Source organism: Boleophthalmus pectinirostris, unplaced genomic scaffold, assembly GCF_026225935.1.
Source record: "Boleophthalmus pectinirostris isolate CB_2022bp ecotype Guang Dong unplaced genomic scaffold, ASM2622593v1 HiC_scaffold_14, whole genome shotgun sequence".
Classification (NCBI taxonomy): Eukaryota; Metazoa; Chordata; class Actinopteri; order Gobiiformes; family Gobiidae; genus Boleophthalmus; species Boleophthalmus pectinirostris.
The window spans coordinates 13298676-13423621 of record NW_026571047.1 but is presented as its reverse complement, the minus strand read 5'-3'; the positions used below and the strand labels follow the sequence as shown (position 1 = coordinate 13423621).

General features: G+C 40.3%; 16 protein-coding genes and 1 long non-coding RNA gene across 28 annotated transcripts in view; 8 read left to right on the top strand and 9 right to left on the bottom strand.

Annotated features, from left to right (window-relative positions):
- Window positions 1-4417: 4417 nt before the first annotated feature.
- LOC110159799 (uncharacterized) lies at window positions 4418-8063 on the bottom strand. The gene is made up of 6 exons (XM_055150240.1): window positions 6991-8063; window positions 5713-5801; window positions 5563-5634; window positions 5436-5490; window positions 5330-5366; window positions 4418-4868 (listed from the first exon to the last, which is right to left on the bottom strand). The coding sequence occupies exons 1-6, from the start codon at window positions 7931-7933 to the stop codon at window positions 4847-4849; spliced, it is 1218 nt and encodes a 405-aa protein (XP_055006215.1). The 5' UTR covers window positions 7934-8063; the 3' UTR covers window positions 4418-4846.
- Window positions 8064-9012: 949 nt separating this feature from the next.
- On the bottom strand, window positions 9013-19700 carry LOC110159599 (transient receptor potential cation channel subfamily M member 4-like). Its single transcript, XM_020924172.2, has 28 exons — window positions 19405-19700; window positions 17804-17865; window positions 17526-17703; window positions 17046-17226; window positions 15437-15606; window positions 15141-15318; window positions 14710-14774; window positions 14407-14640; window positions 13851-13953; window positions 13652-13773; window positions 13268-13564; window positions 13101-13202; window positions 12846-12974; window positions 12609-12738; window positions 12388-12533; window positions 12190-12302; window positions 12003-12119; window positions 11831-11883; window positions 11514-11752; window positions 11275-11390; window positions 10999-11131; window positions 10749-10923; window positions 10477-10645; window positions 10221-10402; window positions 9988-10120; window positions 9840-9912; window positions 9355-9448; window positions 9013-9248 (listed from the first exon to the last, which is right to left on the bottom strand). The coding sequence occupies exons 1-28, from the start codon at window positions 19465-19467 to the stop codon at window positions 9217-9219; spliced, it is 3789 nt and encodes a 1262-aa protein (XP_020779831.2). The 5' UTR covers window positions 19468-19700; the 3' UTR covers window positions 9013-9216.
- Window positions 19701-22710: 3010 nt separating this feature from the next.
- On the top strand, window positions 22711-29862 carry si:dkey-94f20.4 (synembryn-A). Of its 2 annotated transcripts, XM_055150239.1 has the most exons (14): window positions 22711-22836; window positions 25889-26004; window positions 26078-26125; window positions 26315-26332; window positions 26406-26495; window positions 26782-27374; window positions 27858-27993; window positions 28270-28458; window positions 28536-28630; window positions 28707-28857; window positions 28925-29020; window positions 29161-29305; window positions 29380-29653; window positions 29727-29862. In XM_055150239.1, the coding sequence occupies exons 2-14, from the start codon at window positions 25915-25917 to the stop codon at window positions 29845-29847; spliced, it is 2046 nt and encodes a 681-aa protein (XP_055006214.1). In that variant the 5' UTR covers window positions 22711-22836; window positions 25889-25914; the 3' UTR covers window positions 29848-29862. The 2 variants fall into 2 exon arrangements, with proteins under 2 accessions (XP_055006214.1, XP_020779997.2); XM_020924338.2 differs by lacking the exon at window positions 22711-22836 and having other exon boundaries at window positions 25454-26004.
- irf3 (interferon regulatory factor 3) lies at window positions 29829-33880 on the bottom strand. The gene is made up of 11 exons (XM_020924132.2): window positions 33747-33880; window positions 32904-33075; window positions 32648-32819; window positions 32225-32295; window positions 31901-31952; window positions 31755-31820; window positions 31442-31678; window positions 31134-31224; window positions 30780-31063; window positions 30590-30708; window positions 29829-30418 (listed from the first exon to the last, which is right to left on the bottom strand). The coding sequence occupies exons 2-11, from the start codon at window positions 33066-33068 to the stop codon at window positions 30305-30307; spliced, it is 1371 nt and encodes a 456-aa protein (XP_020779791.1). The 5' UTR covers window positions 33069-33075; window positions 33747-33880; the 3' UTR covers window positions 29829-30304.
- On the top strand, window positions 33874-35551 carry LOC129407862 (uncharacterized). The gene is made up of 2 exons (XR_008631745.1): window positions 33874-34056; window positions 35196-35551. It is a non-coding gene; the product is annotated as an uncharacterized LOC129407862 (long non-coding RNA).
- prr12a (proline rich 12a) lies at window positions 34066-48802 on the bottom strand. Its single transcript, XM_055150236.1, has 15 exons — window positions 48491-48802; window positions 46734-46891; window positions 46352-46513; window positions 41623-46205; window positions 41194-41421; window positions 40058-40730; window positions 39332-39840; window positions 39143-39259; window positions 38834-38964; window positions 38207-38721; window positions 37996-38115; window positions 37583-37680; window positions 36244-36375; window positions 35694-35789; window positions 34066-35332 (listed from the first exon to the last, which is right to left on the bottom strand). The coding sequence occupies exons 1-15, from the start codon at window positions 48571-48573 to the stop codon at window positions 35198-35200; spliced, it is 7740 nt and encodes a 2579-aa protein (XP_055006211.1). The 5' UTR covers window positions 48574-48802; the 3' UTR covers window positions 34066-35197.
- A 392-nt stretch (window positions 48803-49194) lies between these two features.
- LOC110159720 (serine/threonine-protein kinase BRSK2-like) lies at window positions 49195-63394 on the top strand. The gene is made up of 22 exons (XM_055150238.1): window positions 49195-49302; window positions 50909-51068; window positions 51536-51635; window positions 51798-53998; window positions 54082-54176; window positions 54316-54401; window positions 54558-54698; window positions 54774-54890; window positions 54984-55017; window positions 55169-55237; window positions 55299-55445; window positions 55750-55781; window positions 55866-56030; window positions 56218-56315; window positions 56760-56913; window positions 56985-57045; window positions 57818-58094; window positions 58951-58999; window positions 59074-59197; window positions 59508-59706; window positions 60286-60375; window positions 61311-63394. The coding sequence occupies exons 4-22, from the start codon at window positions 53914-53916 to the stop codon at window positions 61508-61510; spliced, it is 2223 nt and encodes a 740-aa protein (XP_055006213.1). The 5' UTR covers window positions 49195-49302; window positions 50909-51068; window positions 51536-51635; window positions 51798-53913; the 3' UTR covers window positions 61511-63394.
- A 243-nt stretch (window positions 63395-63637) lies between these two features.
- On the top strand, window positions 63638-74579 carry LOC110159816 (carnitine O-palmitoyltransferase 1, liver isoform-like). Its single transcript, XM_055150167.1, has 19 exons — window positions 63638-63795; window positions 66356-66501; window positions 67256-67395; window positions 67560-67731; window positions 67877-67978; window positions 68535-68672; window positions 68815-68892; window positions 69319-69426; window positions 70286-70373; window positions 71174-71369; window positions 71442-71630; window positions 71714-71819; window positions 71888-72004; window positions 72108-72272; window positions 72349-72477; window positions 72563-72718; window positions 72931-73044; window positions 73142-73234; window positions 73323-74579. Exons 2-19 carry the CDS (start codon window positions 66361-66363, stop codon window positions 73446-73448), a joined length of 2358 nt encoding a protein of 785 aa, XP_055006142.1. The 5' UTR covers window positions 63638-63795; window positions 66356-66360; the 3' UTR covers window positions 73449-74579.
- Window positions 74580-77168: 2589 nt separating this feature from the next.
- On the top strand, window positions 77169-80558 carry LOC110159540 (troponin T, slow skeletal muscle-like). Of its 4 annotated transcripts, none has more exons than XM_055150171.1 (10): window positions 78855-78890; window positions 79041-79060; window positions 79129-79189; window positions 79270-79386; window positions 79488-79565; window positions 79630-79743; window positions 79821-79932; window positions 80229-80317; window positions 80392-80432; window positions 80513-80558. In XM_055150171.1, the coding sequence occupies exons 4-10, from the start codon at window positions 79288-79290 to the stop codon at window positions 80556-80558; spliced, it is 579 nt and encodes a 192-aa protein (XP_055006146.1). In that variant the 5' UTR covers window positions 78855-78890; window positions 79041-79060; window positions 79129-79189; window positions 79270-79287. The 4 variants fall into 4 exon arrangements, with proteins under 4 accessions (XP_055006147.1, XP_055006146.1, XP_055006145.1 ...); XM_055150170.1 differs by having other exon boundaries at window positions 78872-78885; window positions 79045-79060; XM_055150172.1 differs by lacking the exons at window positions 78855-78890; window positions 79041-79060 and adding an exon at window positions 77169-77180 and having other exon boundaries at window positions 79169-79189.
- On the bottom strand, window positions 80130-83776 carry LOC110159730 (dynein axonemal assembly factor 3). The gene is made up of 12 exons (XM_020924339.2): window positions 83755-83776; window positions 83409-83518; window positions 83071-83177; window positions 82895-82988; window positions 82599-82753; window positions 82328-82522; window positions 82142-82264; window positions 81558-81680; window positions 81344-81482; window positions 81145-81259; window positions 80993-81067; window positions 80130-80888 (listed from the first exon to the last, which is right to left on the bottom strand). The coding sequence occupies exons 2-12, from the start codon at window positions 83488-83490 to the stop codon at window positions 80747-80749; spliced, it is 1350 nt and encodes a 449-aa protein (XP_020779998.2). The 5' UTR covers window positions 83491-83518; window positions 83755-83776; the 3' UTR covers window positions 80130-80746.
- Window positions 83777-83973: 197 nt separating this feature from the next.
- On the bottom strand, window positions 83974-87866 carry syt5b (synaptotagmin Vb). The gene is made up of 9 exons (XM_020924099.2): window positions 87714-87866; window positions 86817-87056; window positions 85745-85923; window positions 85569-85664; window positions 85324-85491; window positions 85044-85211; window positions 84838-84955; window positions 84598-84731; window positions 83974-84512 (listed from the first exon to the last, which is right to left on the bottom strand). The coding sequence occupies exons 1-9, from the start codon at window positions 87748-87750 to the stop codon at window positions 84303-84305; spliced, it is 1350 nt and encodes a 449-aa protein (XP_020779758.2). The 5' UTR covers window positions 87751-87866; the 3' UTR covers window positions 83974-84302.
- Window positions 87867-88946: 1080 nt separating this feature from the next.
- zgc:56095 (Ferritin, lower subunit-like) lies at window positions 88947-90418 on the bottom strand. Its single transcript, XM_020924091.2, has 5 exons — window positions 90259-90418; window positions 89862-89965; window positions 89635-89781; window positions 89432-89557; window positions 88947-89348 (listed from the first exon to the last, which is right to left on the bottom strand). Exons 2-5 carry the CDS (start codon window positions 89961-89963, stop codon window positions 89199-89201), a joined length of 525 nt encoding a protein of 174 aa, XP_020779750.1. The 5' UTR covers window positions 89964-89965; window positions 90259-90418; the 3' UTR covers window positions 88947-89198.
- Window positions 90419-91763: 1345 nt separating this feature from the next.
- On the top strand, window positions 91764-99686 carry LOC110159586 (protein tyrosine phosphatase receptor type H). 2 transcript variants are annotated; one of them, XM_020924155.2, is made up of 20 exons: window positions 91764-92007; window positions 93041-93116; window positions 93206-93469; window positions 93545-93784; window positions 93859-94098; window positions 94168-94425; window positions 94561-94815; window positions 94894-95148; window positions 95221-95439; window positions 96102-96359; window positions 96452-96545; window positions 96620-96664; window positions 96737-96818; window positions 97006-97096; window positions 97185-97252; window positions 97327-97461; window positions 97534-97653; window positions 97882-98042; window positions 99000-99135; window positions 99237-99686. In XM_020924155.2, the coding sequence occupies exons 1-20, from the start codon at window positions 91939-91941 to the stop codon at window positions 99378-99380; spliced, it is 3210 nt and encodes a 1069-aa protein (XP_020779814.2). In that variant the 5' UTR covers window positions 91764-91938; the 3' UTR covers window positions 99381-99686. The 2 variants fall into 2 exon arrangements, with proteins under 2 accessions (XP_020779814.2, XP_020779813.2); XM_020924154.2 differs by having other exon boundaries at window positions 96617-96664.
- On the bottom strand, window positions 99648-101207 carry si:dkey-197c15.6 (putative nuclease HARBI1). Its single transcript, XM_055150168.1, has 2 exons — window positions 100404-101207; window positions 99648-100206 (listed from the first exon to the last, which is right to left on the bottom strand). Exons 1-2 carry the CDS (start codon window positions 101080-101082, stop codon window positions 99782-99784), a joined length of 1104 nt encoding a protein of 367 aa, XP_055006143.1. The 5' UTR covers window positions 101083-101207; the 3' UTR covers window positions 99648-99781.
- A 77-nt stretch (window positions 101208-101284) lies between these two features.
- pigp (phosphatidylinositol glycan anchor biosynthesis, class P) lies at window positions 101285-103202 on the bottom strand. Of its 2 annotated transcripts, none has more exons than XM_020924393.2 (5): window positions 103075-103202; window positions 102809-102896; window positions 102435-102507; window positions 102252-102370; window positions 101285-102177 (listed from the first exon to the last, which is right to left on the bottom strand). In XM_020924393.2, exons 1-5 carry the CDS (start codon window positions 103117-103119, stop codon window positions 102050-102052), a joined length of 453 nt encoding a protein of 150 aa, XP_020780052.2. In that variant the 5' UTR covers window positions 103120-103202; the 3' UTR covers window positions 101285-102049. The 2 variants fall into 2 exon arrangements, with proteins under 2 accessions (XP_020780052.2, XP_055006148.1); XM_055150173.1 differs by lacking the exon at window positions 103075-103202 and adding an exon at window positions 102962-103048.
- A 100-nt stretch (window positions 103203-103302) lies between these two features.
- rexo4 (REX4 homolog, 3'-5' exonuclease) lies at window positions 103303-109739 on the top strand. Its single transcript, XM_020924296.2, has 8 exons — window positions 103303-103796; window positions 103864-104165; window positions 104251-104397; window positions 104838-105031; window positions 105112-105200; window positions 105273-105347; window positions 108787-108861; window positions 108936-109739. Exons 1-8 carry the CDS (start codon window positions 103581-103583, stop codon window positions 109095-109097), a joined length of 1260 nt encoding a protein of 419 aa, XP_020779955.1. The 5' UTR covers window positions 103303-103580; the 3' UTR covers window positions 109098-109739.
- Window positions 109740-120275: 10536 nt separating this feature from the next.
- The window catches only part of kcnc3b (potassium voltage-gated channel, Shaw-related subfamily, member 3b), a 21396-nt gene continuing 16725 nt past the window's right edge, over window positions 120276-124946 (top strand). For 5 of the 6 annotated variants that reach the window (XM_055150449.1, XM_055150448.1, XM_055150446.1 and 2 more), the window contains exon 1: window positions 120279-120899. In XM_055150449.1, the coding sequence (XP_055006424.1) occupies window positions 120279-120899 (621 nt within the window). Of the gene's footprint in view, window positions 120900-124946 lie in introns of all 6 variants that reach the window. The other variant, XM_055150450.1, reaches the window with a different exon arrangement.

The following is a 124946-nucleotide window of genomic DNA, read 5'->3' as shown; positions in this document are numbered from 1 at the left end:
TGAGAACGAAAATAAACCTTACACTGTAAGCAATTGCTCTAAATTTACGGCCAATTTCCAACAGTAATATACTGTATTACTGTAATACAGTTTTATACTGTAATTTGCAATGCATTGTGAGCTGCTGAACGTGAAGCAACAGCACACATGCCTTCAACAGTATGTCAATGTAATAAATCAGAGTAAATCACAGTAAACTACAGTATTTTTTAAATCTGGTGCGCGCTAAACTTGCGAGGGAAAGTTTTACTGCCAGTGCATCGGAGACATGCGTTGCAAGACGACCTGCTTCCTCTGCATCGGATTGTGCATCTACAAATAAAACGGTAAGTAAAAACTGTCTTTGCCAAGAGAATACAAGTAAAATCATGTTTGAAATCGAACTGTTGCTCAACAAGTTATCTAGTGAGTGAGTGTGTTATTGTAATTTATTTTTTGCATTTGATTTTGCTATGGTCAATTTAATATACTGATCTTCCTTCGAACGAGTGACAAAAGCAGCTCAGTTAATGCTACACAGTCACGTTAGCATAACCAGGAGGGAAAGAGGTGCATGAATTAAAGCTAGAACATATTTACATCTAGCAGAGTGTATTAATTAAGGGGTTATGGATGGATGAGGAAATAGTGAAATGACAGAGAACAGAGATGCTGTGGTGAGTTTATTTTACTTTCTGTCGAGTCTGAATGAAATGTGTTAAACACTGAGTTGAGGCAAGTTAGCTAACGTTAATCCTTGTTTGGTAAAACAACTTTTACATGAGGCGTAACGATTTTTGTAACAATTAGACTGTTGAAAATGGGTTTGCTTTCTTGAAATGTTGAATTTAATTTATCTAAATTGTCTGTCTGTTGCAATATGTTATTTGGTCTCCTGCGTGCCACAGACACACGCACACACACAGGAATAAATTGGCTGATGAAAAGTGGTCTCATGGAAAAAAAAATAATAATAATAATTCCAGTGGCAGAGCGTGCATTTCACACCTAGGCCTTCAGTAGTGCTCCGTCTGAAACTATCCTCAATAACTATTTTATGGTTACCTAGCTTACGAAGGATGTAATGTTATTGTACGTCCCTTATTTTTGATTATTGTGTTCGTTGCTGTTTAGAGTGGCAACGCTGGAATAAAGCCAGGAAGAGGAACAACAACTAGCCTGGTGACACTCATTTCTCCATGACTGAGATGATTCCTCTTTGAATCACTGTCCACACCTACTCATACGAATGCACTTACTTTTAAGAGGTAAAACACAAGCCTTACGGGACTCTTTGGTGGTAAAGCACAAGCCTAACTCACAGAACTTGTTTAAAAGCTACGCAAACTTCACCATACTATTTTAAAAGTTTAAAACATGAGTCTATGTCACAGAACTCCTTTAAGAAGTAAAAGTACCTCAGAGACCCATTTTAAGAGTTAAAACTATGGAGTAAGAAAGCTTTTAGAAATATTTGTGTGCATAGAATCTGTGCATATTTGGGAAATCCGTGCATATTTGTCTGTGGTTGAGCATAAAATAAATATTCGTAAAATCTCGAATGCGTCCAGTTGTACATAATATATATTGTGTGCATTTTATCCATCAGAATACGAACTGAAAAGTTACGACATCAAGAATTACAATCACGAAATGAAAATTTACAATTACGCTTTCTTCAGTACGAATATGAATTCACAGACCCGACTCAACTGTCAAAAATACAACATCACTTCACAAGCAGAAGAAACATCAATCGAGATGCATGGTTACATGGTTTAAACATGTTTTAGTCCTGGTTCAGTCCTGGTTCAGTCCTGGTTTAGTCCTGGTGTAGTCCTGTTTTAGTCCTGGTTTAGACCTGGTTCAGTCCGTATGCGGCCCAAAAGTCCGGCATCTCGATTGATGTTTCTTCTACTTGTGAAATGATGTTGTATTTTTGACAGTCGAGTTGTGTCTGTGAATTTGTATTCGTACTGAAGAAAGTGTAATCGTAAATTTTCATTTCGTGATTGTAAGTCTTGATGTTGTAACTTTTCAATTTGTATTCTGATGGATAAAATACACACAATACATTCTATGTACGACTGGACTCATTTGAGATTTTACAAATATTTATTTTATGCTCAACTACAGACAAATATGCACGGATTTCTATCCTATGCACAAGAATATTTCTAAACCAGGACTGATCCCATGACTGAACCAGGAGGACTAGATAGTTTTTTCCCCCTAATGTTGCCATTGACTGAAATTCTTACTGAGGTATAGTTCTATAGACAGCAGATAATACATTCCAGTAAATCTATATGCTGTAGATATAATTGCTTTTTGATAGAACATATACATGTACCTCACAGGACTAGGAAAAAACAGCTTACCTACAGTTTCTTCCCAAATGTTGTAACTGATGCCTATTTTCGACAAGTTCTTACTGATGTGTATTTTCACAATTGTCTTAATATACATTTTCAAAATCTTGGAAAAGTGTGTTTTACAAATGTTGTTATTGATACATACTTTTAGATGTTCTTAGTGATGCATATTTGCAAACAGCAGAGAATACACTGGAGTAAATTTATACTTAAACTGCCTTTTGAGAGCATATAAGCATTCCTTAATTCTTTCTAGGTTAAACACTCATTTCCTTTGTATTAGTCGTCTCAGTGTTTGGCCCAATTGGTTGATCCAAGGTAAAGTTCAGTATGGTATTTGTTAAACAATAGTATGGAAACAGTTATAACTTTTTTTGTGCTTTCATGTTTGGTAAGGTCTCTGACATGCAATCTGAGAATTTTTTGTTAATTGCCATTGCATCCTGCAGACACTATTTGGCTATTTTTATTTTGCTACTCAGAATCTCTTTGACTTGTCATGTAAATTTTTTTTGTTTTTTTATTATTATTATTATTATTATTATTATTATTATTATTATTATTTTGTATTATTATTGTATTTTACAGTAACAGTATTCATATTGACAATGCCTGTTTCAATAAATATTTGTGTGATTTATATCCTTTGTAAATTGTTTATTGGTTATTATGCATAGGTTTAAGCCATAGTCCACAGAACAATTTTAATTTTGATTGCAGTGAATTTTGAGATTTTAGATATTCTAAAGTGCTGAGTCACTGTATTATCCTTGGCTACAGTAAACATTTAGTAACCCAAGGATGTTGTAAATTAAAATAATCACTGAAATACTGCATTTTATTTTTACTGTGAATTGGTCAACAGTATGGAAACTACTAAATTACAGTATATTGGAGGATCTCTGCTGCCAGTAGTTAATTGTAAATAAAAAAAAAAAAAGCACACATATATACTGTATTTCACCAAAACAATAATAAGATGTAAAGTCAAATTACTGTAAAATAACAGTAAAGTGCTGGCGTCTCTGCTGCCAGAACTTTACTGTAAATTAAAAAAAAATACAGAAATATACTGTAATTCACTATTACAGCAATATGCCGTGAGGTGAATTCACTGTACAAATACTGTAAAATAACAGTAATGTGCAGGCGTCTCTGCTGCCAGTTCTTTACTGTTATTTTACAGAGAAATTCTTTACAGTGTACATAAAGCCCTCAATGGTAACATTTTCGAATAAGATAATACCATATCTAAATAGTTACTTAGAATCTAAGTTATTTGAATTATTCTCATTGAACTGTTAATAAATAATTTATTCATTATGAACGAAGTCTGTCTTCTAGCTTTATTAAAGGTAGTTAAGCTGTAGTTTTTATAACCTGTAACTCACTGTAAAGTTTAAACTCTACAGACCTTGCCCCCATTTATTTTACAGCAACAAACCAAACCCTTCTAACAAAGAGCTCTACGTATTGTTATGTTTCAAACGCCCAGTTCACTCAAAACCCTTTGAAACATATAACGGACATGCAGTGTACTGTGTATTGTACGCTGCATTGTACTGTGTATTGTACGCTGCATTGTACTGTGCATTGTACTCTGCATTGCACTGTATTTAACTGTTTGTGTGACAAACTACTCTACATGTGAATAGTCTCAGATGTCAGGGTGCCACATAAGCAGGTTTCAGTGAGACGAGAAGGAGATAGTAAACATTTTTATGAGCTTCTATTCAAAGTAAAGTTTGTAATAAACATAGACACTTGAGTAACTCTCTATGTGTTGTTTAATTATTAGTATACACTACATCCTCAACTTGTTCTGCCTGTCAGTGTGTCCTGACATACACACATCATTACCAACCTGTATCAGCACCTAGTTTCCAAAACAGGGTGTGCTCTGAAGTCAGAGGACACTGCTCGTGTGTATCTTATAATTACAGAGCAACTTACCAACAAAAAATACCTGCAAAGTTAATTACATTACGCTAAAGTCAACATTTCAAAAAATTTCCCAGATTATCCAAATTCAAATTGTATTAAGAAAAAACTGTTTAAATATATAAGAAAAAGCAAAGTTTATTAAGAAAAAAAAAAACCTAAAATTCCAAAGGGTCTTTTTATATGAGATCAAAGTAAAGCCACTGTACACCACTTAATACACAAAGAGAACTGTTATACAGCCTTAGTTGATATAATGTGTTTTAAAATAAGTCACTTATGAGAGGTTTTACAAAGAAGGACATCAAGAGGAGAGGGTACCGGGTGACCTGGTGTTTGGGGTGTAAACTTCCAGAAGAGCCAAGCAGAAAATATGCCCACAATTAAGCAATACAGAAACAAAGAAGAAATCGTGTTTTTCAGCAAATACTGTACAATTCATTCATAAACAAAAACATCCTATTCAAATTCAATTTAAAGATTCCTATAATGATGTTTTGCTTTCTCCAGAAATGAAGACTGCAAGGGGATCTTCTCTAATTCCACATTGTTCAAAAATAAGAAGCGACAGTCCTGCAAATTTAAAAACATACAAGTTAACATAATGCCCTTTAATAAAAAAAAGAAAAAAAAGAAAGTTAAGATTTAAAGGTGCATGGCATAACATTTCTAGTGGAGGGTCTACCACCTGCTTGTCTCCATGGAAATATTATAGTTTTGTCTAGAATGTTCCACAGTATAGATTAAACCTATATATTGCAAGTTAGACAAGTAGGTTGCAGCATTAAGCTACATTATGGTTCAGATCTGTGGAGAGTCGTCTCTATTCACAGAAATAAATACTGTATTTTTGAGCAATAGAAACACCCGTAAAGAAGAAGTGCCAGATAAGATATGTTTAATGTCACACCATGGAACATTCCAGGCAAATTAATAACATCTCCATGGAGACAAGAAGGTAGCGGACTCTCCATCAGAATAGTTATGCAGTGCACCTTTACGACTGAAGATAAGAGTTCAGATAAAGTTCTTACTGAAACAAGGAGCCTGACATCTCATCTACAAAGCCGCCTAAAAGGAAACAAAAGATAATTGGTCAAGTTACGTAAAATTGTAATTGTTTATATTTATAGGTGTTACCTGGTGAGCAAATCGTATCACAAAACAAGGGGCAGATATAGCAGGATGTGCATTCCTGTAAACACATTAGAAGTTGTTACAGATAGTGTATTTGATAGGTATTTTTGATAAATATTTTAGACATTACTTGACACTGTTGACAAGGTTCTGACTCATCCCCATCTTCACAGGGGCAATGGCCACAGTTCGCTGCGCAGTACTACATAACAAAAAGAACAAATAAACGTCAGGCTGTTTTCACTGTAAATAACAGGAACAAACGGGAGTTTTTACTTACATCACAAATTGTGCAAACGTTACATATTGAGCCTGATTGGAAGTCAAGTCCACCTGCTGTGGCTTCCTCTCCTTTAACTTCAAAATCATCTAAATAACAGAAGGCAGAACATTACCACCTTACCTAAGCTTGAACCGGAGTTTGTTGTGATTGAATGCTGAAAGTTACAAAAGGATTCTGAATTGTTATGACAAAAACAGATTAAGTTACCACATGTAACAGTTTAAAGCTTTATCTTAGCATCTGACAGCAGGGGGATCTGTCGAACTGGCTTTGGTCTTTGTAAACCTGTCAGCTTAACTCTATAACATGAGATTCTGTGGTATGCTCAGAATTCACTTCCTCTGTGAAATGAGTGAAAGCTGCCATGTACGCAATATATTCTGAAGTGAAAATAAAACTGTGTTAACAAACAAACAAACAGTACAATATTAAATCACTTATAAACAAGATTACATTGGATTTATATAATGCCTATCAAGACACCCAAAGTGCTTTGCAGTGCATTATTCATTCACTCCCCACTGAGGGAACAGACTGGGGTAGATTTAGTATTCAGTTAAAACAACTTGTAGTATTTTCACATTCCAAATACTTTTTACTCTTACAGTTACTAAATGACATTATTTAGTCAAGTTTATTTAGTCTGTTTACTTGTTTTAATATTGCTATTTTAAGGGAGCTATTAGTTTATATGAGTATAATTTGGCTACTCAGTTAATTGCAAGGTATTATTATATATATTATACACATATTTTGGAAAGTGATATTTGTTTTACTGTATTTAATCCATGTGAAGGCTGACAGTGTGTCTTTTATTTCACTGTTGTACCACTTTAAACAGCTCACCCCAAAGTCTTCAGTCTAAATCAAACCAAAACATTATTGTTACAGGATGTACAAATGTACCTTTACTGCTTGTACATTGTATGAATGTTTTTTGTTTGAGTATTTTGGCAGCATACACACTGATAACTCCAGTCTATTTTAGGACAGCTATGCCTGGCACTAGAATGACCTACATAAGTGACAAAAGCTTCTTCACAGAACAGAAGCAATAATATTAATAAAGATTTCAATATAAAGGCAAACTTCCTGAATTAAATTGTAACCTACAACAGTGGTAATTTTGTCTGTCAATTATTTTATTTAGTTTCTGTCAACATAATAAAGATTCAATGTTCATGAAAACTAAACTAAATCTAAATAAAAAGTAATTAATGAAAAATAAAATAATGACTACATTTCAACAACATGTAGAGACCCTGCGAGTCATACCTTCAATTTCATCTTCAGCTTCCTCCTCTTCATCTGGGACATCATCTTCCTCTTCTTCAGTTTCATCTGCAGTTTCAACCACATCCTCCTCATCCTCTTCATCATCCTCTTCTTCCTCTTCAGTCTCATCCTCTTCTTCTGCTTCTTCCTCATCTTCATCTTCTATGTCGTCATCATCATCATCATCAGCTTCCTCCTCCTCTTCCTCCACTGCTTCTTCCTCCTCCTCCTCTGCTTCTTCCTCCTCCTCTTCCTCTACTATTTCTTCCTCCTCCTCTTCCTCTTCTTCCTCTACTGTTTCTTCCTCCTCCTCTTCCTCTTCTTCCTGTACTGCTTCTTCCTCCTCCTCTTCCTCCTCTTCCTCTACTGCTTCTTCCTCCTCCTCTTCCTCCACTGCTTCTTCCTCCTCTTCCTCCTCCTCCTCTTTTGCTTCTTCTTCACCTTCATCTTCAGTGTCCTCTTCATCCCCTTCTTCTTCCTCATTTTCTCCATCCTCAACTATATCCTCTTCTACAGTAGTTTGATCTTCTCCTTCATCAGCAGCTTCGCCCTCCTCCTCATCATCCTCTGCATCCTCTGGTTCTTCTTCTTTGACTGCTTCTTTCTCTTCCGCATCTTCTGCTGCTTCTTCCTCCTTTGTTTCAGTGCCCTTCTCTTCTTTCTCAACCTCCTCTTCTTCCTCTGTGCCTTCCTCTACAGATTCCTCAGTATTATCATCATCCTCTGCTTCTTCTTCATCCACCTCCTCTGCCTCTTCACCGGCCTCTTCTTCTGTACCAGTTTCTTGTACTTCTCCCTCTTCCTCAGTTGCTTCGCCAAATTCTGCTACAACATCCTCTTTGCTTTCAACATCTTCCACTTCTTGTGCGCTCACTGTGCGGGCCTGAAATGGGCACAGGAGCGCAAACAAAAGACAGACAAGCCAGAAGTTCTTATTAGCCATATTAAAAGTCCAATCACTTCACCAATTCATATATTATTAGTTATCGTTTGGTATAAAAGAAATCAATGTAGTTTAAAAGAAGACCGCCTGCTCCCCTGAGTAGTGGAAACAAACTGAAGTGTGCTGTGTGCTTGTGCATTTGTATGTGAGTGAGTGACAGAGGCACATGGCCAGAACAGAGAGCCACACATGCCCTTAACCCAGTGTATTACAGGAGAGAGTGTGGAGACATGGAAGGGGGGAGGGGAAGCGGAGAAGGAAGGGGGACATGGGAGGGGACTCAGGGGTCAAAGAACATGTGAACATGAGAGAAGATCAGCTCACTTTCACACACTATACTTCATCAAACTACATTGAAAAGGTCTAAAGTGCTGATTCGTGTAATGGCAAAAGCAACTGTTCAGTAATGCCAAAGACTATACATTCTCATTCAGTCAGTGTCACGAACACCTGGAATCATGATTTGGTCTTTGTTCATTCACTTAAAAAATCCTTTCATTAATCAAGGTCATATGGCAGAATGATGCATGCCATAGATGTAAGGAGGAAATGGAGAAGGCGGCACACGTGTGACATGTGCCCATACAGATATGCCACAGACATATTTAACACTGTGTACTTTTGACTCTGCATTATCAAATTGAATCATGGGTATTAAAGGTGTGCTGTGCATGGCTGAGGATTTCATCATTTAAAATTTACAAAAACAAGAACCATGCAGGTTGGTGCGTGTCCAGTCCAGACGCCCGGACAACGCTCAGAAAGCTGAAAGTGATGACACTTGTGCACAGTGCGGGCCATTAGAGCAGCAGACAGGTGGCACATGAGCTATTTACAGTAAAGTCCCTTTGAATGCTGTACTCTGTGACCTTCAATAGTGTTACTCTAAAGTACTATGCACATGCCACTGCTCCAGACATCGCCAAGTCAGTCCAGGGGTATTCTTTCTTTAAAGTGCATGGTGCAGTAAAGGCACATATCTGTGAAAGTGTGTTAATAGGTAAATATGAAAATGCATCATGTACAACTAACCTTTTTACACATTTAACAAGCTGCTATTAATATTAATTAATACTCAATAACAAACAATATTACTTTTATTTTCATAAAAAATAAAAACATTTTAAAAAATTATTATTTTAAGATGCTTTTAACTCCTCAAGGGGATAAAGACATTTCCAAACCAAATTTTGCATAGGGCAAAATAATTACACATTTAAAAATGTTATGTTTTAGTTAATGCTTGAAGTCAATTCCATAATCCAATGGCCACTGCAGACTCATTATGTAGACTGAGTTGACAAATCAGGTGAATCTGTGATAAGGAGCATATCAAACCAGGTCAACGTAACAGAGACTAAAGCACATAGAAGTGTAGTTAAACTGGATTTGTGACATGTATATATGTTAAACATAAATACCTCTTGAGACAGGAGGGGCCCGAGCTGGTTTGAAAGTGCCACTTTGCACCAATGTGTCAACAATCCAGCTTAACGCATTAGAACAGTACTCCATCTACAAGAAAGAGCAAAATTACATTTAAAGGTGCACTAGGTACATTTTAACGGGTCCACTGCCCACTTGAATGCAAGGAAATGGTATTGCTTTGCCTGAAATGTTCCACAGTATGGCATTAAACACATTACTCATCTTGCATTTCTTCAATTACCTGTGTTTTGATTGCTAACAATATCTTAAAGAACATTCATTATTACTGTGAGCAGGCCCATCTCTCCATAGATTTGCTAGTTTCCATGGAGATTAATAATTTTAACAGCATACTGTGAAACATTCCATGCAAAGTAAGAACATGTCAGTGGGACACATATAACTTAAAATAGGCAACTACTTTTGTAATATGTGTAATAAAAATAGATACTACTCTGTAGATTTAAAAAAATCCCACCTCATTCTCCAAAGTCCTGAGCCTCATATCAATGTCCCTTGTTTCAGTCAAATGTTTCATCACATTATCCACTCTATAAAAAAATAATTTAAAAAAATCATTGTGTATTGCATCATTGTTTTTAAATCCACCTGTCAGATATACATACTTGGCTGACATCCTTTTGAGACGCTCAGAGTCACTGTTTTTCTGAATCTTGTTCTGTGTTGTGAGGAAGTCTTCCTTCTGTATGGTTTCCCATGTCATTAATCGATTAGCTGCTTTTCCTCTTAATTCCAAGACTTTGCCAATAAAGCACAAATTACTATATTGCTTTGTGTGCAAAGATATATCCATAGCATCATGAAGCATAACCACATTATTTACTTAATACAATCTTACCAAAGTGATAAACCTTGACAGAGGGCACTTTGCGGATTTTTCTTCTGATAAAAAGATTAATGTGGGAGAGGATGATGAAAGGTGGGGCCAGAGAGGGTCTGGAATGGTACTCTACGATCAGGTTGTAACGCTGAAACTTCCAATAGATGTCGCTGTTGGCTTGCACCTCAGAGAAGGTGTAGCTACATGGACAAACTCAAGTCACTACAACGTTGAAGAGGGATTATAATTCATTGTAATTCAAAGTTATTTTTACCTGAACATGGCAATGAGCAAATTTATGAGCAGGATGTTTGTGACCAAAAGATAAATGACCAATAAAATGACCACAAGCCAGTTACTGTGTTCGAGCCGACAGGGTTCTGCCCCTTCCTGAATCAAGGTGATGTTATCTGTGCAAGGCATGTCCCATTCCTTGGCGAAGACTGACAGAAAAACATAAAATATAACATTAAAGCATTGTATTGAGTTGTGTCATCTTCAGAATGAAAAAAAAAATGCTACAAAACCAGAACTGCAGAAACTTACCATCCATCTCTTCTACTGGAATCTGTCCAAAAATGTGCAAATAGGGCCTGTAGAAAACTCTGCGAAAGATGCGGTCCCAGCGAGGGTCATAGGCATAAATCAGAGCCTGATTGGCTACACCATACGCCATAAGCCAAATACCAAGGAAGAAGAGGAAGAAGAAGATGTCCTTCATCTATGAGGGGAAAGAAACAGATTTACAAACCTGTCTCCTAGAATACAGACTTCAATGCGATGTGTAAGGATATACCATCTTTCCAACAATAATGATTTTTGGTCCAAGTTGTTTGTGAATGGCAAAAATATGAATGAGACGTAGGGTGAACACCATGTAGTCAATGCACAGGACATCGCGGCCAAATCCATAAGACAGGGGAAACATCCTAGAACACATATACAGGAATAACGTGTAATGTCTCCCTCTAGTGGCCAAATGTGACCCACACTAATAACATACTACAATCTCATAATGTAAAAATAGATGTCAATTACATGTGTAATAATGGTAATAGTAATAGTTTTATACCTGCAAATGAGCCCAATGATGAACAGTGCAATTGCAGTGAGGTCACATTTGTTCCATACATCCTGAATATACACTCTTAGTCTTTGCCTCAATGATACAGCACCCTGAAAGAAAGTCTAAAGGGGAAAAAAATACTTGTTTAAATAATAGATACTAAAAGATACAATAAAAGATAAAAGATACAATCAAGTTTTTTTTTTGTTTGACTAAAATGCATCAAAAATACTTTACTTTCTCACCTCTCTGATCTCCTCACACACAATAGTGAACACCCAGAAGTACAGAAGGTACTCTGTCTTGGCAGGACCATGAGGCGGCGGGGACTTAAAATCCACCAGCAAAACATAGGCATAGAGCAGCAGGAAAAGGAAGTACATTAACACATTGCCCAAAAAAGCGGTGACAGGTGCAAACCAGAACTGACGCCACCGTGACACTATGAAGGGCCGCTTAGGGGGTATGTAATACTGAGGTGTCCCTAAAAAAATGTTACATACAACAGTGTTTTCTTTCCAGTAGAATTTGATTAGATATGTCCATTAATGTTGAGTCATACCTTTAATAGCACTGTTCCACTGTTGAGAGTTTGGGTCTTGGTCATCAGCCTCACTAAAAAAAATAACATATGACTCATTTTCTTCCTTTCAGGTTCCTCTTGAGTGTTGCAACAAAAATGACCAGCCTAGAGTGATTCAAACATTCGTCTTCCCAGGAGAGGTAATACTTACATGTGTTTGATGTCTGAGAAAGAGAAGACTGTAGCACCATAAAGGCTTTCATTATCTCGAAGGGGACAATCCTCTTGTGGCTTTTTATCACTCTCTCGGTGTTGCTCATCTTGTTTTCTGGTTACAATATGAAATTATTTAATATATTTATTAATTAAGCCATTTCCTTTAGCACTGTGACACTGACCTGAATGAGATCAAGTTGGTGTAGCACAGCACAGGGCAGAAGAAGGTGAGCAGCAGCTTCCACACCTCTGTGTCTCTCCTCATGTCCCCCCACCAAATCTGGGACAGCAGCGACTGGGAGTGGAAACAGGGTTACAAAACAATACGAGACAATGAACACTGCCTTTAAATACAAAAAGCTACAGTATGCAGCTTTCACCTGCACGCCATCATGGCTGAAGAAAAGCCGTGCATCAGCACTCATGCCCATCTGAAGACATGTTGTCCCACCCCAAACTGAAGATTTTCTAATGAGCAGAGTAAAAGAGCGACTCTCATCGCTCCGATAGCAAGAGCTGAAAATATCTTAGGGAAAAAAATAGAGGATTTTAGGGTTTTAAAACCACATAAAAAATAAAACATTGCCTGGTTCAACTTTACCATGTGCAAGGTATTCAAACTTTTGGGTGAGCTCTTTCATTGAGAGTTTGGTTTCAGTTTCAGTTTCCAGTTTAGACAGCTCTCTCAAAATCTTACAGCCACTCAGAGCACTGAGTACAGACTCCCCTGCCTGGAAGTTGCACATAAAAAATATAAAGTAAATACAGTAAATAACAAAAATGCTACAGAAGTGCAGTTAGTGGGTAGATTATTTTTTGAGCAAATAATGAGATCTACCAGCTCCCAAAACAGAGTGGCCATCTCATCACGATTCTGCAGCACGGCCCAGACAAACAGGGAAGCCCAGGGAAACAAGCAGCGCTTTTCACGGTACAGGCACTCTCCACGCAGGATCTTACTGACACTCTGCAGAGAAGGAAAGAGGAAAATAGTACATTCATATTGTAATGACAAACAAATATTAATAGCCTATATCCATAATATGTTTTAGCCGTTGGATGAAAGGATCACAATTTTAAAGAAGAAATTTACCTTTATCGCACGTCGTCTTGATACCCATCGTTCTACACCCACAGCTTCAAGGTAAAATGGTTGGCATACATCTCCCATCAGGAGCTCCAATACTCCCGATACCTTAACAACATAGTTTAGAAAACATGTTTCTGCTGTGCCTCACTTGTATTACACATCAGGTTTACCTCAAAGAGTGTAATATCCAATTCGGGACTAGTGGGGGGCTTCTCCGCAGTGAATTGGGTGGGGGAGATAGGCGCGTTTGTTAAGGGACCGTTAACTGTAGTTCCATGGCGCTCCTGTAGGCGGCGCTGTAGTAAATGGTAAAGAACAGTGCCCTCAGCCACTGAACGGTACAAGGTTTCCAGTCGTCCATACGTTAGATATTCCAGGATGCTGAAACCATTCTCTGTGAAAAGGCGGACGAACTTGGGCTTATCATTGATAAGGGCATCTGTCATGGATTCTTCCAAGTCATCATACTACACAAATAAATGAAACAAAATATCTGTTGACAAAATAATTTTCTGAATATTAGTAACACAGACTACACAGGAGATGTGACACACCTTCCACTGAATGTCTCCATTGAACAGTTCGCTCTTGGCAATATCTACCCTGTTCCATGTGACCGCTAACTTCAACTCTTCATTATAAGGATTGTCATCAATGGACTCTCGCTGTTTACTTGCTGAAAACATACACCACATATATGAAAACTTTATATAGGACTAAATCTGATATGACAAGAAATAAAGTAAAACTCACCACCAACTAAAGATTTAAGCAGTACAGTGTCAAAATCATTTGGGCCTTCTTGCTCTCCATGGTAAATTGTAATAAATCCTCTGTTATTGTAGATGTTCAATGCCTGTGTGTCAGGTTAAAATGTAATTATCCTTGATTAGATAAATCCTTAGATCAAACAAACACAATTGTAATACTGAAATTTTAGCCATGAGAGGGAAGCAGAATCAACCAACTCAATATATTAAAGACTGCTACATAGAATAACAAAAGCAATACTGTAGCAGTCATTATGAAGAACACAGTTAAATAAATAGATAGCTATACATTAAGTACATTTTAAATATAAAAGTATAGTAGTAAATAAGTATAAATTCTCAGAACTCAGATCTAAATAACCAACAACTTATTTTACTAAGGAAAAGGGTACAGTTCAATCTCATTTACATGTATAAAATAATTTAAAATCATTTCCTTGCTTAGTATAACTGCAATGTAACATTATATCAGGACAGATTTTGGCACTGGCGAGCTTCTGTACTGAACTGAGTTGAGTAGACATTTTAAAAGCCTGTACCTGCTCAACCAGTTTTTCTGTGTCTGGCTCAGAGGGGAAGTACTTCTTTACTCTCTCGGCCAGCCGCTCCTTCAGATCCACACTGGGGCCTGCCTCACTGTCGCCCTCCCCAGACGACTGTGTCACAGGAGCAGAGGACAGGTTCTCCAAGACATCACTCAAGAAGTCTGCCACACCCCCAGAGCCTGCCAACACCAACCAGGGCATGGCGTTTTTCAGAGACTGGTCCACTCTCTGTCAAGCATAAACTTCTCATTATGTCTGAATATTGGACCAATTCAGGAGTAATGAGACGGCATATACCTCTAGCATGTTAGCTTCTCCTGACACCAGCATACACAGTACAGGAATGTCAATGCTCCCGCTACCTACAAAAAATAAATACAAAAAAGATTCACACATATGTATGGAAAACATTATTTTGCATTAAATATGTAACTATTCTGCAAATACAGCTTGCTTTTACGTGTTGGAGCCATGTCTATGTTTCATGTAGGGGCATGCACTATCCGGCAGCAAATTCCTAAAGAACCCACCACCAGAGGGCCGATCTGGAGCAATGTTAGACAGTATCTTACCTTTTGTTTTCAGAAAAATAGCTCTGTTGTTGAGTATATAGTTTATAATAAGAGAAATCTTTACCCTAAAAAGGTACAGTTTGTCTCTTGCCACAGTAGGTTATTATTACTCTGACATTATTTTTAGTTGTGCAAATTACATGTCGTGACACCCACCCCAGATTCCTGTGCGCTGATGAGAGATGTAGTCTTCCAGTTTTGCCCTGAAGCCTGTTTCCCCTCCAGGTCGCCCTACGCTCCCATCATCCACCAGCAGGAAGGCCTGGTAGTTGTTGTCCAGACAACAAGACCCTCGCATTGAATTCTGGACATGGTACTTTGCAGGAAAGCTACCCTGAGGGAATAGTCACACATTGATTGTCAAATTGTCAAGACATTTGTTTGACTTGTTTTTCGTATAAATGCATTGTGTGTGTTTATAAGCGTAATGAGAAATGTGAAAACTATTCAACCTGAGGATTAACAAGCTGATCCCGGTTGTGCACAAGTCCCCACGGAGCGATGCCCAAGGCCACCACTTTGTTGGTGGTGACAGAAGAGGCTGCTGTGGCATGATCTCTGACAGCTTCACCAACACACCGGCCGATGCCCTCACGCAACCCTGCGGTCATTATCCACGCTCCTGGAAGTCGAAGGGTCAAGTACAAAGGGAACAAAGCAGGAACAAAAAACACACCACTGTTAGATGTCCATGCTTTTCTGGGACATTACATGGACTTGCATTCATTTCCAGAGAGAGGGGTCCTAACTTTAACCATAATGACTGCTTAACATAAACCCTTAGATTTGTGAATAAAATGAATTATAAAAGGAACTATGTCAATGATCAATTAAAAGTTTAAATAAAATAAAATAAAAACACTTTAAAACATGAATTAGTTAATGCATATAACTTATATGAGACAAGAGTTCTGGGTCTAGGAAACTGTGTGTGCCACACACTCATGGAATCTGGTCCCCACAGAACTAAAGAACCTGCCCATAGCTTTAGTAGATCTGTGAAACAGTGACTTGCAGACATAACACAGACTAATCTGTATGTGTTTTAGCATCACATTACAAATGTCTCTGTCTTGTTGTGTGATTGTGATTTTTGTGTGTGTTGTGTGTGCTTTTTATGTTCTAATTTTATTAACTACTACAGTTTATATTCACTGATCTTTAATGTCTTCATGCCATGTGTGATGGACTGAATGTTTTGTACCTATGTCCTGTTTTTTTGTCTTCCCATAGACTTACTAATGGGACTATGCATGAAAAGGAGACTGCATGACTAACTCTGGCACATTTACATGTTATACTAACACATGTTGATTACTGTGCACTATCCCATATTTAATAAATAAAAATAAACAAATTCAGTGGATATTGCTATGTTTGTCTGAATTGTTGACTTGTCATGTGATGTTCAGAAAGGGCTTACATAAACAGTTGTTTCAGACCAATCATTTTTTATAGAAAAAGAAAATATATTGTTTTCTATGTGAACAAAGAAAATAAAACATTAATTCACTCAACTTCAATTAACATTAAACCAAGTTGAACCATTTACCGTATGGAAACCTGATTATTTGTCCCCCAAAAGCAAAGCTCCCCATGAGTTGTTTGAGTATAAAGATTTCAAAACTAGAATGTGACACTTGCACACCTACACAAAACCTGCAGGGGAATAAAAAAGATTCCTTTCTAATACTGAACCATGTCATTGTGTTATGACCTTATGTGATGGTTTGTATGTTTACCTGGGTCCTAAAGAGAAGAGCTACTGGGATTGACCTCCTCTGACTATTGCACTGTGCCACCTGTACTCGCCACGGAAGCGGGAGGAAATGACTATTGTTGTACCAAATTAGAACCTGACCTCCTCTGGGAGTCATACGGTCAAATGTTCACAGTTTATGTATTACATGTATTTTTTCCAGTTGTAGGTTTAGTAATCAACAAAATGTAAAAATGCATTGAAAAAATTCACATCACAAATTGTAATAAAAAGTTATATAAATGGCATTTCATCATGTTTATTGTAAATGGTGACCAAAACCTTTGCTCTGTGTGTTGTACCTGTGCTTTGTGATGCCTTCACCAGCCCCTGTCTGATGACCTCACGGACCCAGGTTTTCACCTTGGCCCGGCCCTCTCCTCCCACCACGGACACCACCAGGTTTGGAGCAGGAAGTTTCCAGTTGACAGTCATGAGTGTGTAAACCATAGAGGGGGGCGTATCCCATGACAACCGCAAGAACTATTCACCCATATAAGCAGACCACAGAGCATAAAGAGACAGCATTACAAAGGGATTCAAGGCTCAAATCAATATTTACTGAAGTCATCACATTTTCTTAGAAACTAAAACTAAATCAAGTGTGTGTCTTAAATCACATCAACACATTCTACAGCCCACACCTGCAGCTGAATAGAGATATTGACACAAGAAAAATGTGTATTCTTAAAAAAAAAAATTGTAAAAAAAAAATTGTGCGATTGTTTCAAAGTAAAGAGAATGGACTAACATAAATGAAGTGGAAATGAAATGGCACCTACATAGCTCTGCCTCTTACTGGCTCCAGCAAACTGCAGTTCTCCAAAGGCGTCTGTGGGGTATTCAGACGAGTGCTGGGCGCTGTCCCAGTGGTTGACAATGGCAGTGCTGAAGAAGTCTCCCAGAGCCACAGATGCGTGGTCATCTCTCCGACCTCCACACTGGCACAAGTTACCATTACTGAGAGCAAAGAGAACAGGTCACCTTTGGGAATGACATACAGGGCCTACCACTAAAATGTATGTGCTTTTGTTCTTTCAAACATTGTAAAGACCATCACCTGAAGGAATCCTCAACAAAAGTGGAGCAAACTCTTTTTTTGAAGATTTTAGGGATCCAGCTCTGCAAACAAACACATTACAATTACACTATGCTGTTGCCATCTCAAACTCTAGTTCAGGCTGTTTGAACAAGAAACACTGACCCTGACTTTGAGAGCAACCTGTTGATATGATGGTGAGATATGTGCTCCCTAAACACCTGGTTGTGACTTCTTGCAGGGGCCTGTAGACTCAGCTCCAACAGCTGTGTACTAGTTGTGTCCAGTCAGCTGCACTGTGCTATGACTTCTCAATTCATTGTACAACCCTTTAACAACAATGTAATAACCCATTTTACAGTTCAGTCAGTTTAGCTAAATTTGACTGGCCTACATTACAACCAGTATATTAGCCTGAATATTATTTGATTTTGTTTTCAGTGAATTCTTGGCACAAAACACCCACCCAAGTCTAAATGTTGTCAACCTCTCTATCTATTATTAACCTATGATAATTAAGACCTGAAACAATAATGTGCAGTGCTCAACAGGATATTTGATACACGTGGACTCTACAACAGTGGGGGAAGTGCAATAGAGGATGCAAAAAAATCTTGCCGTCTTAAAAGAGCCCATATTTCGCTATTTTCTGATCTATGTTTTAATGTTGTTTTCTCATCACAAAAACATACCTGGAGTAGTGTTTTGTTTCATTCCCACACAAACCCTGCAAATTTAGGCTGAGTTGTTCTCCCAAACTAAAAACACTCTGTTCACTGTTCAACTGTGATGTCATGTGGTAATACAGGAGGTGCTCCATTGTGTTTTTAAACTCCACATATGCTTACTAGAAACATCTGGATCATTTAAGCCCTGGAATATCAATAAACCCTTAACTAGTGAACAAAAGGTAAAAGGTAGCTATTAACTTGAAAACTACCACATCACAAGGTGGAACAGAGTGTTTGTGAGAATGAAACAAAACACAACTTTGGGTATGTTTTTCGGAACATGGCTTAAACCTGACAAGAATTAATTCTACGTAATGTAGGACCTTAAAAGAAGCCTCCTGCTGCAGTGCTGTGAAACCATCAGTCTCTTTATTGACTCGTCAGCGCGCTGGTCACTCACAGACTGACTGAGGTGATGCGGAGTCTATCTGTGGCTGCATTCCTCCACTTTCCATCGTGCGCATTTTACTTTGACATATCAACATCACTTTTTGCTACTTAAGGAAGAAGTTCATAAATGTGTTACTTTTGGAGTAGCAGCTACACATAAAAGGATAACGTGAGCTACAGTAGATTATGTTATAGCACGCATTTTCCGCAAAAAGCTAACTTCCGGCAATTGAAACCACGATAAGCAAAACATTTCCCTAACAAAACAAGAAATGGGCGACGTGTTTTGAGGTTATTTTCTGTACCGAACGTAAAATCGTCAAGAAATGGTAAGCTCTCTGATCGGTTCTTCGTGTTTTACGTTCGTGACTTGAGGCATAAACATCTGGATTCCAACTCGAGAGCAGAAATACCCCGACGGTCTGCCTCTCAACAAACTACAGAAATGTGCGGACAGCTGCGAGCCTCGTGACACTGGTATAAAATGCAAACCAGACCCACCTGATCCTTCTCTGATTTAGTTTGGTTCCCGCTACTACCTCCTCCTTCTGCCGCGTCTCGCATGGCTGTCCCTTTTTGGCTCAGGAACAGACAGGAAAATGAGTTGTCCTCAAGTTTTGTTTGCGATCATTTCCACCGCCACAGAGGCTGGACCTGGCTAGACGCTCATCTGCGCGGGGTCACGGCCGCATCGGACTGTGGAAGACACCAACTTAGGCGGTGCAAAGCAGGCTAGCCACAGGTGAAGGTGTGGTTTGTGCAAGTCACAGTTCTCCATAGAGGCTACAAGCACAAATAGGAGTGGCTTTCAATTACACTGTCAGCGTGCCACAAGCTGTCTTTTATTTGGTTATCAGGTTTGGCCAATTCACTGAAGCACTCGGACAGTTCTTAGAAATAAGAGAAATGGATCTGCAACCTTTTCATACTTTGCAGTATCTATGGGCGGAAAGTTTAGGAGTTACCGTGGTGACACAATACACACATTAGTAAACACTGACATATAAGTTTTAATATAATCTGAAAATGCAATAAAAATACAAAATGGATTTAAACAACACATTTTTAAAAGTCTGTGATCAGTACAAGTGTTCTGTTTAGGTGTTTGTCAGCACAACCTGTTGTAATTCCAACCATGTTAACTGTTTCTGGTCAGATTGTGTTGAAATAAAACTCAGATTAAAGTCTAATTTGAGTAACAGAGCTTGTAACAGAGCAGTGCTTTCAGTTAGCTTTACACTCCAAGGGAATGTTGATCAACTTCAAAGTACCAATAGCTCACAAAGCCTCTTGCTATCTTTATGGATCTTAAAATATCTCCCTGTTGGATTACTGGCTGCATAACACCATTCGGAAAGTTGAATGCAAAATGAATGTAGCCTTTAATTAGACTAAATGTAATTATTCAGTTGAGAACTTTTCACCATTCAAAAGATAATGAACTGTAAAGGTCCTATATTACACAAAATTGACTCTTGTATCCATGTTGTTACCTCACCAAAAACATTCATTCATTCACACATGTTTGAGTAATCCTTTAGTCTGTTTACACTTTTCAAAGCTCAAAATGCTCTGTTAACAGCTAACTTTTACCCTTTATCCCGTAGAGTTCAGCAATTCTAGAGCAGAAATTATCCAAATGATTCTAGTGAAGATGGATGGAGTTTTAAAAACATTGTGGAGCAACTCCTGTATTACCACATGACATCACAGGGGGGAACAGAGAATTTTCTGTTCGAGAGAAGAACTTAACCTAATTATGTGCAAGGTTTGTGTGTTAAACGTGTGAATGTAATGAAACACAACTCCAGGTATGTTTGTGATGAGGAAACACTACCATAGATCAGGAACTAGCTCGATCTGGGCGCTTTAATTGCTATAGCAACTGTCCAAATGTTTCATCATTTGAATATAATATAATACCTAGTACTCAGCTTGCTTTGACTGCATACGATAAAAAAAAAAAAAAAAAACACATTTCCGCTGCATAAAATTTTATAATTCATAATTTATTATACTTATAGGCAATTATATAAATATAGTATGACTAACTATCCCACTGTGTCCAGACCCCCCCTTTGCACAGTTTACATTCATTGTACAGTACCAGACAGTCCGATCACACAGACAAGTTGTATGCAGTTTAAATAATAGAGACCCAGCCTCAGTCATGTAATAATGTAGTGTAACAATAATATTCCCTAAAAGCTATCTGCCATATCCTTGTGGATCATTGGCCTTCTTTGACTCATCTTTGCCGTTCTTTTTGCTGATGTTGTAGAGTGTGTTGGCCAAGTTGTGGAGCTGACATGTCCCCAGCTGGCATCCACGCTGAGGGGCCCTGCGTGGACGAAGCTTCACTGACATACTGTTGACCATAAAGAGGAAACACGTAAGAATGAGGTGCATTTATCTATCTTTAAATCCTATAGACCTATAAAAAAGTGGGTAAATGTGAGATTTTTGAAAACCATGGATGGAATATTTCTTGTTCACTGATTCACAGATTTACAAAGAAATTGAAATTTAAACAAGTATTTATTAGAAATGTGATGTGAAACATTTTTTTCAGTGAATTTTATGTAGGGCAGGGCTATTAATACAATTTTAGATTGAGCTAGAGAGTGATCATTTCTAATAGTCAATAGTGTGATTTTGCGGCAGAGTTCAGATTTGAGGCAAGTCAGAGTAAGACAGTAAGTTAAATGTCATTGAAAATCTATATAAAAACTTTTTTTGTGTGTGTCATATTGCCTATGTGTAGTTTTATGTCATTATGTCAGTTTTAAAAGCTAACAGATCTCCTTTCCCTGATCATATTTGTCAAGGATTTGCCTGTATTAGTGGAGGGCTTTCTTTTATTTTTACTACATTTTATTTTGACAATTAACACCTTGTACCTGTGTTTCAGTGTATACCTGAATGACTGGCTGTCATCAGATAGAAATGGGATGATCTTCAAAGCATGAGCATGGTGTGTTTTGTGATCATCTTGTGAACTCTCCACTCTTGACCCCTGCACAGTGTTGTCTGAGGTCACAGAAGCAGATCTGAGGCAGATTAAAAAAAAAAAAAAACACATGGTAAGAACTAAAATGAACAAAGATGGCAGATTTTGTTCTCATTACAAAATAATTCACCTCTGAATGGAAGAGACTGGCACAGCAGTGGTGAAAGGCACAGTTAACAGCAGAAGAATGGCTATCTCCATACCGCACAGGCCTGTAACAAGTGGACAGTTGTTTAGTATATGAAAAGAATATATGCATGATGAAAATGTCTAACTGTAAAATTTGTGTACAAAATCATGATGCACAAGTGGTTCCAAAATGTGGGTTAGAGAAATGAGTTCAAGATATAGTAAAAATAAATGTGATACTGTGTTTAATTTATTATTTAATTAAAACTGTGAAATTAGGCTCAGAAGCAAAATAAACCATTCAAATCAACAATATTTATCCTGATATGACATGATTTCCCACTTGAAATTATTACTGCTGTAATTTTCATTTCACTGTAAGGCCCTCCTAGATGGTATTTTGGGAGTTCCAACTTGAAAAATTTGGTAACCCCCATTTTAAGATGTTGAGTATTAAAATATTTGTTGCCCTTTTTGTTAATATAAGATATTCTAAAAAAAAATAGATTAATTCACGCAGTGCTACAAATGACAAAACTTGCACAATTACTTCTAAACATGAGACAATGAGAGAACATGGGTAATTCCATCACAAAGAATCTAAAACAGACTTACCAAATTCAAAATGCAAAAACCCGCTGAGTCTTTTGGAGTGAACCATCAAATCTTTGTTGTAGTTTAACTTCGTGGAGACTTGGATGTTTTTATGTCAGCTTCTCTCATCACAGGTCCTTTTATAATGTGATGGGCAGCGAGGGGGTGTGGTCACGTTCAGAGCAACTCCCACGCTATCGGTGAGTTATGATGGCAGGTTTATTCTTTATTTACAAAGACCATGGCTGTTTCATAAACAACCCTGAAATGCCAAACAAAACAATGTGTATATATGTATGAAATGGCCCATTACACTGTTTCCCATGATGTTTACATTGATCCTATGTCAACTCCTCATGACCCTCTTCCCCCTGACCCCCTCTGCTTCCTCCTGCATCCCTCTCCTCACTCACTGCACTCACGAGCTAAGCAATTGTTCTAGAAAAGAACTCTTTCATTTCCATCACCTGCAGGAAGTGCACAAGGCCCGAAATAACCACTCAATTTTCCTGTAACTTTTCCCTTGAGTCACTTTACCCTTCACACTGTTTATTTCTCAAATGTCCTTCATAGGTCAACTACAGGAGGTAAACAACATCCTATAATCTTACTAAAGAAACAAATAATGTGGCAGTAATGGTAATGGATAGGCCTTTTATTCATCTTTTTATATTTACGTGTTGTGGTGGAGAAAGCTGTCTGAGCCCATGCCCTCATGCTGTTTAAAATATGTAAGAAGATCAGTGGCATTCATGATTTGGTAATGTCTGATTAGTATACTGTTATTATCTATATATTATACTATATTACACTTTCTTCTGATTTATGTTATAATGTTTCCTCATCACATACCTGTAGTTGTTTCATTCACACAAATCCTGCATATTTAGGCTGTGTTAACCTCTGAAACGGAAACACTCTGTTCCACCTTGTGATGTCATGTGGTAATACAGGAAGTGCTTCACTGTGTTTTTACACTCCGTACATCTTCACTAGAATCATTTGGATGAATTCAGCTGGGAAACTGCCTAGCTCTACTGAACTAAAGGTAAAAGGTAGCTGTAAACTTAAACTATTACATCATGACATCACAAGGTGGAATAGAGCATCTTGAGCTTTTGAGATTACATCCTAATAATAAATGATAAAATGTGTGAATGAAACAAAATACAACTCCAGGTATATTTTAATGCGGAAACAACATTTGAATATGACTTAACTCAAGGGTCAATTTTACGTAATACAGGATCATTAAACATGTATAGTCATCACCTCCTGTTCATCAGCATCCTCATCTCTCTAGGAACGGTCATGAGTCCTCATTTAGAATTACGATGAGTTTTATGGGAGCTCAGATTATAATGGTCTGTCCCACTCCTCCACCTCAAGTCCATTGTGCACCTTTCCTGTGACTAATGTCTGCCCATGGTCAGGGATAGAGCCTGAGTCACTACTGCCTAATCAGTAACTGTAATGATTTCACCGACAATTGAGATTAGATTTCACACACAATGATGTTTTTATAAACCACTTTTTCTTTGTCACGGCTTGAAAAATCAAATGACATATGCGCCTGTACACCTGTTACTTGATAAGAAACAAACCCAACCTAAAGCCCAAATCTGATTCTTTAGACTTTAGATTTTTATTTTAGTATGTTTGTGGATCAAAAGTTGCACGATTGCGGTTAGTGTCTCACAGAGAAGAAGGTCTTAGGCCAATTGTGAACTTGTATTATACTTGTATATAATATTCAGAGTGGTTTCCCTACAACTAAATACATGCACAGTAAATTCTCTGCCAAGGCTCCTCTCTAATTCATGCCAGATGAGTATGGAAATCCCTACCCACATAGGAGACAGATGACTTCCTATATCAACTCTCGAAAGGATAAGAAAAAATTGTATGCCCTTTTTTATACATGGCTCAACCTGAAATACTATGTATTTTAATCCCACAATTTCATTTATTTATTTATTTATTTTTACTAAAAACAAGCTATAGCTGTAATGATTGATTATATGCTGGTATTCAGTGACAGTGTTCAGACCGCCCACTATGTTCTGACAGCCTGATAATGTTTGAGGCTGATTAAAGAGGACAGACCCAGACTGCATACGTCAGGGACAACTGTTTGTTTGCACCGGCTTGAGAGGTTACTGGAGGTAATTTCTCTTCTGGACACACAACATGTTGATATCTGCATCTCTGTGTGCGTTTAATTCATCTTGGAGCAATAGGCTGGTTTCCCTGAGAGCCAGGTCCCTCCTCACTTCTCTCCCTCACTATCGCTGACGTTGTGCGTGCTTCCTGTTGTTGTAAGGCCAGAGCCACAGCTGTTGCCTCGGCTGGCCGGACACTGCTTCCTCTTACCCACCGCTGGGGCACTAGAGTAGAGTATCCTGCCAGGAAAAGCTGTCACTCATCTAAACTGCCATCTTGTCACACACTTAAGACCATGGACAAGTTAAGACACTTTGCAAAAGGTTGGAGTCAATTGTTTATGATGCAAAGTGGGGTAAAGGGGAAAAGAGCAGACAGGAACAAATACTTGGAGGAGTGCTATATCTGCTGCCATGGCCAAAGAACATTTACACTGTACATTGACACAGTTTGTGCCTTAAAGGTACTTGAAGCGTTATATAAGCATCTCCCTTGATACAAGTAAACAGTGTCCTGTTTGGGATGAAAATGAGGCCATACATTATGGCCCTGAACAGAGTATCCTATGTATTTTTTTTAAATAAAACTAAAGGAAGATACCAATAAACCCAATTTTGTATTTCTCTCAGGACTCCAACTCCAAGGACCTATTATATACTAGTAACTAGTAACTGTGAACATGAATGTAGCCCTGAAACATAGATGTGGTAAAACAGTTTTAAAGTTGCAAAAGGTCAGAGGGTCACTGTTGGTATAAGCCCGAGTCCATTAGTGGATTATAGCCATAACTACTGCGCAGCTCCTGAATGTCCCTGGGATTAGAGACACTCACATTATAGAGGCAGGGGGACACAGGGCATGACGACTCTGTCAATTTAACAAAATCACAAGTGCAACAGGGCGCTTTGGGACTGCTGTGACTGAAAAACATAGGACAGTAACAGTGGATTTATTCAAAAAGGTAAACAATTTCAGTAATATAATAACTTTTGGCATCTTTGGAAGTGTCATACAATTCTCCTTTATTTTAATTTAAGTTGATTCATTATTGTTATAATAATAGTGTTTCTTGTCATACTGTGGTTTTAGTTGGACCAGCACTGATTGTAGGCAGTATGGAAGTAGATCTGGAGGGGATTATCCAGTGCATCAAGAGCAGAGACAAAGCCAGCGTGCAGCTCTATCTACAAGAGTTTAACAAAGAGGTAATGTTACTCCACACATGCCCTTATGTTTTGTTTACTCTATGCTAACATTGGTGTTGTGTTACATTGACAGTATGCACAGTGCTTCTTTTTTGACAAGGAGGAAAGAAATCGCAGGAAAGTAAGCTTTGTTTTTCTCTGCGCTCCACTCATATCGGATGTGATTAATGATTGTGCTGCATCAGTTGTCCTCATCCTTTCTTCTTAGGCAGATTGAGTCTAAGACACATTTCATATTCCATCCTCAGCTCTGTCATTTGAAGATAACTTTGTTTCTTTTCTCTCTTTCCTTCATGTGTGTTCTCTGTAGCAAAGGAGACTTGAAGAGGTAGTGTCTGGGGCACTTGTTTACTATGCAATAATGTTTTTCTTCAAGATTAATTTGTGTTCTGCTTTGATAGTTTAAGAAGAATAAAGTAAGGGATTATACAGATTCAGACTCAGATGGTGAAGAATATGAACAAGAAGACCGGGACCTCTTCCTCAGACAAGTAAATTTAATTCTAGGTTTAATTCTCAGGCTTAATTCATATCAAATAACAAATAAAGCCTCTTTAGATGATTAGGTGCACTATTAGTTTTCTGGTGGGAGTCCGTCACCACCTGGATCCTCCATTAGAAAGGTTACATAGTGCATCTTTTCAACAATCCCTAATAAAATTAAATTGTAACACATTTGATTAACATTTTGATTAAATTTTGATTAAAAATCTGATTAAAAACACAGTATAAATCAATATGAGTATATCTTAATACCAATGTTTTGTTTTTCTCAAGAATTTGGCCCTGGTGTTGGTTGGCTTCATTCGAAATGAAGTCAACTGCAGCCTCCTGACAGTGGCTCTTCGAAGCCTGAGGATCTTGTCTCGGGACAAGAGAGTGCTGGCTCCTCTGGTGACTGACAGCGCCCTCCTGACTCTGGCCAGACTCGCTGGTCTGACCACAGGAGAGACCCATGAGGAGCCTTCAGACCCAGACTCAACCTTCTACGACAACATCATCGTGTCCCTTGCCGAAGCCAAGGCCCAACACAGCCACTACCACCATGACAGTGATGACATGGAAACTGTTGAGCAGACAGAGGAGTGCACAGAGGAGGATGGCGGGAGCACGGGCAGTAGAGATGTGGAAAGCATGGATGGGGTCAGCACTCCTCGGCCCAGTCTCACTCAGGCCTACGGGGGCAGCACCCATCAAAAAGAGCTGGAGCGAGGCAGGAGGGATCGGCGGGAGAGCAAGATGGAGGGAGAGGGGGACACAGAGGAAGAGAGCGGCTCAACGGAGGAGGCTCAGAGGAAGGAGGCCATGAAGGTGTTATGTAACGTGGTCTATAACAGCAGCTGGGCCCAAGAGAGATTCAGCGCACTCAGGTACACCACACACCCACTATGGAACCTCATTTATTAACCTTCATTATTTATTTAACATAAAAAACATAAGTATATCAGAATCAGTTTTATTGTCAGTTAACAAAATTCACAAACTATGAATTTTCTTCAGCTTATTGTTTATTATTATTATTATTATTATTATTATTATTATTATTCGTAGTAGTAGTAGTAGTAGTAGTAGTAGTAGTAGTAGTATAAATAATAATAAAAGTAAAAATATAATATAAATAATAATGATAAAATAAAGGCATACAAACAATAAAAAATAAACAGAGTAATCAATATGGACAGAATAAGTTTAAAACTAGTGGTGCAAGTGGATGAAGTATTGTTAACCTGAGTTGTGAAAAGTGTTATCAAATGTTCATGAGGCCAATGTTAGAGGAGAAAAAGCAGTACACATCTTTGCTAATTCAGTCCAGATAACATATTCCCCTGTCCCCTCCTATGCTGTCTCTTCAGACTGATTAATGGACTGATAGAGCTGCTGTCTGCTGGAATCAGCTCTTCGTCTCCCTCCAGTGTTCAATTTTATGAACTGCGCCTCATGTTTCTGATGACTGCTTTACGGCCAGAGCTCGGCAAACATCTTCAACAGGTTGTATTTAATGTTGTTCATTATGCTTATTGGGTTTTAAAGGAATCATATTCATTATACACTGTACCATGAATAGCAAGCAAAAAACATTTATTAAGTTGTTTCCAAATGCTAGTAATTAAAATTTTATTCCAAATTTAGACTAAACATATAGAACTAAATAAAATAATATAAGCTAGATAAATATAGATTCATGTGGGCCTTAAAAATCTCCATACACCTTAAAATTGTATTACATTCATAGTGTCTGAAACATTATATTTGGTCCTTTCGCAGGCAGGTGGAGTGTCTATCTTCACAGCTGCTCTGGAGAGCTGCCTGGAGGTGCAGTGGAATAATCAATACCAGTGCATACTGGACACTGTGGCTCCTCCCATCTCCCTGGACACCTCACAGCGCATCGTTGAGATTCTTAAAATTCTTTTCAACATCACGTTCAGCACCCACCGTCAGGAGCCTACAGAAGTCAGTGTTGTGCCGGCAATAAAAGCCTCTGTACAGATCAAAAGGCTTGTGCTAATTTGTAAGTTTTTGGTCCACAGGAAGCTGCAGCTCAGTACAGACACCTGGTGGCAATTCTCCATCTCTGCCTCATGAGGAAGTGTGTACTGGCAGATGACACTGATGAACTGCAGGGGTGAGGATGCTACTCTGGGCTAAAAACAAAAAAACAAAATATGCTTTTGTTAATTTTCTTATATTGGACCCCACAGTCACACAGTGAATTTGCTGTCAGCGCTGCCTCTGCAGTGTCTTGATGTGCTCCTCAATGTGCCCCTGACCCCATGCTCAGAGCAGTTCAATGGAGTTAACATGGACAGTGTGCACAAGCTGCTGCTGTTTATGGAACGACGACTGGAGCAGGTGAGAGCAAGGTACAACTGTGAAACTTGTATTGGTCAAACTGTGAAAGAGTCCGTTTTTGTCTCAGGGTGACAAAGTCAAGGAGAAGCTGACCCCCATCCTCAACCTGCTGACAGAGAGTTGCAGAGCTCACAGGGAAACCAGGAAGTACCTACGAAACCAGGTACTCAATTAGAACACATACACTGAATTCATTCAAGTAACCATGTACTTCTTTTACTAGGAGAGGTTTCATTTTATTATTATCTAGTTCTCTTTCTACCAAAACCTAATTGTAATTTACCTTTTTAATAACTTCTTCAGATTCTGCCTCCACTCAGAGATGTGTCCCAAAGACCAGAGGAGGGGTCAACAGTTAAAAGTCGCATTGTCCGTCTCATGACTCACCTGGACACAGACCTGAAACACTGTGCGGCTGACCTCATCTTTGTCCTCTGCAAAGAAAATGGTACTGACACAAAGTATTTGGTTCATATTTATCTGTCATAAGCCCTTCTCTCATTATTTTCTCTCTGTCTTTAGTACGACGCTTTGTGAAATACACAGGCTATGGTAATGCGGCAGGGCTTTTGGCCACCAGGGGGCTGCTGGGGGGCCAGAATATTCAGAGCATTAGTGTGCAGTACTCAAGTGACTCTGACTCAGACACAGAGGAGTACCGACAACAGAAGGACCGCATCAACCCAGTGACAGGGCGAGTGGAGGCTCTGCAGCCAGACCCTATGGAGGGCATGTCCGAAGACGAGAAAGAGGAAGAGGCCAGGAGGCTCATCAAGCTCTTCAGCAAGCTCTCCAGGTCTGGAAACTTCACAACTGATTGAAACCGGTACCAGTTAACATTATTGACTATACTGACTATTTCTTTACAGAGAAGACATTATCCAGCCAATGGGGGTGGATTCACAAGGGCGACTTGTTCCCATGGCAGGACTCAAAGAGAACATCACAGACGAAGGACACTCTGACTCAGATTTTGATGAGGAAAAGTAAAATTTATTTGTAAACATTGACTTCAATTAAATTTAAGGGCACACATATGCGGACATACAGCCAGTCATTACACATACTAATATAAATTTCAGTCAGACACAAAAGTTAGGGTTGGTGCAGTCTGTCATGATTTGCAAATATATACAAATTATTTATATATATTTTACAGTAATTATTTTATATTATGGCAAATGCAAGTATTCAACAGATATGTAATGTAAACTTAAATTAAATAAATTATATTTTTGCATATCAAAGCAGGAATAATACCCATTCCATCAGATCAAGTTATTAATACATGATTGAGATGTTCATTAAAGGCTATTACTGTGTAACTGCTGTGTAAAAAGCACTATTTTAGTTCTCTCTGTATAGAACTGTTGGCATTAAAATATTAAAAAATTAAGAAAAATATTTATTTTCCTCCCTAAAATATTGAAATGGCATCAGATGTGTATCAGCACATCTCCATCATCTCCTCCAGTGACATCTGCAGTTCCACTGACTGCAGAGAAGAGGCTCCCCCTCCCACCGCTATATTCTTCAGTATCTCCATTGAAGTCAGCACCACCTGGGATACAAAAATACAATTGGTATGTTTAGTTTCAACAATATCTTGCAGCAGGCCACTCCTTTTTTGACTGAACAGTTTCTGGGATCATCTTCAGCCTGAGTGTTGTGTAAGGAGGACAAAAGTCAGCCTGCTGTAAGACCCCCTGTTTATCAGAGCTGTGTCATTCACCTCCACTGTGATGAGCTTCTTATTCCAGTGCCTGTTGTCAGGGTCTGGCCACTTCTCCCCCAAACAAAAGAACAACGAGCAGGGGGGGCTTTCTTTGCCATGTATAAAATCTAATATACCTGCAAGGACAGTAGTTAGTAGCAGTTACAAGTTATGGCAAATTAAACAGGATTTAAATCTTCTCACTTACCTTTCACAAAGTCTTTAAACATGTACAACGCTTGTGGCTCTTTGGAGACCTCTTGAGGCTGTCCACTCTGGTCAAAATTTGAGAAGCTCCAATAAGCCTTGATTTGGCCCTGACGCTGACCGTACACCACGTGACCAGACACGCCCACATCTAGCCAGCCAAGAGAGTCCAGGATCCTCTGGGTCAGACTGGTCTGAATCTGGTCTGGCAAGTTTTCAGGGCTCGGAAGAGAAACCAGGGTTAGGCCCGAGTTGATGTCGACAGCACAATCCACATGATGCGGTCTAAAGTAAACACACAGAAGATCATTTATATAAATATGGCAATGTACTATTGATATAAGTGGGTTTGTACCTGTAGACAATGCGCACCCCTGCCTCATTCTGAATCAGCTGATCAAGCACCAGCTTTCCTCGGTAATACACTTTTATCCCAAATCCAGTCTCTGTAACAAATAGAATCAATCACCACATGCACATTTACCTGATTGTATTTCATTATGGAACCTAAATTTGGGTGAATAACAGTGGATGGTGCCAAAAATACCATAAAATATATTATGTGAATAAAGCTGATAAGGGCACTGTTCCTGGAAACAAAATGCTATTTTATAACTGAACTAAACCCATGCATTAGAGTAACAGCAGCTCTTTCCTACTCACTGAAATGACTTCCATCATTGCTCTGGTTGATGGTGTGGAGGAAATGCTCGGCCCGCTCCTGATCATATGCCCCGCCTACAGCCCCCTCCATTGGCGGTGCTGGTTGCCCCGGCAACCCAGCTCCATGCACTGCAGCCTTAGCGGCGACTGGATACTGCTGCTGCCCACGCAACACATGTGCTCCAATCACATCCTCTTCCATCAGGCGCTGTTGCTCGGGAGGAGGCTCAAAGTCCTCTGTGGAAAAGTTAGATACTCACTTTCTGCTTTAGCTGCAGCACAGAATAAGGAAAAAAATAGCATTGAATTTCACCTGGTTCAGGACCAATATTCAGGTCCTCCAAACACTTCTGCAGGATGTCACGGCTTCCTGCCTCATCTGTACAGATATTGTGAAGTTATCATTACAATTGTCATTCACAGGCAAGCAAAGGGGACATTAACTAAACAAGACTTTACCTGTAAACACATTGTGGGGAACATAGACACACTCCACCAAATTCGGCTGGCTCTAAGATAAAAAAGGGGAAACGCAGTTACAGTTTGCATATATTTAGTTAATAATATTACAGCAAGATAAGATAAGAGAACCTTTATTTGTCCATCAGTGAGGACATTACAGGTATAAGAATTATGGTATAAGAATCAAAAGTATTTATTTCATATGTACTTCAAACAAATTAAAACATGAATATACAATCTAAATAGAATAATAAAGTAACTACTGAAACTAATATAAAGTTAGTGACAAGTGTATGAGGAATGACAAAAACAGGCACTTACTTCTTGTATAGGAAGGAAAAGATCTTCATACAAATCTGGTCTGGCTTGATCAGGAGACAAAGAAGAATTTGCTGTGGATAAAAATGATCTATTATTTAATTTCAACACAATACAAAGACTGTGGTGCGGGTGAGTGTGAATTAAGGGTTGTGGTTGAACACTTTGTATGGCATTTTCCATCACAAAGCTCTATATGCAATAAAATAATTATTTATGATGAGTTAGAATTAGCTAGATAAGGTTTGATAGTGAGTTTGTGACTACATGGAAGTAAAGGCTTTTGTTTAATTCAAACAAAGGCTAAAATGAGAAGTGTCCAGATCTAGATCATGATACATGAACTAAAATGTGTGCAACAACATCACGAAGGCCCCACTGTGAGTTACCTTAAGCAGGAAGCTCCTATAAACAGTCTAGGTTTACCTTTTGACCCGGTGTCCTCTGGCCATCTAAAGATCTTGTGAGGATTGGCAGGATCGTTCTTACAGTCAGAAACCATTTTGAATCCCTTTGCTCTCAGGGCACTGCGGAAATTCCTCTTCCACACCGAAGGGTCGCCATGAGCCCGCCCATTTCCACTGACCTCTGCCCACGCCTACAGGAGAAACACCCTTTTTTAGTTTTGGTTTTGTTTTTTGGGGATTTGTTGACCAAAAATATAGGTATTGACTATTCTTGCCTTGAAGATAAGTATGTCTGTGTCCGAGGAGTCCTGCCGCAGAGCATGTTTCCAGGGGATGGAGAACTCTGTTTGATCCAGGTTGGTCCATGCTACTCCAGGATATTGCTGACTGTTTATCTGCTCTCTGAGCCAGGGCATAAGGAGGGGCCTGGAGTGTGCCATCTCTGCTCTAACATCACAAGAGGCACTCACAACAGCGTCAGACAATAAAGGTAGACTCTCTGAATCTTAAAGATCAACTCGCTTCTGCAGTTGTCCTATTCAAAGCGGTTTTACATTTCAAATGTATATATATTTTTTTGTTCATTCATTTATTTCATGATTGTAATAATCCCTGTTTTTAAAGTACTCATGTTTACAAAATTGTAAATGGTCCTCTGTATCCTACATAACCTAACACTCTGCTTTACTCACAGGAGAACTGATTGGAAGGGGTCAGGCTTTTAGGAAATGGGCCCAAATAGATGGTTCATTCATTAGAAAATAACGCAAGTTATTTATTATGTCAAGACTCAAACATATGACATTTGTCCAGCTGAAGTCTGCACAGCTTTTAGGGTGAAACTGAACAATAATGTAGACAAAAACAACTCCCACTGTTCATTAGCTTTTTCATTTATGTCAATATTTTAAACAAGCTACAGTCGGCCACTTTGAACCAAGCAGCTCCAACAGGGATAGTACAGCATATACTCGAATGCATAAAATAGGACTACCTCAAGTCTTTGCAGAGTAATCAACACAATTAAACACACTTAACTGTGGAAAGACTACAACATGAACTAGTTGATATGTAAAGCTTGTGAAATAGACGAGGTCATAACTCATGAGGAGTCCTACCTGGATAGGAGTTAGCGCAGTCTTCTTGACTTCACAAGTCTTGTAATTTCACAGGTGAATCTGTGCTTGAAATGTTACGTTTTATAGCACTCACCCGGCGAAGCTTTATGGGGAAACCCAGACATTCAGTTTCGTTTTCCAAAACTGACGTCGACAAAAGCGCGCCTGGGTGACCGCCAGGGGGCGTCTACTACAAGCCACCACCGACCGGTCAGTGGGTTAATTAACGATAATCAACAAAGGATCTATTGCAATCAACACACTAGCCACTGAAAGTGTCCCGTCTAGGCCTACGTATGAAGAGGAACTGGTCAGTAGGTGCTCTTTGCAGATTTTATTTGTTTCTCAAATACAGGAGAGTTAATGTACAGAAGGACAAAGAATTTCATCAAGAACTGTACAATATTTACACATCTTTTTTTTCCTTTTTTTATGGAAAATTAGATTGTTTTCAAAATAAGTCAGTATGCACAGACATCAAAATGATAAAAATGAAATGACTATTTCCTCTTTAAATATTATTTATATTCCTTCCAACACAGTAAATGAACAGTTCACTTTTTTCTATCGCACCTGCATGAAGGATGATTGAACTGAAACACAACAAGTTCAAATTCAGAGTTTCCCATTCTCCATATGATGTTCCTTCCTTCTGTTTTATCTTGTTATATTTTACACCCACTGTATTTGATACAATGTTTGTCCCAACATCTGTTCTTTTGTATAGAGGGAAGACAACTTGGTGATGTGGGTTATGATTGTTTACTGAAGATGTTTCAATTCAATGGTATTTCAAATGTTAGGGCAGCTACCCAGCGGCTTGTGAGTTAAGTTAAAAACCTCATATAAATAATAAAAATGTGTTTATATATTATCACAGAGCTTACTGGTGCTGCCCTTCATGTTGCACAGGATGAGCATTTTCAACACATTTGATGTTTTCTTACCAGAGTCCATGTTCACATTGCTCAAGGCGCCCTCTGCACACACATTTTAAAAAGCATTCTCACCCTTGTCCACTCTTTTTAAAAGCCAACAGCTGATGTTAGTCTTTTCAAAAAAATAATTTATGTAAAAACTAAGCGTTCTCGTAAGCTTTTCTTTGAACTATTGTCTGTATGACACACAGTTAACATGATGCCAGCGGCTCTTCCATTGACTTGTAGATACAGCTCCTTGATTTTTGTCCCTTCACTGTGTAATTCTCAATGTGGGGGGGTCCCTTGTCAGTGCCCCCAAGTCCAAAAGGGGGTTTCAAGAAGCAAAGATAAGTCGATCAACAACAGAAAACAGTACAGAGCCACTGTCTGAGGTCGTTTAAACAGACCCCATTGTGGGTTTAAAAATCATCTTCTGATCTTAGAGACTTGAAGAGGGATGGGTGCTGTACAATGGAACTTGTCCTTTTCTTTTTAATACTTGAATACTCCTCCCATGTGTCTGCTGCAGACTCAGGCTTTGGTGCTAAGTGTGAGCAGCTCAATGAAGGAGGTGAAGAGAGTATCCAGCCAGCTTTGGTTGGCCATGCACTGCTGCACCACCTCCTCTTGGCCGGGGTCCTCAGCCGCCTGCTCAATGGTGTGCGTCTGCAAGAGAAAACAGCAGCTCAGAAAAAGGTCCATTCAGAAGGTGGGACTGTTACTGGCTTTCAGAAGGCAGGACAACATTATGCAGGTCTTTAGTGGTGAATTTACATGGGAGCAGGAAAAATGACTGTTCCTATTAGCAATTTGCCCTCCTCCAATTTAAATTATGATTCTTTTTTGAAGAGGCTGTTGAATAAATTTGAAATTACATCAACAGGTGCAATGTGTGGATATCATTTGACAATATTCAGATAAACACATAATTACAATGCAGGTGCAAGCCTATGAAAAACACCTATTCAAGTTTAACTACTTGCTGTGTAAAAAAATATGCAAAGATATGTACAGTATGCATGCTTACCTCCTTCTTGCATTGTAAGAAGGTGTGGTATTTATAATGGTGAAGGGAGTGGTAGAGACTGTAGATCCGATATGACTCAGATGAAAGTTTAAGGTCCTAAAAAAGGAAAATGAAGATTTTTTTTTTTTTATTAAAACAAAGCATCTAAGTTTTACAACACATATGAAACAAACTTAATGCACAAATTTAAACTTAACGTAATTAAAATTATTAGAGTTTTGTGAGTTTTAAGGTATCAGTAGTGGTGATCCAATTATTACAAATAAGATATAAAACGGAACAGATTGTGTAAACAAATGAGTTAAATCTGTTGTATTGTCACTGGTACTACAAGTACAAGTTCCCCGTTTAAAACAACTACTCTAGAATATCATTACTTTGTTAGAAGTTAAAACAACAATCTAGAAAAGATCATCATGGATAAGTAGCTTTGTTCAGCACAATGTGTAGGTATAATGTGGATTATACCAACACAAACAAATATAGGCATCCTTTTTTATTATGATCATCATTGTTTATTGCCCCATGTTAAGTCTGCACTGCCACCTACCTGTGGTTTAGGCAGGGTCTTCTTCACTCTGTTGAGCGTCTTGCGGTTGTATGAGTCTCCACTAAGCCGTACCCTCACTACACCAGTATCCAAAGGATCCACAATAATCTGTGGGTATGCGTGCAGGACCTCCTGTACAAGCACACAGACAAATAATAAAGTTTATTTACTTATAAACAACACTTTATTCTAAATAAACAGTAAAATGATGTTTGCACATCAAAAGCCAAACAGGCATTGGTTTCACAAACAACTCTCAGGGGGAATAGGTCTGTGACAATAAAACAATATCCAAATATTTTCTAGCATCTAGCATAATGACTTGAATGAAAGTTTAAGTGTTGCACAAAATGTGAATGGACTGTAAAAATGACTAAAGCACAAAAATATAAATAAATATACATTTTAATTAAAGAGTCTTTATGATAAACCATATGTAAAAATGGAAAATTGTTTGCAAAGTTCACATAATTTTGCAGCAACTGCAATATTTTTCATCTTTGCAAACATCTCCTACCTCTAACCCTGAATTGAACAGGCCTGAAGTCTAGTTATTCCACACATAAGTTTATTGACCATAAATTAAAAGGTACAGTAGAAGCCATTGCAAATTAGGTAAATAAAAGAAGCATTTTCGCCACAACAGTTTTACAATGGCCATGAAAAGGTTACGTCAGAGTATGCACTCACTAATTTATTGTGTCATTGTTTGTAACCTAATCACCACCACTACCACTACTACCACTACTGCCACTTCTACTACTATCAATAACTATTACTATTATTAATAAATAAATAAATCACTGCTCTAGTTTACAAAAATATATAACTCAAATCATCACACTTGATAAATAACTTGCAAATATTTATAATGTTTCACATGCCCTGTTGGCTAATCTAATCTCAACAACATTTACATTTGTGAAATTTAGACAGCAGCAGGAGACTTTTTACTCAGCAACTGACATTTGCAGTTATTGCATTAGCATGGTTAGCATGGTTTTAACTGCAATTACAAAACCAAGATAATGGTGTTGAAAAAATACTGCCAGTATTTTAATATTTTTAGAGCTTAAATTTCCTTCACAACAAAGTATCAACTGGTTTGTATCATGATAAAAGAGCTACATTTTAACATGCTCTATTCTGCTCTTCTCCATTCTACGCCTTCTCAAGCATTTTTTGCCATTGGAAAAAAGGGATCCAAAGAAAACGTCTCTACACTGATGTAAAAAAAACAAAAATATAGGGATGTGTTATAATGCAACTATTTAACATTTAAGCCATATTAAAACCAATATAATCTATATCAGAAGCAAAACAAAGAATTAGTGATTACCTGGTGCTGGGAACTCATGTTGACTCTCCTCAATAACCTCCGCTTCTGTTCACTGAGGATGCTGTCAATCTTCCTCATTGGGGGAAGGTACAGCTCATCTGGTAGCCAAACAGAGAAAGAGTGATGATTAAGAAATATATTAATGTGAATTTTCTGTATAGCATTGTTGGAAAAAATATTGTTAATAATTAAAGGGGATGATCAGAACAATGGTTAGAAATGAATAGTCAATTTGAAATAATTTAATTGCCCACATAACCAATGCACTAAAAGAATTCAGTGAGGCAGTTTTGGCAAAAACTGATGAAAAGACAGATTATGGGCTTCTGAAGAGCAGTGTATTGTTGTAGTCACTCCTGATTGTTTATATGACATTTTCTTCTATATGAAATAGTGTCTACTGTGGTCCTCACCATCTGTGTCCTCCAGAGCTTGGATCATGTCTGGGTCCAGGGCTGTGCTCACCAACATCTCCACATAGCTCCTAAACATTTCCCTCATGGCACGGTTATTGACACCACCCTTAACAGGCACTGTGAGGAAAAAATAATTAAGTCTTATATTGCACACTCAATATATACTCAAATTCCCTAAAAAGATGGCAATCTCAAAGAGCAGTCTTACTTTCATTTTCACTGGGTACATCGTCGGAGGATTCGGAGTCTGATGATGAAGCCACTTCTTTCAGCCACTTCTTCCTCTTCTTGGGCGGTGGCTCCGCTTTCACTTTGGCCATCTTGGTCTTAGGTGGACGCTCAGCCTTTTCCTTTCGTTCCACTGTTTTCCGCTCCTCCTTTACTCTTCCGCGGTCCACAGCACGTTTTTCAACCTTCTCCTGCTGTACTTGTACTCTCTTCTCCCTCTCCTTTTCACGCTCTCGCTCAGGCTCTCTCACTTTGTCTTTCTCCTTGGCTTTGGGCACAGCTTGTACAGGGGCTTCCTTTCTTTCCCTGGATTCTTTTGTTGTGGTGGTGGTGGTCGTCATAGTTGTTGGGGGGGTTGACGTGGGAGGGGTGGGTGTTTTGGCCTTTTCCGGTGCTTCACGTTGGACAGGTGGAGCTACTCTCTCCTCTTTCTCAGGGGCTCTAGCTGGTGGCTGTATTGTAGGAGGGGAAGCCATTCTAGGAAGGCTCTGTCGTCTGTGCACAAGAAGTTATGATAGCTTTTAAAGCTTGATACCAAATGGCCAACAGTCTACAATTATGGTACTCTTCTGAACATGAACTAAAATAGGAGCAAAGATTTCTGTACCTGAGTGGCGTAGTCCTGCGCCAAGGTCTGCGGGAGCAGACTCTGACATAGTCCTTCTTATTAACATTCTCCAAAAACTTGACATAAATTCGCTGGTACCGCCTCTTTGCATCACCAAAATAGCCAAGGTACTGAAAGGTAAAAAAAACAAAACAGTCAATTAACAAAGAGTTCAAAAGATCAATGTATTTCATTCTTCCTGTTATAATACTTAGACCAGCTTGTCATAAATTCTGTAATTTTTAATATATTTAAGCCATTCCCAGATATTGTAGTGGCTTTGAAATGATAAAAAAAATTGTAACTCACATTACTTGTGGCACAGAACTGCCTTTGTCCATCTTTGATCTCTGGACTGAACTTTTGTAGCAGAGCTTTCTGCACTCTCCATATAGGCGGGGGCTCACGGCCAGTCTGCAGGGCCAGCTAAAGACAAACCACTGTTAAACAAAATGTTTCCAGCTACTTGCTAAAGCAGCTCCCAAACTAAATATTTACCTTGAGTGTGCGAATGTCTTCAACTCGCACCACAAATTCATCTCGTTCCCTAAAGATGCCCTCTCCTCCACTTTCGCTCTCATCCTCTTCACTCTCTCCAGCAATGGCAGCATCTTCCTGCTTCTGTGCCAGGTGCAGTGAGGTGATCTTAGGTGGGGGGCGTTCTTCGGGGGAAGCCGGTGACTCTGGAGAAGGTGTGCGAGACTCCTTGTGAGCAGTGGGTGCAGGTGGGGGAGTTTGTGTAGGAGGAGCAGAAGGAGCAGGAAGGGCAGAGGGGGCAGGGGGTTGTGGAGGGGTAGAAGGAGGCTGAGGTAGGGAGGCTGGCGGTGATGGAGGAGCTGAAGTGGGAGGCTCAGAGCTCTGCTGTGGAACTTCTGCAACAGCAGGGGGTGAGGGCAGGGACAGGGGAGGCAGTGGGGAGTGAGAAGGGGAGGAGGATGACGTGGGGGAGGGAGGCGCAGAGGGACCCTCAGGACTTGCTGGGGCTGCGGAGACTTCAGGAAGAGATTCTGAAACATATACAAGATGATAACTAATCAGTCACTGGACTTTGAGTTCAAGTTGTATGTTTGCATTTCTATTAAAATCTGTCCCCAGAGATTTTTAAGCTTTCGGATGTGTACAGTGATGTGTAACAAATAAATGTCCTTTATATACAAAAATAAAAGTATGGTACAACTGAGCTGAGTGCCATCTATAATGCAAAGGGTGGAAAACATACTATACCTTCATTCTTTGGAGCACACAGAGTCTGTAGTTGAGGCTCCCTCTCCTCCGTCATGTCACTCTCTTCTTCCCTTCCCATGCTCCTCTGCTCATTCTCCTCTCTACTCTCCAATGTGTCCTGCTCCTCAGCTCGCAAGACATCTTGTTCTTCTGACTGTGGTTGCGTGTGAGGAGTATGTAGTGGCTGTGGGCTCAGGGCAGGTGGGGGCAAAGTGGGGGTCAGAGGAGCCTGTGTGGGCTGTGGCTGAGGAGGAGGAGGTGGCAATGGTGGCTGCAGACTGGTGGTCAGCTGTGGAGTGTCGTACAGAGCAGAAATAGCTGAGGAGATGCTCTTCTGCAGGTCCTGGTTCTTGCCGACAGAATCTTCCTCATCAGAGGAGAAGGATGGGAGTGTCTCCAAGTTCCTCTTCAACTCGTCCTCCAGACGCTTTGGGCTGGGGCAGCTGCCCAGAGCTAGGCCTCCATTGCCCTCACTGTCCCCAAAAGGAGGAGGAGGAGGTGGTGGAGGAGGAGCAGGGGAGAGGGGGCGCAGACCACCAGGTTTACATGGGGAACTTTCACCATTGTCATGTTCCATTCCAGGAGAAATATCCAGGCCAGGAGGTCTCTTCCCAGTTTTAAGAAAGTCCAAAAAGGAAGCAACAAAGCCTGCCTTTGAATCCTTGTCATCCCCCTGAAAATGGGTAAAAAAGTGCCATAAGTCAACACAATTGATGCAATGATATCACGCTGGGGTTAAGGTTAGGGTTAGTGTTCTGCCTGTATGCCCATGGCAGAATATTCCGACGTTAACATGGTTAAAAATTAAATTTAAAAAATGTAAAATTAATTTAAGCAACACATCTTCAGATGCTTGTGATCAATACAAGCATTCATGATCCTGTTTACGCGTTTGATTCAAAAAAAGGTGAGTGACAAACTGGAAAAAAATAAAATAAAATTAAGATGGATATGTTTAAAAGCACAAAAGAGCTGCCCTGTCATAGCTCCAAAGTTATTTATGGTCAGATTGTGTTAAAACAAAATTCAGATTCTAACAGATCTTCAGACAGAGTAGTGCCTTCAATCAGATTTACACCCCCAGTGAATGTTGATGACATCAGCTGCAAAGTACAGTTATAATAAAATTTCCTTACCCTGTCTCCCATGCCTTCCTCATCTACAGTTTCACTCATCAAGTGACCTTTATGTTTGTTCTTCTCGTGGTTTCTGGAGCCATCACCGCTGCACTGTGGTCCGGGGCTTAGACCCAGAGAGGGAGCCGAGCCCACTGAGCCATCGGACATACCAGGATCAGTACCAGACAAAGAGTCCGTCCTCAGCAGAGAATCCGATGAGGACATTGTACCAATTGGTAATTTAATCTGGAGAATTCAGAAAGAGAAAAAACGAAAATGTATATGTGAATGGTATAAGCAAACATTTTAATTTTTACTTCTGAATTAATACATATATATTTTAATTCACCTGCTATTATACACATTAAAAAAGGGAACGGACAAGACAGAAGTAATATTCATGTATTCAAGCATTTGTAAAAAATCTCATTGTTAAGTGTGACTGACCTTCAGAGGTGGGATCGGCTCATGCTGTGGTGGCTGTTGGTGCAGCTGTTGCTGTGACTGTTGTGGATGAAGGGGATGGTGGTGCAGGTGCTCCTGCTTTGAGCTCATTTCGATGTACATGTCCTCTCGTCGTCCTCCACGCCCTCTGCTCCCACGCCCACGACCCCTTCCTCGTCCTTCTACACTGAAACCTCCTCCAGTGCCCACTGACCCTCCCATCTCATTGAGCATTCCACGTGGCGTGTATGGCTCAGGCATTGGCCGGATACGAGGTCTGCCTCTTGGTCGTGGGGGGCCTTCTCGCTTGGGCCTGGTGGGCTTTCGACCTCTTTTCTTAGGGCCCTCTTGAGGCATGAGAGAATGTGAACCTATAGATGAGTAGCCAGATGAGTGATAGAAGTCAATATCCCCCATCAAAGGACTAAGAGAGCCACCTGCTCCTGCTTTTCTGCAGCTCGATACCAAGTCAGGCAGAAGGTCTGGAAGTCTTCTGCTATTCAACCGGATGTCAGCTGGTTGGTCAGCCTTGTCCTCATCATCCTCAAACTCATATTCCTGCGCATAACTCTTTTTAGGTAGTGTGTTAGGGTCACGCCGCTCCTTTAACAGGTGGAAAGAGCTAGACTTAAGAAGCTTCTTAGGACGAGAGGAGCAAAAAATTGGAGATTGGAGCCCCCCTGAGCCAGTACCAGAACTACTCCCTCCTGGTCCTGTGGTCAGCTTTGCACCAGTGTTGTTGGGTCCAGCACTATTTGCCCCCATACCCATAGCAGGTGGCTGAGACTGAATTAATCCAAGCTGCTCTGTGTTCACAGTAGAGGGGAGCTCATGGGTTTTCAGGGAGTCTAAGTCAAGGGTCATAGTGTTGTTGCTGGGTTCCTCTAGGCCATGACAGTAAGGTTCATATCCCTGGTTTCCATGGTGACTCATCATGTCATAGCTGCCAGTACTTCCTGCTCCCGGTGTTGCTGTACTTTGAGCTGCTTTCATAGATTCAATAGCCTCTGGACCCGCATGGCTTTCATTCATCTCCCCCTGCCCTGGTCCTGCTCCTCCGGCACAGCTTGACTTGTAGTCTTCAGCACAAAACATATCCTCCATCGCAGGGAAAAAGGAGCGGTCCTCATCCTGAAGGAGCGAGTCAGGAAAGCAGATGGATGTCAGCGGTACAAAACGATTACTTTGTTGATTTTGGTCAGCCTTTTCCACAGGGCTCACTGTGTCAAACTGATGCTGCTCCGAACGTTGTTGGTCTAACTGGCCCTGCTGAGGGGTGAGCTGGGTGGAGAGAGGTGGCTGCTCTGGTTGAGCATGGCCTGAGGCAGAGGAGGGAATGTGATGGGGATGTGGGGCCTGGGGATGGGAGTGATGGGGGTGTTGGTGCTGAGAGCTAGGGTGCTGCTGTGTTTGTGGATGATGCTGCGATAGGTGGTGCATGTGAGAAGGGGTGGACAGGCCAATGTCCGGCTCAGACAAAAACGAGTGCAACTCAGAGGTGGAGTGATGGTGAGGTGGATGCTGCCTCTGTTGCTGCTCCTGTTGTCTGTGTCGCTCACTATTACCACTGCTCCGCCCCCCACTCCCTCCTCCTCGTCTGTCCTCCACATCTGTGCTGGATGTCTGAGACAGCGAGCGTTCCAGCATGTCTAAAGATGACACAACAGAGCTCTGCTTCACTTGGCTCTGCTCGTGCTGATGAGGAGGCGGGCCGTGGTTGTAGTGAGCTGCTGCCACCTCCAAAGCCTGGGACTGGAGCTGAAGCTGGAGTTGAGTGGTCTGGGACTGGGATGGCGTCTGGTGTTTGGAAGAGCCCAGTCTCCCAGCAGCGCTCTCCAGTACAGCCTGGCTAATAGAGTGCTGCTGCTGGGAGTGAGAGTCCATCTTGTGATGCTGATGTTGATGTGGCTCCATCTTGGAGTGTGATTGGTGCTGAGAATGAGACTCTAACTTCGCATGCTGCTGATGCGACTGATGGGTGTCCATTTTATGGTGCTGTGGGTGCTGCCTATGAGAGTCCATTTTATGATGCTGCTGATGGGGTTCAAGCTTATTCCGAGTCGTGTGAGACAGCACTGACTGAAGAAGGTGGGGTGGCTGCCGTGACTGATCCGTGGGGGAATCAATGAGAGACCCTTGAGACTGAGAATGCTGCTGCTGGACTTCAGGTGTTTTTCTGGGATAAGGAATCTCAGCACGCTCCTGTGATTTCTTCTGGAGATCCATTTGAGTGTGAGGAAGCTGAGAGTGTGAGGAGACATGCTGATTATGTGAGGTGTGCTGGGGAGTGAGAGAGTGCTGGGAGTAGGGGTCGCCACGGCCATAGTGGACTACAGAGCTTAGACTCTCATGATGATGGAGGTGGGAGTGCACCTGCTCATTACTGCCTCTGCCTCCACTGCTCCGGCTGCTGCCCACAGATCTCTCGCTCCTCTGCGGCGGCTGCTGTTGGTGATGATGCTGTTGCTTCTTGAGTGACATCTCTAACTGTGTGTCCAGGCCTGAGATGGCTCCAGACCCTGCCCCACTGCTGGATGTAGCACTGTGTGTGCGGATGACGCTCTGAGGGTGGTACCTCTCTTCTGAGCTCTTACTCATGTCATAGCTCAGGCCTTTGCCCGACTCTGTCGTTGACGGAACTGCCTGGGGTGGGGGCTGGGTTTGTTGGGACGGCTGTGGCGGTTGTTGAGAATGGTGATGAGCTGTCTGGGGGGCTGGACTAGCTTCGGCTTGCAGCAAATGCTGAATCAAAAACTCCTCGTCATCATCAACTTCTTCTTGGGATCTCTGAGCCCCCACACCAAGCATGGAAGTGTCAGTCTTGGTCTTTGAGGAGGTGTTGTGATAGGACTGAGATTGGGAGCTGGGGCCTCTGGTGTCAGGGTATCCTTGAGGGGAAGACAAAAAGGTGGGAGATAGAACTGATGATATATATTTATTAGACCCAGGGCCTCCAGGAGATTGAGTGGGACAGGCAGGCACTGGAGAGTGCAAACCAGGTCGTATGATACTAGAGTTGCCTGATGGCGAGGGGCTTGAATCAGGAATATGGTAAGAACCAGTGCCACTACCTGTCCCTCCTCTGTCATTTGTCAGACTGCTTCCAGCAGCTCCAGAACCAGAGTTACCATTTCCTGTTCCACTGCTTCCACCACCTGATGCCCCACTTCCTGATGAGCCGCTTGACCGTAAAAGGGCAGGTGAGTGGCCTGTTGCGCCATAACCTAGTGATGGGCTTCCAGCTCCACCGAGAGAGGACGGGAGTGAACCATAAGCAGAATCTGTGCCATAAATGTCAGCAGAGTATGACTGGCTTCGACCACCTAGACTGCCGTAGCCCTTCCCCGCAGTACCTGAGCTCAGGTCTTGGGCTTGTGGGGAACTAAAGCCTCCATACGACTGAGTCAAATGTGAAGTGGGCGGCTGACTGGGGGAGTAGGACTGAGCCTGTTGTTGCGGCGGAGTCTGGCCTGTTAGTGCAGAGGTGGGGGTCTTCACAGGTGGCACAGGGGAACCGTAGCCTGACAGGCAAGATTTAGGAAGAGACTGAGGGGCTGAAGTGGAAGTAGAGGATGCTTGCGGTTGTGGTTGTTGAGGGGCTGGAGGTGGTGGAGCAGATTGAGGCGGGGGTTGTTGTCTGGATGGGGCAGCGCTGGAGCTGGAGGTGGGGATTGAGTTTGAGGGATGAGCCCCAGAGGTGGCAGAGGAGGATGATGAAGAGGAGGAGGTGGAGGAAGCAGAAGGAGGGGTGTGAGGAGTCCGTGAGGATGATGCTGAACTGGCAGAGGAGTAGCCACTGCTGGAACTGCTTTTAGAACCTTTCCCTGCTGATGATGAAGATGAGGAAGAGGAGGAGTATGGAGGCTGTATAATTGGCCGATACTGTTCAGTGCGAGAGGAGCTTTTGTGGTCTGATGAGGGGCTCTGATCACCCAGCGGGCTGCAAGAAAGGCCAGCATGTCTGTGGTGGGTGGCTATCTGCTGGTATCCTGCCCCTCCACAGCTGAGGTAGTGCTGCAGGGAATGAGCAGCAGAAGAGGAAAGCTGAGACTGTGAAGGTGTAGGCCTCTGGTAGTGCTTAATGACGCTGTCCTGGCGTGGTACGGCCCGCTCCTGAGCAGAGTTGGACTGGGACTGGGATTGTGGTTGAGCCTGGGCTGATGAGAATACTGATGCATTGTACAGCTGTGAGGACTGGTCTTGAAGCTGAGATGACAGCAAGTTGAACTGGTGTGACTGCAGGTGTCTGGCAGAAGATGCCTGGGCAGATGTAGCCCCCGTGGGATCTTGGCTGCCTCTGTAGGCAGCTGCAGCAGCACCCTGGGATGATAGGAGTCTGTCAAAACCCAAGCTGGACTGTGAAGGGGCCTTGATGTGAAGGAGAGGATCATGAGGGGAGAGCAGACCATTGGATGTGGGGCTAAATGTGGGCGTGTCTTGAAGGGAAAGAGATGCAGCAGGGAAGGAACGACTGGAAAATGATGCTGGGTGCTGATAGGCTGACAGTGCTGAGGAGGAGGGGAATGACCCAGAGCCAGGAAGGGCTCCAGAGATGAATAGTTCAGGAGGAGCAGGTGTGTGCATTGCTGTTTGAAAAAGAAAGACAAATAACAAATTACTTAAAATCTATGAAACATGCTGTTTAACAAAAAAAAATGCATTGAATTTGTTATTTTAGTTTAAAAGATTTCTAATAGTCTTAATTGTCAATGTGAATGTGGGAAGGTCTCACCAGTCTGCCAGGATGGTGTGCGAAATTGAGAAAGAAGAGAAGAAGCAGAGGGTGGAGGCTGGGGACCCCGTGACTCTAATGCTGAAATCAGGTTCATGACGGAGGCATCAGGTGTTGCAGGGCTTGCATGGTGCAGGCCAGTGTCAAAGAGCCCGGACAGACCTTTGTCAAGATAATGAAAAAATTATTAGTTTATATATTTGCTCATTTCATGTTTTCAGCAAAGTGCTGTGTTAAAAAATGTATATTAATTACATTGCATTTTAAACAAAACATGTCAAAAAAACAAAACAAAAATACATGCCTTAACAACAGAGTTTGTTTAGTAATGAAATGAGGTTCATATGGACAGACACAATAGAAGGTATGACATTTATCTTACCCAAACTCCGTCCAGCTGCTCCCCAAGCCCCGCCTTGTCCAGAACTCCCTGGGTGGTGATTGGTGGCATAGCCCTGCAGAGGGTGTGGGGTGGCGTAGGCTTGTCTGTGAAGAAGCTCAGACTCAGGATGGGATGATCTTGAACTCCCATATACAAGACTGTGAAGAAAGAGAAATTTGAGGAGTTGATAATACATAATTTTATGATTTTGTTTTTTTACCTGAATTAAAATAGACTTAATTGCTAAATGAATTAATTTCTAAAATATTCTACAAAAATTAATAATGTAGTCAATGTGAATAAGTACAATGGATATGAGGAAATTACATTTGGCACATTAGTCTTTATAACTAGTTAGATAATTATAGTATGCATTCTCTATTTTGTATACTAATTGACTTGTTACCAGCTAAAATCGTTAACCCCCCAAAGTACCATTGTATTTAATTGCACCCCATCATGCAAAACAATTAAGTCAATTTGCCATTATAATTTTAATCAATCATTTTAGACTCAATTTATTTTCATGCGACTTATCACACTGCTACATTGTGCACGTGCATGTCATTGCTCTTAGATAAAATGCCAGGCTGTTCATGTTAGCATTTATTCTGCTCATAGCACCACCTAGCCCCAAAATGGAAAAAAGGTGCACAGCGTAGGCCCAAAATGCATGATCGGACAATTAAGTGTAATGATTATATCTCATGAACGTTCAGACTTCAATTTTACCGTTTCTGTTTGTTTATGCAAACTGCCCAATTTTAATTTCAGTCCGTTTCCGCCACCAATCAATATGTTGATGCGGCTAACAGCTGGATGTGAGTCGACGCAAATGCAAGCTAAGCTGCAAACAAACACAGGCAGTCCGTGGAGTTTGTAGTCACAAATGGCCTTTACGTTGTTATTACTTTGTAAATTTTACCACTTCGTCAGTAGAATTCAAAGGATCCTGTATTGTAACAACATAGACGCAGTGATGCCTGGACAGGCCTCAAATCAGGACGCTAGCACTTAGGCTAACGTAACGTGAAGCTAAACCACAAGAGCCACCATGTACAGTCCATAAAATGTATTCATATTTTTCATGGCGGTGGAGTTCACAACTACATGCATTATAATGCCTTTGACACCAATATGTTATATTTTCTTCCTCAGCCGCAAAATGTCCCCCCAAGCATCTAAATGCCCAAATGACGTTGTAGCAAACAGGCATAAGAAATAGCCACTTTGTGTTGCGGAATTGTCAACCACAATTTTGAAATGTTAGATTGTCACCATTGAGAAATTATAGTGGAAATAGCTAGGTTTTACAGAACATGTGCGTCTATTTAGAACGGGAATACTGTGCGCGGTTTTATGCGCCTGAACTCCTTAGTTCCTATCAGTCCTATGAATTTATCTATGGGGCTATGTGTCCAGGCCTGCACACAGGGAACAATAATTCCTATGGATGCTCCAGACATCCCCCCACCTCCACCATCACCACCTCCTCCACCCCGCCAGGTCTACCTAACCCACGCCTGTCAATCACATTCAATTCTATCCCCAACCTTTCGTTTCTCCACCCCGCCCACCCCTGCTCCATTGCTGTTTAGAATATTATTACTATGCAAGTGTTTAGATGACAATGCACTGCACATTATGGCTGCCCATGCCTCCTTGAGAAGCCAGAGGCGACAATTTGTTTACATAGGTCACATCGTGCTCTGCAAAACACTAGTGATGCGTGCACATTGTCTGAATCCAATGCATACCTTGCTTTTGCCGATCTCTCGTAACTCCATCCTGCTCCTGCGCCCAAATCGCCAAATCCTGTTCCCGGGTAATTCCTATCCATTTATGTGTTGAACAATCAATGTGAGCGCGAGGACGAATGCAACGTCGCAGAACAGATTATTACGGAAAAATGTAGTCTTTCCCGTTCTCTGTTTCAGGCTATTTTCCCCGGTTTCATAAGCAAGTCGTCAGGAGTGGAAAACAGCATATTGAAAGAGAAATGGTGGGGAGGAGGAGAAAGCTAGATGAAAAGAGGGGGGTCTACGGGGTTATAATCCAACCACCTCCAAAAAACCCTCTCCGTATCCTTCGTCGTTCACGTTTATCATTTCCTCCAGCGCAGATATACTCCAAAATGGGTTATGTTCATGATGAAGATGAGGCCGATTACACCGGTGATAGACGAGGCGATGACAAACATTTGATTTGAATGCGTCCTCTTTCTCCGTTTCTCCTCCCCTTTCTTAAGGCTAGTTTTTGCTACACCGCTAGCGCCTAAAAGAACTAGAATAGACTGGCCACGTTGATATTAACCATTCACCACAGATGAGCAAAGAAATCCCCAGTTTCTAAAATCTTTTTTCTTCGCGTGCAAATGGTTCCCACCCCCTCCTCCGGTAGCAGAGCAGTAGTTAGCCTTAGCAGCAGATGCTAGCTGTCAGGAACGACGCATCCGAATAACACAGGGCTGCCTTTATTTTCCCAACTGACCGCTCTCCTTTTGGCTTTCTTTTGCTAATCCATTCAAAGACGGAGCAAGTTTACGCACACCGGGGAAAATGCAAACCAGGTGCAAAAAAGCCTTAAAAACCGACAAAAGAATTGCCAAGAAAGTAGGCCGCGTTTTTATATTTTTTACTCATTTTCCTCCGGAGACGCCATTTTTGAAGGCGGCTGGCCGCTGTCCGTCCTCCCTCTCCCCCTTTCTGTCTCACCGCAGAGACTCACACACTGTCTGCGCTGACCTCCATTCACCGGCCCTCAGTTTGAACCAGCCCAGCACGCCTATCCACATTTTAACCTTATTGTTTGTCTAAAAGCACTCATACACGGCCATTTACGCAAAAACGGCCAGATGCAGCTGCAGTGTCCATGTGCGGTTGGCACAGATGGAGCATTATATAGGCTACGCATAGGCTATACATTATATTTGGTAGTAATTGTTATAATTGGTTGTAACTGGAATATTGTAATTGTTAAATCAGCAATAATAATTCAAGCCTGAAACTATAATTAAAAGTAGCCTACAATTACACAATATATTGAAGTATCTCAAAACCTAAGGAGGCCCTACTCCATGGATCTACGTCCTATCAATGTCCCAAGAATATCTAAAGCATTCCCCTTTAGGTTTTCTGTATTCCCTCGCTGGGTTGAATTTTGAAATTGGAATTTCCTGTAGTATATTTTGACACCAGCAGATGGCACAGTGTCATGATAATTATTAAAATCAGATTGTTGAGGACAGCAGTATGTGAAATGCCTACTTTTGTTATAGTCTGTTTTTAATTGTCTATGGAGGCATTATCATTTTCACATTCTGCCTTGTAGCCTGCACAAATGATTAGGCCTATTCCAAACAATGACCTGTGCTTAATTATTCATCTAATGATGTCTAATTGGATGTTTAAAAATTGTAGGTAAGGACACCCCCTAGTGGTGAAATTTAATACTGGAAATGGGACACAAACTTTTCTTCACATTTATTACATTTACAAGTTACATTTGTTATTATTGTATTTAGCTTACAAATGTTTTTACAAAATTCTAAAATTTGAATAGCATTTACTTGATTTAGTCAATTTAAAGGTGACTATGGGAGATTCACTGTTTTTGAGAGAAATAATGAAAACTGTCAAATGTAGATTTTTCTTAATACTGAAAAAATATTTCACTGTATTATTTTTTGTAAGAGAAGACCTTGACATTTATTTAGTTCTGCTTCATGTGGCTATAGACACTCGGTAATTACTCCGATATTAAACATAAATCAGATAAAAAATGTATTTCTGACCTGCTGTCCAACTAAGTTTAAACATTCTAAAATATGGTGATGTCATATGATCACAACCAAACAATGTTTAGACCACTGCAAACATTTACTTAAGCTTGGATTTCCCCAGTTAGTGTCTTCAGGAAAATACACTCTGCCAACTCTCCTGTGGAGGGCATTTAAGGTGTCATTACAGGCTTTTGTAATGTAAAAGGTTCACTGGGAGACCCTGCATAATCACACAATAAAAACAAAGAAATAACTAAGCAAGTGTAGTTTATCAACATAAGTGCAATGGAGTAATCACAAAATGACCAAAGACCCAGCAAGGAGTAGGACAAAGGAGCAATTTTACATTTCATCTGAATGCTTTTAAACTTTGACGCCTATCATTCGTGGTCAGGTCTCGCCCTCCCTCACTCTTTCACTGTGCTGGTCGGTCTGAGCACTGCAACATAAAGCTTTTGCACCTCCAGAAACTCCAGCTCTTCTGCCAAAATGCCAGACTCAGTGGAAGGTGTGCCAGCATCATGCCAGGTCATTAAGGAGAATGTTGACAAATGGTGAGTCGAACAAAAGTTCATCTATAGATCACATCATTCTTCACAGCTGTCATTATATTTTAGCAAAAGTATACTTTGTATTAGCTCCTGAACATATGAGTGATGTAAATGTAAAAAGTTGTCATCTTATCAACAATTCTTCTTTACATGTCCATACTGTAAACACCATGTGACAAAATAATCCCACAAATATGTGTTCATATATAGCTCTGTGTTTTTAAATAGTAACATGTGAGTCACACCATGGCTCATGTTACGTGCTTGCAGCAAGCAGTATATTTGGTATATGTGCACATTATGTGCACATGGAGATTATAGATGGATCTGCAATAGATTTTCCCAACATCACTAAAAGCCACCACAATTCTGAGTGCATTGTAATCCTTCCGGCATGTCACAAAGACAATATTTTGATTTGAAGTCTACTGTCACAAAGTATGTCGCACTGATAGACTGTTGCTTTCCAGTGTCACAGAGAAGGGAGAGGTGCCTTGTAAAGACCTCATAGATGCTTTCCAGGCCTGTATCAAAACCCTGTCTGAAGGATCATGATATAAATCAGACAGTGTAAGTAGCCTATATTATAACTAATGACATTTATATTTTGTGTTGATATTACACTAGCTGATGACAGCATATTTGTGCTATAATGTAGGTTATGTAGTATTCCTATTCAACATTCATATTGTTCTATTAATAGCCTGCTTATGTTTTTGTTTTATTTCACAGATCCTCAATTACCCAGTTTTGCATTTGGTATTTGGTTAATGTATTTTTTCCAGGCTGTGTAAATTATAAGGTTTTATATTAAATTTTAAAAATGCCTTTTCTTCTAGCCTATTTGAACCTCTAGGTATCACAATGTTTTCCACCAATAGATTGTCGGCCTGTGTCTTCAACCTAGACAGGTTTGCAGAGGACACTCTTAATGGAGTTAAGGAAAGCTTGTTAATCTTTGCCTAATCTGTGCATTAGCCTATTGGTCACTTTCAGCCTGCAATGAGGAGGACAAGTGCAAACCATCAGCTACAAGCAAATCTTTTGAAAGGGTTTACAACAGAAATAAATCAACATTTATTAACATGCATGTACAGTTTATTTGCACCCTTCATTGTCCCATAGCTTGCCTGTTTGTTTGGATGAAGGATCTTAAATCTGTTCAATTCTATTTCTGTGCATGAATATAGTCTTTCTGGCTGAAAGCAAATCAACCAGCTTGGAACAGATAAATACAGACTTTGGGGAATTATCCACCCACAACACAATTGAAACTCAGACCTCAGAGGCTTTAAGATACTTTACAGATTGCAATTTACATCCACTAGTATCCATACTTAATTTTGCCATCTGCCACTCTCGAGTCTCGACATATTGCCATGCCTACATTTACTCAATGCAATGATGGTTTTGCGAGAATTTGCAGGATTTCTGCATTCTCATTTATTACAACAGATCCACACCATAAACAAACAGACTAAGGTTAGGCAAATTACTTGTCTGTCTTTAGCGACTGAGATTTGAACTAACCTGTAGCCTAAATGTCTCACGCTTTAATTATAATTAAGGCAACGAATTCATGGGTCTACTAGCCGGAGGTTTATTAACCGGACTCCCGTGACCGTGAAAGGCCGAGGGCGAGGCAGTTCTGCCCTGCTGCTCTCATTCCCTCCGGCCATATCTCCGGCCATATTTACACATGCCTGCGCCTGTAGGGATGGATCCCCCTGAGGGAGGTGTAGCAGACGCACATGCAATGGCACATGAGCCCCAGAGTGCGGCCAGTGGAGGTGAATGCAGAGATAGGCGTATTTTGAGAACCACAGCCAGGAGGAAGCGGGCGAGGGCGGGGGAGGGAGGCGAGAGGATGGAGAGGGACCCGGATGCTGATGCGAGAGAGGCGAAGGAAGAGCGGAGAGAAAATATCGATTTACGGCAAAGATTCAGAAGGGGAGCGTCATGCAGCGGGCCTTGACACTGCGTGAACTCAAATAATTACAAAGGACCAAAAGAGTTTGAGAGCGGCCCGCCATATCTGTGGATATTTGCGTTTTGTACCTGTGTGTGGAGCGGTGATGGGGAGGACACTCCAGAGGAGAGCGCAGAAGATGCTGTGATCCGCTACTTGAGGGAGAGACGGGGAGAGTCAGGGAGGGGGGGCGCTAGGCTACGCTAAAGATGCTTGTTTGGCAAAGAATAAGCAGTTCAACTCCAAATAATGTGACAATGTGGCGACAGGGCTTCAAAACGTATCGTTGGTCGATGTCCAGAAACTTGTGGAATTGTGAATTATTTTGACAGGCGGTGTTGGCCAAGGCGTCGAAGCTAAAGCTAGCCTCACAGTTCTAGGTGAGCTGAGGCTAATATAGCATGTTTTAAACCTAAAATACGACGCTGTTAAACTGTTTAACTAACGCATTTACGTTTATGTCATTCAAAGGGAAATCATTCTCGCTCCAAATGTGAATAAAGGCTTGTTTGGTGGCATTGTGATGTCATTAGGCCTATGTAAATATGTGGTAGGTAGGCATAAGATAAACAAGCTTCTAGACCTTAATCAATCTTACTCGTTTTGTTAAATTGTTAATAAATTACTTGTTCGACATTTAGAGCAGTGTTTCAGAATGTTTATTAGCTAAGTTTAGGCCTCATGTAGGAACTCAGTAATACACTCGATCAACCAGTATGTAAAAAGAGAATGTCAGAGTTGTAGTGTCAATGAAATTATTTGTGGTATAGCTTAAACTTCACAGCAATTTTCTGGCCCTCCATGATCAAATTTGCATTTGCAATAGCTACAGTGCTGTATCAGTCCTGGTAGTCGTCCAACAGCATCCTTTTAAGCATTATGAGTAAGGAACTGTCACTAAGTCAGTCTGCTCAATATGTTGGGCCCTATCGTCTTGAGAAAACACTGGGAAAGGGGCAGACAGGTAAGGGTTTTGTGTTTTGTTCCTTTAACCTTTAATTTATTACAATTACAGATGTCATATGAAACAAGTGCATTTCTTTTTAGGCCTGGTCAAGCTGGGGGTCCACTGTATTACGGGTCAAAAAGTAGCCATTAAAATAGTCAACAGAGAAAAACTCTCAGAGTCGGTACTTATGAAGGTATGAAGCAACTTGTCATTTTCAACAATAATAACACTATAATTATGTTAAGTCTGTGGGATTCTTCTTCACTTTGCTGCTTGATAACAACCCTAATTTCTCTGCTTTGCATCTTGCTTCTGTCTTCTTCTTTGATTAGGTGGAGAGAGAGATTGCCATTCTAAAACTGATTGAGCATCCGCATGTGTTAAAGCTGCATGATGTCTATGAAAATAACAAATATCTGTGAGTTCCTTTTCTTTTCATAACAATGTTACATCCTGCTCTTGCATTTTTTTAATCACTTCTTACTGCCTCAAACTGTACACATACATCAGGATTGTAATACCCGATTTTGGTTGTCAACAGGGTACATACTAAAAAAATCTTTTGTATTTATAGGTACTTGGTATTGGAGCATGTGTCTGGTGGAGAGTTGTTTGACTATCTGGTTAAAAAGGGCAGGCTGACTCCAAAAGAGGCCCGGAAGTTCTTCAGGCAGATCATTTCTGCTTTGGATTTTTGCCACAGTCACTCCATTTGGTTGGTTTTATAAAGATACAAAAAACATGATACTCTTTATTCTATGTTATAGTATTTTTTATTATATGTGTCCAGTCACAGAGATTTAAAGCCTGAAAACCTGCTCTTAGATGAGAAAAACAATATCAGGATTGCAGACTTTGGCATGGCGTCCCTACAGGTGGGAGACAGTCTGCTAGAAACCAGTTGTGGGTGAGTTGCATAAAATCATAAAGAATTATTTTGTTATTGTGGTGGACATAATTTCTTCCTTGAATATGAATACACTTCTTGTTTTCCTTTCAGATCACCTCATTATGCCTGCCCTGAAGTTATACGGGTAACCTGTCATTTTGAAATATTTAAATATTGTAGTGTTAATGTAGTTGTAATATAAATCCTCAGCTGTTACAAATGAACATTGTATGGTATAAAATTACTGTCCTCTTTATCTATAACACAATTTATATTGGTTGTTAACTGTTTCATAGGGTGAAAAATACGATGGTCGAAGAGCAGATGTGTGGAGCTGCGGAGTTATCCTTTTTGCTCTTCTAGTGGTAAGACACCCATTCATTAATCAATAATGCAGTGCATTTAATTTGACTTTCACTTTTGCAGGGCGCTTTGCCGTTTGACCATGACAATTTACGTCAACTGCTGGAGAAAGTGAAGAGTGGGGTGTTCCATATGCCACACTTTATTCCACCAGACTGTCAGTCTCTGCTCAAGGGCATGATCGAGGTCAACCCGGAAAAAAGGCTCACGGTAGGACTCTCCTGTGTTTTGTGTCGGTACAGGATACAAAGATCTTGGAGATTGATTTTATTTAAAATTTACTTGATGAAGATGCATCAGTTCACTAGAATCAAATAGAATACAACTTTATTTGTCTGTTGCATGATAAACAGAACATGGCTTATTCAGGCAAACATACACTATAACCACATGTTCAAGTTAAAGAGTGCTACTTGATACTAGTAGTGGGGATTAATCATTTCTTATAGATTATATCTTAAATAAATTGTTCAGGATTCAAAATTAATTTTTGTAATATTTGTAATATTTACAGCTTGAATGCATTCAAAAGCACCCTTGGTATCAGTAAGTATGATTTTGTTGTAATTGTTTTAATTATAAATACATTTTTATTACATGGTACATTGTACTCCCCATGCATTTGCACAGGGGTAGCCGTAGTGAGCCATGTCCTGAGCAGCCCCCTCCCAGACGAGTGTGTGTAAGACGAATCCTGTCCCTGACTGAGCTGGACCCAGATGTGTTGGACAGTATGCACTCACTGGGATGCTTCAGGGATAGAGTCAAGCTCACCCGGGACCTGCAATGTGAAGAGTAAGTCATTCAGTGTCTCATTCTTTACACAAACCCTTATGTTTTACTTAAACCTAGATTTATTCAGTACTAAATGACACTTTATATTATCTGCAGTAATTTGATTCAGAGAACCTTTACTTGTTGCACAGTGTGGGAAATTGTCAGTATTCATGTGTAAAGAGTGTTTGTTTATATGTACTTTCAGAGAAAACCAGGAGAAACTTATTTACTACCTACTGCTGGACAGAAAGGAGCGCTACCCTAGTTATGAGGATGAGGATTTGCCCCCACGCAATGACATAGGTCAGTCTGTAGGGGACAGGAGGAATACATAAATCATGTAAAGAGGGAGGTAAATAAAATTAATATTATTTGAATTTTCATTTTATTTATTTATTGCATTAAGCAAAATGCTTCATTTCAAATAATCTGTATAGCTGAATCTATTTTTAAGTTAATATTTGGTAAACTTCAAACTTTCAAAACAGATCCCAGAGGATAGGACATCTATGAGCCAGAAGTGGACACTTTGCCTTTGTAGGTTATGCTCCATCATCATATGACAGATCGTACAGTGAAAAAACATGGTAATACATAAGAAAGTTACAAAGTAGAAAATAAACTCAAAGTGGCAAAGTGATGAAAGGAAACTGTGGGGGTATATCATCTTATAGTTTCATGTCTCCATGGGTTGTACAAAAATACCTGCACATGTTAATGTGAAGTTGGTGTGCTGATGACTCTCAGCAGATCCCCCACGGAAGCGTGTTGACTCTCCGATGTTGACACGCCATGGGCGCTGTCGCCCTGAAAGGAAAAGTCTGGAGGTCCTGAGTGTGACTGAACAGGGGTCTCCCACCCCTCCTCGCAGGGCTTTAGATACAGCTGCTCACAGCCAGAGGTACTGTATACACTATATGCACAGATCATGCAGATTTAGGACACTATTTGTTTCCTTTTCACATTCTTTAGGTCTCGTTCAGTCAGTGGAGCATCGACTGGTCTCTCCTCAAGTCCTCTGAGCAGCCCTCGGGTAAGGCCTCCACCTGCCATTTAAAACTACGTGTACTGTGTATTTTATTTGTCTTGTATATGTTTTGTTTTACCGCATGGTAAATACCCTTATGTATTTATTTCTTATGCTATGAATATAAATCTGTATTTGCTAGTACTGTGCAGTATACACATCCTCTAACTATATTACTGTACGTGAAATAATTCATATAACATATTCAACATAATTCACCATCACTTTATCACAATCACAGCCACTGTCCTGTTTCACTTCATGTAAACATCTCTGCTTCCACTCAAATGACACACACAAATGTTACACACTTTGCACTCTTTTCATGGAGCATGATATTCATTTCCATCCTTCTCTTTCTTTCCCCATCTTCTATTTCCTCTTTTACTTTTCATTTCTTCAATCACCCCACCCTCCAAACCCATCCCAGTCCTATCAGAGCCCTGTGTTCACTTTCAGCCAATCAGATGTCACTTCAGCCTCTACCACCCCTCATAAAAAGGAGGCCAAACAGGGGAGCACCACCACTCCACGTCTGGCACGCGCTCATGAAAAGCCTAAACCTCCACAGACTCCAAAGACACAAACCTTACCCACCAAAGGACCCACTGAGCGCCCACATCTGCAGGCCATCAAATCCCTGCCACTCCACAACCCATCCTCACCCTCCCCGTCTCCCCTCCTCTCACCCATTCCTCGCTTCTTCTTCCCGTCGTCCTCTGTCCTAAAGTCTGTGACAAAGAGCTTCTACCCAAACTGTACCCACTCTGTGCCGCAGGTGACGCCTCAGGGCTCGCCACTACCCACACCGCTGGGCACCCCTGTCCATCACCCTCACCACCCTTCCTCCACCCCGCCCTCCTCTTCCTCGTCCTCATCCTCTTCGCGGGCCGACGGAGGGGGAGGCGTGGGTTCACTGTCACTCACCCCTCCCTCCAGTCCTGGGGGAGGGAGCGGCATGGCGGCGAGTAGCTCAGCCCACTGGAGAACCCGCCTTAACTCCTTTAAGAACAACCTGCTCGGGTCTCCACGCTTTCATCGCCGCAAATTGCAAGGTGAGTACACAACATATTACAAAATAACAAATGTTGTCTCAATCAGGTTATATGTCATGCAAATTTTCATATGGTGTTTTTGATGACTATAGCACATCCTATATAATCAATATCATTTTATTTGTTCTCAAGGGACAATTTATGCACATTGAGAAGCAAAATATAATAATAATAGGAAACCTTAAACAAAATTTGCATTGCAGCTCAATCTCATTAAATCCAGTGTTAGCCAGTCCCTTCATTTTGTTCATGTCCAGAAGGGTTTTTAATGATCCAACCACAGCCGCTACTTTGTAGCATGTGTCTCCCTTTTACCTGAAATAAGTATTAGTCTGGTGCTTTAGTTGTTGATTCTATAAAAATCAACACTGTTTCTCAGTCCTTTATGGATATTTTTTCTCCTTTTTTATGTGTAAGCAGCCATGTTTGTTTTTGACTCAAATAGAGCATGCTCTGATTGGTCAGTCCACCTGTCAATCATGCCCTCTGAAATCAGGGAGAAAGGATACAGCGCCATATCTACTCATCTTTGTAAAGTTTTGTCAAAGGGTGCTTTTCTGGCTGGCCAGACTATTATAAGCAGCCGTAACTACTGTACAAGTACTAAGTATTACAATATTTAAGTTATGAGGTAAGCCACAGGTTGCTGTGTTATCAACACCATGTATTTCAGACATTTGTGTCTTGGGCCTTTTAGACTGTGTACATCAATATAGATAGTTATAGAGTTTTTTGAATTTTATATATATATATATATATATATATATATATATATATATATATATATATATATATATATATAGTGTGTGTGTATATGAAATCAAACAGAATAACAAAGATACTCCTTGTGTTGTAGTTCCAACATCGGAGGACATGTCCAGTTTAACGCCAGAATCAAGCCCAGAGTAAGTTATCACATTTTGAGAGTTTTGCTTATTTAATATCTGTTGCATAATTTTAATTACACCCACAATTGCAGACTGGCTAAGAAGTCCTGGTTTGGGAATTTCATTGGCTTGGAAAAAGAGGAGCAGATCTTTGTGGTGATCCGAGATAAACCCTTGAGCTCTGTCAAAGCCGACATAGTCCATGCCTTTCTGTCTGTAAGTATTTCATATTTTCTGTCTCTCACGTCTGTTATTATCTTCTGCACTGGTTTGAAAAGGCATGGCTTACTGGCATAGCTGCAGGGGTGGACCCAATATTATGCTCACTTCATATTTGCCATCATTTCAGTTTTTTCTCTGTATTTGTGCTTTTCTGGCTTGCTGCACGTTTGAATCACACGGCTCACTCTCTCTCTCCTCTCCTCACCCTCCACCCTTTGTCTCCCCACACTCACGTCAAACCCCGTACCTCTCCTGCCTCGTAAGTCTGTTGGTCTCTCTGCTTCTCTGTCTCCCCACCGCGCAGATCCCGTCCCTCAGCCACAGCGTCCTCTCACAGACCAGCTTCAGAGCCGAGTACAAGTCCTCCGCCGGCCCCTCCGTCTTCCAGAAGCCCGTCAAGTTCCAGGTGGACATCGCGTTCTCCGAGAGCGAGAGAGAACGCGGGGACAGGGAGAGCAGGAGGGAGACGGGGATCTACAGCGTGACATTCACCCTCATATCAGGCAAATCAATATGAAACATGTTTAAGAAATTGTGATTATTCACAGTCATATCAGCAAAATCATAAAACAGATATTTAAGCAGAACTAAGTTTTAAACATTTTTGTCCCTGTAATGGTTAAATATGTATCTTCAGGGTGTTTGAAGTGTCTATCATCTCCACCTGTTGTCTCCAGGTGGAAAATGAGCCTTATAATATGCCCGAAATGACCCAAAGAGAGTTCTCCTGGGAAACCCTGGCTCTTTTTTAAATATTTGGCAACATTATATTTTTTTATGTGATTATATTGCTCTATTTCAATAAAAAGAGAAAAAAGAATGCTTTTGAGTCTCATCCCTCACACTCTCATAATGGAGCTGCAGGGGGAACTCTATTGCTGAAAGTAGCTTAGTTCTGCTTAAAAAAATGTGCAGAATTATTAATTATTATTAATCTTCTTATCATGCAAATCTGTATTACATTCTTAGTAAATATCAGCCAAATAAGACATGGTGCATGTTTTTTTTCAATATTCACAATAATTATATAATTAATTATTCAATAAACTCTGACCTAAACTCTTTCACTCTGTTTACTGAAGGTCCGAGTCGCAGGTTCAGACGAGTGGTGGAAACGATTCAAGCTCAACTTCTCAGCTCCCATGATCAACCATTGATGCAAGCCCTATGTGGTAATAGCCGCTCTACTCAGCTTTGTAATGCATGTTTTTTCTTGCCCTGGTTTGAGCCAGGTTTATTTCTGAAGTAGACTTGGTTTGACCGTGTTCCTGGTCTATTTCAGAATCAGTTCTGAGTTTTCTAAGTCTAGTCCCAATTTTGATGGATGTGGCGTGTGTAAACGTGGCGTGTATGTAAGTGTAAACCTCACCCTTTGCTCTTTGTGGACTACTTGAACCATTTTTATTACTTTAACATAAAGTTGTAAAGTACAGTGTACAGTGTTGTACCGTGCTCTGTTCAATTACTGGCACTAGGAAATATGAGCAAAGAAGAATGTGTCTCTTTAACTCAAAATATTAACAATAATTCACTGACTAAAAGGAAAACAAACAGTTAACACGATATACTTTTTATATTTCTATGTGCATAACATTTATTCCATCCATCCATTTTCTTCCACTTATCCGGGACTGGGTCGTGGGAGCAGCAGGTTAAAGCAGAGACTCCTAGACTTCATACACCCAGAACACTTCCTTCAGCTCCTTCTGGGAGACCCTGAGGCCAGCCAAGAGACATAGTCCATCCAGCGTGTCCCGTGTCTTCCCCAGGGCCTCCTTCCGGTGGGACAAGCCTGGAATACCTCCCCAGGGAGGCATCCAAGAGGCATCCAGAATAGATGCCCAAGCCACCTCAGCTGGCTCGTCTTGATGTGGAGGAGCAGTAGCTCTACTCTGAGCTCCTCCCATGTACCTGAGCTCCTCAACCTATCTCTAAGGGAGCACCCAGCCACCCTGTGAAGGATACTAATTTTGGCCGCTTGCATCCACAATCTTGCCCTTTTGGTCATTACCCAAAGCTCATGACCATAGGTCATCAAATGTATTCATACAAACAAAATATAATGTATGACTTATTTTCCTGTTTTCTGCTGTTGATCCCTTCCCAGATGAGAAGAACGGCCGGCCCCATGGGACCCCCACCCGCCAAAATTCCAGGCGCTCCGAGGGTGGGGGCGACCGGTGTGACTGGGGAGACCGTGCAGATGGCAGTGGAATCGGAGGCAGTGGAGGAGTCCTACAGCGGAGAGGCTCAGCCAAAGAGAGGACCCGACTGCTATCCTCAAATGGAACCCAGTCCCAGCCCTAAGGAATTGGACCAACGGATGTCTGGACCTCGGTAGAAAGAAGACCTATAACCTCTACTTTGTGTCCCTTCCACTCATCAGTAACTCCTATCCTTCCTTAAATAAGCTATAGAAAGTGCTTGTCTATAGCAAGGACGGAGCCATTTTCACAGTGCGCTTTTTTCCAATTCTTGGAATCACCAAAATTCCAGAAACAGTGTAGTCATCACTGTATTCAGTAATTACTCTCAAATAAACAGTTTAATAACATAAAGTCAGCTTCATAGATCACCTAGCAATTCTGAAGTGCAAATGTGCATGCCAGTTAACAAACCAGCCTGCTAATAGTCACACTTCTAAAGTATTTGATGCCAAAAAGAATTAAGAGTTCAACAAATTTACATCAAAAGAACAATTACCCTGCTGCAATCAGAAACAATAAGCGGACCATGTGGAGATAATCCATGAGTGGTCCTAGGTGTAGGAATAGACCTTTTCCAATAGTTCTCTCTTGTCAAAGTAACCTCTGTGAATGTTTATTTATTTATTCATTTTTTTGTATTTATTTATTTATCATGATGAAGATGTCTACAACAAAATCTCCAGCGTTGTAAAAAGGGACTTTTGTTTTTGATTTCATCAAAAACAACTTGAAGCAATGCTTCCATTTTAAAGTGGACCCTTCTTATTCTGAAGATTAAATATTTTTTATTTGAACAAGTATATTGACAGTTATGACATGGAAGATTACACTATTTGTGAATAGTGGTTTGTGACCAGAAAGATGAAGGAAAAATCTTTCTCATCATACTTTACTGCTAAAAGAGAAGAAAAGGAATCACATACAAAACCTTTCTCCCAACATCCATCTGACGAAATGTTCAGTCTCAGACTAAGACTTGCATTGTTCCTTGTGTATGAGACTCTCCAAGGATTGAATCTCCTAAGTCCTCCTCATCACCTACAAGCCAAGTAGCCCCCCCATCACAGACAGCCCACTCATCTCGCTCCAGAGCCGCATTGTACTTAAAGTTAAAACAACCTGAACCTGTTTTCATGCCATTGTCTGTCTGACTTGTTCATCACCAGTCTTCCATGCAGCACAATTATGCAAGAAGAGTACCCAAGGATTACAGAGAGATGCACAGTGCTACAGCTCACTTTCGTGTTTAGTTTTCATTCATATATTATTTCAAGTTACTCCCTGAAGCCACCATAATTGTACTGTTTGTCATTTGACATATCTAAAACACCATTCCCTTCGTCATTTGACATATCTAAAAACACAATTCCCTTCGTCATTTGACATCTCTAAAAACACAATTCCCTTCGTCATTTGACATCTCTAAAAACACAATTCCTTTTGTCATTTGACATACCTAAAAACACCATTCCCTTATAACCTTTGGAAAATGTGTCTCTTTAGATCATCATATTGGTGTTTTCTGTTAAGTTCTTATATTGGAATTTTATCTTTTGACATGGGGTTGAAGACTTGGAGAATACGGATTAATTGTGACATTTTTCACAGCAACAAAAGACCCAAAATATAAGGCAGTTTGTATGCTTAATTTCATTCCCCATTCTCATCCTCACTATTTCTGTATCCATTTTGAGTACAGGAGAACATTTTTGGACTTTTGTCGCACTTATTACCACTTTATAATTAATCTATTCACAGTCATTAGTTTCACAATTTCACTTTCATTAACCCAACTCTGGCTAAGATTGTAAACTATTCTCCATTCATAAGGGTCAGTAGAATAAGGTGTTTAAAAAGAAATGTCTGTAATATATATAAATATATATAATTTAAATATAAAAAGTGCACTATAACTATTGCCTGTGATAAAAATTAAAATTATGATTGAATTGATGATGAAATAAAGAGAGAACCACCTTATGAATCGAATTTATTGTGAGTGATTTCTTTAGCTGACTATGCTGCTTTTTATTGTCAAGAAAATGACTCTGGCCAGGTGAATATTTCACACGATTACTACCATAGTATATGTGTTCATTCTGTTAAAATGCTTAAAAGGATGTGCGCAGACTCTACTTACTGTGTTTGATGGTTTAAATGTTTTGCTCTGCGCATGTCCGTGCGGATGGAGAGGCGGTCCATCAGTCCCTCCCTCCGGCCTCTCCGCTCCTCCGGTGAGCTGTGCGCATACATCCACAGAGCGCAGCGGGAGGAGGGTACAGTACAGCCACACGGTTACGGGGGCTTGGTCGACGTCGGAAGTTCATGGTGTGCGGTTTTTGCTACGCTGTTTATTTTTTATCCCAAATCGCTTTAGAAGAGAAGGTAGGCCTTTTAACGCGCCGTGGTTTGCACACCATTCTGGTACAACATTGTCTTTGCTGTATTGTAGCTTTATGTTGACTGTTAACGTTAGCTTGCATAGGGTCGGCGTTAGCCGAGCTAATGTATTTCAGACTCAGACGTATTTCTTTTGTTAAGCGATTGCCAAATAACTGTAAGCGTGAATCCATTGACGGGCGATCCAAATCAACAGTATATTGCATGGTAAACAGACTGTACTGCAATGTGTGACTTATTATAAATGAACACCATATGGAAAGAATTGTACTAAACTGTACATGTACATTGAGATTCCACCGGTAGCTACAGTTGGCGGGTTCTCATAACTTCATCATCAGCTCAGCTCTAACTTCCCTTTTCATTTCATTTCATTTTCATTTTTTTCTCTCGTTGTCTTCCTACTGAAATTCAGCATAATGGTTTTATGTTGACATAACAATCCCCTAAGCACGCAACTCAGTCCTGTTCAGTCCTGTCCTTATGATTTGCTAAATTTTCCAAATTAGACAGCAATCATACAACCCTATCTTTACAGTAAATGAACAATAAGCATGTAACCAAATATTCCACTAGTTCAACCCAATCTCAAATGTAAAGAAAAACGGGTTTAGAAAAACTGGTTGTCTAATTGTGGGGGGTACCATAAGATGCCAGTGGACTGAAGGGAGGTTGTATGTCCTGTATCTCTAGTTATAAATTATATTGCACTTTAATGAATATTAAACTATTACAAAACTGTCTCACTTATTCACCATTCATTTTTTTTACTCTAGAGGTTCATACAGGTTTAGTCTATTTAAACTAGACTAATCCACGTTAACAAATAAGGAACTGTTTGTGTGTAAACCTCCCACATAAGAACAATAGCTAGTTTAAAATCATGTTGTATCCGGAAACGCTCCTCTCTGACCTGGACCAATGATGTGATCCATGATTATGTGCTTCACCGGCATAGCTGAATATAATGAGTACATGGGCTGTCCTCTGGGTTGCTATCTAGTGTAGAGGAATCTGACCTGAGGGCATTATCCATAGCCTATTTGAGGAGAAAAATCAATTCATTTTGTGGCAAGAGCCAGTAATAGCCCTAAACAAGAGTTCCACTCACACATCAGCCAGTCAGCACACTGCCATCAAACTCCATCAATCTTCGTTGTGTCCAGGAGTTTTGATTTAAAATGCATGGGACTTGCCCACACTTACATTTCATCATTATTATTTGATGAATTTGCAGCCATTTTATTTCAAAGCACTTTTTGTCGCTTTCTCTTTCGTTCTTGCCATAACTCTAGGTCCCAATTATCATCGCCCAGCCTGCATGCGTTCTTATTTTTGTAAGTGGGTCAGTCATGGTTAATAGTACAAATATGTAACATATTTGCCCCTGGGTGCAAAGGAATTCTGCAATGCTATGTTTTAGTTATTTTTGCTGTACTAGTCTAGAATATAGTAAGAAAAATTATTATTTGAACTATTCTTGTCTATTTATTATTTTTTTGTTGGTTACTGATAGCAGTAATTGAACCCTGAAGTTTGAAGTTTTTCCACATGTTTCACCTCTCCACAGGGCTAACTGACTATTCATGGCTAATCATGGTTATATTATACTCTATAATTAATAACTAACTTTGTTAGTGGCGAGGGCCAATGATGCATCAGTTTTATATAGCACTTTTCTTGAGACGCTTTACAGAGCATTATTCATTCATTCCACACTTGGTGATGGTAAGCTACTACTGTAGCCAAAGCTGCCGTGGGGCAGACTGACAGAATCAAGACTGCCAGTCTGAGCCATTGCCCCCTCCAACTGCTACCACTCACTCACGCACACTCCACTGTCATACTAAGCAATGTGTGTTAAGTGCCTCGCCTAAGAATACAACAACAGTTTTTGTGACTGGCACCCCACTGTGGCACCTGATTTTCGCAGTGGTCTCCCAACCAAGTAGTAACTAGGCCGGCCTAGCTTTGCTTCTGAGAACTGAAGGGACAAGGCTTTGACAAGCTAGTATGGCCACATTACAAAAAAAATAAATAAATTCTTACAGCATATTTTTTGCTCCTGCGTCTGTTCAGTTTTCACCTCTTTTCTGCAAATGATCACTTGAATGATCATTAGTATTTTTCTATTATTGAGCAGGCTTAACTCTTGCATTGCAACAATTTGCAACCATTTTCATAAACCATATATTGTGGTTCTGCTGTACATTTACTAACATGTTGACATCATTGCTGCTGTGCCTCCTCAGTTTGTCCCTGAGGGGGAGGAGCAGGGGCAATGAGGGCAGTGAGGGCGGGTCTAGATTTCCCTATTGATTGCATAGTACTCTGCTATGAAATGTCTAAAAGGTGAATTCACAAATGTGACTAGTCCCATTATATTCATGTATTACAAGAAAAAAGATGCATCTTGACCATATTCATTTTAGCTGTGCTCCCCATCTGTATGTAAAATGACTGGCATATAGAATGTTGTGGTGTCATTTGAAACCCAGCAGTAATCATAATCCTTGACTTGACTTGTGTCTCTGTGTGGTTGTAGACAGAATGGCGGAGGCGCACCAGGCCGTGGCGTTCCAGTTCACAGTCACTCCTGAGGGCATCGACCTGCAGCTGTCCCACCAGGCGCTCTCTGAAATCTACCTGTCCGGAGTACGGTCCTGGAAGAAGCGCATCATTAGACTCAAGGTCCTGCCATTACAACAAATTTGACCTGCCTCTTTCTTGGGGCTGTGCAATTTACCAAAACTATTGTCATTTCAAATACTGCACAATATGTCGCAATTTGATTTGGTACAATTGTCAAATCCCAGAGATTACAATTATTTGGATACAGTGTCATTTGTCATCAGAAAAAATATCCTGTCTAGAGAAAAATCTCACTGTACCTCTAGTTTAGACTAGGATAGTCAAAAGTATAGAAAAATCAGTTACTAATCAGTACTAAAATTTTGAGTAGGCATCAATACTAAAAGAGTCACATTCACTGGAGAGAAGTTAACCTGTCCTGAATACCTTTAGAGTTTTTGATCTGTAAGTATAAGACCACATAGACTCGTATACATCCATGGACCACTATGGAAAAAAAGACAGTGGTATAAGGCCACATGATGGTGATTTATGTTGAAAAATACATTCTATTGTCTAAAGAAATTGTATTTTAAAATTATCATCCTGATATCGGAATCAGTATTAAGTATCGAGTCTATTCCTTAGAATTTAAATCGAGTTGTAAATTTTAGTATCATGACACCACAGACCTCTATAAGCATACTGACATTCATGGCATTCTTGTATTAGTTCATATCACAGTGTTCTCTCTGCTAATGCTCCTGGAGTTGTTTACAATGTGCACTCTAAAAAGAATTGTACTCTCGTCTAATCACGGGAAAATCTGCTTTGTGTTTTCACAACGCACTCTTCTTCTTCTATTCATTTACAGAACAACGTTATAACAGGAGTTTACCCAGCCAGTCCGTCTTCATGGTTATTTGTGGTCATTGCAATTTTGGCTACAATGTACACCCGCTCTGATCCATCCATGGGACTCATAGCCAAAATACAAGAGCACCTACCAGTCAGGTATCACATGACTATTTCAAATGGTTACAGCTAATGTTCTTATGAAAAGTTTATCTTAATACAAATTATTCCAGTCCTACTTTGTCCTTGTGCATACTAATGAATAGTTGTGCATACTAATGCATAGTTGATATGGATTTTGTATCTCCCATCTCCTTTTTCAGTCAGTCGATGAGTTCTCAGTGTCAGGCTGTGGTGTCTGCAGTGCTCTTCAGTACTCTGCTGTGGCTACTGCTCATATTCACCATGAGACTCTGCCTTAAACAGCTCCTATCCTACCACCGCTGGATGTTTGAGCAGCATGGAAAGATGTCCAACACCACCAAAGTCTGGGTGGTCAGTGTCACCCTTCACACTTAACAAACCAAGCTCTAGTCACCTCTTTATTTTTTTAATGTAGGATAAAGTCTAAGAAGTTACTTGTGGTGCATAAAGCAGATATTGTATACTGTGTGTGAAATAATGTTTGTATCCTTGCCAGGCCCTGGTGCGCATCTTTTCTGGCAGGAAGCCTCTTCTCTACAGCTACCAGGGTTCACTGCCAAACCTGCCTGTGCCCACCATTAAAGACACTGTCAAAAGGGTGAGATATTCCATAAAGCTGTATGAATTACAGTATACAGGCCCTTTAGGTATAAAACAATTAATTATTTTAAACTTATTAACATTATATTCAGCATTACTATTCCAATATCTTGGCTGGGTGTATTATTACTCACTTACTACTTAAGCTTAATCTGTATAAATCAAGATAAGGAATCCACAAAATCAGAAAAGATAGCAGTTTCTAAGTGGTAATCGAGTACTATAAGCAGGAGTGAGTTCATACTTGAATGCATGAATGGTTCTTTGATGTAAAAAACACATTCAGTGCCTAAAAGCACCATGTGGTGTCTCCATTTGTTGATTCAACAAAAAATTGCAGTTTCTCACTGCTTAATATTGTTTTTTTCCCCACCATGTTTGTTTTTGACACGACCAGACCATGCATCTCTCTGATTGGGTAATAGGCCTGTCAATCAGCTCCAGATCCACTTGTCTTTGTAAAGCTTTGTCAAAGCGTGTAGTTTTGGCTGGCCAGGTAACGAATGTGGTGAGCGCAAATTTTTCATATACTGTATCTTTTTTTCTTTGATCAGTACTTGGAGTCTGTGCGTCCTCTTATGGATGACAGTAAATATGAACGCACAACCAAACTAGCAGAAGAGTTTCAGGGCAGCCTGGGGAACCGCCTGCAGTGGTACCTCAAACTTAAATCACTCTGGGCTGCTAACTATGTAAGTAATGTTGCACATCATGTTATACTATTCTAAAGCACACTCACAATGCATTAATACTAGCACTAGCAAGTGTCCTAAATTATAGATGTCTGAAAATGGCAGAAAGTGAAGTTGACTAAAGCATTATTTTTCTCTCTAGGTCAGTGACTGGTGGGAAGAATATGTTTACCTTCGTGGAAGAAGCCCTATAATGGTCAACAGTAACTACTATGGCATGGTAGGACTTTATCTAATCACCTACATATTTAATAAAACATCTAATCTGACTAAATCCAGATTGATACATGTAGCAATCTGAATTGAGTGCTTACCATTATCAATCTGGAATGGTGTGGAGAGAATCTCAGTGGAGTTTAAAAAAAAAAGTCTGCTCTGCACCAAATGTTGTGTACCAGATCTGTAGATTCAAATGAATCAATAGGAGCCATAGAAGATGAATTCTTGTCTGAAATCTCAAACCTCATGACAATCCAACTTGTAGTGCATGGTTAGGATCCCTGTACACTGCTCTCTACTTTCTCTCCATCACAAATAAAATCAGGCAAATGAAAATTAGCTCATGTGTGCAGCATAGTTTAATAGTAAATACAAACATTAAACATAGCATGTTTTCTTTATTGATGATTCTTCATTTTTTGTGTAGGATTTTTTGTTTGTGACGCCCACACCGATCCAGGCAGCAAGAGCTGGCAACTCCATTCACGCATTCTTCCTTTATCGTCGCAAACTGAACAAAGAGGAGATTAAACCAGTGAGTTGTCTGCCACTTCACACACTTAGTTGCCCTCCACTGCACAGTACAGTATTTTGTATTTGTAGCTCTCCCTCTGCAAATACCGGTATTCTAGTATACTCAACCCAATAGTAAAGATGCTACAAGTGGACATGTCAAGATTTATCAGTTGATCAATAACCATTATTATACAGGTCACAATGTAAGTACTAAATATTTTTTAAGTTTAGCACTAAACTATTTCTGAAGCTAAAATAAGTAATTTCAATTCATTCTTTACTCCCAAAAAGTAAACCTAAATGTAAATGTAAAGTAGATTAAAGATTAACTTTAACTTTTAACATTTTTTATTCAGAAAGTTGTATTTCATAAAACCGGTGTTTAACATACTAGAGAAATTGTAATTTGTGAAATTGTGTGAAGACACTGTGAATGAAAGTAAGATAAGGATTTCACTGTTGTTTGGTCATAGTGAAAAATAAGGACAAATAGATACACAATTTACATTTAATAACTGTTCTAGATCTATGCCTTGGTTAAGAGTCATTTGATTATATTTGGTGATCTTACATGGTCATCTTCAAGCTTGCAATCATGCATCCATCATAGAGTGTATGCTGCACACGCAGAAGAATTAGCTTATGCAGTTCATACTACCAGTATTTTATATTTTTGTTCAAGACTTTAAGACTTGAATTTCAAATTTAACAGTCTTTCCACAGCTATCCTATGGCTGTGACCATTTTCTATTAAAATGGGTGGAACTGAATCATCATACCACACTCCATTGTCCCCTTTTTGTTTTCATTCTTTCATTTATTTCTGCTGGATTTCTTTGTTCTGTCTCCCCATTCCCCCCCTTCCCTCCATCTCCCAGAGTCGTATCCCCGGCACTGTCATTCCCCTGTGTGCAGCTCAGTGTGAGAGGATATTCAACACTACACGTACTCCAGGAGAGGAGACTGGTAAAGAGACACTCGTTTGCAACATTAAAGTTACAGTCATAGCAAACTTCAGACCCCAAAAGAAGACCACTTTCAAATGATAGGGTCCACTGAGGCGACTAATAAATTCACATTAGTCATGTGTGGTGATGTGCCCAAGTACAGTATCTGTGATTTGCTGCTCCATTGTAAGCCCATCTTCCCATCCTCCTCTTTGCATTTCTCTCTACTCTGGGATGTTATAAAGGCCTGTTTCTGACTAATGTTGACTCTTTTCTTCTGCCCACTCATTTAGTTTTCTTTAATTTCTTCGACTCTCACCTCTCTTCTCTTCTTTACATCCTTTCCTCTTTGGACTGGCCCTCTCTGTTTATCTTATTTAGTGGTTGTTGAGGTCTGCAGTTCCATGCTGTTCCTATCAGTTTGAGAGGATGTTTGACACTTGTCGAATCCCTGGAGAGCTAACAGGTAGTGTTCATGTTTCTACATGACTGGGCCCGCCCTCTCCTAAAGCTCTTGTTCACTTGCATTTATGAGTCAACAAACCCATCTCTCCATTCCTCACAAGTCTGGGCCACAGAAAAAGTTGTTTTTTATTGTTTACTTAAAAGGTTTTGTTGTGTGTCTTTTATTTGGGGTCGGCTCATAAAGGCAGATGCTTCATTGCATTCCGCCTTGTTTACATGGGCTTCAGTTCATTAGAATTTCAGACATTTATGTTTAGCCCCCAGATCATTGTTGCAATATTCCTTTGGGTTTGTACTGTAAAACTATATAAAACATTAATTATATTTGTCCCACTATACTTCTCTCTCTTGAAGACACGGTTCAGCACTGGCAAGACAGTGATTACATAGCCGTATACCACAGGGGGCGCTACTTCAGGCTCAGGGTGTACCAGGCTGGCCGCCTTCTGTCACCCAGAGAGATTGAGTTTCAAATCCAAAGGATTCTGGATGACCCCTCTCCTCCTTCAAAAGGAGAAGTCCACCTTGGGGCCCTGACAGCTGGTGACAGGTTAGTCTTATAGATGACATAAAACATTGTTTCTTTGAGCATTATAAATAATATTTTTTAACAATTCCACAGAATACCATGGGCCAAGGCCAGGGCAAAATTCTTTAGCACAGGGCTTAACAAACGGTCTCTGGACTGTATAGAAAAAGCTGCCTTTTTTGTCACACTGGATGATGATGAGCAAGGCATGATGGGTGATGACCCTGCTGCAAGTCTAGATAAATATGCTAAATCCCTTTTACATGGAAAATGTTATGACAGGTTTGACTATTTCCTTTTGAAATATGACTACTTATGTGTACATACATGTTTACTGTGTTCATGTCTGAATGCTGTGTCCATAGGTGGTTTGACAAGTCATTTTCTGTGGTTTTCTACAAAAATGGAAAATGTGGTATAAATGCAGAACATTCTTGGGCAGATGCACCAGTTTTAGCTCATGTATGGGAGGTAGGTATGAAGATGAGTACACACATTTGCTGTGTTTTCTTTGCAATTAGTTAATTGTTCTTTTTCAGTACGCCCTGGCTACTGACAGTTTCCAGCTTGGTTACAATACAGAAGGTCACTGCAAGGGAGAAGTGGATTCTTCACTTCCAAAACCACAGAAGCTGAACTGGGAAATCCCCCCGGAGGTATGACTTTCTACAGGCACCTTAATGTATAATCATAATTTGGTTTTGTATAAAGTGTACTTTGTTCAAGGACTTCACTGAAGCGTATTGTGTCTTTTTTTAGTGTGAGGAGCAGATCTCAAAGTCTTTGGAAGTGGCCCAGAAACTGGCAAACGATATCGATTTTCACGTTTTCTCATTCCAAGAGTTTGGAAAAGGAAAGGTTAAAAAGTGCAGAGTTAGCCCAGATGCCTTTATACAGATGACTCTTCAGTTGGCCTACTTCAGGGTGAGAAAATTTTGTAGCAATATTCTATAGATTTGTTGATCCTAAGAATCACATTCCTTATGTGAATATAATTCAGGAGCAAGGTAATTTCTGCTTGACGTATGAGGCCTCCATGACCCGTCTGTTCAGGGAGGGCAGGACTGAGACGGTGCGCTCCTGCTCCAATGAGAGCAGTGCCTTTGTCCGAGCGTTCGAAGGAGGAGAGGTGAGTCAAAGCTGAAGCCAGGATCCTGTTATTTCCCCAAATCTTGTATTCCCACTGAGCTCCAGTGATAATGTGTGTGCCACAGGCTCCAGAGGTGTGCAGACGTCTGTTTCGAGCAGCGTCCGAAAAGCACCAGCTTCTGTATCGCATGGCCATGACAGGAGCTGGCATTGACAGACATCTCTTCTGCCTCTATGTGGTCTCTAAATATCTGGGAATAGAGTCGCCTTTCTTGAAAGAGGTTAGAAAATAAACAAATTAAATGTTGCTCTTTTATTTTAATGAGGTTTAAAATACCTTATTAAATTATAAATAAAAAATAACTGTAATGCATCAATATTGTGGACCTAAATTGCTGGAGAGCTCTTTCCATATAACAATACAAAGTTCGAAAGGTCAACTCTCATGTAGGCCTATCTTATCTGCGGTTTCTTATTTATATATATGCCTCAGGTGCTGTCAGAGCCCTGGAGGCTCTCAACCAGTCAGACTGCTGTCCAGCAGGTGGAGCTGTTTGACCTGGTCAACTACCCAGAATACATCTCTTGTGGAGGAGGCTTTGGCCCAGTGAGTGGCTCCATTAACAACTTAAGAATTGCAGTCTGTAATGAACAAAATATCATTTTTATTGTGACCCTTATTTAAGACTGTATTTCTTTCTTAGGTTGCTGATGATGGTTATGGAGTGTCCTACAGCCTTGTTGGAGAGAACATTATCAACTTCCACATCTCCTGCAAGCACTCGTGTCCCCAAACTGTGAGTTTTAAAATATATTTAAAATACTTTTGATAATCAGTACAGGGGAATCTTTTCTGACATTGTTTTTCTTCTGTTTTTTTACTAGGATGCCCATAAATTTGGTTCTCAGATTAAAAGGGCACTGCATGATATACTTCATCTGCTCAGTGGTGCCCAACCAGAGCCCAAGAAAACTGAAGCCAGTCACCCTAATGTTAAGAAAGACCAGTAACTTAGACCTAGGGACCCTCAGGTCATATGTGCACACCTGACGTGGTGATTTTGGTGTTGCGGGAAAGAGCCTTAAACATTTCGAGAATAAATACTCAATGTGAAACTGCAGTGCTAAACGGGACATTTTAATAAATATATTTATATTTGTTTGTAGGTTACTTAAGTGGGGACCATTATTTTTACATATTTACAGTCATTTGGATTGTATAATGAGCTTAGTGTAGGTCTAGCTTGTCTTCGGAACATATTTGGAAATGCATTGTAAAGGGATTTTGTATTTTCTTAGTTAAATAGCATTAAATATGCATACAATTTGCACCACACGTCTATATACCACATAAGCTGTGCAGAGACTGATGGCAGTGGTGATTTTCTGCTTTTTTGCTTGAAAATATTTAGTTTAAAAGCCCACTGCTGAGTTTGGCCAGGTCCACAGTAGCTCAAGCCCATCACAGGGCAACCTGTGGTTTGGGTGAAGACAAAGGTGAAGCACTCAAGCAAGCCAAAACAAACATGGCACCACTGACTGATGAACTTCAGCCTATTTTAACAGAAACAGAGATAATTACACTAATGACAGATTTTACAATGAGGGAAGTGCTTTGGATATTTATGCATGGGAAATATGCTTTTTTTCATCCGCTGGATTTAGCAAAGGCTTGATTCGTCAGTTCATTCCACCGATGAGACACTTCCCCAATCAGCTGGAAGTATTTGTCTAAATGTTATGCCTTGTATTTATCTTTGCATTTAATGAGAGCCGCTTCTGGTTATGTGTAGTCAGGATTGCTACACATAGTCTAGCTGTTGCCAGGTTACCATAACCATTGGACATTTATTTGTATTAGCAGTAAACATAAACTACATGTAAAGGGACATATTCCTTCATAGTACTTTTTCTGTATTTTTTGTCTTTGGTTTTCTGTAGAAATACAGTATAATATGTGTAAAAATCCTTGGAAGGAGTATTTGCCATATCTTTGTAAGGAAAAAGGGATGATCCTACTGTCAATATTAAAGCAACAGGACACAAGTGTAAATGCAAGAATTCTGACCTCTCTTTATTTGGTACTTTATTTTACTGCCTTGGAAGTGCTATGACACCCAAATAAAAACAAAAGTATTTTAATGCTTGTTATTCTTCAACTGAAAATTTTAAAAATCCTTTGGTCAATTGAGTTTTCACTTCTTGTACTGATAAATGCAAAATATTTAAGGATTATCTTTATCTATTATCTTCAGTAGTTTTCTTCTATTTTGAGGAAAATCTTTCCATCCAGCTGGACGAGCCACTCAATCGTTACTCCAGGTGTTAATTCTTTAATCTGTTAGGAACACAATAACATTACTGATTATTTTGATTTTTAAATAGATTATGTATTTTGTTACATACTTATTCTAAGATCTTCTGGACTACAGCTGGATCAGTGGCACCCACGATTTCCCCTTGCACTTTTAATTAAAAGAAATATGCAAAAACAATCTATAACTTTATTTATTTTAGTAATAACTTTTGCACAGATGGTTTAATGCATTGCACTCTATCTAAATAGCAAAAGAAATAGGTCTCCTGGCTCACAAATCATTCTATCTTATGTTCAGTGCACAATCACCACCATTGTTGGGCTGATCAATCCAGTTTCAGAAAGAACGGTGGCTAATCTTATCTGGCCATGTCCACTTTGAATAGACTAAGCCAAGCCACACCACTGAGGTTACATTTGCATTTATAATGACTTCTGATTTTCACTCATGCTGCTTGCACTGGCCAAATCCTAAGGGTTCTGATGAAAGACATTTTAGGCTTGTCTCCAATTAACTGAGTCCGCCACAAAATGGAGCTCATCAGATCCTAAACAAGAAAAGATTTTACAATACAACATACTATGTGCAAAAACATCATAGGACTGCATGATACAGTAGAAAGCAAGTGTCCCCTGTGCAGCTGCTTAAATCCCCAGTTCAGGCTGAATGAAAGTTTTCGTTTGGCCCCAAAATCGCTGAGTGGAAAAAGTACACCCACTATCCACAATACACATCATATACTTACTTTCTCTGTTGTTGTGTCCTTGGCGCAGACACTTCTCTGGGCATGGCCTGGTGTGTGATGGAGTTTTCCCTGCAGTCTACCTGTGTATCACTCTTGTCATTTTTTTTTCTATTACAAAAAAATAATCTCACAGAGCAAATGAGTACAAAGTACATTAACTTTGAAAATACATGTATTTAAAATTAGAAATTGGTGTGTTTGGTGTGTCTATTTAAATTAGAAATACTTACCTAAACAGAGCTGTACATTTATCACAACAGTGTTTGATCTGATGGAAAACAAAAGATTCATTACTATTTGAATCAAATATCCAGTATATAACATCTAATGTCACTCACTCATAGACTCCTGTTTGTCTGCAGTCATCAAATCAACCTTCTTCTTCTGCTTGCGGCTTTGTGTCTATGGGAATGGCTGCTGTAAAGCCGGGGGCGAGTGGGGAAGGGTTCACATAAGCATAGGTTGGTGTGTATGTGAATGAGTGCAGATGTGTGAAATGATGCTCACATGGGACGCAGGGAGAGATACTGTAGGCTACAAATGTTTATACAAGTTAAATATGTATAAGTTACTGAAAGGTAACAGATTTAGTCACCTCACATGATGAAAATAGAAATGATGTTATAGCTGATTGGAGGATTGATGGATGAACTTCAATAAATTAAGTGGAAGTGTGGACAGAGGTTGGCTCTGTGACTGTTTATGCATCTGTTGCTTCTATTTGAGCAGTGAGGTCATGCGAGAACACTTCAGTCATTATCTTGTCTGTCAGACTTTAGCTCACCCTCTCCAAAGCTCAGGCTAATCCCATACAGTCTCTCATCTTTTCAGATTCAGCCCCCCAGCTCACCCCATATGACCCCCATATAAAGGCTGTCCCATCTTGGCCCTCACAAGTCTCCTGTCTGTCTTCACTCTGCATCAGGTAGGTACACACATCTCTAGCCTTGGCTAACAAAATCCATTATTCGTCATATTTAATTTCATTTCATTTCAAATTTTGCGTTCACCCTGAAGAAGTCCACTGTTACTCAAAATTAAAGTTCATATGGCAGGTTAGACTGCTTATTTCACTATAAATCACGTCTATTTATTATTTGGGTTTTTTTTTTTTTTGTTTTGTTTTTTTGTGGAGTTTATCATTTTACTTCTGGTAGGCAGCAGATATGACAAACACAGAAGTAATTCCATATCTATTACTTAGCAAGCATAATAACACCTTTATTACATTTCTTAAACTTTTTTCCACAAACTGCCACTTAACTGATCTAAAACTATGATAAATATTTACTACTGATACTATCCCATCAAACCAGGTAATAATTAGAAAAATATGAGTTATGCACTTTGTAACAATTCACCTGTTCTCGACAAGAGAAAAGCTACAACGCAAAATTAAGGTCGCGGGAGGATCCATTCATATCAGCGGGGGTGAAACAAAGACACGCAAAAAAGGAAATGCTGTTGGCCTATCCGGCTTTTATTGGCATTGCCGGACACACAAATACGGCCACACAACACACGATACCCACCACCCCGCGCTCGAGCGCCCCAATCCCCAAAAACCCAAACCCAAAACCCAAACTCCAGTGCAACAAAACAATAAAGAAACAGTCCGATAAATGCCCACCACCCTTCACCATAACAGTCCCGAGCAACTTTCCCCCAAAAGTTCCCAAAGTTTTTCCCCCCGCTGCGCGGCAGAAGCAACGTGAGTTGATGAAGCCTGCGGTTCTACTCACGCCACCCGCGCTCCGGTTTTGTCCCACAGTCCAGCAGCTCCCGTGGCGAGACGAGATCCAGCACGATTGGAAAAGCAATAATCCCAAAAAATGCAGCGATATATTCCAAAATTGCAAGCTCACGAGGTCCTGACAGCTCCTGGCATGTGTCCAAGTCGGCGTGTGACGTCACACATGTGCGCGCTCCCGCGCGTGCGTCCTTCTCCCCCTAAATCCCCGTGCGTCCGGGGAGGGCGCAATAAACAGATATGGCCTGAAACAATGGCATTTACCCACAAATAAATTACCATACACAACAGAATAATGTTAACAAATAAGAATTTCACCCAACTGAATGAATAGATAAAGGTGAAGACCTAAGTGGTCTTTACAACTTTAATGGTATTGCTCACCATGACATGAAGGACAAGTAAAAAAAAATGTTACTGACTAAAAGCTGACTTCAGTATTTCACTGTGAAGTATTATGTATATTTACACCACAAAACTTCCTGTGACTACAACACTATCTATCCTTATTAGTTACACAAGGTGAAAAAATCGGACCATCATCATAGGTTTTAACAATTGAAAACAAAATATATTATGTTTTTAATATTAAAATGTCAAAATGTTACCTATGACACAATGCTGAAACCCATAAATACTGAATTTGCCTACTAATGCGATTGGCGAGGGCACACTACCTCTCTGCTTCAGTGTTACAGATAATCACAAAATGAAGTTTGACAAATATAGCAAATTATACAGTTCTTTTGTGCTGTGAGATGGCGGTAAACTTGGTAAACTCATAATGGAGGACTTGGCTGGTGATAATGGAGAACAAAGCAGTGTAATCTTTCTAATCAAACTACATTCTTTCTTGTAAATCAAATTAAATGTGAGATTGTTCAGCTGATCTCCCCCTCTTATCCAGGGATGCAGACTCTATGACATTTCACCTCGTCTATTCCTAGAGCATTGTTTACAAATGACCATGGCCTAGGAACATATTTACAACAAAAACAGTGGCCTATCTGTTTTTTTTTTTTTTTTTTTTGTTTTTTTTTAATATGCTAACATCATCAATCATTACCCCAGTGACAAATATGCAAACAATTAAAACATATATTTTCTAAGTAATGTGGTATGATAAATTTGAGTTTCTGTTCCTGTTAAGAGTTGCAACATATTTTCTTTCACTCGCTATATGAACTCAGAAAGTACAAAACGGTCCAGAATTAAAAGCTAAAAAGAACAAAACTAGGACTGGCATTATGTTGTGAGTTTTGTTTTATTTTCAGGTTTATGAAAAGTTTCTGAAAATGTGCCAAAAAAGAAAAAAAAAAAAAAACTATTTCGAAGGTTCTGTGATTCTATTCTGTAATAAAGTTGTTTTTTTTTATGTTTAGTGCGAATAATGTCTGAATTTGAAGAACATGGGTGAGTCCACTGAATGTCACAATGTTAATATATTTACAATACACATATATTTTCATACTGTTAAAAAGCCTGTTACATTTTCCTCATTATTTTCAATTCAGTGTTCACCACGAAGGTACAGTGGCATGTTTTCATTCATTTATACCTATTCTTGACTATGTGCCCTGTCACTGTGGGATGTTTTTGTTTTGTTATGTTTTTCAGATTATGATGACGAGGGAGGTGAGACGTTGCTGGGAACTAAGTGATTTTGACACATGCAAATTCTGCATAATGTTTTCATAATTTGCTATGCACATTGTGAATGCAACACCAACTGTAACCTCAAGGAATAAACTGTAACCTCTTTCTCTTTTCTTTTTCAAATTTGAATTCACAAAGAACGGCCGAGATACAGGTAGCATAAAACATGGAAATATTGGAGTGTAAAAGACTATTTTAGTTTTGGGTGTTCCTTTTTCACAGGGCACATGTCACTCAACTCGCTGCCCCCAAAATACCTGAGGGAGAGAGGGTGGATTTTGATGTAAGTAGATAATGAAAACACTATCTAGTGTCTTAATACACACAGAATAGTATCACACCTCATTTCTACTGGTTCTGCAGGACATTCACCGCAAAAGGATGGAAAAGGACCTCCTCGAGCTGCAGACTTTGATTGATGTTCATTTTGAGCAGAGGAAGAAGGAGGAAGAGGAGCTGATTGGACTTAAAGAGAGAATTGTAAACAGTTACACATAATAGTGAATGAGTGGTTTATTAGATATAGTGTATGTGCTTGTTTGTGTTTTAAACAAAAATAACAGTCATAATTCTGTGTTTAGGAAACTCGCAGAGCAGAGAGAGCTGAGCAGCAGCGGGTCAGAGCCGAAAAAGAAAGATACCGACAAACAAGGATTGCGGTAAACTAAAAGTGTATTTTCAAATGTATACATATAAACAATACAAATACTGTTGTACGTTCAGGAAGAGAGGCAGAGGAAGGAGGAGGAAGAGGCGAAGAAGAGGGCAGATGATGAAGCCAAGAAGAAAAAGGTGCTCTCCAACATGGGCGCACATTTTGGTGGCTTCCTGGCAAAAGTCAGTGATAGAAAAATAGAAAAATCTTCTTGAGATAGTATTATATTAAACTAATACTAATGTTTAATGTCTGCTAGGCTGAGCAGAGACGAGGCAAAAAGCAAACAGCACGAGAAATCAAGAAGAAAACACTGGCTGAAAGACGCACCCCACTGGCCATTGAGCATCTGAGAGAGGATGGACTGAGGTGTCTCCATTATGAAAATATTACAATTACAATTTTGTGGATCATAACTGAAATCACAATTATTTGAAGTAATTATTTATTTTATGTATTGTCAGAGATCAACTTGAGGTGAAAGATTAACATATTTATTAAATTTATTTGGATTGTTTTGTGACAAATTATGCCACAAAACAAATATAATTCTTTATGTGTTCTTTACTACCCAATTCATTGGAGCAATATTTGTTAATATTTAAAACTTATGATTAATTTTAGCCCCATTTTTATTTGTAGCGTTTAACTCTTTGACCTTTCAGAGCCAGAGCCAAAGAGATGTGGGAGCGGATCTACCAACTGGAGTCAGAGAAGTTTGACTTGACAGAGAAAATGAAGAGACAGAAATATGAGGTTCACCTTTTCATTACAATTTTTCATTCATGACATGCTATAGGGATAATATATTGCATTTCTTATTTTTTCAGATAAACGTCCTTCTGAACCGAATCCAGCACGCTCAGAAATTGTGAGTCTGTCTATGCACACTGTCTTTAAATGCCAACATTTTATTGGACACAACACTGTTCTCATCTTTTTATGCTACAGCAAAAAATGCCATGGGAAGGGGAAGGTTGGAGGACGATGGAAGTAATCAAAAGCAAGAGGATGCTCTGTTTTTGAGACCTTTTGTTGGCATGTTGCAGTGTTCATATGTATTACCTAACATAGTAGATTTACTTGTGTCATGTTTTTTTTTTTTATTATTCAAATGACCTATTTTGTCTAATATATTGTATGATGCTCTCCAAATGGTATTGGTTACAACATATCATTTGTAAACTAACACCTCTGTGGAGTAAAAATTGCAAAAACATCATCAATGGTCTCTTCTTGTGAAGGCTCAAATCCAGATTCTTGTGCAATATCCTTCACTTTACTTGTAAAACCTCTTTCTTGTTCTTTGTTCAGATCCAGGATAAACCTAGGAGCAAAAATAAGAAAATTATACCTTTACTTACAACTAAATATGCTTCATGGTGACTGTCTCCATGGAAACAGGCAGTGCTACTATAAAAAAGTCTTCACTTGGCCAACTCCACGACAAGCACAGCGTCTGGTGCTGCAATCTGTCTCAGTGCTGGGCTCAACTGGTGTACGCAGCTTTAAGGAAGAGAGAAAACTACAATGAAATTGTGTATAATACATAATGGGTTAGGCATATCAATCTTAAAACGTACCCAACCGAAAAGAAAATTACATTAAAAAGATTTGAATATTTCTCTTTTTGTGGCATTTTTGTCAGTGCATCCATGGGCAGGAAGGTCACAGAGATGCCATCAAGATGCAGCAAATCTAGAAAAAACAAAACAATAAAATGATTAGATTTGAAATACATACTTTAAAGAATGATTTATTCCTGCTCTTCTAAAGATTTACCATTGACAGAGACACATTTTGAGTCATTGTCAGTGGATGGCATTTGTTTTTCTTCATCTGGTGTACTGGGCCTTTCCTGTCTATTATACATGGACTGGAACAATGCCTGGATATTAGCAACAGAGACGTCTTGTGCTGTCTGTATATGAGAGGAGTTCAATAAGATTAGATTACAACAAACACAAATCATGATCATTTAAATCATTGCTGTTACTTTGATATGTTGTCCATTCTGTGTCTTCAAAAGACTTTTATCATCAGTCTCAATGCCAAATGAGAGGTAAGGGCTGGATACGATGTCACCCCAGTAGCCCGTCACAGCAACCTTTGACCCTTTCTGTCAACAGTACAATAATCAAAATATGCACAAAGTTAGGCCTGTCATGATAAATACTTTATCAACTTCACTTGACTAGATGGAACAATGATTTTTGGGGGTCAATATTTATCGTGGAGACTTTTTATGTGTACTGATGGGACATGTTTGTTTTTTTTCAATACTACAAAGAATTTTGAGGGTTTAATTATGAACTTTTATGACTCATTATAGACACAAACTGACTATGTATGTGTTATATTCTGTTATTTATTTATTGCATTTCATATTTCTTTTCTACATGGAGAATACATTTTAGAGACAATTCTGCTTTATAGTTGGGTTACTGGTTATATCGGTTTCAATAATATTGTTTATTGTCTATTTTACTTCAGCAATATATCACACTTCAAAATGTGTTATTGTGACAGCTCTATGCAAAGTATTCATGCTTTTTGTCACGCCTAAATTGAGAAACTAACCTGACTGAAAACTCTTGAGGACAGAAAAGTTGGATTTAAAGTTTGGTAGACACCTTCTCTCAGTTCAAACGCCACGCCTCCTGCACGCCATTGAGAATATTGATGTTTATGGATTAGACGACCCTGAAAAAAATGCATGTTTATACAGAAACTGATAAATTATAGTTGTCCTAATGATTTCTCTACCCCTTTTTCATGTAGCTTCATGATGAGGTCCCAGTCAAAGCAACCTGTCCTGGAGTCATAGCGGGTCCCAAGGTGCTGGCGAACTCGATAATCCCAGGCTTTAGACATCACAATGGGAGTAGGACGTCCCGATACAGAATATTCCTGCTGTGTCCACTGTTTAAATATCCTTGCCAGCTCATCTCTCTCTTTGAACTTCAGAAGCAAAAAAAAAAAGTTTCTAATTTTCAAAACAAAATTTAAAGGCTTAGTCAAAGAGATCGTGTGGTACCTTGAGAAGTGAAGTATCCAAACAGGGATGTGTAGCTTCCTCCATTGTTTCTGTAACTGACACAATAAGATGCGATGCTGCATGTCTGAGCATCTCTGCTGTGTGGTTGCAGATTTCACTGTTTCCATAAATCTCAAGGAAAACTTCAGTCTTCTCTAAAACAGCAAGGAAAATAATATAGTTAAGAGTTGTTTGGGAATGTTTTTATTATTATTATTATTTATTTATTTTATTATTATTATTATTATTATTATTATTATTATTATTATTATTATTATTATTATTACTGGACCTACCACTAAATCCCATGCTGCCCTGGGGCATTAGAGCAAGATACAGCATCAGCATCTGTCTGGCTATTACCTCTATGTTGTTTTCAATCACCCACACCTACCATATAAAGACACAAGTTATTTTTTAATGTTTACACACATTCTGTAAAGGGACTGTGTGAATGCTGTTATTTACTTACATGAAGATTGTGTTTGTTTGGCAATCCAGCTATAGTTTTGAGAACATGGCGAGGATCTCCACTGCCCACCAGCAGAATGTTGGCCTTTTTTGCATTTTGTTCAGGGCCTGGCCAAATAATAGATGAGAGAATATGTTAAAAAATAAATACATTTTATATATATATATGTGTGTGTGTGTGTGTGTGTGTGTGTGTGTGTGTGTGTGTGTGTGTGTGTGTGTGTGTGTGTGTGTGTGTGTGTGTGTGTGTGTGTGTGTGTGTGTGTGTAACAGAATAAAAAGGTTATAAATAAACGTAAATACGGTTCTGTAAGAAGATTTAAATGCATGGTTTCTCACCTGTTGTCAGGAGGTTACGGGACGGACTGAACCCCCATAAAGAAATACAGCCTGCCCCTTCAGAAGCTCGCCCCGCACTCATTCTCCCAAAACTTCCACAAGACCCTAGACTGAAATATAGACTCGTGTAAATATATTATGAAAAAGTTAGAGTAGCTTTTGCGATTTAAATTAATTGGATTACAAGCTAATTTAAGTTAGCTAATTAGATCAACGCCACGAAAATGTAGCCTAACTACACATATAGAATGATTTTGTAATATTTTTGGAAGGTGAACAACTTTACAGACTCATCAAAAACATTATGCATTTCTCCAGAAAAAAAAGACATATTGTTGGCACTCACCTCAGCAAAACAAAAGCAGCCCGTCAGTAAACTCAAAGCTAAGAGGTAAAGTTTGACTCTGTTGCTATGGGTAACGCTTCCTCCACTGAATGCTGGGAGAAAGCGCCATCTTCTGGTCCTTCTTGAGGTTTGAGAAGTATACAACAATGTTGGCTGCTATTTTAGATCTTAATGCATAATATAACTGTGGTAGCTACTATGCTGAACACTGTACTAAGGGGAACCTTATATAAGGCATTAGTGATGTTTAATAGACTTGTTTAGACATCATGGAAGGTTTATTTGGAGATGTGCCATTAATACATTTACAACAGTAAAAACAACATGCCTTGGAAAAAAACATGAAACATACCTTTGTCAAGAGACCCTTTTAGTTTGCCATAAATACAAACACATATTTTGTTTCACATGTGGATGTAGGGAATGAAATACAAAATGGTGAAATACAAAACAAAAAGTAAAATATTCATTAACATGAATAAAATGTGAACACAAAGAAAACTGCACGCATAAACAAGTAAATGGTCATATGTGAAATGAACATGATTCTAGCGAGGTTTAGCCTTGAGCGCAGCTTCCACCTCCTCCTCTGGCATCAGGGTGTGCCATTGGGCCACAGGACGCCGAGGATTGGCCAGCATATCAGACCAGTGACGCAGGCCCACTCCAGTGGCTCCATACCCCATGAAGGTCCCACCAATTGGGTCATTGCTTCCCAGTTTATCATAGTCAAACACCATAATAACCACTTGCACTTTCTAGAAAAAAACAAACAAGCATGTATTTAACACTTGTCCACGTGTTTGTCATGATCACTGGTCAGTTGTCATGGATGTAACTTGCCTGAATCTGCTCAAATGGGATTTCAAAACTGAAACTCTCATTGAAATAAGGGTTGAGTGTGTTTTTCTTTACAGTTGTCTTCTTTTTCTTGATTCTTTTTCCATTTTGCTGCAGAACAATCTTCACATAAGGATCTTAGGGACAAAAAGAGTTGCAAATAAAGGCAAATACATGACTGTATAATTGACAGAAAGACAGACTGTATAATTGCCTCTCCAAAAGAACTATTTTCAGTTTTACCTGATAATCCACCAACATCCATTTTCTTCAGATTTTTTGCCTCCATAATATTTACAGTGAGCTTTCCAGCAGTGGGCACATACCGTAAAGAAATACAAATATCACCAAGCTTTTCTTGCTGGAATAGAAAAGAAATACATCATTTTAATCCTAAATTTTTTTTTGAGCAATCAGCATCAATAACAGAGATATCCTCATAAACTCACCTCTTCCTTTTCTCCACTTTCTAAGTCTCTCCACATTTGCATTGGCTGGCCCAGATCGACACTGTTCATGGGGATCTTTATCTCACCAATCATGTCATGCTTTGAAAACCTATCAAAGTCATAAACCTGCAACACCAAGGTCTTACCACCAAGCTCTGCATAAGGAATCTAAAGAAATTAGTGGAGGAAACATACATATAAGAAACAATTAGGAAAAAAACATAACTTAAAACAATTAGAACAACATTAAGTTAAACAATCATTAATATCTCATAATAACCTTAAAAATAAAGGTTTCATTGAAGACAGGACAAAGATTTTTGCGTTGAACTTTGGTCTCATATTTTTTCTTTTTATCTGGCAATAAAAAGACTTTGACATAGGGGTCTGACGTGCCCCCCATGTCCATGGCGGCAAGATCTTGAGCCTGAAGAATTCCCACGATGAGCTGAAAAGACAAATAGCTACTTTAAAGTTCATATAATACATCTTATATACAGTATACAGCCTATGGTTGGAACATACCTGTGCATCTGTGAAGTTGTAGTCTAAAGAATACTCCAATTTCCCCAACTTTTCATGCTCCTTATCCTCCTCTTCCCCTTTCTTCTCTTCTCCTTCCTACAAAAACACATATTTAATTATCATATTTTAATAAATGCCTGACATTCAAAACACACAATGACAAAATTAGGGCATACCTTATTCTCTTTCCCCTCCTCTTCACCTTCTTTAGCCTTTCTGCGACGCCCTGCTTTCCTCTCTCTGGCTTTCTTTGGCTTTTTCTTTTTTCCAAAACATTTCTTAAAAATACAGAAGAGGCAGGTGGCCACCAGTAACAGCACCACCACCACAATGGCCCCCACAGCCCACATGGGAACTAGAAAACATTAAAAATAATTGTAAGTAACATACCTAAAACACATAAAAGTACAGTTGACAGTTGACAATTTCCTGTATCTTGCTCTGTTTTTATATGCATATTAATTAATCACACAGAAAATTAAAATAACAAATGTGGAACTACGTAGAAGATGTATTGGTTTATTTAACAAAACTGCTCTTTTACTAATAACTGAATTCGTTCTAAAGTTATTGTGAAACTGGTCCGCTGACTTGTGGAGACAATTGGCAGTTGGCTGAGCTTGCATGAGTTGACAAAACCCACTTGTAAAATCAGATAATGACAGTGGTCTAGACAGAGCAGACTGGTCTAACCACTGCCCCCTTCAGGCCTGCCATTATAAGATCAGTCGCATTATAGCTGGAGATGACCAAATATTATGTAATTCATATTTAAGTCCTATAACTTGCCTATTACTGGGTTTCAGTTTACATCACAACACGCTATAGTCCAAAAATACTGAATACAAATTAGGGGCAGCTAACATTAATACTGTTAAAATGCAGATTCTATTGTAATACAGTTACTTCTTCTAGTCAGTAACAGAAAAGATGAGGTTAAACATTTGTAATTTATCTTTTGGATATTTCATGGAAAAGTACAATGTAATCAATATGAAAAACTGGCTCTTTGCCCCCCATCTGAGAATATGGCATCATCCATTTCTAGAATCTGAAAACCACCAACCCATGGGTTTAAGAATGATGAGAAATTAGGACAGTTGCTATAGTGTTTAACAATTTAAAACTAAATATTCAATCTTTTGAATGGGGAAATGTCGTCAAAATGTTGTATTAAGTAGGAAAGTAGTTTGTTAATAAGTAAAAACTCTAGTTGTGAGAAAAGTGTTGGTGAATTTGTTCTCTTACTCGGCAGATGGGTGATTTCGTTCATAAACTTGTTCTTCATGTGTGTGTAGTCATGTCCATGGCCGGGGTGGTGATGCTCTGGGTGGGTGTGTTCATGGCCCTCGTGGTGCTCTGGGTGGTGCTCTGTGTGGTGCTCTGGGTGGTGCTCATGGTGGACTGTCTCAGTTGTTTCTTCAGATTCCTCGGACGTCTCCACAGCCCGCCTGGCTCGAACCCCAGCACTCACCAGCCTCATGTTCACTGTCAAAACAAAGCAGTGATAAAGTTATGTGATGAAGGAATGTTAGATATTACAGGTCTGTATGGGCAGTGTAATCCCATGTCCATGCAGCACAGGGGAACAGCTCTAAGCCAGATGCTCAACATGGCTGACCCTAATCCCCCTGTTACTCTCCCTGTCATCTCCGCCTCACACGTACACATACCCCTCCATTTTTACCACAGCATATCCACATCACTAGATTTGATCACAATGCAAAAAATTATTATTATTATTATTTTTTTTCAATTTTAACAACACAAAAAATACATTGGAAGTTATAAAACAGTGTTGTGTTTGTTGTGTTTCAACTACATTTCAATGATTCAAATTACAACTATCACAGAATGTAAAAGTATAATATTTTGACTTTTGTGAATCAGTTTATTTTCTGAGCAGACTGGATTTGGTTCAAACTGGAATAACTAGTTGAATTCAATGAATTTTCAACTGTGAGGCTTTTGTTTTGAGTACGCATGTAGCCTATTTTTACATGGGAACACCTGCTATCCTTTTTTATATTATGTAGTATTATTGGTCACAGTCAAAGTTCTTAATTTGCCCATCAGTGAAAACAAACCTTATATTAACGCATCAAATACTGTGACATAAATATTCTGCAAATATGTGAATCATACCTGTTGATCTGTATTGTCCTTTATCCAGTAGCTTCATCTCAACAATCCTGGTATATTTCAGGTTTCTTCTTTCAAACCCTCAGAGGCTTCACAGTCCCATGGTCAACGGGACGAACTCGGACTCACTGGATCACCCTGGAACCCTTACTATCAAATCCGAAGCATCGGAGTGCTGTGTTGTGGTTTAATCCCCATACCCCTCCTCCTCCCATACTGTTATCACATCTGTTGCTTCTAACTCTCACTGACAAACAATAACTACTTTTTTACATTTATGTCACAAATAAATATTCTTCTAATGTTGGAAGGCCATTGTATAATGTCAAAGTGTTTCTCATTAGATTGATAAGGCATGGCAGCTGTGGTTAGTTGATGCAATAGGAGATTTCGTGCTCCCTGGCTAATCCCCTCGTCATAGCAGACCAGGGAGTCCATCGTCCATCTACTGACTACCAATGTGAGATGTCTCTCCTTAATAGCACAGCTTACCATTTCACTGTACAAGCCACACACAGTAGAGTCTTGTGAATGGTAATCCTCAGGCAGGCGAATACGTGCTTGTCCAGCTAAATTAACAGATATTAGGCGATAGTTATTTCAAATTATGTAGTTTTTCATAACTCCAACTATATTTCTGATGAGGTAACAGCATCATAATATTACTTAAAGCTCACAAGAATATTTATTTTCTGTAGAACAGCTGATAGCTAAGGTCAATTAAATACAATCAATCAATGAACCTGCCCAAGGCTACAGGTGGAAATTAGCACTGGTGCTACAACCTGGTACAATGCATCTCTCCAGTGAAGGTTAATGTAAATCGCGCACTGTTCCTGCCTCAATAAATAAATAAAAATTTTGAACCTTCAGTTAACAAATTATTTTTACAAACTTCATAGTTTCACTATGTCACTCCTTGCGCATGTTTTTTTTTTTCCAAGGTTGTATCATACTAGTTTATCATGTTGTTTCAGTAGCTCAGCATTGAACTATAATTCTGTTGACAGACGGGAAGTGACCAGGGATTTGCTGAAACCTACAATTTACCAAGTAGCATGTCCTTTGAAAACCTCTGTCTGGGGACCTACAGTTAAAGATTAAGCTCCAACCAAACAATGAGTAAGCAATGTACAGCAATAATCTTTACTGCGTCTATAGGAGAACAGAAAATGGGTCTCTGAAAGCTCAGCATATCTTGAGTCTACATGTCTTTAAAAAAATAGAAACAAAGGGTCATCTCAGTTCAAATTTTATTTTATCCAAATTTAACATAATCTTTGCATTTGAAAAAATCTGATTCACAGTTTTCCAACATAACGGAATGTTAACATGATACATCATTCTAATTTCAATCCAGCAGCAATGAAAGCATATTGTGACTTTTGAAATGTGTAACTACTAGCACCATAGTTGTTAGTACTGTAAAAATGAGGTATTTCTAATTAGCTTTTTGAGATTTGAGGGAGAGTGTATTGCTACATTGCCTTAAAGAGTGTGTTTATCAAAAAGGTATTCTCCCATTGAACCGGAGGTTTCATTTGTGGCAATACGGCCCAGACTGCCCACATAGTCACCCAGCTTCTTGATGGTTTCATGGCTGTTTTGAAGAAAATGTTCTTCCAGAAAATCACACAGCTGAAAAATATGTAAATTATAAATATTATGGATTTAATGTATACTTTGGACATAAAAATTAGAGTAACGCATGGTGGACATACATGAGGATCACCATTGTTGCCAGCTCGGCGATGGATGTCCAGAATGCAGCCATTGAGGGACTTCTGATAATCCAAAGAGAAGGACACTGCATCGAGTCCACCTCTCCAGTCCTCTCTAGTTGGTTTCTAAGACACAACATACCATTTAATAATGCAAAGAGGGAAAAAAACAAAAACAAAAAAACATTAATATGTACACTTACAGGTATGGTCTGGAGTAAAATGCGTCCTCCTCTCATGTTCTGATAGTCCAGCAGTTTCTCAGCCTGGTCCCTCTCCTTTACGGACTGCTCGAGGAAAAAGCTGGAGAAATTTGGCAGGGCAACATCATCCCTGTCAAAATACATTCCCTAGAATAAAAAATAATTATTATGAGTCATAATAGTGATCATGCATTTGTAATTCGATGGTAATGATTTACGTGACTTACTACAGCCAGATACGTGTAGGACGCCGTGAGCTTCAGGTTGATCAGTTTGTTGATGTCTGCCTCCGTCTCCACATGAAAGTTCTGCTTCACCACGGACTGCATTTCTGGAAAATACAATAAATAATAATCAATAACATAACAACTGTAAACACAGCAGCAGTATGTTTCACTCATATGTTAAAATGCCTTAGAGTTGTACTAACAAGTTGGTTTGCAGCTTTTACACCGTCTTTGCAAAGATGTTGTTACACGATAAAAAGCAGAACGGGTAACTTGGGTTGGAACATACTGTACATTCGGCCCATTTCGAGGCAAAATGGATGTAACTTAGAAAACAACACAGATGCTATTGCGGAGCATTACGTGCATCGCAATCATGTTAAATCATAACGCGTACCTGGTTTATTTGTGTAGGAGACGATGCTCCACTTCACCGTTGAAGTTCTGTCTTTATCTCCCCGTTCTGGCAGGCTTTTATCTGTCCTGTAGCACAAACTGTGACGCCCCTTGCACAGCGCTACTATGCTAACATCATGTGCTAACACGAGCGTCAGATATTTGTTGTGCTAAGGACTTCTTCTTGGTTTGTGTGAGGACGCAGCGTCACTCAAACGTAGTAGTGCGCCATCCAGTGGCTCTGAAATGAAATTAGCTCCCGCGATAGGTCCCGTTTAGTCCATCCAATGTGGAGCCCGTGGGTCAAACTCTTGGTCAGGAGTTAACTACTTTGAGGGTTTTACTTTTATGAAATAAGATACAAATGTTGTTTAGACTGAATTGATATCATAACTAAACATTACTTTTGTTTGGAGTAGGCTCAGAGAGTAGATGTATGACTAAATAGGCCAGTTAGCTTGCCCATTTAAGCAATGTCTTGACTGTTAAACCCAGAATGACTTCCCTCTATATTGTTTTCTGGATCGCAGGCAAAGTTATCTAAAAGATCATTGCCAAAAGTACTATATAACATTCCCTGCTATGAGTGGATAGGGTATCGAAAATTTTTTTGCAGCTTTCATTCATTGCCACATTAGCTACTGTGTACTTCCCCATCGACACCAGTAGATGACAGCCAATTGTGACTTTCTGCAAACTAAGCCATAAACCAACTATTGTTCTGTAATTGTGTTGTGGTCAAAATAATTACCTATAAATAGAGGTAGTGACTGAATTAAAATTAATATTTAGTCATACAAACAAAACAATATGTAACAACAATATGTTGATCTGCTCCAAACCCATCCTTCAGTGTGTGTGGCACCTGTTTGAAGGCCTGGCAGATCTGAGCCAGGTTCCTGGTAACTAGCTGTAGAACTGGTCTACTATACAATACATGTACATAGGTGTGAAATAATGAGTACTGAGACTGAAAATGACAGAAAAACACTTGGGAAAACATGTAAATAAATTACCTAATGCAGCTTTCAGTTTTAGTTGATTTTTCCATATATTACCCCGTCGGTTCTGCTGCATCACCAGGTAAACATCAGGGACACCATAAACTCTGTAATGCAACTAATTATTATCAGTGTTCACTTCTTCCTTTTATTTCCCTCTTTTATATTGTATTACCTCTATATAGTTCTAGAGTTCCTTACTACAAACACACACTCACTATTCAAAGCTTTTAAAAGTCAGTCACTTTTCTTTTGGTCTTGTCAACATTCAGGAGCAGATGGTTTGTCTGGGAACACTCCACAAAATTTGCAATCAGTGTCCTGTACTCCAGCTCCTGTCCATCCCCAATAGTATAGTACAGTATAGTGTTGTATTATCGTATACGGTTCATAGAGCATGGAACATCATAAATATGCAAATGACTTTGATTGGTCGTCCACAGATTATAACGGTTATAAGGAAGTGATAGGCGGGGCAAAGGTCTGTGTGGTTTCAAGGCTGAAAAAGAGAAGCAACTATTTACTTAGTTGCTTCCTAATAGGAGAGCTCAGAGGTTACATAGGGAGGATATGCTTGAGAATTAAAAGTCAACACATTGGGATCAGCCTACTGTCACCTGTACAAGACTGCCACCATCTTTAAACCAGATCTAGCTATGCTTTCAGGTTAATAGTCTACAATGGATTTTTTTACTTTTAGATTCAGTGCTTATGACTTGCTGTTGGTGTTCTGTCTGTGTCCATTTTGGGTAAGTCCTTGGCCTATCTTTACATAATTTTTTGTAGGCAAATAAATTATTATTTCATCAAATGGTACTTGGTGTGTATTGGTAGATTCAGTTGTGGTCTTGCGTCAGTAGAATTTAGTTCAGTAAAACATTATGGAGTTTGGAGTTTTTATGATGGCTGTATATGAAGCACGTTTATTCCCAGATGTAGTTATCAGGTTTTTTTTTTACTTCCTCCAAAGGAAAACAAATGAGGAAATGCTCAGAGTGGACAGTGGCTTTACAGGCAATATTTCTACTTTAAAGTTCTTTTTAGATGTTCTTATTTCTCAGTTCGTACAAAATTAATTTGCCTTTGGTCATGTTCTAATGTTGGACTGAACAATTTTGAGTAATAAATTCACGTTCTCATTTTCAGTTATTGTTATTTGCTTTTAAGTTGTCTTAAAAAGAGACTTAATATGCTTTCACACCTTGTATATAAGTAACAAAATCAAGTAATACAATAAATTGAAAGCATTTTTTAAACACACAAACACATTTTAAAGGGGCACTATGTAACTTTTTCTGCTTCTCTCCCTGAAGATGTTATTACCATACATTGCCTCAAATGTTTCACAGAGTGGTATTGTATTTAATGTATTTATATTATTATGGAAACAAGTGGATGATGCTACCAGGCCAACTTACAGGTCAGGTTGACAAACAATTAAATTACAAATGCAAATGGCAAAATGGTTCTTTCCTAGTGAAAAAGTCAAAAGTCCTTTTCCACCAATGCATTATAGCAGTCTGTTTTATGTCAGATGCCCTTTCACATATAGTTTAACCCTTTTAATTTATTTATACTTGGAATCTACCCTAAAATGTAATCTTTGTAACTACTTCTGGTAGTAGTATTGTTTACATATTAGTAATCTTTTCTAATGAATAAAGATGTCTCTAGGTGAATTCCTGTTGCTAAAGAGCTCACAGACTGACACAGTGGCCGGTGAATTTGATATATTTTCACAGCTTAACCATTGTGAAAACTTTTGGGTTTTTTTGTCACTAGAGGGCCACTGACTGCACGACTGTGACAGCAACAACAGAAACAACAGTAACCAACCCGCCAACCACAGCCTTATCATGTGAGAAGAATAGTGCTACTTGGTTGTAAATGGCTAAAAAAATCTAAAAGTCTAAAAAATATATATTATTCTATTTTGTATCTTTGCAGCACCTGCTGATGTGAACAATGTCACTGTTGTGCATCAAACAGAAAATTCTGTAACCATAAAATTTGATAAGGTTAATGGAATCAATGAGTATAATTTGACTTATATCAATGACACATTCCAGTCAAAAATCATTACATGGGATAATGACAATCCAGCTGTGTATACTGTGGAATACCTAATGCCTGCTCAGAAATATAACATGACTTTATATTCTCAGCAAGGGGGCTTTCAAAGCTCTGGATATCCATTTAATGCAAAAACAGGTAACAGACATTTCATATACATAACTGTTACTATTGTGGTCTGTTATACTATTGACATTATTGTCTCCATTTCAGCTCCTGAAAATGTTGTAGATTTTAGACCAGTTAATCAAAATGAAAGTAGCATAACCCTCATCTGGACAAAGACATCAGGCGATCCTCTGTTCATTTTTTACTTTAATGGAACAGAGGAAAACATCAGTGATGAGCCAAAGGTAGTGACAGATCTAAAAAGTGGCACTGAATACAGTTTCACTCTGTACAGTGTGTTTGAAGACATTCGAAGTACTGGGGCCAATCTGACTGCTAGCACTGGTAAGTTTGCTTTACTTAAAACCGTCACTATTGTGGTCTGTGGTACTATTGACACATTATTGTCTCCATTTCAGCTCCTAAAAATGTTGCAGATTTTAGGCAGGTTAATCAAAATGAAAGTAGCATAACCCTCAACTGGACAAAGACGTCAGATGATTCTCAGTTGATTTTTAACTTTAATGGAACAGAGAAAAACATCACTGATGAGCAAAAGGTAGTGACAGATCTAAAAAGTGGCACCGAATACAGTTTCACTCTATACAGTGTGTTTAATGACATTCGAAGTACTGGGGCCAATCTGACTGCTAGCACTGGTAAGTTTCCTTTACTTAAAAATATAAAACACAAAAAATATTTATAACATTTTCTTTTTTTTTCTATAGCTCCTTCCAAAGTGAACGGTTTTGATAGAGTCTCAGAAAATGAGACGAGTATAACTTTGAAATGGGAGAATGACCCAAAAATCAATTACATTTTAATGAAGTTTAATGAAACAGAGAAGAACTTCACTGCACTGGGCTTTGAAAATATAACCGAATACACAGTCACAAGCCTCAATGACACCACAATATACAACTTTACCCTTTTTACTGTTTTTCGAAACATATTAGGCGATGGAGTGACCATCAGTGCCGCCACACGTAAGACTGCACATTATTTTTAAGCCATGACAAATTTAAAATAAGAACAATATTCAGTTCTTTCTTTCATCTATGTGTCAAGGGTGCTGTGCTGTACTGTATGCTGTTTTGATCACATATATACTTGCTTTCTAGGTCCTCGTGATGCGACTGCCTTCAAAGTACAAAACCGAACAAACAGTAGTATAACTCTAGAGTGGAAAAAAGTGGGTGATATCCAGGACTATGAAATTGACTATGACTCAAAGAGAGAGTCAGTAAATCCATCCTCAGGAAATGTGGAAACATATATTGCTAAGAATCTTCAAAGTGGCACAATATACAGATTTCGTTTGTATACTAAACTTGCCAATATCTCAAGCAATGGAGTTTTATTGGAAGCACCCACAGGTACCACTAACTATGCTTGTTTTTAGTCAATGTTATATGCACTAAAAATCTAATACTTGCTCTTTTATTTTGTATCAGCTCCTTCTCCAGTGTCTTCAGTAAAAGCAGTACAACGAACTTTGAATACAATAACTCTGAAATTGGAGAGTGTAAAAGAAAATTGGAGCTGCCTTGTAGACTCTGATGGCACTGCTGGATGTTCAAATACCTCAGATGGAAATTCAGTTTACTGCACTGTAAAATCTCTGAAAGCTGGCACTCTCTATTCATTTAGTATTAAAACAGTATTCGAGAAAATAGAAAGTACACCTATTCAATATAACACAGTAACAGGTACGGTGATTCTTTCTGTAAATAATTTAAATACATTGAATTCATATTAAATAACTGTCTGTGCCTTTGTAGTTATAGACTGTTCCGTAGTTGACTGGCAGGTTAAAGGGACGTCGATCGTAGGATTGGTTGAGGGTGAGTTCACAAACGCAACTGTTTCCAATGGCTCACTGCATCTCAACTCTGGCTCCAATAAGCAAATAGAATTCACTGGCCTTTACCCTGGAGCAAACTATACCATGAAGCTGATGTATGAAGAGCTAGAGCAGTGCAATTACATATTCAATACCAGTAAGTACTACCTTGTACACAGACATTCATACACTCACTGGCTACTTTTATGGATACACCTTTGTTTGTCTATTCACAATTTCAACTGGACCAGTCTGAAACAGAACGTGTATGAACAAAAAGTGATTTCAAACACTCATGCCATTTCATTTCACCCCACAATGTTCCGTTCAAGGCCACTTCCTTTTTTTTTGTCACCTTCACCATTCTATTTTTACAAATGACATCTTTTTATATGATTTGTCTATGGTAGATACATGGTAATATATTACTAACTGTCAAAGCTCTTTTTCCCTATTAAATCCATGTTTTATATGTTTCATTCTATATGTAATTTATTGGTGACTTGGGAATTGTGATCATGTTATGTTATTTTAAATGGCATTTTCATAAAAGATATTTACAAAATCCAATGTTTTAATTTAAATTTGTATTATTAACAAACAAACTTGTTAAACATACTTGCCCACCATCTGTTAAGTAGAGCTTGGTATCATCTGAAACCCAGGAGTATGATGAATGCAGTACAAATTATTCAAAATAAGCACAATACAAAACATTAAAATAATAGGATGCTCTGTCTGAATGTGTGAAATTATTTAAAATACTTGCTTACATTTTTGTATATGTTGTACTGTGTAATTTAATAATTTATTCTTTAGTTCCCCCTAGATTGACTGCGAAGTGTAAGAACTGGAATGCTGGTTATTCAGTCTATATTGAATGGGACAGTCCAAGTGGTGTCTGGGATTCAGTTGAAATCATTGTCTCCAATAATGTGCATAACGTGAAAGAAAATAAGTCCTATGCTGTAATAAAAAATGTACAACCGGCCAAAAAATATCAAGTAAACATTTCCTCAATATCTGGACGACAGAGAAGCAGCCCTTTTATTTTTACATGTGCCACTGATGCCAGGGGTGAGTTTCATTGTCATACTATTCTTCTATATTTCGTACAATCATTGCCTGTATATCTGTACAACTGATGTGATGATGTGGTTTGATTATAGGAGTCATTGCAGGAGCTTTCTTTGGTGTATTTATTTTTGTTGTTCTGGTCTGCGTGGTTGCCTTCATTATGTTAAGAAGACCTGACATATTTAGGTTGGCAGAATGACTGCTATCATCTATCAATCATTTACTAAATCAGTAAATTACTCTTTATTTCTTCCCAGCAGTCATAAGAAGTTATCAAATGGTGGAGCCAAGACCATAGTAAAAAAGTGTGTTTAAACATTTATCTTAAAGTTAACCATTTATTTCATTTTATGCAAATGTTGTTAATAATATTTTAGGCGTATACCTTTGGAAAAGTTTCCTGGTCACTTCAATGAGTTAAGTGCAGATGAAAATAAAGGATTCAGCCTAGATTATGAGGTTTGTAATATTTATTATATTCTTTTTATTTATTTTGTCCTGACCGGGGTGAACTTTACAGAGCTCTTATTGTCCAGTGGTGATCTAAATTTCCTGTTACCTGCTACTGAAAATTACACTCAATACATGCTGTTTCATCTGTTAGGTAGTATTTATTTTTGACCTTCACATGTAATTTCTCATGCAGGAACTTGCTAGTGTTGGGACAGAGCAGACCCAGAATGCAGCAACAACACCAGAAAACAAACCAAAAAATCGCTTCATCAATGTTTTGCCATGTAAGTAGGCTATTTGTTAATAACTGTACAAAGCATAGATCTTCACTGGGTGGCAATACAGGTGTGAATCACTTTGCTCACAATCTAGATGACCGAAGCCGTGTAAAACTGACTTCATCTCCTCAAAGTGACTACATAAATGCCAACTACATGCCTGTACGTATTCAGATGTATACCAACAGATATGGCCATAACCTGCCGGTGAATAATTATGACTTTTTGATTGCTAGGGTTACAATAGCGATAGAGAATTCATCGCAGCCCAAGGCCCTTTGCCATCCACAGTCAATGACTTCTGGAGAATGATCTGGGAGCAGAAAGTGAGAGGCATTATCATGGTAACCAATTGCACTGAGGGAGGACGGGTAAGAGACAAATTTAAGAGAGCTTTAAAAACACGTTGACAACTGTTTTAATTGTATTTTATTTCTCTCCAGGTTAAATGTGAACAGTACTGGCCTGATAGCAACCCTCGTCAGTGTGGAGATTTCGAGGTGTTCACAACTTCTGAGAAGAAGTTGCCTGACTGGACACTCAGGGAATTTACAGTGAAACATGTAGGTTTAAATGTGTTTGTGGTGTTAAGCAGGCAAAGCAATAAGATCTCCATGGAGACAAACAGGTGCAGGCCTTCCACTAGAAAGCTACATATTGCCCCTTTATTATATTCTGCTATTACTGAACATGTAAAATTCTTCCCACAAGGTTTTATATAGGACATAGACTTACAAGCTCTGTTAGACTAGAAATAGACGGTGCCATCATCTCTCCTGTTGTTTTTGCAGAGTCGCACCTTGGAGGAGCGGACAGTGAAGCATTTCCACTTCACAGCCTGGCCAGACCACGGAGTCCCACAGGGAACACAAGTTCTGATTGAGTTCAGGGAGCTGGTTAGACAACACATGCAGACAGAAGCTGCAGGGACGCCTACAGTGGTCCACTGCAGGTACAGTTTGTCAGACACAAATATATTATCTCCTGTTTATGATGGAGAACAAACCTGGATTTTTGGGTGCATTATTGTTAACTAGGGATGGGCATGATTAGTCGATTAATCGATAATTGATCATTAAGAATTTCATCGATTACGTATATTTTTATCGACAAACCGAGTGTAGGTTGCTGTGCGTAGCGTGACCAAACAGGGGTCCGTACATGTGTCTCTCTGCACTCAGAAGGAGCGAGCAAACACAAACAGTCGGTCAGTCTGCAACGTACCGAAGTGCATATGCGTATTTAAAGATGACTTGTACAAGAAATTCCACACTTTCCGTTCCGGTCGGGACAAGTGTGAGTCCTTGTGCACAGTGTACAAAGCAGCACATATGTTTCGGTGTCCAGTGGGAAAAAGCTTTACCAGGTGAGAGTCGCGCAATGTCGATGACGAGTCCCCACCTCCCGTACGGTGTCCTGGTTTTGACAAACGCAAATATGGTCACACTAACCTGTATTCCACTGAGTCGTGTCTTTTAATCCGACAGAAATTGACTGCATCAACGCACAAGAGCTGGAGTTTTTTATCTTCGCTGAGTTTATGCAAATTAGCGATGCGGTTTTAAGTTTCGTTTCTGTGAGGGTTGCGCAAAACTGAACTAAACACATTATAATAAACGGGCTGATGTGGCTCTAGAGTGGTTACCGTTTATTTGTCGTAAAGTTGAATTTATTTATGCAGATTAGGAGTGCAGCTAGTAATAATAATGATGATCATTTTAATATAAAAACGTTAATGATTAATCGATAATCGATCGTTAATTCTCTCGACGATCGATTAAGAAAATTTCATCGAATGCCCATCCCTATTGTTAACATCATCAATGTATTTATTTGGTTAATAAACTAGGTGTGCTGATAAGAACAAGTGCCCTTTGAAACTAGATCTCAACTCTCTTTTTTGTGACAGTGCTGGAGTGGGGAGGACAGGTACTATAATAGCATTGGACGTGTTGCTGCAGCAGATGCAAAAAGAAAAAGCAGTTGACATTTACGGCTTTGTGCATAAGATGCGCCTAAACCGACCACACATGGTACAAACTGAGGTAAATTTTATTAACAAATGATGTTAATCTGTTGGTTTAAGGAAGTGTTTGCCATAAAAGAGTTCTACATATTAAAGCTTCCTCTTTTTATGCTTTTGCAGTCACAGTATGTGTTTCTACATCAGTGCATCCTGGACTGTCTGATGAAGAATGAAAAGCATGATGAAAATATCTATGAGAACGAACTGATCTATGCAAATGCCACTGCACTCAGGGAATTTCAGAACAACATGAATAAATCTTAATCTTATGTGAAAAGTGAAGCACTTTTTAAGCATTTAATTCATGCTGTTATTAAGTGGATTGTACTGTAGTATTAACTGGATGTTTCTCTGGACATTTACTTAAAAGAACAAAATCAACTACTGACAGAAAAATGAAGAAATATGGATTAACTGCAGAATACTACAATTAAAATATAAGCATTGTTATAATTCCTGGCATTTCACGGTTCATACTGCATAGGACCAATGAATGTCTTGTTTTAAGAACTGTTTTGTTTCTGTAACAAATATTATTTTATTTAACAATAATTACAAAACAATATTTTATGGTGTCTGAGAAACTTCTTTTGTGAAAACTTGTGATTGTGGATTGTGTCTGAGTAGCCATAATTAACATCTCCTTTGCTGCTTGTTCACATTGCTTACACTTCCTTCTCGGTTCTCAGTTCACTTTGTGCATCATCGGTGCATGAAGGAGTAGAAAACACTCTGTTGATGAGTTCTTGCCTTGCATTTAGAGCTGCACTGCTCACTTCTAAAGTCCCACAGTGCTGTTTACCTGGATACACAGGTTCAGAACCAACTGGTAGTGACGGCACTGAAAACTTCTTAGCAATGTTGTGAAGTACACAGCAGGCTCTGATAATATTGGCCTTTTGGTCTAGACAGTTTTCCTTTGCAAATCCGAGCTGCAGCAACACCTTGAAGCGCCTCATGAGGCAGCTGAGGGTGGCCCACATGATGCCCAGGATCTTTGCGTGAGCCTCGTTGAATCGGATCTCGCACTCATTGGACGGGTCTGTTACAGAAGTCAGTACATGTTTGCTCTGGACATAGCCTTTACCAGCTAAAACGAAAAAAAGAACACACATTACCCACAATTGTTTTTTTTTTTTTTTCACATTGCTGTTATCTCTGGGCCCATATAGGACGATAGTGTATCAGTTGTTATTACTAAGTATTTTATTTCAAATTGGGAGTCAAATAGGCATAACTGTGGTATATGACAGAAATTTTGAATATAAAAAATGTAGGGGAACTCGCCTATTAACCAATATGTTCCATAGTTGCCCTCCTCTATCTCTTTCCCTTTGACTGAAGACGTCCACATCTCCTGCTCAGGCGTGCTGCCCACTTCACACTTCTCAACACACAAGATATTTCCATCAGAATCGCATATGATTTGGCTCACCACCGCAGTGTAACCAAGCGGACTGAAAAAGGTCCGGTAGTCCTCCTTATCATAGGGAGACACTCGCACCCGAAAATGCGGCGATGCCAGGATGCCCAGAACGTTGGGAATGCCACATATTGCTTCTATATTAGATGCGACTGTAGCTTTAGCCTCCTCCGTTTCGGGTAAAGAGACAAACTTCTCTGTCATTTCAGAGATTTTCCCAGATACCAGACTGATGATGGCAGGGCAGTGTGTGTGAGTGAGTCCCAGTTTGGTCAGGAGAGATGCTGAGGATATACCGTGTGCGTAATAGTTCAATGTTACCATAACCAAAGCGTCAACCGAGAGCGGAGGATGCTTTGGCGAGACATCGTGCATACAGGCGCGGATAGAGTCCACAATAAACATGAGGCACGGTCTGGTGAGGTGAAACAGATTAAACAAAGCTTCATCATCAAATTCATCAAAGCAGCTTGAAACCTCGTCGTCTTCGTCGTCAATTAGCGCCTCGTACGCAGCCAACAACATCGGCAGAGGGTACGCCATCTTTGTCCGGTTTGTGGCTTCCCAGAGGATATTTAGATTTGCGGGCTGATAAGTCAATTAACGGGAATGAGTAGAGCTAAAATGTAAATATGCAGCTGTGAAAGAAATGCAGCGGAAGTCTTTAGTTCCTGTGCAGAAATTTTTTACCGCCCTCCAGTGGCAAGCGAATGTTCATTCAACAAAACAGCGCAGTACACATGACTTTTTCGTATCTTTTACTTCTCAACTTTATTTTCACTACACATTTGCGTTTATTAGAAAGATGAAGATTTTACTCTCTGGAATACATTCGTGTATTTTAATGCTTAAGGAAAACATAAAACCACTTTCTCATCCAAGGTCAAACATCCAAACAATCCATTCACAGTGTTAAGTCAAATTACCTTGACAAATCAAATCAGAATAAATGCTACAGCAGTTAACCATGTGTTAAAGAACACATATTAATACATCAGTTTCTGTTCCTCTTTTAGCCGTTCCTGTAGGTATGAATGAATGTGTAAACCAAATACAGGAACACACACTTCTGTATAAATAACAATTACTTTAATGAGATATATTAATTACATGTAGACTGCATACATTTTTCTGGTGAAGGTAAGACACCTGCTTGTCTCCAGGGAGATGTTTACCTGTAATGTTCCACCGTATGACATTAAATGTACCCAGCATTTGATTTTTTAAAGAAGTTTCACTGCTCGAAATTATACCGTAATATATCATAAAATAGGCATTCTTACTATGAGTGGGCTCACCTCTAAAGATCTGACCTGTAAATGGGCACTGGTGTTACCACCTGCTTTTGTTAACTGACATCAGTGTAATGTCATGCTGTGGAATGTTTCTGAAAAAGCAGCTGGAACCAATCAGGTTTTACATCTTCCATCTACTGGTAATAAAAAAAACAAATACATATACAGATGGGAGCATTAAGGGAGACAAAAGAATGCATGAAAATATAACAAAATCATCTTCCGCTTGCTGATGGTGGAGATAAATAAAACATATTATTTATATCACTTATGGAAACATCCTTTAGTCTTGGCACTCCTCCCTTCTCATATGCTTCTGGTTTCTGGCTTTGAGCATACACATCTGTAATGAATTGAATACAATACATGAATGCTTTTTATACAACTAATTTCTGCCATGTTTGTCTTTTTCTTTACCTGTGATGTTGTCCACTGCATCTAGTGGAGCTGTATTGTTCATGTTCACTCCAAAAAGAACAACTACAAAAACAACTAACCCAACCAGAAAATAGATAGGGGCAGCCAGGACCCAGTACCTTAACACAAAGCAATTAAGTTAGAAAAGCACATTTTCTAAATCCAGGGTGACAAACTACTTACTTTTGGGGCCAGTAAGTCAGGCCAATAAAATGAAGCCACTCTTCTGGCACAAAAGCCCACACACAATAGAGAACTGAGGAGAGAGAACATACAAAGTCAAAATTGATAGAATATTTTGTTAATTATTTTGTAATCACATAGCATCACAACATTCATGATTAATATCACAAGTGAAATTATATTTTTAACAATATAAAATGGTGCAATTTTATTCAGCTTCAAAGAAAACATGCTGGCTGCTTTAATATGGCGAGTGTGAAAACCCAACCTCAAACAGCGATTATGTGGATCATACATCAAATTCTAGATGCCATAATTTCAGATATGGTTATGAGCCTGTATAACTCTAGTTTAAGGCCGATAAACATACTTACAGAAAGCAAACTCTGAGCCTAGGAAAAGAACAAAGCCATAAATGCCCCTTTCAGGAACAGGAGAGGGAGAGTTTTCCACCATATTAATCTGGAATTATGAAAACAGGATGTTACTGCGTTAATAATGAGTGGACAGTACAACTACATGCATACAATGTAAATAATCCTCGAAAACACGTGTCTCTGTGTCGTAGCATTAAGGCTGAGGAGACATCTGGGTCAATAAATAAATGTAAATTAAGTGCTTAAATGATTTCTCCACTCACCAAACCCACGCAGCTCGTTGCAATACAGCGGCCGATGAGAAACATGTACCAAGAAAGGTTCCGTATCAGAAGTAACGTTATATTAAAGCACACAGGATGTAATTTGGACTGCTGCTAATATTGAATTCGGTTTAAATTTGATAGATGAAAATTTACAATAGAAAGTCACGACTATGTCTGTGGTTTAAACAAGGTAAACATTGAGCAAGTTAAAAGCGAATAGTTGCTCACACTCGGACACATGTCATTGTTACACGGTGGGAACGTACACATTTCAGCATGGCTTTAGAGATGATCAACTTTGTCTTCTAATTTGTTTTTCATAGCAATTTTTAAAATGCGCAGTCATTTATGTAGTTATTTTATCACTTTGGTTTGACCAAACATTATATTCGTTCGTTTGTTCAAGATTAGCGAAGAGTGCAGCTAAAGCATCGTGGAAATATAGCTTGCATCTGCTCTGTATCTTACCCAAATATAACAGATAATTTTGTTAGATATTTACAATGTCAGCGATTGTGTCAACAAGTAGCAGCCACGGACAGAAGCCCAAAGGTGACAAGAAAAATAAGACCGTTAAAAAGAAAAAGAAAGAACTCTGTATAAATTTTAAGAAGAAAAAATCTCAAGAAAAGCAACATCAGAAAAGCCATATAGCCTACCAGATATTACCACCAGCAGATGCTCAACAGTTTTCTGCCAACTGGAAAACATTACAAGAGGTAAAAATTTATATTTGTTTTCACTAAATCATCAGTTATTAGACAATTATGTAATTCTTTTATAAAGATGTTAAAGAAGCATCCAGAGAAACCACAGCGACAGAATGGTGCTCCTAAGGAGAAATCTACAAAAAATTCTACTATTAATGACAAGGGGATCCACCAGAAAAGGGACTTTGTGAAACCTGCAAAGAAGATTGTTAAGAGCAGTTCTGCTAAAGACCTAACTGTGAACAATGACCCTGTTCATGAGACCAGTAGAACTTCCATTGCTACAAAGAAAAGAAAATTGGACTTAAAGAATACACAGGGCAAAAAACAAGAATCAAAAAAACTTAAAACAGAGACCAAAACAAAGAAGCCCACAGAGTAAGTAAACCTCAATGTTGTTAGTGTAAAAAAAAAAAAAAAAAAAAGGGTAATCTAAGTTTCATTAATATTATTTTGATTGCAGAGAGGACATCTGGTTTGATGATGTTGACCCTGATGACATGGAGGCAACGGTAGGAGCAGAAGCAGCAGAAATCATGAGGAAGAAACTGGGAATTCACCAGAGTAAGGATGTGGAGAATGCACTGGTCAAAGAGAAGGCATTTGAAGGGTAAGAGAGTCAGTCTATTTCACAATCATGATAGCCGATGTCATGGTAAACAGTCAACCTCATAGCAAAGGAGATACTCAGTTCTTTTGGTGGACTCAAGCAATCTGACCAGAACTGAAGAGGCAACTTGGATGACTTGTGGATGAGCAAATTTTGTCCAGTTGACAGAACTGAATTTCTCCTTTGCTATTTATCCCACCTAGACGACTAAGCAATTACACAAACACTGAGCAACCTCAAGCTATATAATGTGTCACAACACTGATGAAAATTACATGTTTAGAAAGCAATATTAAAAGGGATTATTAATGAGCATGACTGTTATTGTTATTTTTTTCTCACTGTACATTTACCTCTAATATTAAAAAAATGTAACATACCAACTCATAAATGAGTGAAACATTATTAGTGTGTGTGTTTGTGTGTTTGTTTACTCACAGCCTGACAAAAGCTGTAGCCATTGACTGTGAGATGGTTGGAGTTGGTCCAGATGGAGAGGACAGCATCTTGGCTCGTGTTTCTCTCGTAAACCAGTTTGGGAAATGTATTTATGACAAGTATGTAAAACCAACGGAAAAGGTGACTGATTACAGAACGCATGTCAGTGGGATACGGCCAGAGGACATCAAAGATGGTAAGACCTAACCTCACTGTAAAATAATGGTTTTGTTCATATAAATATTATTCTATTATAACATTGATTGTGTGTTGTAGGTGAGGATATAGACACAGTGCGCAAAGAAGTTGCTGAAATCCTACGAGGCCGAATTGTGGTTGGCCATGCCATCCACAATGACTTGAAGGTAGCCAACTTGTTATATCTAAAGAAGTAGCATTCTTAAGGTTGAAGTAATAACAGAACATTCAATTTTCAGATTCTACTTTTGGATCATCCGAAAAAGAAAATCAGGGATACACAGAAGTATGAGGCTTTTAAGAAAATGGCAAAGGTAAATTTGACAAAAAATGTTTAGCAACATCTGTTTAACACGGTCATCTATATAATTATATAGATATTTAGCTTCTCCTTTTCGTGCCAATTTGATTAATCTTTGGTACAATCATATCTCTAGGGTCTCAGCAAATCCTGAATTGATTAGAGAATAATTTAGAAAATAATATAATAGTGGTAATACATACATGGAGCCAGGCCTGGGGTGGGTGCTCGCCAGCGAGCGCCTGGTGGCCGAGCCTCCCCCCACGGGGCTCGGCCGGGCTCAGCCCGAAGGAGCGACGTGGGGCCGTCCTCACGTGGGCCCACCACCCGCAGGAGGATCCATATGGGGCCGGTGCAGAGAGATCTGGGCAGCAGTCGACGGCGGGGGCCTCGGCGACCGGATCTCCGGACATGGAGACTAGCTCTGGGGACATGGAATGTCACCTCGCTGGGGGGTAAGGAGCCTGACCTTGTGCGGGAGGTTGAGCGTTACCGACTAGATATAGTCGGCCTCACCTCCACGCACAGTTTGGGCTCTGGAACCCAACTCCTTGAGAGGGGCTGGACTCTCCATTTCTCTGGCGTTGGCCGCGGGGAGCGGCGGCGGGCTGGTGTGGGCCTGCTCATTGCCCCACAGCTCAGTCGCTGTGTGTTGGAGTTCACCCCGGTGAACGAGAGGGTCGCGTCCCTGCGCCTTCGGGTCGGGGACAGGTCTCTCACTGTGGTGTCGGCCTACGGGCCGAACAGCAGTGCAGAGTACCCGGCCTTCTTGGAGTCCTTGGGAGGGGTACTAGACAGTGCACCGACCGGGGACTCCGTTGTTCTCCTGGGGGACTTCAACGCCCACGTGGGCAACGACAGTGACACTTGGAGAGGGGTGATTGGGAGGAACGGCCTCCCCGATCTGAACCCGAGTGGTGTTTTGTTATTGGACTTCTGTGCTAGTCACAGTTTGTCCATAACAAACACCATGTTCGAGCACAAGGGTGTCCATAAGTGCACGTGGCACCAGGACACCCTAGGCCGGAGGTCGATGATCGACTTTGTCGTCGTGTCATCTGATCTCCGGCCGCGTGTCTTGGACACTCGGGTGAAGAGAGGGGCTGAGCTGTCAACTGATCACCACCTGGTTGTGAGTTGGGTTCGCTGGCGGAGGAGGAAGCCGGAAAGACCTGGCAGGCCCAAGCGTGTAGTGAGGGTCTGTTGGGAACGTCTGGCGGAGCCCTCTGTCAGAGGGACCTTCAACTCGCACCTCCGGGAGGACTTCTCCCGGATTCCGGGGGAGGCTGGAGATATGGAGTCCGAGTGGGCTTCATTCTCGGCCTCTATTGTCAATGCAGCTGCTCGGAGCTGTGGGCGTAAGGTCTGTGGTGCCTGTCGCGGCGGCAACCCCAGAACCCGGTGGTGGACACCGGAAGTAAGGGATGCTGTCAAGCTGAAGAAGGAGTCCCATCGGGCCTTGCTGGCTCGGGGGGACTCCTGAGGCAGCTGACAGGTACCGGCGGGCCAAGCGTGCTGCAGCCCGTGTGGTCGCGGAGGCAAAAACTCGGAGCTGGGAGGAGTTCGGGGAGGCCATGGAGAAGGACTATCGGACGGCCTCAAAGAGATTCTGGCAAACCGTCCGGCGCCTCAGGAGGGGGAAGCAGTTCTTCACCAACACTGTTTACAGTGCGGGGGGAGAGCTGTTGACCTCGACTGGGGACGTTGTCCGGCGGTGGAAGGAATACTTTGAGGATCTCCCAATCCCACCGTCACGTCCTCCGAGGAGGAGGCCGAGGCTGGGGACTCGGAGGCGGACTCATCCATCACCCTGGCCGAAGTCACTGAGGTGGTTGGCAAGCTCCTTGGTGGCAAGGCTCCGGGGTTGGATGAGATCCGTCCTGAGTACCTGAAGTCTCTGGATGTTGTGGGGCTGTCTTGGCTGACACGCCTCTTCAACATCGCGTGGCGGTCGGGGACAGTACCTCTGGACTGGCAAACCGGGGTGGTGGTCCCTCTGTATAAGAAGGGGGACCGGAGGGTGTGTTCCAACTATAGGGGGATCACACTTCTCAGCCTTCCCGGTAAGGTCTATGCCAGGGTACTGGAGAGGAGAATCCGGCCGATAGTCGAACCTCGGATTCAGGAGGAGCAGTGTGGTTTTCGTCCTGGCCGTGGAACACTGGACCAGCTCTACACTCTCCATAGGGTGCTCGAGGGTTCATGGGAGTTTGCCCAACCAGTCCACATGTGTTTTGTGGATCTGGAGAAGGCATTCGACCGTGTCCCTCGTGGTGTCCTGTGGGGGGTGCTCTGGGAGTATGGGGTCCGGGGCCCTTTGCTAAGGGCTGTCCGGTCCCTGTATGACCGGAGCAGGAGCTGTGTTCGCATTGCCGGCAGTAAGTCAGACCTGTTCCCGGTGCATGTTGGACTCCGCCAGGGCTGCCCTTTGTCACCGGTTCTGTTCATTGTATTTATGGACAGAATTTCTAGGCGCAGTCAGGGGCCGGAGGGGGTCCGGTTTGGGGACCACAGGATTTCATCTCTGCTGTTTGCGGACGATGTTGTCCTGTTGGCTTCATCGAACCAGGACCTGCAATGTGCACTGGGGCGGTTTGCAGCCGAGTGTGAAGTGGCTGGGATGAGTATCAGCTCTTCCAAGTCCGAGGCCATGGTTCTCGACCGGAAAAAGGTGGCTTGCCCTCTCCGGGTGGGTGGGGAGTCTTTGCCTCAAGTGGAGGAGTTCAAGTATCTCGGGGTCTTGTTCACGAGTGAGGGAAGGACGGAACGTGAGATTGACAGGCGGATCGGTGCAGCTTCGGCAGTGATGCGGTCGCTGTATCGGACCGTTGTGGTGAAGAGGGAGCTGAGTCGAAAGGCGAAGCTCTCGATTTACCGGTCAGTCTTCGTTCCTACTCTCACCTATGGTCATGAGCTCTGGGTAGTGACCGAAAGGACGAGATCGCGGATACAAGCGCTCGAAATGAGTTTTCCTCCGCAGGGTGGCTGGGCGCTCCCTTAGAGATAGGGTGAGGAGCTCAGTCACACGGGAGGAGCTCGGAGTAGAGCCGCTGCTCCTCCACGTCGAGAGGAGCCAGTTGAGGTGGCTCGGGCATCTGTTCCGGATGCCTCCTGGGCGCCTCCCTCGGGAGGTGTTCCGGGCATGTCCCGCCGGGAGGAGGCCCCGGGGAAGACCCAGGACACGCTGGAGGGACTATGTCTCTCGGCTGGCCTGGGAACGCCTCGGGGTCCCCCTGGAGGAGCTGGAGGACGTGTCTGGGGTGAAGGAAGTCTGGGAGTCCCTGCTTAGGCTGCTCCCCCCGCGACCCGGCCCCGGATAAGCAGACGAAAATGGATGGATGGATGGATAATACATACAAAAATGTTAATTAGGTTGATAAAGTGGCTGCCATATTATATGCAGTGTCCCTCCATAATGGTCTAGTGTTTGATGTCTGATCTAATGTTTCTAGAGTGGTCGTCCAGCGCTGAGAGTGCTCTGTAGAGAAGTTCTAAATGTTAAAGTCCAACAAGGCGAACACTCATCTGTAAGTCAGTGCCAGCTACAAAAGATGATCATCTATTTTTCCCTCGAAATCTCAAGCTTGTCTTATGTTTACAGGTTCAAGATGCACAGGCCACTATGCGACTTTACACAACGGTGAAGAAGCAGTGGGAAGCACAGATTAAGGCAGGAATAAAGAACAAAGGCTCAGACAAAAAGAGGAGGAGAAAACCTGCTCTGAGCAAAACCACGACTGTGCAGACAGGCCTGCCCCCCTGACCGAAGGTGATGCTCGGACTCAAAAGTTTGCTTTCTTTAATAGAAACAACTAATGGCTCCCATAGATACATGCATAACTAACTGGATGAATTGGTTTGGTAATACCTTTACAATATACAGCATTTTTGTTATAAAAAGACATTGTTACGCCAAAAAGTACATTCGTCATTTTTATTTATAATCGCACCATAACATTTTATGTATATGTAACGTAACATGTTACATGTAATGCCACATACTTATTTGTTTTGTTCCAAACATTCAGCATTGGTTATGCAACAAATACATTCTTTACAAAAGTTTGTGATTTATTTCAGCCCATCTGTTTATTTATTTTAAAAAAACAAACTTATAATTGGCATTCACTCAAAAACAAAAAGTGGAGTATAAGGTGTGTGGGCAGAGACACAGGCTGTGACTATGAAAGTGCTGAAGATGCAGTGAGGTTATTGCTGCTGCAGCCACTGTGTGCCCAGGGAGTGTCCCTGTGATTTGTGCTTCATGAATGTGCCCTGCAGACTGTAAATAATGTTTCATTTCAAGGCACCAGGCAAACTAAAACTCTGTGGTCTGTGCAATGCAGCCATTAGGAATCAAATAATTTCATAATAAAACTAAAAATGTTTTAATCTTTTCTCTAAAGCTTTTTATTACTTTCAGCTGTGAGTTATGGTCTCCTTGAGTAAAACTTCTCTTTTTGAGACACTGTGTCAGAATGATTTAGTACTCAAAAGCAGATGTACTCTGTGCCCTACTTTGGAGAAAGGAAGCCCACTTGGTCTGAACTCCACCCAGGAATGAGACCATTCATAAGGAGCACTGTACCGTAGGACACCAACTGAAGGCAATCACTAGAGCTTAGCTTTCATAGACAATAATATCTATACATTTCAGGTTTTGGGCACTTTACAGTTTACAGAAAAGTTGCTGAAGTTTATCATTTGATCAACAACAGTTAACTCCCTAGTTGACTAGCTGGCTCCCTCTAGTGACCAAATGTGGTGCTCACAGTAGAATTATAATACGATATAAAATTAATAATCTATTCAACCAGAACGTGTCCATTTAATATTTTTTAACTAAGACATTCATATTTATTTTAGTAACTAAACTGATTACCTAGTAAATGTATTAAATTCAAAACATTTTACTGACTTTGGTCCCTCAGAACCTGTTGTGTGTCATTTTTTTGTCTGTAGTAGAATAGTCCACCCTATAACTGCAGCCACGATTCATCAACAATGGACAGCAAATCAATTTAGTGCCAAATCTTCTGTTTGATTTAATTTCTTAGGCCAAATGGACCTACATAATTTACCAAGATGAAACTTAAATTTATTTTCCAGCAGACAGCATGGTTTTGTGATAAATGCATAAGCTTGATTTTCTTTTACTTTGACTTCTCTATCAACCTGTCTATTTAATGTTGCAGGAAAGACATTCTACAGTTGTAGCAACAAATGATTTCTTTTCCTGAGCTGAAAAGCTTTCCTTGCTTTGACTGCCAGTGATCGGCCTAACATGGCCCTAAAAATTAAATTGCATCAATTCATTTCACAAAGCTTACAATGTAATTGGAGGCATTACCGCTGCTACTAAGCATAATACTTAGTAATTGAATAAAATGTAGCTCACAGTCTCCCATACCCCAGCTCACTGTCTGTCTGAATGATCAGAGTCAATATTGACATTTACTGCTTGATCTATGGCACACAGAACCTCTGCAGGGCTTGATTTGTGCACATGGACTCACTTATTTCATGTGTGCAGCCCAGCAGCTTGAAGCATCATAAAACACTCAGCTCAAGATCACGGTGCCCGTTTCATCTGTGAATGACGTTTTCATTCTTGAAATGTTAGGAGCAGATCATTTTACAGTGGTTTTCCATTAGTGATGGACAGCATCAATAAAGGCTATTGAACCATTGGTTTTCATTGTGGAGGTCCACCTTCTCAAGGCCAGAATCCACATAGAGACTGACATGACTGGACTGTGTATATATGCTTGTGTATGCTTCTGTCTTATGCATGAGCTCTACTCTGCTGCCGCCAGGAGACTCACCCAGGATGTGCCTATGCAGACTAATGCTCACTCTTAGTGAGAACAAAGTTGAACATTTATGGGGTTTAAGCATTAATCCACACGCCCTCTCCAGTATTTTAGGACTGTCCTTCTCAGCTTCAGGCACTTAAGTGACCCCTTCCCAAGTACTTAAAGGCAAATTGTTTGACCATGACACCATTTTATTTCTGACTCTGTATTACACACAAAACAACAAAAACATGTCATACAAGTGTTAAAAAGAATGATATGACTATAAAGCTAGAACACCATTTTAAAAATATTTGATATATACTGCTCACTCTCTCTCTCTCGAGATTGAGATTTTGACATATCTCTCTCTGTGTAGACCAATACTCCTGGATGTGACAGGCCTTAGAGACTTCTGAACAAGAGAAAACAGAAATTATGCCAAGTTAAACATAAAAAATTAAACAATATTATCAGCGTGGAGTAAGACTTAAGCCTTTCATGGTTAGATTTACTCCTTTTAAATACTATACTGACTGTAAGGAGAAAAGGACCACTTTACAATACATAAAAGATGGGTCTGTTAAAATATTAATAGTGCTTCTGTCCAGTACAACTTGAATATGTAAGCTCAGTACAATAGAAAACAAAGAATACAGTAGTTTGACCTGAGCTGTTCTGTCTACTTTTATCATGTCTACAGTTAACATTATTTTTCCTGTTCTATATTAAGTGCACTTGGGCAATATTTTGCAGTCAGCCACATGTCCGCACTGGGTTCTTGAGAAGTTTTCGTGGTCGGTGCGCCTCAGTGATAGGCCTTTGCCCTTTTACGACTGTTGTAATTTTCATGAGATGACGTTGGTTTAAGGAGTGTCCAGACGATAAGTGCATCCCTGAGACTGCTGATGGTCAGGCTTCGTAGTTTGTCTGACATGCTTAAAGCGCCCTAATCGGGAGTTACTTAGAGATCGAGAGAGCATTAGGTCAACTGCAAATTGTGTTTCAAAGTTCACCCATAATTTGCAGCCAAGTGTTAGTTCTTTAATAGGAATTTGGAGCTTGCAAAAAATGCACTACTTTACTTGTAGGGTTCTGCTTGTATTCATGAAGATGTTATTGCTTTCCCTGGAATGTTCCACAGAATGGCTTTAAATGGATCTACCTTGCATTTATTCAGTCGCAGTTGTAATTGCCCAAAAATACATGCAAGCATTGTTAAACAGGGTTGCCCCTCTACAGGGTCTACAGGGTTGCCCCTCTACGCAGCTGACCTGTAACTTTGCTTGGTGACATGACCTGCTTCTCTCCATGGAGAACACTGGAACATTCCAGACAAAGCAATAATGTCTCCATGGAGACGAGCAGGTGTCAGACCCTCCAATAGAAATGTTAGAGTGCACCTTTAAGTAATAACAGCAACTCTTATTAGTTCTGTTCAGTATTTCATTACCTCCACCAAGGAGGTTATGTTTTTGTTGGCGTTTGTTTGTTTGTTTGTTTGCAACATAACTGAAAAAGTTATGGACTGATTTTGATGAAATTTTCAGGATTTGTTGGAAATGTGAAAAGGAAGAACTGATTTCATTTTGGGGGTGATCCGGAAGAAATCCTGGATTCTGGATCACTTTGAAATTTTAGTTAATATTGTGGTAAATGTGGCCAAAAATTTTGTTTCTCAATATCTCGGTTAATTATTGACCAAACCCCATGAAATTTGACTCAGGGATGGACAATGGGATCCTCTTTCATATTCCAAAGGCTGATCCGGATCTGATCCAGAAGACTGATTTTATCGCAATTTATATAAAAAATGGGGGTAGTCCTTGGCGGAGGTCTGCGCTCTCTGAGTGCTTTTCTAGTTTTACATAACTTGATAGAAAGTTCCACCCTGAGTAGAGTATTTTAACCTGGCAGCAATCCTATTTAATATTAATGTGTAAAATCACAATGACATACTTCAATTGCTCTTGATCAAATATATATTTTAATTTTATTATAACAACACACTGGGTTGCCATTTAACTGATCTGACCATTAAATGTGCCATTAGGAGTATTTAAAAATACAGAAAATCAATAAAAATACGTTTGCAGAGATAATTCATTTCCGCTTTCTATTCCACTCAGGTGAAATAAACTTAGCGTGCCCTTGTGCCTTCATATTTATAAACCAAAACAATCAGATTGACATTTTAAGATGTATAACACAAGGCATTGATTATTAAACCAATACAAAGTCTTCTCTTTGTAATTGATCCATTGATCCGTTGCTAATCTGGATTACATTGATCTGTGCGCGTTACTATGACTGATGGCACATGAACACAATGATCCTAATGATTTGATTGGAAATTGAGTGTCTCTAAAGCATAGTCTGCTGCTCCATCAAATGTTGTTTTTTAATCATGTATGTCATTCATAATAATGTCGTTGAATAATATTGTCTGTTCTGGATTTGTTATGTGCACCACCTGCTCCTTCAATAGCTGTATGTCTGGGAACCTGTAGACAAAATGGTGTGCGTCCGTCCACCACAGTGCAACCTAAACGAGAGGAAACACAAGAGGAAAAAAAAAAAAAAAAAAAAAGACAAGCCATTAAAAAAAGACGTGACAGCAAATCACTACGGGGTGTGTGTTTGTTTTATAGCATATGTGTTTATTAAGTTCGGCGGCCGTGTGAGAAATTAGCCCGTGAATTCAGCGGGTCCTCCCACCGCTGTCTTGTGCCTTCTCTAATCCGCCCACATGTATCGTCTGAGGGGAGCGCAGAGGGGAAAAAATAGTGCAGAAGGTGACGCTCCTCCGAAGGAACAGAGCGAAGCAACAGAGGGATCCAAGCAAGGCAAAGAGAGAGAAGGGAGAGCGCGCTCGTTTACAGGCTGCGTCTCCACTGAAACATTTTGGAAGCGGGAGGAGACGAGAGGATGAATGGTAGCAACACCCTGCGCCGGGAAACGTAAAGAAGAGACACTATTACAAAGCCTGCCACTTCTTTTTTGGGCAATAACAAAAGAGGTGGGAGACAGAGAACCGTCAGGGAATAGCAACAATATTTTTATTACAAAAAAAGGGGGGACTTCTTGCTTCATCTCATCATTTTGCTTTTGCCATCATCTACAGCAGCAGCAGCAGCATGACCATAAGTAGCATTCGCCAATAACGAGATTTCCAGCGCGCTCGTCCTGTTTTTCCATTTCCATCATATTTATTCCGAGGGGAAAACACAGCAACTGAATGCCTCAAAGTGGATTACTCTGAAATCTTAAAAAAAGCGAGCTAACAAAGAAAACTACATTTTTGTGATTGAGCTCTATGTGCGTGTTTCTACGCACACTCGAAACGTACCAAGTGAGTATATAAACCGATGTTGTGTATGTTGTGTATGCATATAAATCCCAATCGCTCTTCCTAAACGTGTGACCGTATATTTGCTGTAAAGACAACAGGAATGCGGGACCTATCCTGCATTCAACAAGTCTCGTTTTTCACTCTTTTTCCCTTTGGCCTTATACAAATTGTGCCAAGATGGACTCGCACTTGATAGCTCCCCACTAGCTATTACTATAACGCTGTGTGTGCCAACAGATCCGTGCACTTTCTTCATTGTATTTTTTTATAGAAATAACAGAAATGGTGGGTGTTTCCTCGTCTTGAGCAGTAGTTCAGAGCATGCCTTGGAGAGAAGTCAATCCTTGGCATCAGCTCGTGTCTGCATGAGTAACTGTTATCACTGCTGTGTGTATTTTTTTGTTTTGCATGTGCATCCACTGTTCGTGTCTCTGTCAGTCTGTCTGTCAGTCTGTTTGTTTGTCTGCTGGAACATTTGAAGGCCTTGGGATGCAGGGGGCTTGGACACATACAGGAAGCAGAGATGCATTGGAGTGGAACAGCACGAGCCATACCAGCCAACAAGTCCATCTGAAGGTGTCTAGACCTCCATCACCTGGGTTGAATCGGCACACCCCCCCACTGCACACACAATGTCTCCAGTTTCATAATCCTGTCTTCACTTCCCAGATCTAATGGAAACTCTTCTCTTCTGTCTCCTCCATTTGCTGCTTCTTCTCACCCCTCTTCCCCTGACACCTCCTCTTCCTCCCTCCCCTCGCACTCAAATCCTGCATTATAAACTACGGCCGCTGCTATTTTTAGAACTTAGGGTAACCCAGAAAACACCCATTCCATTTTTTCCCAGCACAGAAAAAAGGAAAAGAAAATGTGGGGGGGATGAGCTAGTCCTTTGACATGAGTGGAGTAGGATGGGAAGGCTGTTTATGTGGTAGGGATGGGGTTGGGGAGGTTGGGAAATAAATCTATTTGGGGCCGAGATTGAATTACGTGTCTTGTTGTGTCGCGTTGGTGTGTTCGTGTGTGCGTGGCTGGCTCCCTGACCCTTGCGCGCCTCTTTACAGACAACTTTCCTCTGCGCTATCCTGTCCTTCAACTAATTTACGACCATCTCATGCTGCGCGTTTGATTTCGCCAAGCCTGGGCCGACCTTGAGCATCACCTCGAGCCAAGCCAAACTTCTAATTTTACTCTCCACACACCTCTCTCTGGAGTGTGTGTGTATATCTAAACTCGTAGGTTCTCAGGCCAGCCACCCTTGTAGTAGCTCTGTCATTCCTGTCTGCCCCTAGTGAGACATTACTACATCATAATAGACCTGATTGCACTGTAATAGCTGTTTCCTTAATTGGCAGCTTTAAATCACCAAAGAGAGCAAGGTCTATGGGTCCAGTTGAACCCTTCTGCCCTTAATACTTCTTATCTGTGACACTGTGCACATTCTTCTGATCACCGTACATCCAAACAGTAATGTAACCTCCCATTGATAATAAATCTCCCTCCATCCATAGGCCTTCTACTCCTGCCCCCGTTCGTTCTGACTTTGCAGGGCTCCATTACAAGCCTCACTCCTGCTGGCCTATTCCTGAAAATGGCCTTATGTATTAATCATCTCTTCGGTTGGCTAAAAGCTCTGGCAAGGCGTCACGGCTTTTCTCGGCCTGGTTTTTAAAAATAAGAGAGAAAAGGTGGCTGCAGGGGATGACAGTAGTGCGAGTAGCAGCACTGGCAGCAACCAACCACGGGAGGGGGGGGGGGGGTGATAGCCCAATATACACAAGGATCAGGACCCCCCAGGGACGTGTCACTGCCTGAGACCTCTGGGATGCTCCCTCTAGAGATGCTGGGGGAATGTATTGGCCATTGTGCTTGCTTAATTGATTGCTTATTTAATTCATGTTGTGGGAATTGGCTACAGGTCGAGCCTTATTATGATTAGAAATACCCCCTCCCCTTTCCACTGCCTCGTCTCTGTAACGTCTCAGTCCCTGCATTAGCCCTGATCCATTCATGCAGTTCCTTTCTGCTCTTGATTCATCCGCCCACTCACTTTGCTAGTACCTCACACCTTACCCACACCTTACCCGTGCTGTAATGTTGCCGTGAGGTGCGGTGACGGCCCTGCGCAGCGTGACTAAAGGAGGGGAGAAGGCAGAGGAGAGGGAGGGGAGGGGGTTGACCGCAGTGCTCCGTCCTGCCGCGTTGCAGTGCAGTGATTTGTCCTGCTGGGGTCTCTTTAACACAGGGGATGTGTCTGTATCTGAGGAGAAAGGGGAAGAGCAGAGAGATAAGGTGCTAGGGAGGAGGGTGGGAGGGGGCAGGAGGGGGAACAGCGTGAAGCCTTGTGGTTACATCTTTTGATGAGGAAGCTGGAGGGGAAAAGGCAAGTGTGTACCAGGAGCACATACGTAATTGTAGTGCTTGCTCTGTCTAGCGCACACAAACATTATCTCCACTTCTCTGCAGAGCCCCCCTCCTCCAAGTGCAACATTTACTATTCTGCTCAGCTGTACATCTCTGATACAGCTCTGCTCTTGTTTTCTGCTCCAGACCCACTTCCACTGCAGTATTTTCCAGTGTGCCCTGTCCATTTGTCCCTCCTCCTGTGATTGTTTTTTTGTCTTTGCTCTTCCTGCCAACAGCTTGCTCTGTTCCGCATAGTCAGCACTCCTCCAAATTCCTCCCTACTTTCCCTCTCCTCCTCCCCTCCCCCAGTCACTACTGCTGGTACCTCGCACCAGTCGATGCATCCCATAATCCCATGCTCTCCCCCCTCCTTCTTGCTGCAGTGTTTCTGCTAATATATATTAGCGTCATTGCAGCTTTGGAATTAAAATCATTTCTTATTCAAAACCCTGATCTGCAGCTGCCAGCACAGTTTTTCATTTAAGCTTTAGCAGCACTAAGCCTCATTTGCCTTTCAAATAATATGTTTGAGGGCTTTTGGTTCTGGCCAGGTGAGTGTGCGTTACAGCTCTCTGGTGTGCAGAGCTAGTACCAGTGTGGCGCAGGACATGGTGAACAAGGAAATGCTGCATCTTTTTACCTCCACTTTCTATCCCCTCATCTTCACCTCCAGTCTGTTATTATAGAGCAACTACACTGCTGCAGCTAGACAGCAAAGTGCTGAGGCTAAAGGAAATATGTTTACTTTCTCTTAAATAAAGACACAACAAATGATATCCTATTTATTAACTTCTTATGTTTACTCAGAGTTTAGGAGGCACCCTAACAAACAAAGCTACAATTAATTTTCAATCAAAAGACACTCGTGTGGACAGATATAATCAATAAACAGCAGGCTCTTGGGCGGAACAAAACGCATTTAACCATGTTTACAGACTTGTGGCTGTCAGTATCTATTAAATATTTAACAGACTGCCTGAAAAGACTATTGTCCAGTGCAGTTGGAATATGAGTAAGTAAAAAAATAATTAGAGTAAAAAATAGCACAATAAAAAAAGTGTGAAATGGCTGAGAAAAGTTTGAATGGAGGAGGGAGTGAGTGGTACTGTCCGTGGTGCTGAAACTTTAGCTGTCCCACCACTAAAGCAGCGCTGCACGAAAGCACAGCTTTCAGTGTGAATGAGTCACAGCACTTTCTCAGAGTTGGGCTAACTTACTCTTGATGTTGTCATGCCTGTACTTTTAAATTTAGATTAGTTTAGATTTCACTGTAAAACACATGCTCTTTGTAACTGTCAAGTAAAAAAAAAAAATTAAAATCAGGCAAGCAGATATCCAGTAAGAAGTTAACAATTGAGATTGAGTTGTGAAATGTTAAATGTCAGTTTTTGTTGCATTACTCATGCAGTTTTAATGTCTTACCTCAGTGCAGTATGGCTTTCCCTGAAAGATCCACACAAAAGTGTCAACATAATGCTGAAAAAATAAAAATAAAAAATAAATAAATAAAATGAACACAGGAAAAATTATAAACTTTTAAACAAAAATAGTTCCCTGAGTAATAAACACCACAAAAGTCCAAACACAAAAGAGAAATACTGCAGTGTCCTAGATGGCACAAGGGGAAAACCACAAGTGCAGAGAAGGGAGAGTTGGTAAAAGTGAGTTGGGATGGGGCAGTATGGAGAAACAAAAAACAGATGGCACTAGAAGTGAAGGGAGAAGGGAGAAGGAAGAACTAAAGAAGAATGTAGTTTATGATAAGGCTAACACAGTGTTATGAGATGAGGAGGAGGAGGAAAGGAAGGAGTGAAGCTTCGGTTCTCCCCCTTTCAATGAAATGTGAGTCCTTTATGCGGATGAGAAGAGCGCTGGGAGGGGGAGAGAAAGTCAAGGGGGGAGGAGGGGACCAGAGTGGAAGTGGTGCAGTTCACTGTCAGGAGAAAAACGGGTTAACAACAACATACATAGAGAGAGCCCTGTGGCGCACTGGGTAGTATAAAGGAATGTTGTTTTGTGTTTCCAAAGCAGAGATGCTGTTGAAGGAGAAGAAAGCTAAGAGACAGAAGGACGGAGCAGAGACTGGGGCTTTTTACTGCAGCAGAATTCATTCACTTTTATAGCGCACTCTCGTTTTCGTTGCCTACCCCCTCTCACACTCTCATTGTGTGCTTCCTCCCCCCTCTTCCTCCTTTGCTCCATTACCAGACAGTATTATACAGCCTTTACTCACCAGCCAACATGGTGCAAACACATAACACCTCCTCTTTTCCACCATCTCCTCTCCTGCTTAGTTTTACCCACTACATCCCATGTTCCCTCTTCCTGTTTGCATGCCTCCACTGTGGCACATTGCAGAGGCAGGGTCTGCAGCAGTGTCGGCTGATTGAGGAGGTCTAACATTAGTACGGACACTGCACTCTCGGGAGGCAATTAACACACACGGTGAGCTGCACCACCTTACGTCAGAGCCCCGTTCTGGAGGGAGAGAAAAAGATACTTTAGTCATACACTGTAGGTAAAAACAGAATGAGCAGAAAAGGCTCTGAGCAGGTGAGGAACAGGGGAGAGGAGGTCGAACAATGGCCTAATTAGGCGGAGGATTTGAGGATCAACTGGATCAATTTAGAGATTGTTGGCTGAAGGACTGTGCTCGGGCTAATGAGAGAAAGGGAGATGAAAATGGAGACTCATTCAGAAGTCCATGCGTTTTACACAAGGCCGCAGTCATCCACTTAACACTGAGGGGGTTCATGTGAAGTGTGTCCTTTCAAGCCAATAGCATGTATTGTTTGAGAGGATGAGACAATGTCCTACTTAAAAGAAATTGGCATTACATCTATTGCCTACTATAGACTGCATACTGTTTGGTCACAAGTAGTGGTTTCAGTTCTATTAGCAGTATCAAAATGTAATTTAATAAGATTCAATACCCTATCTATTGTGAAACTCTCCCAGGGACAAGTCCCAGGTATTTTCATTACTGGAGAAAGTCTGCACCCTCCTCATATTGTTAATGTGTGGGACCAGCGTGGTTATGCACAGTTCCCTTGTGTGTTGTATGTTCAAGCCCAGTGCTCCTGGCCAACTTTATGGCACCTCATGCCAAATGTTATCAGTGTTTTATGGAGATGCTGAGTCATGAGCCATGCACCTGTTCTGTTTGTGATGCGTGCTTTTCAACTTTTCCTCTGCAACATTTGACGACATCAGTGTTCCTTACGGGCTAATCCTGTATGTAACCAAACTGTATTTGTTATAATTGTTGATAAAATTCACTATTTCTCCAGCTGAAAACATTTCTATCCCTTCTCTCTCCCGCAGACTCCTCAGACTCCTCCCTCCTCCCTCCGTTTTCTCGCATCCTCTCTCCCTCCCCCCTCGGTCCTCTATGCTCAGTTCGGTGTGTGTATCCTCTTTCAAAGGGCGCAAGGGTGGGAACAAGTCGTCCAACAAAGCATGTTACAGCGCAGACATGACTTGTCCGTCGGAAAGCGAGAAAATTGTCATAAACTGCGGCGGGGTTCGCCATGAGACTTACCGGAGCACCCTAAAGACGTTGCCCGGGACTCGCTTGTCGTGGCTCACGGAACCGGACGCATTCAGCAACTTCGACTACGACCCTAAATTGGACGAGTTTTTCTTTGACCGTCATCCGTCTGTCTTCTCGTTCATCCTCAACTATTACCGCACAGGAAAGTTGCACTGTCCCAACGATGTGTGCGGTCCGCTGTTCGAGGAGGAGCTCGCCTTTTGGGGTATCGACGAGACGGACGTGGAGGCGTGTTGCTGGATGAACTACCGCCAACATCGGGACGCGGAGGAGGCATTGGACAGCTTTGAGACACCAGAACCGGAGGCGCCGGATGACGACCCTGCACTTGGAGGCGCAGATGGAGACTTGAAAAGACTATGTATGCAGGAGGACGCCAGAAAAGCAGGATGGTGGAAGACCTGGCAACCTAAAATATGGGCACTTTTTGAAGACCCTTACTCCTCCAAGTATGCCCGGGTGAGTACTTTTTTCAGTGTCTTGTCCATCTACTTTCCTAACATGACAACTTGTAAACTTTAGCTTACGGATGGTGTACCAGCAGGTTACTGCAGTGAAAGTGCTACTTAGCACCCCACAGCTTACATGTGTGTCATCTATGCCTCACAGCCAACCAATAGACTTACTCATATTAAATAATTAATGCTGATGGCACAAGAAAATGGAAAATGGCACAAAAGTCTGTATCTGTAGCTAACCCTTTTTTGTCTCACACATCATGTCTTGTACTTGATATAGTGTCCTCTACAATCCAGTACTGAATACATTTTTATAGCTGCCATAATTCCTTTGCTTGGCTTTACCACACATCTGGCTCCAAACGCGCCAAACGCGTGCCTGCGTCGCGTGCATCCAAACGCATTCATTAGCTCATATTTGCCCGTTTACGACGTGTCGTATCTCACGTTATTTATTAGTACATCTCTGCACTGAAGCAAACCCCTGTCTTTTTCTCCATTCGACCTTGTTGGTTACAGCCACATGCCCCATATGTCCCATTAGAAAGAGTACCGCTGTGTAACTTTCCCCAGCGGTTGTTAGGACCCCTTCTTATTGTTATGGCCCTAAATAGTTGACGATTTCACTCTTAAAAGAGAACATGGACGTTTGATAGCATTTGATCACACAGGTGTATGAGTAACAAGTATCCTCCGAGAGGTTGTGTTTGATGAGACATGAAAACATCTACACTGGGCTGTTCTGTTTTTGCCCAAATCCAGCTGCTTGATCACTCCAGCTTTGTTGTCGCATCCACTTATTTAGCCTGTTGTTAGCACACACTTCTCATGTGAAATAAAGATGCACAAGATTCCACATGTAAACCAGACAGTGAGCAGACACCTGCAGTGGCCATTCATGACATTGCACTCAAGTAAACGTAAAATGAATGAAGTACATTGAGGGGCTGCCTTTCAGAAGGGTCCAGCTCCAGATATTCCTTTAAAGGGGAGGAACAAAATATCAAGACTATGATGGATGGACAGTTCAGATTCTTGCCATCTGATCCTCTGTATTGGGCTTAGGAGAAAGCAGGAAGAGATTGTCTTAGTGTCACTCTCATTCCAATCACATTGATTTCCTGCAATAATCCACCTCTGCATCTGTACCCCCACCTCACAGGCAAAAACACAGTAAGCCAATCAAGTAGATACATATGAAAAGGTATGCAATAGATGCTTTTGTTTGAGCAGATTCTCAGACCAAAAGGAGGTTTGCAGTCGTGCCATACCTTGAATACTAACTACAGTACCTGCTGCCGCTCTGCCTGGATGCTGTAAATTATGTAATGTACAGTTTAACACCACAGCTGCTGGTTCTAGTGGCTTCATGAATCACACACTATATAAGAGCTATTCACTTTAAGCATTGGGGAGACCGTGGCATATTGGGGCTATGTAGAGCAGGTATAGGACTGGTTTAACATGTAGGAGCCCTATTTTCAAACCAACATGACCTAGATGGTCATGTTGATGATCCTACCCTGTTCTCGCTTAGGGTACCACATCTTTGTGAAAGTGAAAAGCACATTAGTCTGATTAGGAATGGAGTGGCCATGTAATGTATATAGGGAGACACAAGATAACTAATGCTTTGGAGGTCTTTTGTTTGCATAGTTGTTCCTATGCTATTCAAGATTTGATCTTCTTGTTCTAAATGAACTCCTGAGTGCGGCCATCCTTGGACGTGTTGTAGTGGGGTAAGAAACGCACACATACGGCTGTCTGTTGCTGGCGTTTCTGCTGCAGTAGACACGGGAGAAGAGAGGAGGGAGGGGGAGTGCTGGAGAGGAGCGATAGATACAGGCAAGAGCAAAGGGGGAAGGAGGAGGAAAAAGGGGAGAAATCGCAAAATGAAAAAAATGGAGCAATTGGAAAAGGGAGAAATGAGGAAAAAGAAGTGGATAGTCGGCGAGAAGGTGGCACACAGAGAAAGACAACACAATGGGGGTGGGGACCCTTGTCTTAGCATCTTCGATTATCTGAGGGGGCTTGAGCCATCCAATCTACAGAGCCTGCTCCCCTGCCTGCCTATTGATTGATATAATATTGATTATCTTCTCTTTGTCTGTCTTTTTTTAAGTCATTCCCCTTCCCCATTACCTCCCTCATTGCCAAATAACAGAGGCTGCTTTAAGTCTTAGGTTAATATGCAAAAATCTATACACAAAAAACATAACGTCACAAGATGTTGACGTTGATAAAGACTTTTTTTTAATATATAAAACTCAATATGTTTTAAGTAAAATTATTTTTTTCAAAAACAAAAACTGCATATTCCAGTAATAATTTTAGTAATGCAAGAGTAGTGCCACAGCTTAATTTATGGATATAAGTGTTTTTCTTGGTGATTTGTTATACAATACATTTTGTAGCTGATTTCCTCATTGATCCATGTTTGCTTTGACATATATCTTTTCCTGCACCAAAGGTCTGGAGTATATCACATGTGACAGCTTTTGATGGAGGCAGGTTTCATCACATTTGCATTTGAGTGTTCTCAACATTTTGTTTTGAATAGTTGCTTTTAAAGACCACTCAGTTGGTGATCATAATTGGATTAGAAAGGATTTACCTATATCATTTACATTTCCCAGTGTTTGCAGCTGAATAAGGGTCATTTAACAGCACTTAACACAATCACAGTGAAGATTTGGTGTTAAACTGAGATGAATAGGATAACATTTGCTAGTAACTGGAATCTATGGTGTCAGACAAGCAGGCATTATAACCAATAGTATTATTATTACAAAAGACTTTTTCTTGCATTGAAATTCTCAAATATAAAAAATTATGCTTGATTTACAAATATATATTATTATTACGCACTTCAGATGGTGAAGTAGTAGTCATGTATTACATTTCCTTTGGGGACATAATGCTTACTTCATATTTAATACAAAATTGCTTTGGAGTGCTATCTTTTGGTCACTTTCACAACAGAAGGGCACAGTTGTCTTCGTCAGCAATCTCCTGACAAAGCACCATTTGTAGCTCAGCATGTACAAGATGCCCCGGTGCCCCCTCCAAATCCAATGTGCCCGTTGGCAACCCGCACTTTTTGGGGGCAGCACAACTTCCCCTCTCCTCTGCCTGAAAACCTAACTTTTCCCCCTGAAGGTCATGTATTGTGGTTCATTGTTTACTGTCCCTTTTACCTCAGTGTTCATTTGTGGCATAAACACAACTATGACCTACCACTGCACTGGACCATTCAGAACATTTTGTCTCTGGATAGAAAATCACTGTGCTTGACGGAAAATTGTTTTATATATGGAACAATTTGCACTGTTATAGATAATAGATTTAATACAATTTCATGATATAGGTCAGGTCTAATTCTGCATGGTCTTGTGAGATTTTTTGTGCACCAGTTTGGTTTGCTCCAAAGCTGTACAATATACCACAGTTTAATGGAAGAATGTGGTGAAGGTGATTGTGGCAATGTACAATTACAGCCAACCATTAACACTGTTTTTATGGGGCAGTTAAAACACAAATTACTGTCTTAGTAATTATTTATAGTCAAGCATGCCTGATTCTAGAATACGATTTCAGACAGATGGGAAGCCAATATTCCTGTCAAAAGCTGAAAAGCTGAAAAGGTATAATACAAAGATAGACTACTAGACAATATTAAAGTGAGTCTATTGATATTAGTAGTAGAGATAATGTGTTCCATTAACAAAATTGGCTACGCGTTTATATGGGTATCAAAGAGTACCCAGAACTAAGCATTTGGCCTGGTTAATGAATTATTTTAAAGTGAATGAAAATGCATGAGGCAGGGTTCTATGTTACAATGTATTTTTCCAACCCACCCATGGCCCATCTGAAAGGCCTATTTCCCACTTCCATTCTCGTGTCCCTCCCTGTGGACTGCATCTGAAAATAGCAGAGAGGGACGAAGACCTTATTTGATTGTCGGGTAGTGAAGCTACATTTCTTGTGCTAGAGTAAGATAGCAGGGGTATGCGCAGTATATAAGCTAGGCTGCAGACGTCTTCTC

Coding starts and splice junctions, on each gene's coding strand:
- LOC110159799 (XM_055150240.1), bottom strand. CDS start 7,933: ATGGCTAATAAGAACTTCTGGCTTGTCTGTCTTTTGTTTGCGCTCCTG. Junction 5,635..5,712: donor ACGTTTGCACAATTTGTGAT/GTAAGTAAAAAC, acceptor TTTGTTATGTAG/TACTGCGCAGCGAACTGTGG. Junction 4,869..5,329: donor ATGTCAGGCTCCTTGTTTCA/GTAAGAACTTTA, acceptor TTAAATTTGCAG/GACTGTCGCTTCTTATTTTT.
- LOC110159599 (XM_020924172.2), bottom strand. CDS start 19,467: ATGCGAGACGCGGCAGAAGGAGGAGGTAGTAGCGGGAACCAAACTAAA. Junction 14,641..14,709: donor GAGAAGCTAACATGCTAGAG/GTATATGCCGTC, acceptor TATGCTTGACAG/AGAGTGGACCAGTCTCTGAA. Junction 10,121..10,220: donor TGTCAAGGTTTATCACTTTG/GTAAGATTGTAT, acceptor TTATTGGCAAAG/TCTTGGAATTAAGAGGAAAA.
- si:dkey-94f20.4 (XM_055150239.1), top strand. CDS start 25,915: ATGGAAGTAGATCTGGAGGGGATTATCCAGTGCATCAAGAGCAGAGAC. Junction 26,005..26,077: donor TACAAGAGTTTAACAAAGAG/GTAATGTTACTC, acceptor TTACATTGACAG/TATGCACAGTGCTTCTTTTT. Junction 28,631..28,706: donor GACACTGATGAACTGCAGGG/GTGAGGATGCTA, acceptor TGGACCCCACAG/TCACACAGTGAATTTGCTGT.
- irf3 (XM_020924132.2), bottom strand. CDS start 33,068: ATGGCACACTCCAGGCCCCTCCTTATGCCCTGGCTCAGAGAGCAGATA. Junction 31,821..31,900: donor TCCCCACAATGTGTTTACAG/GTAAAGTCTTGT, acceptor ATATCTGTACAG/ATGAGGCAGGAAGCCGTGAC. Junction 31,225..31,441: donor CAATGATGGAAGTCATTTCA/GTGAGTAGGAAA, acceptor TATTTGTTACAG/AGACTGGATTTGGGATAAAA.
- prr12a (XM_055150236.1), bottom strand. CDS start 48,573: ATGGATAGGAATTACCCGGGAACAGGATTTGGCGATTTGGGCGCAGGA. Junction 46,514..46,733: donor AGCAGCTGGACGGAGTTTGG/GTAAGATAAATG, acceptor ATCTTGACAAAG/GTCTGTCCGGGCTCTTTGAC. Junction 35,790..36,243: donor AGACCCTGCCTAAACCACAG/GTAGGTGGCAGT, acceptor TTCCTTTTTTAG/GACCTTAAACTTTCATCTGA.
- LOC110159720 (XM_055150238.1), top strand. CDS start 53,914: ATGAGTAAGGAACTGTCACTAAGTCAGTCTGCTCAATATGTTGGGCCC. Junction 55,782..55,865: donor CAAAAGCACCCTTGGTATCA/GTAAGTATGATT, acceptor GCATTTGCACAG/GGGTAGCCGTAGTGAGCCAT. Junction 56,031..56,217: donor CGGGACCTGCAATGTGAAGA/GTAAGTCATTCA, acceptor ATGTACTTTCAG/AGAAAACCAGGAGAAACTTA.
- LOC110159816 (XM_055150167.1), top strand. CDS start 66,361: ATGGCGGAGGCGCACCAGGCCGTGGCGTTCCAGTTCACAGTCACTCCT. Junction 67,979..68,534: donor TTAAAGACACTGTCAAAAGG/GTGAGATATTCC, acceptor TTCTTTGATCAG/TACTTGGAGTCTGTGCGTCC. Junction 70,374..71,173: donor TACTCCAGGAGAGGAGACTG/GTAAAGAGACAC, acceptor TCTCTCTTGAAG/ACACGGTTCAGCACTGGCAA.
- LOC110159540 (XM_055150172.1), top strand. CDS start 79,288: ATGGAAAAGGACCTCCTCGAGCTGCAGACTTTGATTGATGTTCATTTT. Junction 79,387..79,487: donor TTGGACTTAAAGAGAGAATT/GTAAACAGTTAC, acceptor TTCTGTGTTTAG/GAAACTCGCAGAGCAGAGAG. Junction 80,433..80,512: donor ATCCAGCACGCTCAGAAATT/GTGAGTCTGTCT, acceptor TTTATGCTACAG/CAAAAAATGCCATGGGAAGG.
- LOC110159730 (XM_020924339.2), bottom strand. CDS start 83,490: ATGAGTGCGGGGCGAGCTTCTGAAGGGGCAGGCTGTATTTCTTTATGG. Junction 82,754..82,894: donor GGGCAGCATGGGATTTAGTG/GTAGGTCCAGTA, acceptor TTGCTGTTTTAG/AGAAGACTGAAGTTTTCCTT. Junction 82,265..82,327: donor TGAAGCTACATGAAAAAGGG/GTAGAGAAATCA, acceptor CATTTTTTTCAG/GGTCGTCTAATCCATAAACA.
- syt5b (XM_020924099.2), bottom strand. CDS start 87,750: ATGAAGCTACTGGATAAAGGACAATACAGATCAACAG. Junction 85,924..86,816: donor CGAAATCACCCATCTGCCGA/GTAAGAGAACAA, acceptor AATGTTTTCTAG/TTCCCATGTGGGCTGTGGGG. Junction 85,665..85,744: donor AGGAGGGGAAAGAGAATAAG/GTATGCCCTAAT, acceptor GTGTTTTTGTAG/GAAGGAGAAGAGAAGAAAGG.
- zgc:56095 (XM_020924091.2), bottom strand. CDS start 89,963: ATGCAGTCCGTGGTGAAGCAGAACTTTCATGTGGAGACGGAGGCAGAC. Junction 89,782..89,861: donor CCTACACGTATCTGGCTGTA/GTAAGTCACGTA, acceptor TTTTTATTCTAG/GGAATGTATTTTGACAGGGA. Junction 89,558..89,634: donor TTTTACTCCAGACCATACCT/GTAAGTGTACAT, acceptor GTTGTGTCTTAG/AAACCAACTAGAGAGGACTG.
- LOC110159586 (XM_020924154.2), top strand. CDS start 91,939: ATGGATTTTTTTACTTTTAGATTCAGTGCTTATGACTTGCTGTTGGTG. Junction 93,785..93,858: donor CAATCTGACTGCTAGCACTG/GTAAGTTTGCTT, acceptor TCTCCATTTCAG/CTCCTAAAAATGTTGCAGAT. Junction 95,149..95,220: donor TCAATATAACACAGTAACAG/GTACGGTGATTC, acceptor GTGCCTTTGTAG/TTATAGACTGTTCCGTAGTT.
- si:dkey-197c15.6 (XM_055150168.1), bottom strand. CDS start 101,082: ATGGCGTACCCTCTGCCGATGTTGTTGGCTGCGTACGAGGCGCTAATT. Junction 100,207..100,403: donor TGGAACATATTGGTTAATAG/GCGAGTTCCCCT, acceptor TTTTCGTTTTAG/CTGGTAAAGGCTATGTCCAG.
- pigp (XM_020924393.2), bottom strand. CDS start 103,119: ATGTTTCTCATCGGCCGCTGTATTGCAACGAGCTGCGTGGGTTTG. Junction 102,897..103,074: donor CAACGAGCTGCGTGGGTTTG/GTGAGTGGAGAA, acceptor TCATAATTCCAG/ATTAATATGGTGGAAAACTC. Junction 102,508..102,808: donor AGGCTCAGAGTTTGCTTTCT/GTAAGTATGTTT, acceptor CTCTCTCCTCAG/TTCTCTATTGTGTGTGGGCT.
- rexo4 (XM_020924296.2), top strand. CDS start 103,581: ATGTCAGCGATTGTGTCAACAAGTAGCAGCCACGGACAGAAGCCCAAA. Junction 103,797..103,863: donor ACTGGAAAACATTACAAGAG/GTAAAAATTTAT, acceptor TCTTTTATAAAG/ATGTTAAAGAAGCATCCAGA. Junction 105,348..108,786: donor CTTTTAAGAAAATGGCAAAG/GTAAATTTGACA, acceptor TAATGTTTCTAG/AGTGGTCGTCCAGCGCTGAG.